This window comes from Metopolophium dirhodum, chromosome 3 (genome assembly GCF_019925205.1).
Source record: "Metopolophium dirhodum isolate CAU chromosome 3, ASM1992520v1, whole genome shotgun sequence".
Lineage (NCBI taxonomy): Eukaryota > Metazoa > Arthropoda > Insecta > Hemiptera > Aphididae > Metopolophium > Metopolophium dirhodum.
This window is the reverse complement of record NC_083562.1, coordinates 958140-1098309: the sequence shown is the minus strand read 5'-3', so window position 1 is coordinate 1098309 and position 140170 is coordinate 958140. Positions and strand designations below refer to the sequence as shown.

Genomic DNA, 140170 nt, shown 5'->3' with positions numbered 1-140170 from the left:
GATAAGTAGTCGAAATAATGCTTCGATTTTCGACTTCAGTATCTTGTTCGATGGGAAAGTGAATATCGTTGGTGCATTGGGGAGGTCATAATTTCCCAGTAGTTTTCAAAAGCGATGTGAAAAACAAAAGAAAAATTAAGGAAAAACGGGAATTTTTACGCAAAATCGATTTTTAACAAAATCGATTTTGGTTATTGGTGTAACTCTAAAACAAATGACCGTAGATGCATGAAATTTTCACTGGTTGTTTATATTTGCATTTTCTATACACAATACAATTTTGAAAATAATTTGACTTTTTTTGAAGTGTTTACGGACATTGTCAGTTTTCAGTTTTTTAAATTTTTTTTCTATAAATATCAATAAAATTTTATTTGTTGGGTAAAAAAGCTTGAAAATTTAATAGAAGGCTCCTAGGTTATTGTTTCAAAGGCAGATGAAAAAAATTAAAAATCCTTAGTCACAGTTTTTTTTTATACACGTTTAAAGTTCAAATCTTGAAAAAATACGGAAAAATCACGAAAATTTGCAAATTATTTTGAGTTAGAAATTCATAAAAAATTTTCTTTTTAAATCTAAGATTTTAAAATCTAATACAAGATTCCTCATAAGTTTGTCTAACTTTATCAAAAAAAAAATCTCTACAAGAAAGTCAAATTAAATTTTTATGAGCGTTTTAAATTCATATTTTTACAACATTAGATATTCACTCGATTTCGCATGTACCGATTTCCTTATTTTCTTGTAATTCAAAAACGAATAACTGTAGATACATGAAAATTTCACTGAATGTTTATATTAGCATTTCCTATACACCATACAATTTTGAAAATATTTTGACACTTTTTGAGCTGTTTACGGGCATTTTCAGTTTTCAATTTTTTTAGTTTTTTTTTCTATAAATATCAATAAAGTTTTATCTGTTGGGCCAAAAAGTGTAAAAATTTAATACAAGACTCCTGATATATTTTTACAATAGCAGTTGAAAAATATTGAAAATACATAGGCACAGTTTTTTTTTATAAGCATTTAAAGATCAAATTTGGACAGAATTTATCAAATTTATAATTTAATAATTATTTTGTAGTTAAAAATTTATAAAATGTTCAACTTTTATAGCTAAGGATTGAAAATTGAAAACAAGGCTCCACGTAAATAGGTTATTTATAAATTACTTTATTCACAATAATATCATCAAATATACTTGGTAATATCATAGGCTGACTGACCGTTTTCGCTCAGAATCGTTTTTCTTATACAATGATATTATATCATTGAATTCAAATTTAACACCATCCATTACAGTGACCCACTTGTAACCTACTGTACAGCAGAGCGACATCCACTTATCCACCTTTTTTTTTTTATTTTTATTTATTGGTGCTCTATCTAGAAATGTATTTATTATGTTTATATTCATATAATCATTTTTATAGTTTAAATTTTTGTTATTACAATGTATTAATATTTACTATTATAGAAGTATTTATTCTGAATCAGTTGAATATTCATTTTCTGAAAACAATCCTTCCTTGTCTTCATATGTTTCAAGCACATGAATGTTAGGTTAGATTTTAAGTTTTTGTTTTTATATCCTCATTTCATGGGCAAATAGCATATTCTCCTTCCTCTTTTTCATGTTGTATTGAATTTGCCTGAATACAAATTATTAAAAAAAAATACAAATCCAAAAAAATATATGACGTTGTGACGCATGGGGGTAAATATGATCCACTCCAACTTTGACCGATATTTTAATTTTTGAAATATTTTAAAACATTTCATTTATGAAAATGGAATAAAGATTATTGTATAAGCCATATTTTATATACTTATTATAGTACAACTTTTATGTAGGTATTATTATTTATTATACATTGGTTTTATTTTTCAAGTGGGTCAACTAGAACCAACGCGACTACTTAAGGAGGTTTTTCTACTTTAAAGGTTAAAAATCAGTAGATACTTATAATTTAACATTATTTTTACAACTAAATATATTAAAATACAAATACAATTCACAATTTGATTTTTGAATGTTGTATATTTTTACTAACAGAATTTCATTAACATATAGATATATATAGAGAGAGAAAGAGAGACCATGATGCTCACACCTATGTGTTCTTTAATAATGCATTCATTCAAATTCTGATTTTTAGAAATGTTAAATATACTTAAGAACCATACTTTTAAATCCATAGTTTTTTTATACCCGTAAAAGAAGTGTCCTAGTTTCCTTGGGAATACAAATTTTTTTTAATGAAAACTTTTCTATTTTATTGTAAACTAGTTGACTCGGCAATGCAATTTTTGTGATTGTTTAACTCCTTTTGGGTGTAACATGGTGTGGAAGCAATGTCTTTTTAAGTGTAAATTATAATATATTTTAATTTATAGCCATCCTGACCGGCGTTGTCCGAGATTCGCTTGTGATTATGCGAGCAGTAATTATCAGGTAGGCAATCTACCTGTGGGTAGATCATGGACCCCGCGTGGTGTGAACGTAAATGTAAAATTTAACTCTAAAGTATGGAAAAAATTGCAAAAAATTAGTCCACCGAAACCATGGTTCGAATAAGAGACATTCTATACTAAAATACGCAGGCTATTTATTATTATTATTAAAACCTATAACAACCATTTATAAAAAAAAAAATGTCCATCCTAAATCTCAAAATCCCTGTCTTGAACCTCTCCGGGCTGGACCTTTTATTTACCTTTTTACGACAAAATATGGCCTATCTTCCCCGAGGTCTAATCTATCTCTGTACCAAATTTCATCGCAATCGGATGAATGGTTTAGGAATGCATAAAGTACATAGAAACAATTTTTGTGATTTATATATATATAGATTATTGTGCCGATAATTTTTTGAAAATTTTTATGTATCTAAACAGAAATTCAAATTAATCAAATTTGAATTATATAACTTTATGTACATCTGTTTAAATTCTATGTAAAACCATAATTAAGGAATAAAATTAACTATTATCCTAAAGATATAAATTTTAATAACGCAGAAACTACTTGTTTCAATTTCTATTTAGATGGATACATAAAATTATAAAAATTGAAAGTAAAAAGTAGGTTCTCATCTGAAATAAAAAATAAGTCCACTCCTTCAATGGTATAAAAAAATCTAAGAATTTGGAAATATAAGTCTCTAAGTATATTTAAAATTCCAGAAATCACAGTTCTAATAAATGCATTATAAAAGTTTAAAAAGGGTAATGCTTTGTAAATCAATTTCTAAGTACAATATGGTTTTATTAATTCGTCTAGTCCGGACAGTCCGGTTGCTTTGACTAAGTTAATCAGGTTATCTATTGAACTTTTGGGGCCAACTGATTCAATTTAGTTGTTAAGCTGATAATAATATATAACTCTGGGGGACACGGTAAGAGCCTGCACGTGACGTGCTCTGCATCGCGATATATGACTCCATACCAGGATAAGATATCGCGAACCAATCTTACCGGTGCTAAAATGCCTAGGCATTCAAAATCGAAAAGGCCCTTTTAAGGGCCACCTCCACCAGCAATAAATGTGATAACATATAGCCCCAGCACCGGACACGATAAGAAGAAGAATATATAACTCTGACCGATACATATTACATATTATATATACATATTCAACTATAGGTAATTTTAAATGCTCAAGTGTACTAAGCACAAATTTAATATTTTCAAGCAATTTTAGTGTTTTTGACAATGTGTAAGTAGTAATGTGTAACTACCTATTCTAAAGTGTAACTACCTCATTATAAAAATAAGATTGGTACCACTTCAGTTGTCTTTATTTGATTCTACAATTTTATATAATATTGATCATTTATTTAAAAAAACAGGTGAATTAATTTCTGTTTATGGTTATACCTACATATTTCATTACCTATTTAACAAATGATTTTATATATTTATTTATTTTACATTCAAAATTCCGTAATAAAATATGAATAAAATACTTACATCAATCAATATGTAATATTTTATTTTAAATTTGGTATTTTCCAATCACATGACGTTTAGTTGATCAAACAAATTTGCTGTATAATTGACTGATTCACATAAAATTTAATATTATCAAACGACAGGTATTTAAAAATAAATTTGCTCCCGAGGACATTCGAAAATAACACTTACTCGTATTCTGTAAAAGATAACACAAATTCTGTTTTGTATAATAGTATCTATGAGCATAACATAATATGTATTATTTCCAGTAATTAATATGATTCATAACGTGAATAATAATAATAAATTGTAATGTCCCGATTTGTGTAAACAATAAACACATTCCTAGAGATGACGAGATCGAACACTAAAATAAAATGGGTTTATGTTTGAAAAATAGTATGTTTTTATTTTGATAAGTCAGTATTTTATACTAGTTTACAAAAGACATTTTTTTAGAAATATATTTGGTTGAATAACAAGCATTAACGCTTTGATAAAAGAACAAATTATCAGTCTACTTACAACATAAGTCATCTAGTATTTTCACTTATGTATCTTTGTTTCTTGTAATGCACGATAAAATATATACTTTGAACTTAGAGCAAACGTAACTGACTTTAATTTGTTTGAACATAATTAAAGTTCCAAATCTTATTTATAACTCATCATTAAGTTTAGACGACAAAATGTGTAAGTAAAACTTTAAATATAAAAAAAAATCATAAATACATATTAGAAATTAGAAACTACTAAAGTGTAATTACTGTAAAATGCCTTTATATTCATGAAGTACGATTAATGTTTAATAATATTTTAGCTACAAATAAATTATTACAATTATAAAATTATTACAATACAAAACACACTCATAGACAATTCAAATATTAAGAATATGTGGATTTTTCTTTTAATGATCTATAAATTATAAGAGAAAGTTTTAACAGCGCTGTATAAATAAATAATTTTATTTCGTCATAATACATTTATTGCAATTCGCATTACTTCGGGCTTCAGCTGACAAAACTTAAAACACTCGAAAACAGTTCATTATTGTTTGTCTGGTATTTAATTATTGAGGCATCAAACATTCGTTGAAAGCATTCAGAGCTAAAATTGAAAATGAGTTATTCATTTATCAGAAATATATTTACTCGTTATACAAGTACCTATGTATGAGAATTCACCGGGTTTTTGGCATTGAACAAGGCAAGTCAATTTTTATCCTAAAGCAATTTTTCAAGACAATTTTAATATTATATAACATAAATAGAAGAATAAAAAATTACCGTAAATAACCGTTTACAGAAACAAAATTGGAAAAGAGCTGTATATGCCACCGATACGGATTAACCATGCGTGGATGTCTAATACTACAACAGGTGAGTTTACAAAATATACAATTATATTATATCTAAAGGCAATGAAATATTTCTGACGAAATTTGGTTCAGAGAAGAGATTTTTTATTATTATGATTTATGACGTTTATTGCTTATGACATTATGATGACCAAAATAAAAAGATTTTAAATAGTTAAATGACCAAAAACAGAAATGAAAGTGGGTAAAATATACTGGGGGAAATTTCGTTTCAAGCTTTTCAGACAACGCTCATCATACGTGGCCTGTAAAATATAAACTATTACCTATGCATTATTGTTCTATATTATTCATATCGTGATAAACATATAATAATAAGGATGATAAAAATAAAAATAAAATTGAATTATATAATAGCATATAACCAACTCAGTGTAAAAATGTAACACTTGTAAAGCTAATAACCTGTGTAGTTGATGCTTAACCAATAAAGAATAAAAAACAATAATATCTAAAATGTATAATTTCACAAAACTCTATTAGACGAAATGATAAACAGTTGAATCAATATTTTCTACTTTTGATGTTTTCTGTTTTCAATTTCTTTTCATTCTGGGGGCAGTTGCTTTTACTAGAATTTTCACATATTTTTCGTTCTTAAGGTTTTAATTATTCATTAAATCCTATAAAAATTAATACAAAAATTAACTTATATTACGTGTCTACTGTATATAATATAATATACATTATGTGTTTTATATATTTAATCTTCTTTATTAGATTATCAATAATTGATAAAAAAAAAGCATAATTGAGTATTTTAAACAAAAAATATTTATCATAATACTATTATAAGTACGATAACTTTGATTTTATTGACTATAATATTATTGCTCCATAAATCAAATAATTCATATAATATATGAACACACATTTTTTCTGTCGTTTTATAGTAGCTAGTTTTTAAATTTTCTTTTTATTTAATGTTTTTTGTTGCTTATAAGTTATAGTAATAATATTTAACAAAATCATGTGCCTATTATACATGAATTGTAAACTTAAAATCAAAAACCCAAAGTTGACAGAGAAAGTGGATGGGAAACGTTAAACCGATCACATGTCATATCATGTATGGTATATAGACGACTGCATTTGAATGCAATAATACAATACTTCAACGTTCTTATATTGTTTCATTTTATACACTTGAATATGTTCGATTCAAATCTTTTGTGTCCGAATTAAATTATTATTAGTTTCCGCCGCTTTCATATCAATTGTTTTTATATTCTTAAACACATGCATCTTCTCAGCTGGGACAATTACATTCATATTTTCATCGTATTGTTCGTTTCCACCAAGATGGCGTTTCCCTCGGGGGTTACAATAGTTGATAATTAGTTTTAAACCTTACAAAGCATGAAATTATACTTCGAAGTTTATCCATGTCCTTGGACGCTCATTATTTTTCCCAAATCAATTCCAAACGATCTGCATTACGTATTGTCATAAATTATTCCGTATTATCACTATATTAAGTATATTATTATATTATATTCCTTATAGTTTACAGTTCAAAATGGTCGTAAAACGATTTTTCATCAACCATCGTACCCTGGAGTCATTATGACTGTAAATACGTTGTAAAAGTGTAAAAGAATTTATAATTTTACATTTTAGTCTCGATAAATGTTATACGTTAATAAAGTACCTATATTATATTATTATCTAATCGTTCACCATCGAAGGTGGAATGCACGATATGCATTGATTAGAATTTATGCATGTGAATTTATTAAATGTATATAATAGACGGTATCCGTCAATATAATAATAGTGTTAGAAGCATTTCCGTACAATATTTCTCTAAAAAATTACGTAAGGTTGTTGAATAATGGTTATGAAAATTAAACAGTTGTTCGGCTAGATTTTTGAATATTATGCCCATGAAATCCGTCTCTCACGGTTTTCCTCGTACACTGCGAGTAATACCTAAGCTGCTCGTTCGGCAATAAATTGTAAATCGGACCCATGGAGTTTAAAAATAATACGTAAAATGTATTATACTATTATGCACCTATATATGTATTAATGTATTATAACTACGCGAAATCGTGTAAATTGTAAGCTCTGGTCCGTCCGTGACACGTGTTATGCCTTATCGGTGTGTACGCGTATATCACCGCGACGTGTGCAAGATAAGTATAAAGGCCACCTCATTCAAGTTGTCGAGTAAAGTGTATAATATTATACCTACAGCAATACATAGGTGCATAAAACAACTGCAAATATTATTTGCAGTAAACATATATATTTTTATACTGCACGCGTCCCCGAAATAGAAACGTGATTGGGGTGTAATATCTAAAAGTTGAAAACAACGAGGCGTTTTCGTTTAAGTTGATAATTATCATATTGTGTATGCCCCACTGGGAATCAATTTCACAAATTGAAAAACTTTCGACGCGACTAAGTTTTTGAAACGTTAAGACCGCGTAGGTATAGCAGATTAGGTTATATCACTATATACCAATAGTTTACGACGATATTATATACCTGCACCGTTTCACGAGTGTGGTATTCTTTTTTTCGCCGTTTAATTATAACCAAAATCTACACTAACCCATGCTCGTCACGAATTTCGGCAACCATTTTTTTCGCTCAAGCCTGTTTTCCACCACAGGCGCATCATATAGTAATTCTGTTTGGTTATCAATTCTACAAGTGACACTTGAACTTTGTTCACGGTATCCCGGATATTTTGCATCTGGTAATCACATAACACTTACGACGATAACATGTTGAATAACGTACTTGCACCCGTCTAAAACTATATATTTACCGTTTGTCTGACCACGTCCTCGTCGACCAGTCGTGAACTGTTCAAAGGGAAAGGCGCTGGAAAGTCATAATACATTATAATATGTTATACAATATTGTATACCTAAGGATGCATAATCTGAGCGATAACTCAGCAACGGACCGATCGCAATTTTATTTACAAACATTTAATAAGGACATAATATTTTTAGCATTTTACAGGAAAACAAAATACAAATCAACAAATTTCCCGAATGAGCCAAAGTCCAGAAATCGTTACAAAATAATATGATTTTTTTTATTATTATTATTATGGGTATAGGTACTACGATTAAACCATATACAAAATCGTCGATTTCGAAGTTTGTCAAAAAGATATACTGTTCAGTGTTTACACTCGCTTTGGGTTCAATACTATATGTAACCACTGTAATATTATATACATTTAAAATCATATTTAAACATGTACCCACTACCCATACACCAACTACAATAACACGTACTAAAGTACTGCGTCGAACCTCGAAAGATCCAACTACACTATGCGCCCGAATTGAAAAATATACATTCTAGACGTCATCTAGTATAAGGTAGGTGGTACCTATACTATTGGGTACAATACCGTGTAATTTTGTATGGTTCAAAAATAAAATCGTAATTGAAGCATTCGTAGCCCACGTGTATGAGTGTATAGTGACCGCGGGTTTGTAATTTAAGTGCACACTTTCTAAAGATTATGTATATAGTATAGTCGTATAAATAAATAAACAAGGCGAGTGGTATAATAACAAATATTTGACCGACATGAGACGATCTCTAGTTTTTTGTTCAATTTGTTAATGTTCTTTTTGACAACCAATTTACCATATCTCGAACATTACCCAGGTACAGTCTACATAATATCATTGCCATGTCGTTTCCGCGGTTATAAGCACCTTCAAATTTAAAAATTTGGATTTTAACACGACAGCTCATCTACACACACTGGACGAAGACTATTATGTCTGAATAACAATTATCGGGTCAAGGTGACGATATTCAAGTTGAACAAGCAATAACACAAACGATTTACTAAGCTAATTACTTATGTACGCAGTACATAATTTTTACACAAATTGCATATTATACAACTTTTGATTTATTCGTTTATATTTTTTATATTATGTGCATAAAGGATAAACTCAGTGTTATAATTTAAAAACTTAAGTTTTTGTTTCATAACAGAAATGTTAATTTTTTAGAATCACAAATCAGTGGGTGCAATATTATTGTTATCACTGTATTCTAATTTATTTAATATATGTATAATATATATATGAAATCAAAAGGTTGATTCTAACTCCAAAGTATACACTGATTTAAAAAAAACCTTGTAACCTCGTGTAGTCTGGAAAAAAAAATATACACTATTTATTCGATTCGCGTTCTAGAATATTTTATGAAATTACGAATAAAACTTTTTAAAACATCCTACATAACGAAAAATGGTACATTCAGTTTATCCCAAGTTTTAAAAATTGTACATACTTAAGATAAAGAGTTGTAGAGATAAAGATTTCCATAGTAAGGGAAACAAAGTTGTCTTGTTATAATATAAACTAATCCTTCGTTATAAAGTTTGGATTTTACTTACGCAGAATAAAATGAATTAATGATGACATTCTATAACTATTCCGTACATTACGAAACTTAACCAATGCATAATAAGCACTTAAAAGTGAAAATACTTTCCCATACCTAACCCAACTAAAAACTGGTCTAGTTTGATCAATATGTTCTTGTGACGTGATGTTGGTGTATAATATTATAATTGTTTACCTGTCAAAATAAAAGTAAAATTAAAAGTGTCAAACTAGGTACAGAATATTTATGGGTTTTATATTATATTTGTATATAAAAATATGGTATAACGCTAATTTAACAATAATATTACTAACTATAGTTGGTATTATATCACGCAAAGCGTTAAACATGTTTAATTATGTTCACTGCAAGTTAACACATGCCAACTAATCTTTGGTGAGCTATTAGACACCTAGTACTTGCTACACTTGTCTACTATAAAATGGTAATTTTATTTAGAGAATAACTCTGTATATTTATGTAAGTCAATTACCAAGTTCAAAATCCAATAATTTTAATTTTTTAAAAACAATAATAATAAACCGATCAAATTCATTGTGCATGGATGATATTAAAAAAACGGTTTTTTATTTTGCATAATTTTTTCGTAGCATTTTCTGAAAATTATGATATTATATAATAAATAAACAGGAATGACTGGCATTTTATAAAGACTGCATAGTAGATGCTACTTAACTATGATATTTTAAGTGTAAACGGTACATACATGAGAGGTATGTTTACGGAAAACATTATAATAGCCACCCATTAATATTTGACAATTTTCATTAAAACATGAATACTTATAAACGCAAAACCGTCATGCTGCAATTATAATTTTTAATTCTAAATAATGCCATCATGTTTGCCAAAATAAAATGTATTAAAAAATTATGGCAGTCAATATTTTTCACCATTAATGGTAACATAATATTATATTTTAGTATATGCAATCACGATTAAGGGGGCAAAGAGCAAAAGGACATTTCCCCTAGCTTTTTCATACTTATAATATATGTTGTTTTTTTTTTTTAAATTGTTAAATAAACACCAAGTTATTATTAGAAATAATTATATAGATAGGTATTGCAACAATGCACGGATGTAATAGTAAATATTATTAAGATACATAATTTTACCTGTAACAGTATAAATCAGGAAAATGTCATTTTTAACGTAGAGCAGTTTAAATTATGTCTTTATCTCATCGTTGTGTGGTGACCTGTTTCAAAACGGATTCTAGTCAGTATTTATTTTACCACCATCGACGTTGTCAAACTTCTATAATTTTTTATCGACTCGCGATTGTCTTTGATGTTTGCATTCGCGACACGGTCTAAGAATTGGCTTAATTCCAACACGGTCCAATTCGCTTGGATCTGATGTTTTAGCGGTATCGAAGAAGGCTCCCACGGCAGCCAGCTATATACGGTTTGAACCTATATAACACGAAAAACGAGCAAAATATTTTTACCGTGAACCAAACGACGGTCCGATGTCGACGGATTAAAATAATGGAGAGAAAATGTTCGGTTATAATATTATTGTACGATGATAAAATAGAACTAGTGCAGTGTATAGGTGGGGGTAGTGCGTATTTGAAGCTCCGCCAAGGGTAGAGAGAGAGTGATTTAAATTGTTTGACACAACGATAATATAAAGGGCTCTTATAATCGACGAGAGACACATTAATCAGCTTCTTGCATTTTTTTTTAAGTGTAGGTAATAACTATAATATTCATTTTTACTTTATGTAATTTTTTCCAACTTTCGAGAAAATGCAAGTGCATACTTGATTGCTATAATAATTGTAAAATGTTTGTATATATATTACAAAATTGTTTACCTGCATCCCGCAATAACCATAAAAAAAATAGTGTAATAATAAGTTAAAACAGTCAGCCATCACGTAGGTACCATTTAATGGTAATAACTTACTAATAACGTATAATAAATTGTCGAATTGCCTAATAATACCAAAAATAACATTTCGGCAGCGAAATTAATTATAATATGAAATTGACAAAAAGTGACAAAAAGTGACAAAAAGTTGGTACACTTCAGCCATTAAGAGCACCAATAGATATTTGTAAAACGAAATAATTGTGTTAGAAGAAGCTAAATACTGTGCAAATTGATTACAAGAAGCGAGTTTTGATTGGCGTGGCGTATACGTTTACAGGCGACTGTACAATACATATTATACGATGTATTTTTTTTTATTTTTTAATTCACTCAATTATGGGGGAGGGTCAAGTTAGTATGTACCATTGCTTACACTCACTCACAACCCACGCCACCGTGGCCACTGCGAGTCGTCGTTGTTATCCAACAAATCAAAAACACTTATATAGTCTTCGAACTCCACTTAACTGATGATCACTGCACATCCCAATAATATAGTGGCCGTATCACTATGCCCTGTAACATCTAGCCGTTCAGTCTGGGCGCATTCCTTTCGTAATATATATATATCGATAAATTTCAAATTTATAATTGTATGCGTATAATGTTTTTTTTTTTATTCAAATAGTTATGTTCGAAAATTATTCGATTACGTCATATTTATTTGAATAAATATTTAAATAAAAAGTTGCCCGATATTACATCGGAAATTTGTAATGATTGTCAGCGAAAAAAAAATTAAATTATAATCAAACACACCGATAAGTATAGTGTGCGGGGGGACTTAAATCCCTTTATTGTTATAGTCTTTGCGGTTATAGATCGAATGACATACTTTGCGATTCCAGCCCGTATATTGAAAGTTTTGCCCGAACAATGTGGCTCGCATGGTAAGATTATATTGTCGATGCCATAAATCATGCTGATAAAATAAAAACAATTTATCATTATAAGTCAAGTATCAATACCGAAATTTTCATTTTAAAATTTAAACCCTTAATCCCGCTATGCGTCGTTAAATCCAGGGTTTCAGTAGCAAGAGAAATAAAATATAATATTGAGTATTTACGTTCTTAATAAATACATATTATTATTTTTAAAAATTAGTATCTCAATGCCAAGCGAATATATGAATATTGTACATTAATTAACTTATACATGTAAACGTGATGAATTTATAACGATATGAATTCCTTATTCCATACACCTAGAGTTAAGCAATAGGTACCTACGTATCGGCGATTGCAAATACCCATCTATAACAATAATATAATAAAATATTATGTGTTCGCATCAAAACAAAAAAAAAATATAACAAATAATTACATCATATTATTTTAAAAAAAAGAAACCCATTTTCAAATTTATATATTTTCTGCATTAAGTAAGTAACTATTTAATTTATACGGACGTCGTACCCGGATATTGTTGTCTTCGTCTTACTAACGCACAATATACTAAAATGTCATCCAGCAGTTCCAATTTTGTATAATTAGCAATAGTATATTAGAAATTAGAATGAATTAACCTATTATCAAACTTAAATGTAAAAACATTATCTGTGTTCTTTAGTTGGTTTTTTATGATATTTTAATTTCTAAGTAAATTAGGAGCATTTGAAAATATTAATAATTGACATAGGTACTCATAACTCACTTAGAAATCAAAATATCGTAAAAAACCAACTAGAGAACACAGATAATGTATCTAAGTTTGATATTCTGTCAATTAGTAAGACGGAAACAACACGTGGTACAACGTAGTCCTCTTGACATTATAAAATTAAAGAATTTATTCTAAGAAATCTATAATTACTTAAAAATAGTTTAAAAGCTATTTTAGGGATATCATTATTTGCTTATGAGTTATAACAGTTAAATTTAAATATTATTATCAAACTACAAACGCGAATATTTGTTTTTGGCTTCAAACTTCTTATAACCGCACAATTATTGACAATATTTTCAAACATGAGTTATTGCAAATTTATAACATTCAAATATTAATATTGCAAAAGCGATATTTTTATGCGATTCAGTGAGTTAATATTTACCTATCAATAATTCCAAGGTGACACTTTACTAACTGGTTGACGTTCGCGTTGTGGTATGTGGTCGGCCCAGTAATTATTATTTCGGTACCTATTTAATTATGTCACACTGCGAACGATTGTTGATATTGTATTGTTTAACTACTTTGCGCAACATCTGCAAAGAACCCGCCGGAGTTATTATTTTGGAATTCAACTCGAAACGTAATTAATTAAATGTTATAAATGTTATTGTGTATTTTGTGTTTACATTCACGCTTTGCCGGATCACAATATAATGTTTTCCGTCTAATTCATAGAAGTCAAACAATGAAATGTAAAATTTAATATAAAACATCATGCAGGCGAATAGAACATCGACATCTTAAGTCCAACAATATTATTCACTACATAGTAGGTAGGTACTAACAACGAGTTAATTAATGTTTTTTCTTTCTGCGTATTACTATATATTTAATTTTACAGTCAATCATATTATAACATTATCTATTCAAGAAAAAATAAGAAAATATTTTTCTTAACTTAAAATTTAAATATATTTAGAATAATTCTGAATTTTCAAATAGACATATAAACAGAGACGGTCGCAGAAAACATTTCCGGTCGAGAAATTCACTTCGTCCAGCCCATATTTTTTCACAAAATCTTCAGGTGGTCCGTACACGGAAATTTGATGGTGGGCAGTAAGTTAATTATTATCATGGAAGCTTTAAACCTCTCAATGCTTATCGAAGTAGGACATATTAAATTTTTGAAAATTAACATGTAAATAACCTTAACCGTTGTAAAATACATTAAATCAATAAAAAACTTAAGTTCAAACTTAAAACAGTAAGTGGACAGAAACTGTACTAGATGTTTTAGAAAAATAAAATTATACATAAAGTTGCGTAGATTTGTTTTGAGTATAATATATATATATAAAATACAACTTACATAGGTAGGTACCTATTTTTTTTATTCAATATAAAATCAAAATTTCTAATTTTAATACCAAACATTTTATACAAACATTATATTATTCAAAAAAACAATTCTTGTGAGCCCATAAGGCATATTATATTATTTCCTTTAATTTTTAAAAAAATTTACCAACCTACGCATATTTAACACGATATGGATATTATTCATTATTTTAATGCACTTTCATTCAAATAAGGATGTAATATTATTGTCAATGTTGCAGTTGTGCAAAAGTAATAATCTGAAAAACTCTCATCAAACGAAAATAATTATGTGCACAATATCTGTTGGACGCGGAATAATATTATAAAACAATAAACACATTATTGTACAGGAGCACGGTGAAAACTGTCGAGTTAAAAATATGTAAAATATGATAGTATATTACTCAACGTTAAAAATAATATTATGGTCATATTATATGTATTGACGCACTACATAATATAATATATGTCTACAGACACTCGAAAAGAGCGTAGGTGGTTACATGCAATCTGGTCCCGTGAATTATTGTAGATATACCCATCATAGACCGTAGACGTTTCTTAGGAACAATTTATGAAAACGTGAAGCGGACGGATACAAGAAACTTTATGCACAACAAGAATATTATTAAAGTTTACGGTGGGTTTTCGCCTTAATTATTAAACAACTACAAACTCTTTAGGCGCTAATGCGTCAAATAAGTCGTTTATGCCTCTAAACCCAACGTAATACGTATTTAATCTGTTTGTTACATGTGCCATAAGTCATGACGTCAAGAAACAGTTGAAAAAAATGTCCAAAGTATTCTAACGAACCAAACAACCGAGAATAGCAAGGTTAATATACGGTCCACTACTAAAAATGGCAAAAAGTAATAATTGTTGAGATATATCAAACCACAGTTTCATCAAACCTCTATTGAGTCTGCCTCCCTATATTTAGGAACACGAACCTCTATACCCTTGTGTATCGTTGTTCATCGACTTAAGTAGTAGATAGGTATAATATTGTGTACCTACGTATAACACGAACTACTACAATAGCGACGATCATAGTGTTACCTACATAGACTATAATAATAATATAACAATTATATAAATATGAATATAATGATAGAATGTGTTTGGAAATTTTTTTTTCAACCGAGTGATAGCCGTTTTGATATGGGATTTATTTTTTGTAGCTTCTCAATTTTAACTTCAATACATTTAATTTGTTTTTTCAACGACGAAATTATTATTAACTTTTGAATTCTGAATCATTGGACTCTAGTGACTTCTACAAAGACTGTGACTCCAATTCTTCCAATAAGAACATACAAAAAAGAATTTATTTAAAGAAATATTTGAAAAGTGTCCATAATATTGACAGTGAATTATAGTGAATTTTTCAAATTCAAACAATTGTTTAGTTCATATAAACTGAGTTTTGGCATTTCAACTGAAGTGTTGTGTGATTTTGTCACACACATTTGAAGATTGTCCTTATCTTGTGCAATAAATTTGTTTTTTTCCATCTTTCTAAAAACAATAAGCAACTATTTTGTACAATTGTACATTTTACTCATGCAATTTAACATTAGACTACTTCTTATTGGAGCAATTATTTTCTGATCCAATGATCCCAAACCCAATCCAATGAATCGACTTTTAAGTATTTAATTCAAGCTCATCTCCTATTAAGGAGGTTTGGTGCAAAATTCACAACAGTAAAAATGTTTGAGCACTATTTACACAAATGTTATATTGTATTGACTTAAACTATTAAAACTGTTTTACATTTTATACGTAACTCAGATCGAAGTTATAACTAATAAGTACAATAAATATATTGTTGTTATTAATATTATAAATACTTATTTTTTTTATAATCAAGTTAAGCTTTAGAAATGTCTTGGCCCTCCAGATGTCTCTGGACCATATCTTAATTGGACGGTTTTTAAGAGAAATCGTTACTTTTCAGGAAACACAAAAAACATTATAATTTTGTACATTTTTAATGTTTTTAAATTTTGTATTCATAATCATGTTTAATATATAGGTGTATAATGTATATATATATAAATTATAAGTGTTTAGTTATTTTACTATTAAATATATTATTTTAGTATTTATTTATTTTCTTCAAATTATAATGACTTATGAACTATTGCATATTATACCTGTTTGACTTGAGCCCTTTCGCATTATGACTTAAGACCTATTGCATGTAATTTTATAAGACTTATGCCCTTTGTTGTTAAAATAGGTTATAATTAATGACTTAGGCCTTTCCCTTAAAAAAAATTCTGTATAATGGCTTATTACCAGAGGCATTCTATTTTATCTCGTAAACCAAATCTCACATGGCATCTACAGTGGTACCATTCAGCGCGGCTTGAAATTGCACAAAAATAAATAAATTACCTATTTATATAAATCGTTCTTAAGCTGTTCTTAAACCGCTTTGTTCATCGCCATAGAAACGAATAAAATTAAATAAAAAAGATTCCCTCGTCCGCTCATAATCGTTTTTTATCGAATGCAATCATTGCATTCAAATCGAATACAGTAAAATTACACTATCCTGTCCGAGGCCCGAAGGGACGATGGACAAACATCCACCACTGAAATGCGCTTACCTACTTTTGTTAATCTGTTTCCCCAATACACACGACTAAAACAGCCATTCTCATGGCCAGCATCATAGGCGGATATTGGGGGGGGGGCTTAAGACCCCTGAATGTAACAAACCACACCATATGTCAAGATAAATTGTTTATTTTAATATACCTATATATACTTGGTGCCTCTGCTAGAATAAAGTAGGAGTACTGAGTAGCCACTAGTTAGTAGGTTGAAGCGTTTAAAAATGTATGTTTACGCTAATGGATAAGACAAAAATGTATGTTTACGCTAATGGATAAGACAAAAATGTTAAGCCCCCACGGATGTGACCGCCTATGGCCAGCATATATTATCATATGGAAGGAGACACGAGACTTTTGACAGATATATGGATTCTGCCGATAGAAAATAACACCATTATAACCATCGAAACGAGAGTAGTTGGGCTTGCCTAACCAAAGGGCCGTCACCCAATAAGAAACCAGAATACAGCAGTGAACGGGTATATATATATATATGTATGTGCATTCCCCAATGTACTTTCACCAAATGCTTCATATACAAAACCTACATCCACCCTATAGCCACATATGCTTCTCTCATCTGGGCCTCCAACTTATCAGCTGGTAGCTGGTCTAAGCTTGAAAGTCTTCAATCAACCTCTCTCCGGCAAATGTCTGGTCAACCATGGTTCGTCAATAACAAGGCAATCTGTCACTCTACCAACACCCTACCTATCATGGACCATATAAACCAACTCACTAACTCCGTCAAAACCCAAATTATTCACTCTCCACACAATCATATCTCAGACACCAGCAGAAGAAGAGCGTCCTCTCAACATTTCATAAAACGACCAATCAACTTCTAACTTTTCGCCATCATTCGTATGCCCTGGAGCACAACTCATACTAAACTCATCCCGTAAATCATTCACACTGGCAGAAGCGTTAGCTTGACACAGTGAAAAACAATTAAAGCAAAGTCAAGTAAGTCAATGTACTTCACTTCAACTCAAACAGTCAATATCTCCTAGCAAGAACGTAACGAAGCTTGAAGAAATCGAATAAACATCGGCCGAATCCGTATCCAGTGAACCCCGGCCAACGTCGATCTGCGAAGGTGAACAGTCTGTTGTGGAAGCGACAGCTATGAAGTGCTCCAACGAGCTCAACTGCCGAACTATAGCAAGACCGCCGACAACGTAGACCACACCGGCAACGAATTACGGGTTGCCTATACCATACGACTGACGGCGTGTATCTTGTTTAGCACCGCTCAGGGCCAATCGACTATCAGGCATTGTCTCACCCACAGACACCTGACGAACGTCCTCGAAGTGCTAACAAAATCGCGTAAGTACGGGCAACGCCGTAATAGTTTACCAAGACGCGCGGGGACACCGCCTCCAACGACGTCGAAGCTGAACCCATCCCGGCCGACGGCTAATACCGTCGGGAAGTACACGAAAATTGTCCTTTTCAGGAAAACCAACTATATACATAATAGACCTCTAAGCGCGCCTGTTACGGCCACGCTCGTCGAACGAAACCCATAGAGCGGACGCCACTTTTTTAAGCGGGCCCGAGTGTTCAAGTCTCTTCCCCATCCCATAAATTGTATCTAACCTGGTAATAAAAAAACATTCATATTCTTGTACGGGGGTGCCGATGGCCGGCTGGCCTTCGGAACCCTGCTCCCACCTGTTGTAAAATATATAATTCATTCATACACCTAATGGAAATAAACACGTACATTTTATACTGAAATAAAATAAGAGTTATCCATTTGTACGCAACGGTGCCTCGTAGAGTACGTGAACCGTTTCATAGGTATTTACTATGATGACATAACCACATATCGAATATTTTATAGTTTTACAGTTTCTTAACAGCATATTTTGTCTCTATGCTGAACAACTTGTCTATTCTATTTTCGTATACTTACTGAACAAATGTTTATTTATATTTATTAAAATATTCTGGTTTAGTACAAAATGTTGCATATATAATAGTTATATAGTACCCATACTAATTGCAGGCGGTCTCTAATGATGACAGACCTGCCTGACTTATTGTGCGGGCTTACTTTGAGGACATCCCGAACCTTAGCCCCAAAAGCCCCCCTTAAGCTTATAATGGTGAACCGACATTCAGCAACCAGCCCTAATTTGTTACAAGCTAATGGTCGTGTTGGATGGTGAACTGCTCGACTACACTACATTTAAATGTTGTAAAACCTTGGTTATTGTTGAGTAATGTTACAAAAATCATCATTTATTTGTATAAAATATTATGCTGTTAACAAAGTTAAATAATTATAACAAATGTATAGTATCGACAAATCAACATTTAACAATAATTAAATTATTAATACCGAAATAGTAGTAAAATAGAAAAAAATTTGTTCTTAAAAAATAAAATTAATGTTTTTTTTTTTCAATAATATAACTGACCACTAGGGGCGTACATAATCATGGCCGGCATCATGATAAATGCATGTTACTGTTACATAACATATATAAATAATAAATAATATATAATACTTCATTTAAAGATAATTATAAATACATAGTGCATGTTAAGTTGTAAACAATAATTTATAATTAAATTAAACTAATATCTTAACATTTGTAAGGATTTAATACTTGATTTATGCCCTTAAGACATTGACTTATAAAATTAAGAATTATATTCTTATTTCTTAGTATACTGAAATTAAACAATAATAATATGTAATACTAAGTTAATGTAGCAAACATTTTTTGTAAAATAAAACAAGTACATTACTACTGTTAAAGGAATAAAATATTTGTTAATGAACTAAATTCATTCTAAAAAAAAAATTACTGACATCAATAAAAATAAATATAAATATAATATTTGTATTTATTTTTAATATTGATTGTATTATTTGCACTATTATAAAATACTGTAAAATGTTTTGTTCTTTTATGGATGTCATTTTCTATTTCTATTTGGGTACACACACATACACACACACAAACTTATATATTTAATCAATATTTAACATGTTGACCCTGTATTGTTTACTGGTATTTTGAGCATAACAATCATACTGTACTCATAGTTTTGACTAAATGAGACGTGAATTTTTCAAATAGTAAATGAGCAATGAATGTACAAATTTGTATTGAGCAACTGTTTCCACAAACAACATGCGTTGGTGTCGAGCCAGTAATATGGTTTTAGGTATGTCCAATTCCTAAAAAAACACATTAATTAATAATTATTTTATCATAGTACAATAAATTAGGATATAATATAATCTGATTTTATTAGTTATTGACATTTCCAATTAAGTTTTTTAAATAAAATATTAATCTACAAATTTTTATTTTCATTATCGCTTACATAAGAAAATAAGAAAATATAAGGTATATTAATTATATTATCTCAATTTCAAAATTAACTCATACCTGATTGTGATCTAGTGTGTATAGTAGAAGATCAGTTAATACTGTAAGGCCAGTTCTACCCACTCCTGTACTGCAATGGACAAGAATCGGTGGATTACGATTTTGTCCAGTTGGTATTTCTGTGATTGTGTGTTCACGCACTGAACTCATTTCTTCCAAGAAACCTATTGACAACAAATACATTTAGTTATTTGAACTATGTATGCTACTCAAAAAACTAGATTTAGGAGACCAAACCTCCCACTTGAAAAACCATGAGATGAGGCGCACAGTTAGACAGCCACAAGCTGCGGACACATCTGTTGCTCTCCTCCTTTACCCTTGTAATATTGGAATTATTAATGTTTTTTTAAATTTTTTTTGGAAAACACAGGTAATATTTTGAACCATGCCCCATTACATTATAAGTTGTGTAACATGTAAAATTATGCTTTCATACAAAGTATGTATGCCGTGTATGTACTTGTCTTCATCTACATTTTATTATTCACTTTGTGTAAAATTAAATTAAAAACAATACTGAATTAATACAGTGAACAGAATATATATTGTATATTCAAAATTGTATTATTATGTCATACTAATTTATCCAGTACATCAAATGAAATAACAATTAACAATGGAATGTTAAATTTAATGATTTACACAAATAAGTAATGAAAACGCAAATAATTCCTATACTATGTGGTTTAAAGTAACAACAAAACTGACCATGCATAGATTGTGGACTTTTAATTTTGTAACTAATTTAATTGTTTAGGGATGTTCCTTTCTAAACAAAGTATAGTCTCCTTATTCTAGTTTTCTTGATTCTACTAATGACTATCACTAACCAAGAAAATGTGAAACATCTGTCGGACAATCCTGCTCTACCCATTGATCATACCGTAAATGCCAGACACTTCTTGATCTTCTAGATGAGTTGTGTTGCAATTTTAATTTACTAGTGACACAATGACCAGTCTCCTGTGTAAATTGTAACCACACATGATACTAAAATAAAAGTTGATAAAATTAACCAGTTGCAACATTAAGTATTAATAATTAATAAGGTTGAAAAAAACAATACACTTACCTCCCCAAATTGTACAGAATGATCAGCAACTGTTGGAAAGTATTTTCCATAATTTTCATCTATAGAATTGATTTTAGGTAGGGACAAATCAAGGACAAGGTGTACTCCAGCCTCCCATACCATTTGCCAAAAATGATTCACCGTACTTGGCAATGGTGTCTGTGTAGCTATGTAAAATCTCTGTTCGTTTCCCACTGATGCCTGATAACATAAACATTCAAAATTTAAAAATTAATGATTTAACTGATAATTGTTAAAAATACAAAATAATCTAACTCACGGTAATATGAGATGCATTGATATATCCAAATCGATTTTCTTTACTCGGTGATAGACGGACACGATTTTCTTCATAAGGTAGAATATCCTTGTGTCTATGTAAATATGTTTATGAATAAGTAATCAACAAAAAAAAAATAAGCAAAATAAATACCTATTCCTTGAATAATTTTCTAATACAAAAGCTGTAGAAAATTCTGCATTTGGTTTAACTTTTGTAATTTTATCAAATTCATGAAATAACTGTGTGTCTCCTAATTTATGCTCTAAGATTTGGCACTAAAATTTTAAAATACAAATTAGAATTGGTTGTAGTTGTAAAAATATAAATTAATTATAATCTACATTCTACATAGTACATAGTACATAGTACATACCATAGTGTCTTTAGAAATAGTTGAAGGTATAGGAAGTCGTGGAACAGTAGAATGACGTTTGTTAAATTCCTCCACACTTACGTCACCATTTCTGTTCAATGTTTTACTTTTCACTGCACCACTCAACAAACCTGCCCACTTTCGGCGATTTTTACTCCTTCCTTCTTTTTTTAATGTTCCGCTGCTACTACTTTGATTTGAAGAATCTAAAAATTAGTACAGGAAATAAGAAAGGTAAATTTTTATTTAATTAACATAAATATACACTATTGTCTACAATTTAATACTAATATTATATTTACCAAAGGACTGTTCTGCTGAATGAATAATTGACGTTGAAACTACTTGTGATGATACATTAGAACTACTGCTTATATCCAAAGTGTTGTTTTTTATTGGCATAACTTCGTGTTTTTGTTTTTCAACAGTAATTTCTTCCTTCACTGGCTGCACTTGATGAGGCACCTTACTAATAGGTGATTTGATCTCAGAAGCTACTTGTGCACCAGCTGCACGGCTTCGAACATCTTTAGAATTCCACGGCAACGGTACGTTTTCATAAATAGGTTCAGTACATTTACCTAGAACTATTAAATTATCGACAAATTAGAAATTCTTGATCGTGCTTTTGAAGTTTGGAGTTGGTAGTAAGAAAAATGTATTATTAACTGAAAATCCAGAATATTAATGTAATTTTCTGGTAAATATCATAAGATAATTTTATTCAAAATGTTATCATTATCGTTTATGTTGTAATTTAAGTCTTTAATAGTTTTAAATATACGGTTTATCCCAAATATTCTGTATCACACAATGTGACTTTTGGGACAAAATAAATATAATGTTGAATATATTATGTGATCAACTGTCATTATATTTATTATTTACTGAGTGAAAAATTCCAACAATGATTGATTTATTTTGGTCATTTTTAACTTTATTTCATTCAATTATATGAAAATAAATAACCTTTTCAAAAACAACTATGAAGTAATAATTTTATATTATTAAATGAGAACATTTTATTGTATATTACTACTGGATTTTATGTTATTAAAAATTATACCTAGATATCCTGTTGTGGTTAGTTATTTTATAGAGTAAAAACTTACCTGCACTGCAATTATGTGGCCTTTCATTTACAATCATACTAGTTATTGGTTGATTTAAAATAGGACCATGTTGACCCATATAGTACATCATATTGTTTCCATTAAAACCCGTGCGAAATTCATCTAAATTCTTTAAGAAAAATAGATAAGTGATAACTATTTACTGAACCAAAGCAGTTTTTAAAGAAAAAAAATAAACCTTTTTTGGTTCAAGCAACGCGTTTAAATTTGTGTAAGTCCTGTGTGTATCGGAATTTGTCAACATATGAGAAGCGTTGTAACGATTTGGGACAATCTGGCAATTATGACCTCTAGATGACAAAAGATCAGGACTTGAACCACTTACCTAGAAAGTAATAAATATATATTAATCTAAATAATAATAAATATATATTATTAAAAAACTAAAGGAGTAAATTAAATAAAAACTTACTAGATTTTGAGTGTACCCTAATGGACACGCTCTTGCTAAATCAGGTGTGCTATAACTAATTGGATAAGGCGGCGGTGGTTTGAATATTTGTATGTATTCAGTGTCCTGAACTGAAATATCTAATTCTGATGTTTTTCTGAAAATATTTCAATGAATACCAGTATTATAATACCATTATTATGCTTTTATGAAGTGTGACACGACTAATAATAATTATAGGTACACACCCATGAATGGGATGAACAGGTGATACTATGTTCACTTGAGTGACATCAGGAAATTGCTTATAATCATTGTTGTACTAAAAAAAATAAAAAAAATAATAATAATTAATCACATAGATACATATGAAAATCAAAATTTTAGTATATTTCATATGGCACTAATTATAATATGTATCCTTGCAAGCATATAAATTAAATATTACTACTAATTAACTACATTAATGATAACTTTGGGAAGTTTTTCAATAAAAGTCCTAAAATATTTTTAAAAAAAACATTCTGATAAAATAATTTTGTACTTGAATATTATCTTTGTAAAAATATATAAAATTAGTTAAAAAATTAAGGATTATACTTTTTAAGGTAATACTTGTCTCATAGGTTTCTGTTAATATATTTTAATTTATAATTTAAAACTTGACTGGTGTATTTATTTTGTATCAATTTAAAAAACCCACAAGTTAGTTTCATTATAAGAATAACCTACCCCGTGGTATACCTATAACTTAAGAACGAGAAATTAATTAATATGTTATGTTTGATCAAAAAGTTAAGCATGCTTATTGTAAGCAAAATATAGAATCAAATTTATTTTATATTATTATTATAATACTATAGACTATAGACTTATTATTTATGATTATACTATTGAATCCATTATGATAAAATGATAACTGTAATCAAAAATGCCTGTCTGATTAGAATAGTTAGATGGTTAAATTACTTAAGAGAATGAAAAATAGCAATATACTACCTTATAATAACAAATATAAGTATTATAATTATTAATTTATGATCATGTATAGTAGCTTTAGTGATCTGATTAATAAATAATATGATAGATAGTATAAATTATAATTATTGGAACATTTCTTAATATATTTCAATTTGGCAAATAAAAAAACCTTTGACCTACAAGTTAACAATTCTTCGTATATCAAAAATGACTGACATTTTATGACTACACTAATTGAAACATAGAATGTATTATTATTATTAGAAACAGCTAATGTAAAACAACACAAAAAATGTAGGATTGTTAATAAATATAAACTTTTATGTACAGGACCGGCACTACCAAAAATGAATGGGAGGAGGTATTATATATTGTGATTAAAAATGTATCGACTTAAAATATACAATTTTTCGACTCCAAATGCAAAAAAGCCAATAAGTGGGTGCCGCTCTGCTGTACATAGAGTATGTTACAGTGAGTCACTGTAATGGGTGGTGTTAAATTTGAATTCAATAATATAATATCATTATATACGAAAAATGATTCTGAGCAGAGACAGTTTGTCAGCTAAGGATATTTTATGTTATAATTAATATGACAGGTGCGCTATTTGGGGTATTGCAGGGTATACATTGGTGGCCCTATTTTTTGCCGTATCATATTTGCCTGCCTTAATTTCATGCTGGCGCCAAGGCCTGATGTATCAGTTAAATATTGAAATAATTAATATAAGATAGAAATATTTTATAAATAAAGAGATATACATAGATATACTCAGATATTTAAGATATAGAAAGAAAATGTATATTAATGAATAATAGTATTATACTTCTATCAGTGTTATCACTTAAAATATAAATTATTTTTCATCCCTAATAGTAATGTTAGAAATTACTCCAACATGGCCCTATTTTAAAACTGAAATGACGCCCCTGTAATACGGTAGCTGGTAAGTTAAATTATATTACTTGTATATAATTAATTTAGAAGTTTCAAGTACCCACAAATAATATTTTTAAATTACAACACAAAAATAAAATTGTTTTTCTTCGTTTAAATATCTTATTTCGTCCTAACTTGAATATCAAATAACTAAAAAAAAACTTTATATAATTTTTAGATTTTTTGGTTACAGTATGAACTACTTAAGTGGAACCTTATTTTCAATTTTCAATCCTTAGCAATAAAAATTAGACATTTTATACATTTTTAACTGCAAAATAATTTGTACATTTTCACAAATATGATTGTACATATGATACATTTTGAAGAAATTTGAACTTTAAATGCTTATAAAATAAAGTCTTGCATACGTATTTTGAATATTTTTAAACTGTTATTGTAACAATATGTGGGGAGCCTTGAATTAAATTTTCTAACTTTTCAATCCAACAAATAAAATTGTATTGATATTTAAAGAAAGAAAAAATTATTTAATTTATGATGCCGTAAACAGCTCAAAACAAGTCAAAATATTTTGAATATTTTGTCAAGTATAGAAAATTATAAAACACAATGGTGTAAATTTCAAGCATCTATGGTTGTTCGTTTTTAATCTGATAAGAAAATCTCTCCATGAGAAATGGAGTGAATATCCAATTTTATAAAAAATGTAACGTCAAACGCTCATAAAAATTTAATTTGACTTTCCAGTACTTTTTATTTATAACAGTAGACAAACTTATGAGAAATCTTGTATTCAATTTTCAAATCAGACCATTTTTATAAATTTCTAAATCAAAATAATTTGGAAATTTTCGTGAGTTTTTGAACTATTGTAGATTTATGCTTATATTTTTTTTTATTTCCACTAAAAACAACTTACAAGGAAGAGCCTATTGTATTCCATTTCAAGTTTTTTAACCAAACAAAAATTGCATATGCCTATAAATAGTTCAACATGAGATAAATTATTTTGAAAATTTTTTAGTGATAGTAAAATGTATAGTTAAGTGTAGGTAATTATATAAACATAAAATACAAAATGCTCAACCACGGGAGCATGACGCATGCCGACCGAACTTGGCCAAAACATTGTGTAATAAAATTCTCTGCACGCCAAATGCCGATTTATATTCCTTGTTATGTTTTTCTTAATTTACACAATAATTGTGTGATAATTATTATAGTTATTTAGTTATTACTATAATTATTATAATTATATTAATGTTGATTATAATAATAATAATATTTATAAATTATAATCAATGATAATATTACATTTAGTAACATTACGATTATCACATAAATAAATAAAATAGTAGATATTTTTAAATTGAATTATTAAAAGCCTAATAAATAAAAGTTCAAAGTTTTTTTTTTTTTTTTATAGGGTAACCCGCGACAACATAGGCCATTGGGTGTGGTGTGGGGAGGGCACTGTGGGTTTTTTTATATTGGGTAGGTTGATACACGTGTGTTGTGTTTGGCAGAATTTCTAATGGGGCACCCGTAGGTTTCTGCCGTGCCCCGGGGTGGGGGGATAGCGGCACTTGTTCTCCGGACACCGTGACTGGCACGGAGAAAAATGCCGCCCAGTGGTCGAGGATCGAACTCGGACCGGCTGTGCCGAATCCGTCGCGTTAGACCGCTCGGCCACCTCGTCCCCCAGTTCAAAGTTTTAATGCAAGTTTAAATGTGTATTCACAAATACTGTTAGTCAGTCTTAGACATCTCCAACACAAAAAAATATAGGTAAATTTAATTTAATATGTCCAAATATTTTGTTGTACAATCTTACCTGATGAAGATTTATATTTTGATGACTTATAGAAGTTGTAGGAATTAAATTTGGAGTCGGATTGTAATAGTCTCCTTGCGAATATTTACGTTGAACCGCAGTTTCATAATCTGGGGCCAATCTGTATGATGGCAATTTAGATCTGTTAAAAATGTAAAAATAAACTTTATAACTCTATAATTTAAATCCGCTAGAAGATGTAATTATAAATTCTATAACAAAATCATCACTATAATTTTTCTTTACTTACATAGATTTGTGTCCATTTTTTTCCAATCGTGCTTTTTCACTTGCTTGTGAAGAGGACAAATCTAAACAAGATGTTGATTGAGCACGAACTCCATTAAAAGGAAATGAACCTCTTATCATGCCTGATTCTTTAGCATCAACGGTATCTAATTCTTCTCTACTGCTCTCTATATTATTCTAAAGTACAAATATATATATGATTGTTAATACATCAATTTATCTTATATATATAATATTTCAGACTGCTTACGTCAAAATGAGATTTTAAATTTTTTCTCATTATGTCAGCCTTGTTGTCACCGGTTTGATCAATTTTTTCATGTAGCCCATAAAACATGTGCTAAATTATAAACATATAATAACAATAATTAGTAAAAAACAACTTCACACAAATGAATGAACAATGATAGTTTTACTTAAAAATAATAGTTTACCTGCAAAACACACATGTTCCAAACATATTTAGCAGTTTCAACATCATTAAACTGAAACTGTATAAAATTCTCATGTTGTTCTTCTATGCTAAAATACCGTTTATGATTTATAACATTTGCTATATCCTCCCATCTAATAAAAATAACAGTAATGACATTTTATTATAATATTAAATATATATAAAAAAAAATGCTTAATACTCACTGGTGAAATATTGTATTTCTGTTTTGGTTTTGAATTGTTACACCTCTGAGACTAACTGCAAGAGTCACTTCAGTAGAATTATCATCCTAAATTACCATAAAATAATTTATATTAAAACATTAATCAAAATTAAACCATTACTGAATTCAAATAATATGAATAATAAATATTCTGTAATATACTTTAGCTAGAAATTTTTCCTGTCCATATCCTTCTAGTTGTTGTGCTGCAATAATATAATACTCTTCAGCAGTCCCTTGGGGTAAGCCTGCTAAAGCCAAATGTTGGCAGATAACAGCTTCTGTGAGACTTTCCAGACGCCCTTGTATTGCTATTAGTTGCTACATATTAACAAAACAAAATTTAATTAGTTTAACACAAGTAATAAATCCCAGAGCACTTTTAACATTTTTAATTTTAACTTGTTTTCTAGTAATATTAATTGACTAAGCAAATAAAAAATATCAATTTCTCAACTAAACTCGTACCTTTGGAAAAAGTTGAAAATCTTTGAGATATTCAGATGTATGTTTTTCTAAATCATGATCCCCAAACTCGGCTATGTATATTTAAAAAAAAAATGTATAAATTAAATTGTGTATATTACATTTGTAATTGTATGTGATTAATGTTTGTCTTGTATGTTTTAAACTACCTTGCATGCTATAACTAGCAAGTAATACTGCTTGATCAGCATCACACAGAATACGACCTTCAATAACATCCATTTTCAATTGAAGAAAAAAATGATACCTAAACATTATAGCCATGAAATAATTAAAAATGTAAGCATATATATTATACTTAATATAATAAATACTTATCAGTAAAATGATTTACTATGAGTTAACAACAGTAGACATACTGCATTTATAAAGATACATTTCTTAATTTCACACATAATATGCATATAAAATATTATATATTATGTATAAATACATTTTTGTTTTATAAATTTTCTTAAGCTAGACATTAAAATAAAATAAGTAAATACATATATTAATTACTAGGGCTTGGAATTCAATGCATTTACATCTTTTTTTTTAATGTCTTAAGTAGCTTTACTTGTAACCACAATATTTTTTGCACTTTTAGCAGATTTTATACCATTTGGGGCATTTATTACGTTTATTAATTATTGGAATATTTCTCGTATTAAATAAAAAAATTGACTTCATTGAAATATACACAATAACAGATACATAGTACCTACCTACTTTATAATACAAATAATTTTCATTTGAACTATATAATATAAGTAATCTACACTAAGACCTAACCTAACAAGGCTGAAATTTATCTTAATGTCACGCCAACCAATTAGCCAATTTCATTGTATACAACTTTTATTGGAGTATTAAAGGGTAGTATAGTACTACAGTGTAATACAAATATAATTTTTTACTCATCTTTTTATATTTATAAACGTTCCTACACAATTTTACATTGTAAATGCAGTTTTTCATATTTTAAGAGCATTTTTTAAAAAGTTTTTAGGTCATAAATGTATTTTTTGAAAAGGCATTTTTTTGATACTTTTAGAGCATTTAAATCAGAGCCCTAATAATTACTAACACGGCAAATTTTTATTCCACTTATTCATACTGCTCAGATAAAATATAATCAAAACAATAGTAATTAGACTATTGCAACTAGATGAACTATAAACTAACAACATATTGAAATAAACATTTATATTTCGTAAAAATTATTGAATAGGGAGAGTGGAACATGTTCGCCTACCTATGCCTACATCCATTTTAGATTATTGTTTTGTTTTTATTTAGAATTCACAAAATTACAAAATGAATATAGGTAATATAACTGATATAAAATTACAATAAATATCAGTTTAACATTGTTATAAACAAATTTGATTTATAGATCAAGTATTAAATCTGAGTGCTCTCCCAATCTGTCAGTCTCGCTATGTATGTATTGTAATCTAAATCAAAAATACTTATTGTACTTAATTTGTGTATAGATTGTAAATATATTTAAAGAAAAAAAAGAAAAATAGATAAAGTGCTGAGTTAATTATTAAGAAAAATTATTACTATCAATGCAACTTATAAAATATATATAGGTATTAGCCATTAGGTACCAGTATGTTAATAATAATAAAAACCATAAAGCATGATAATTAAGCAATTTAAAAATCTTGGGACTATTCAGTACAAAATTAGTTCATTAACACTTTTAAATGACACCATGAATTATTAACAGTCATGCTAAAGACCGAGACTAATATATGAGTGTTCCACGTTATGAAAAAAGGAAAACTAATTTACGCTTTCCACAAGACACAAGAATTGCTCTTAGCGTATAAACTTTACAAATTTGATTAAATTTGTAATATAATAATAGATATATTATAGTTTTATAAATATAATTTAAAGTGAAAATTTACAATTTCTAAATATCTAATGTAATCAACTTTTTTTTTATTATTATTTAATTATAAATTTATAATATATTTTTACTCTTTATACTTAATATATTATATACCTAACGTATATATTACGGGCAATGTACACATGCCCGGTAAATTTGTTCCTGTCCGGGCATTTTAACCACGAATATAAATAAATTATTTTTGGTACAGTATTTTCTTTATATCTATTATTACTAATAATTACATAATGTTGATGAAAAAAACAAAAAAAAATAGTTTTAATATTAATTATAAACTGAGGGATAGGCCGATACTACTTTTTACCCATAGCTGATATTCTGATATATGCTAACAATTACCGATATATTAGAAAACCAACATTTACGGTATAAGCCATGAACCGATACTACCAACCGATATCAGCTAAACCCGGTACCCAATGATAGAAATGTTTTGTAATTTTTCATTGATTTTACATTTATAAATTTATAATCAATGCCAATATGCTGATTGATTTGGTTGGTTTTATTTGGTATTATTTCAAATATTGGTGTAAAAAAAAAACCGATACCACCGATATCAAGTATTGGTTCTAGTATTGGCCCATCTCTAATTATAATTATATTTTAATACCTAATTATTATGTTCTGAATATTTTAAAACAAATATAATTATGATAATAATATCATTATAAACCTAATATTGATGGATGATCAATACACTTGCAAGCAGCTTTGTAAAATAAGTAAATGCAAATGCAGGAAAGCAGACAGACTTCACAATTCTAAATGCCACTATAATAAATAATGTACAAATAAATAAGTAACAATAAAATTCTAATTAATCTTAATATAATAAACGAAAAATGTATTTATTTATATCTAATGGTGTTGCTAGCCATCAATATTAGGTATATAATTAATAATTATTATCATTATTTTATTATTTGGTTTAAAATATTCAAAATAATAAATGAGTAATAATAAGTTAATAATTTTATTTTGGTTTTTCCATCAATATTATACCGGGTGATTCTTTTATCAAAGAATACTCATTATTTCAAAAAGTGTAGATTTTTTTGAAAATATTTTTTTACATAGTTTCAAGTCGCTTACAAAACAACTTTTTTATTAAATTTAAGTTTAGATGAGCGGAGTAGAGTGGTACAGGGTTACCCTGCGAAATGTTTGTCCACTTCACCGCTCATCAAAACTTTAAATATTTATAACTCATAAGCTACTCACCCCAAATTCGATTTTCATGTATCAAAATAAATACTAATAAAAATATTCTGCTTTGGAATATAAAATAAAAACCCTATGTTGTCATTAAAAAACATAAAAAATCTAAAAAATTATAAGGATAAAAAATATTTAAAAATATAATATTTTAGTAAAAACGTTGTTCTATAAGCGACTTGAAACTATGTAAAACAATATTTTCAAAAAAAATCTACACTTTTTGAAATAATGAGTGTTCTTTGATAAAAGAATCAACCGGTATAGTTATTATTTATTAGAAACAATAAATTTAATAAAAAATATTGCACAAAAAATAATTTGTTTTTATTTACTATTAAAATTGCCCAGGCAGGACCAAATTAATCAGGTAGCGTGTACATTGCACATAACATTTATATACATACTAAATATTGATTATTTACTTTCCAATTTCCATTCAAGCATTAAATTATAACGAAAATATATTTAAAAAATTATTTGTCAACTATTTATCCTATATAGGTACCAGTGAAATAAAAGTTATAACTCTATCTGATATTAATGTGAATTCTTTATGTTCAGATGGAATGATAAATTCAAATTTCAAAACTATTAATGCATATTTGATTATTAATTTGGATTTGAGTCTTAATTTAAAAATTAATTAGAGCTCATGGTATTAATTATCTTTACAGTGAGAAACATTTAATATTTTTAAAGTGCATGTTTAATAAATAACATTATAGATAATCTTATTATTTCAAGTGTATTGAACTACAACTTACAAGTACCTAAATATGAAATGGCTGTATATAAATACAAACAATTTTATCTGAATAATACAATATTTGTTGTACATTGTTGTTTATTTCTACTAAGTACTACCATAAAAGAATAACTATTAAAGAGCTTATAAATTATACATAAACTATAATATTGAATTATAAAAAACAATTAAAAAATATAAATTTTATTTATCGAACACAGATAAATAATACTTAGAATCAAAATATATTTAATAAAATTAGAGTTAATAATAGGCAAGGTGTAACTAAATAATCATTAAAATTAAAACTAATTAATTAAACTATGGCCAAGATTTTTTTTGATATGTAAAATGTTTTATTTAAATTTATATTTCAGACCATTTTTATCTATTTAATAACTTTCCTGCTTGTCTTTCATAAAATATCAATAGTTATTAAACATATATTAAGTTTAGTTTAAACTACCTAGTTTCTATTAATTTAATTTAAACTAAACATAAAAATTTTCAACTTTTCTACGGGTCCTAAAATATAATAAAATATTAGTAGTAGACTGCAGATTTGTATGCTATTGCATATTTATTCTGTTTTATCGTATATGTTAAGTGAGCACAGATTTTTTTCCAGCCTACTACATTAAAAATCCTGAGAATTCATTGATACCGATAAACAGGGCCGGATTGGTATGTATCGGCCCATCAAAATGTTCACTTCTACGCTGCCCATTTAAATATTCACTGTCCCAAAATTAAGTCTAAAATTATTACGAGCTGATAGATGACCAATCGTATTTTAAACATGATTTTTTTTTCACTCCCAGTCATACGACTGGCCTACCGAGATTTTCTCGGTAGCTCTCCTAACCAATCCGGCCCTGACGATATATAACAATATTCAAATTCAAAATGTTATCCCTACCTAATAATATAAATAAAATAAAGTCTAGATGGATAATGTAAATAGTTAATATTATGTTTAATGCGGTTTCAACACAAATGTACATCTATGTAATTGCACTAGTACCTCGACCAGTAACAAATAAAAAACAAACGACAAATCTATGTTTATGATAATATTGTTGGATCTGCTTTGCTCAGATAGTTTTAATGTCAAGCTATACCTATTTTATACTCTCTTTAAGTGAATGTTATCGTTTGATTTACTTTATAATTATTTTATGATTTCCATTTTGTATTCTTATTACTAACCAATAAAATATGTAATTCATCCTTAACAATAATAATAAAAATAACAAACACATATTATTATAATTTATGATCATTGACCATTAACCCTTTGATGAGAGAATTAAGAATATACAGCGTTACTCAGTGACGATTTGGAATGGAAAAAAAAAAATTTTAATTTCAGCGCATTGCCGTATATTTACATTTTGCTTTTATCACCATATTTTCAAGGCTAGGCAAGTTAATGATTTTTTTTAATATGCACCAATATCAAAAAGTTAAAAGTTAATTTAACTATAGGTTAACTCAGTTAAGTTAAAAGTTAATACACACTTTTTGTTAACTTTTTATTAAGTTAAAAAAAAGTTAATTTGTTTATACAACGCTAACGTACTTAATTTTTTTCCAACCCAAAACTAAATTATAGGATATAGTGTTAATACTTCATACAGTGTTTCGATATAAGTTAGATTTGAATGATATCAGTTTTAAACTTTAAACAATTTACGATACATATTTTTTGACATTAAAACGAAATAAACTGAAATAATGAAATATTATAAAATTAAAAACAAATTAATTAACTTAACTAACTTCTTTAAATGAAAAATAAACTCGTTAATTTCACGTTAATTAAGAAAGAAATTTAGTAAATTAATAGTTAAGTTAATGGATAGCCAAAAGTAACTAGTTAAGTTAAAGTTTAAATTAAATTAATTTTTTAGCTTAACTTTAACTTTTTAACTCGTTAATGCCCAGCCTTGCATATTTTAGCAATAATGTATAAATACGTCCTAAATGGGTTATGTTGTTCATAAGGTAAAACCCTATAAAATAAAAATAGAACATGGAAATTAAAACGTATATATGTATAATATGTCAATACTCACCAAAGGGTTAACACAGTACCTAAGCAATTTTTAATATATATTTTAAAATATAGACTGAGGATGTCATACACAATACAAATGAAAAAAAATTGTATGCTGTGTATTGATAGTTGAAAGTAATCCGGTTATAAAGAATAAAAATCCTTTTTAATTAGGTAACTACGGTCATACAGAGAGGATTTTCATACTATTATAGGTACAATTTAATTTTATACAATTTACAATATTGTATTAAAAATATGGAAATTACATACTAACCTAGTCATTTCGTCCTTTATAAAAGATACATTAGTAATAAAGTACATGACTCTCAAATACAGGCTAAAATGACTCGCGTATTTGTCCAATTGCCTTTTTAATGGTCGACTTAAATCAACCCATCGTGGATTTCTAGCTCGAGATATGTAACGCAACCCTAGGATCTCCGGCTATAAACAAATTAAAAACACATTGAAATCACAAAAATTTAATAATTTTAAGTAAAGTGCAAACAATAACCTGATGTAATCCGAGTCTTTGGCATACACTGTCTAGGCATTCTTGACCGACGCTTTCTGCCGATAGGGTACATTCTATGGATGTGCTGTCTAGGAGTTCAACACAAATCACATACAGAGATTTGGAGACGACATTGTACTGTCGACTCTTTTTTAGACGCAATAGTTTTAAAGGCATTGTAGTAGAGTTTCTGAAAACAAACATGATAACGGTCAATTTGTTGAGTGTTTGTCGATTGCAAACAGGAATCCAATGAGTAAAAATGATATCGAGTTGTATCACTTTTCCGCAGATTAGTCAACAAAAAACGCGTCCTCCACAGACAGCCGAGTGGCAAGGCACATGGCCAAATAACTATTTACTTAGTCATGGCACGGCACAGAAAGCCCCTTACACTGCTACCCGTCTGACAGGTGGCGGTGTCTGTGGTGTAAACCATTTCGTTAAAAAAACACGGACAATGTTATTGCACTCACCAGTGACGAACGATAGTGATGGCGGTCACCGTGCCTTTGCCGCCGAGTGCCCTAGAATGTTCCCGGGCGACGGTTATTGTTGCTGTACGCTCGACCTGTCTTTTCGCCGTCAGACGATTCGGGACAAGGCGCGCGACACATTACGAAAAATCCGTCCGGCGACCTCCAAGGTAGGGTACGGCTATCGGATGTGTCCAGCGGAAGATTTCGTCGGTTTAACGGTGCCGACGAAAGCACATCGCAGACGCCACAAATTAGAAAACTCACTGCCGCGGTTTGCCAATGGTAACGTAACGACACGACGTGAGTCTACTTGAGATCAACAATAAATATGATAACGTAATCATGGTTTATCACGTCCTTTCGCGACGAATCCACAGTTGAGTCCTCCCCCCCGGCCCAAAATCTCTAAAACAATACCAATAAATACCGTGCGACCAGCACAATAATACCGGGCGGCCGCGGCCGGTACGGTAATATTTAACCCGGTTGTTAATATGTTGTTGTTGTTGTTATTATTATTATTATTATTATTATTATTATTGTTATTATTACTATTATTATTACTACTACTATAACTATTATTATTATTATTATTATTATTATTATTATTATTACTACTACTATTATTATTATTATTATTATTATTATTATTATTATTATTATTATTATTATTATTATTATTACTACTACTATTATTATTATTATTATTATTATTATTATTACTACTATTACTATTATTATTACTACTAGTACTATTATTATTATTATTATTACCTACTATTTACTATTTTACTAGCATTATTATTATCGTTATTGACGAGTGATGATTTTATAGTGATTCATTGTGGCAGCGTCGTCGTCATGTGTACGAATTTAGAATAATATACGTATAAATAGGTAGGTAGATACCTCATCCGCTCGTCATCGTCCATCGACGTCACTCGTCCGTATATGTTAAAACGATTATATTATGAAATAATAGGTAATAATAATATATTATAAACCGTAAAGCCTTATTATACGATGGCGATCGGAAATAATTATTCATTAAAATATTACAATATTGGCTATTGCTGAATGTCGGTAACGTCCCATAATAATATTAACTATGGTCACGATGATGGTTCGCAGCAGTTATACCTAATATAATATTATGATCGTAAAAATTCATCTTCAGATCTACAAATCCTAATCCACTTATACAAGTGACAAGTCGCATATGCCTACACACCAGCTAAATTATGATACACCGTTGATCGTTCGAACGATTAGGATTTTTTTATAGGGGCCTATCAAATGGTCAAAATCATTTTTATGACGACACATAAATATTTTCCTGAATGGTATTTACTATAATAAATATTTAGTTTAGGAGGTTCCGACTTATCTTGATGACAAAAATATAAATATTATTCATAAGTGCATATCTATTCATATCCTAAAATGTAGGTACATCCGGCAGCGATGGATCGGCCTGGGAGGTGAAGGGGCAATTTGTCACATCTCGAACCATCTGATGTGTCAATGAAATCAATATATCTAATATCATTAATTATAAATACTAGTATATAGTAGTATTCATAATCAATGTTATAATATGTATAATAAATAACTAGATACATGGACCAAAAAATTATGGTTTTGAATCGTGGATGACTGATAAAGTGATAAGTAACCATTTAAGTTATATTCTGTATCTTTAACACTTCATAATCTGTGTATACCACTCATGGTACAAATATATCTACCTAATACTTTTAAGTTAAAACTAGAGAGTCTAGATAATATATAAATGCTCTCTATTTAAAACCACTGGCGAAACAATTCATGTAACCTATCCAGTATCTATAATATATAAAACTAGAGGTTAATTGCCACATTATAATTGTTCTCCTTTAAAAAATGGCTCCCTAATATAATAACATACTTCTAGCACCCCTTCCCCCCACATATATTCCACCACTATTATATACGTAGGAGTGTAGGACGATACATAGTCTTACGCTAATGCGTATAACTATAATAATTGTAAAAGTATAAAAAAAATACATAAACGAACATTAGTCCAATAAAAATAAAACAAAAATATCTTTTTCGATATAATTTACTATTTAGGCATGTTGCCAAATACGACTTAACATTTGTTTGTGAGTGCATTTTTAAAACGCAGAGCATAACATAACTTTACTCGATGAAAATATGTTTAAATACTCAGGACTCAAGTGCATACTACATACGCTACATCCCTAGTAATATAAAGCTACATAATGTTATAAATAAAAATCTACAGTACCTAATGTCAAATAAAAAATGTTTTACGAAATATGCTTAATATTAATACACACTCAGGTAAATAGTTAAAAGCGTTATCTATATGACAATTTTCCATTTGGTAATTACTAATTACTGGTTGTAATATATTTTACAACTATAGATTAAAGTGTTATACCTACTTTCATTTTTAAAAGATACAAAATGTTTTACTATAAAAGTATAAACATATAGGTAGGAAACTATATAAAATATATGAAAAAAAATGTAAATCCATTATGCATAGTAATTAATTATAAGGACCCCGAAACCCTGAATATTTCCCCACATAATAGGTGACATACACTTTTTTAAAGTTCCTATAATCAATAGACAATTATAAGTAAAGCTAATCAATATGATAATATCCAATAGATAGGGTAGTAGGTAATATTGTTATTTGTTATGGTACATACCTATATAATATTATGGCTGCATCGTATCATAAAATCAGAAAAATGTACTTTTTAACTGAATTATTCTTATTCTTATTCTTATTATTATTTATTAGTAATGTGTTAGCCTAAATAATGGCTAATTTATGTTATAAAAAAAAATGATTTAATGCCATAAAGTTGCGAGCCGGTGAGCCATCGAAAATCAAGCCTTTATAGCAACACACTTATTTGAAGTGAATACGAATATGCTTATACACAACATACTGTCGAACTAAAATAATATAAATAAAAAGTTTAATGGCCATTTTTCGTTATGGCTTTATGAAATTACTAAGTAATGATGGCGGAGACTGTTCGGCGGGGTGTAGAAGCTAAACATACTGAAGCCAAAATAATAGCGTAAATAGCTATGCGCCGTTGCTTGTAGGTATAGGCATAACAACTACAAAGCTGACCCCTGGGCTATGGTTCTTGGGGTGTATTGTTTAACTATTGTTTTTTTATCTATATATCATTGATTTTATAAAATTAATATCAATATATTATATTATGTCCTACAATGTTTCAAACTCAAATTAAAATCCACGAGTCAATATTCAAAGAACAATTTATTTTCATATTGCAGTAATAATATAGTCGTGCACTCGTGTCTCGTATACATGATATAACACAGTAATTTGCATATTATTTATATTATATTCGTAAAGACAAACTGATAAAATATATACGTTGGTCGTCTGTGTGTGTACTTTCCGCCTACGTCACGTATAAGGATGCCACACCTGACGTTTATAAAAACTCAGCAAATCCTATAGGTACCTATATAATATTATATATTGTATAATTGTGTATAGAACTTTAATATTCTAGGCATAAGTAGGTACATATAAAGTATAAATTATAAATATTATATGGTGTATCATGTATAGGTAGGTATAATCTAAGCATTATAAACCGATGAATATAAATTATCAAATATTATTAATCAATCAAATCAAATATATTTTCTGTAACAATAAATTACTTTGTTGTAATAACTTATGCATTTTATCATAATCAATTTATCAATAAATTTTGAATCTTGATTGTGTATATCAATATTCAATATATAAAATAAATAGTATCAATAGTGAATATAGGGATAACGCTCAATCAAAATATTTAATGATATTTGTTTAAATGTACATTACATCTATATTAAAAGACAAAAGTCATAAGATTATATACAATAGAAGACTTGAAAATCGGGACTAGGGAGTGTCAAGGGTATCGATACATTTTTGACCTATAGAATCATATTCTTGTGAACATGAAAATCGAATAGTTTGTGGTGGGGTTACGGAACGCAAGGTATGTCCAACAGTCATACATGGATTCTCAACATTCGATGAGTGTACATATAGTGTATAGATACTATTTACTATTAAAATGTGTAAACGTCATAAATATAAATTACTTTCTACAAATTGAAGAGTTCAAAAACTATATTTCACAGTACTTGCAATAAAAATAAGCTGGTAATTGGAAGTCACTCTGCTGTACAGTAGGTTACAACTAGGCCATCACTGTAATGGATGGTGTTAAATTTTAAATCAATGATTGTTGACAATTATAGCATTTTTATTTATAGACATTTTAAATATTTCTAAAAATTAATTCAAAACCAGTTAAAATATTTTGAACATTTTATCATGTATGGAAATAATAAAATAAACATTTTATGAACATTTCAAGTACTTACAGTTATTAGTTTTTGAATAGCGACAAAATAAGAAAATCGTTGTATAAAAATTTGTTAATTTACGGGTGAATATCCAATGTCTAGCTCCAATAGTTTATTTCTAAAAAATAATTTGACTTTCAGGTAAAATTTTTTTTTTTGAATGAAGGAAAACTTAAAGAGAATCTTATATTACATTTTCAAAGCTTAGATAGCACTAAAAACATTTTTATGAATTTAAACTCAAAATAGGTATTTGCAAATTTTCGTGATTTTGATGGATTTCGTAAAAATTTTAACTTTAGACAATCATAAAAAATTACTGTGGATTTACTCTCGACTTTTTTTTTAAATTTTCACTTGTATCAACTTAAGAGGAACGTTATTTTACATTTTCAAGTTTTTTGAACAACCGAAAAATTTAATATCGACAATTGTTAAATAAAAACTAATAAAACGTGAAATTTTCTTATGCCTATAAATAGCTCAAAAATAGTCGCAGTATTTCGAAAATGTTATGGTGCATAGAAATTGCTAAATTTAACATTAAGTGAACATTTCATCTATATTCTGTTATGTTTTTAGAGTTCCACTAAAAAACAAAATCGATTTTTTCCAAAATTTGGTTTTGCGCAAAAACGTTAATTGTTTGTTTGTTTTTCCTGATGCTTTTGAAAACTATTGGGAATTGTTTACTTTTGACTCCTCAAAGTACCAACTAGATTCACTTTCCTACCAGAACAGATGATGTTGAAGAAAATTTAAACATTTTTACTGTTCCAAAAAGGTGACGAGACACAAAAAAACACACTTTATTGTAAAATCAATACGTTCATCGTTTCGCTCAGAATCTAAATAAAAATATATAATTATGACTCATTTATGAGTTAAAAGTTTGTGTATGTAACAAGGCTGTACAGTTTATATTTTAATAAAGAGACGCAAATGATTTAGAACAAAATTTTCTATGTAGCCATATACCTATAGGTATGATAATTGATAGCGTAAAATAAATAATATCATATGTTATATTATACTTCACGTACCTACAGCTGCAATCCCGCTATGTCCCAATAAACATTTATCCAAACAAGGCATCGATCAAATGGTTGAAGTTAAAATTGTAATCTTACTCAACTATATTATGTATGTCAACACATATGTTTCATACATACGAATAATCAATAAATAAATAATTTTTTCAATAGAAACATTTTTTTTTGCCGTTAATTGTATACATAATATAGATACATATGAATACATCAACTCCATGTTTATACCACAATAATATAATATTATGTAACTACCCACCTTAGTAGTTTTTTATTTTTAATGTATAAATACTCAATTCCATTAACTCAGTAGGTATAGAAAAATTGCAAAATGTAATTAGTAATTAGTAACTGTTAAGGTATATTTGTATTAGGATTTACAATAATAATTGTACTTAAGAAATTATAATTCGTAGGTTTAATAGTTTAATACTATTTTGAGCGTTTTTATAACCTCATTACAATATCAATCCAATGTATACCTTTATTTTAATGATCTTGCAAATAAAGTGTGTATTTTTATTACGGGTTTAAAATTAATATATATACATGTATGCAAATTATATTGAGTTATGCCAACTGAAAAACACATAAAGAATTGCGTATTTCTAAAAAAAAAATGATTCATCGTCATTTTATTTGAATGTTAAACTATATTGCAATTATTATATTTTTTCGTCCATTTAATATCTGTATAGTAAGCACCCGGCACTGTCTAACTATAATATCAAATTAAGTATAAATAATGCAGTATGTGCAATTAAGTAGGCAGGTACCTACATTATATACAAACGAGATCTTGGTTAATATAAAAATTGAATAGTTTTTTTTCGTCTTAATGGTCTTATACACAAAAAATAACTTCATTGAAAACACCGAACAAAAAACGCTACCTATTGAAGATGTTTTTAAAGAACGGAAATAAGTACCGTATATGTGTACTAAATAACTATATATAACATAGGTAGGTATATGATGAATATATGATTTACTTATAAAGAATAGAAGAGAAATCGTATGCCTATAAGCGGCGAATTACGACGAAGAAAAGTTCCAAAACAGTGAATAAAATGAATAATGTAGGTTGGATTGTAGGTTGAACATACTTTTTATGTTAAGTATAGGCGTATAGCTATCATTTTATCTAATTGTTTATAATTAAATCTACTCAAATGTCTTATAATATGTTTAGATATGTACCTACCGTCCATCGAATATTATAACAATACAAACGCAAAATAAATGCATACCTAGGTATTCATTACCGATGCATTATTGTTAAAGACTAGACATTTAAGTACAATATAGGTACAGCATACGATATATTATGTAGATACCTATTTATTACCATTATATAAGTATACTCGTATACAATATATGAACAAAATAAGATGTGGACGTTAACATTAAGAAAGTCATCATTAAATAAATCGAAGAATCAAGATCATGCGTTAGATCACAAGGTGTATATATATATAAAAGCTAAGTGATGTGAAAGTCAAATTTTCATGAGTATGTGAAGACGACCAAACTGAGAGCAGCTTCCGATGAGGATATCTGAGATGTAAGTACGCGACAGAAGATTGCTATAGGACTGTCGAAGAGAAAGTGTCATACCGCGACCGACTATACAAGTTAAGCATACTAATCCCTCCCACTTGTATAGTGTATACGCACAATAAAACAATTCGAAAAAATATATAGTATAGAACAAGGACAAAGGTCAAAACTTGTAAACGGATTATTTATATTCATAATATGTGTTAAAAAATAACAAATTACGTTAAATGTTAATACTTTAACAGATAGGTCTTAGAATGACAACATTTGATATGAAACATAATATATAACTACCTATATATTATGATATAGTACCTACCTATATAAAATATAAGACAATAATATTGGAATACCTTCACGCGTGTAATATAATAGTAGACATCTACACTAAGGTAGACACCTAAATATATTTTAAAAATTAAAAATAATACAATGCAATGAACAAACGGTGAACGATATTAAAACGAGAATTATACATTAGAAAACTTGTGAAAATTTGATACCTAAGTGAAGTGTTATTTTATTCTTTAAGAAATAATGGTATCTGAAACAAAAAAGGATATTGCGGAATTAATGAATTCCCGCCGTAATTGTTTTAATGGAAACCCCCCATTAATTTAACGAAAAATTATCTTCCTATTATATACCATTATTTAGTATTTACTAATGACATAATAATTTATTAGTAGACTAAAAGTGTACCATTTAAGATTTCTAATTACGACAATACTTTTTTTTCATATTATACACAATTTTGTCTAAAATGTACATAGTTTATACCTATAACAGAATCCTGATAAATAGCTTCAAGATATAAAAAGCGGGTAAGTGGATGTCGCTCTGCTGTACAATAGATTACAAGTGGGTCAATGTATAATGGATTGTATTAAACTTAAATTCAATGATATAATAAGAAATTGTATAAGAAGAACGATTCTAAGCGGAGACGGTTTGTCAGTCTGGATTTTTTATATTGTATTATTTATTATAGCCTGTAAGTTGAATTAATATTACTTATAAATTAGTTATAATATTATTAATTATTATTCGTTGCTATGGTGATAAACAAAGCGTTAGAAAAAAATTGAGTACTCGCACAGCCACACATAAAGTTGAACGGTATTAGTTTGTCTTATATATATTTGTATATTTAGGTATCTAAGGTTAGGTCCTATAAAGGTACCTATATTATATTAAGGGGATTCCATACCGTGATTTTCTGTTTTTGTCTAACACACATGTGACATAGGATTTTAGACGGTTTCTTTGCCAAACATATCAATTGATCTAATAAAGTGATAAGAATTCTGAAACAGATTAGAATTCGTCGTCAAGTCTACTTCAAATCGACTTTCCCACAATTTTGATTTTTTGATTTTAGCTTCTCCAAAAATTGAAATACAAAAATGTTTAAATACTCATTTTTAGTATGACCTTTTCTGGAATTTGGGGGATAATAAAAAAAAAGTGGGAAAGTCGATTTCAAATAGACTTGACGACGAATTCAAATCTGTTTTCAGAATTCTTATCGCTTCAATAGATCAATTGGAATGTTTGGCAAAAAACACGTCTAAAATACTATGTCGCACGTGTGTTTGACAAAAACAGAAAATCACGATATCGAATCCCCTTAACGTACAAATCACGTTTTTAACGTTTGTAGTTGCTTTCCTCTTAGGCATAAACTATAGTTCAATTTCTATGTTTCTATATAGGTATATTAAATATTATGTATAAGTGCCAACTGTGTGAAAAAAAATTGAAGAAACTAAATATCAACTGCAAAATTATAGATTAATAAGTTTTCTGCAGAATTTTAACGATAGCTAATAATTTAACAAAAATTTGAACTTATGAAGCTAAGCCCCCCAAAAATGTCCATAGCAGTAGTATCATTTGGGGAGTTCAGACCGCTCGCCCCCTCGCCCTCCTCGCCCTCCTCGCCCTCCTCGCCCTCCTCGCCCCCTCGCCCTCCTCGCCCTCCTCGCCCTCCGCACCCCCTCGCCCTCCTCGCCCTCCTCGCCCTCCGCACCCTCCGCACCATCAGTTAATTAGTGATAACGATTATCCGTAACGTGTGCGGTGTATAAATCTCCTTATCAGTAATTAACTCCTACTATCAGCATCTGATGCAACTACCGTAACCTTATCAGTAATTAACTCCTCATTAGTGATAACGATTATCCGTAACGTGTGCGGTGTATAAATCTCCTTATCAGTAATTAACTCCTCATTAGTGATAACGATTATCCGTAACGTGTGCGGTGTATAAATCTCCTTATCAGTAATTAACTCCTACTATCAACGTTGAGTGTGAAATTAAAAATAAACATATATTATTATTAAATATCGTATGACGCATATATTTATTGTTATGACGGTGTAGATTTATTCAAATAGCCGAAAATCACGAAATAAACGCTTATTGATATAATTCAGAAATATCTACTGTATGTCTACATTTGGAGTACGGTGTAGGTTTTTTTGAAAACGATCAAATAGCCGAAAATCAAGAAATAAACCTATATTATTTAATATGAGAAATATCTACAACACGTGAATGTGAAACGGACACTATATAGGCTCCGCAAGAGTCGGCATTCAATCAGTCTGTCGTCAAGTGTACACACGTACGATTCTCCTCCGTCTTTATTATATTTGTTAAGTGTTTACAATTTTTCCAAGTCTTTATTATTTTTATAATAAACAATTTTTAAAAACATGGCTGGTTCAATTGAAGACAACGCTGCATTATACAAGAAGAAGACCTTTACGTATGTACCACCATCACCACCGGCTGAACTCATCGAAACCACAAGCTACACGATCAACTTTACAGCACGCAAATTCATACTTGTCGGTGTCGATCCTACTGATAATTTTCAAGTCACCGTTCATTTATTAACACCATCGCGTCATGTTAAAATATCGCCGGATTTCCTGAGACGCATATTCTCTATGATGGGGCATATCTTATCATTTATATTAGATACGGTCCAGTACAAGCGCATCATATTTCTTGAGACGGAATTTCATAAAATATCCAGTATGGTGTATGGCGGAGAAAATGTGCTAGTAATAGAGTCAAAAACTCAGGACGGGTGCAGAGTACTGTTAAATCGGGAGGACTTGATTAAGCTTCAATATCTTGAATGTAGTATTTTCGAAAGTATTGTACGGAAAGAAATAAACACTGCTCCATTAATTACAAGGCAGTTTGACGATTTTGCGATGTATCTACATGAGAAATCTGCTCACCTTAAATCACCACCGAAAAATTTAGAAGAGATGTTAATATTCATTAAAAACGTACAAGACGATCGAACGGAGAAAATTTACCCAAACATGATCGGTCAAATACAAATGTATGCAACCGTACAACTAGCTGAAACTGTGTTACAACAGTTGACGCATGAGGTAATTCATAAATATAGTAGTACATGTAAAAAAAAAAATATTTAATACAATTTTAGTTACAGAATGGTCAAATGGATACACCAACGTCTCCAAGCTATTCGCCGGTCAGCAATATATTCAGCATGCACGACGATTCATCTGCACGTGATGGATTTAATCAGCCTAAGGATGATATTTTAGCTAAGGTAATTTATATAAACATAGTTTTAAAAATAAAAACACAATATTTATTTTATATTTATTTTTCCCAGGCACTAGATCATATTGATGGACCTGCACGGACACCAGCCGAGATTCGCAACCCGCAGGCATACGAGGTAAACGATGGGCCTGATTTTTTCTACCAATTCAGGACGATATCACCACCGCAACCTTACCCAACTTTCACCGAACATCCAGTGCCATCACACAAACGATCTCAGTCAACCTTCGCCAAGCATCCGACGCCAGTACGTGATGTTAAGCGACGTCTATTTTAATATTTGTATGACTAATTTATGTGAAAATAAAACAAGCGTGATACTTAAAAAAAAGTTTTTTATTTATTAAAATAATAGTAAGGTTTACAATAAGTATTTACAAGGTTCTTACTTCTCCATTAAATGGATTATAATTTATAATTTGGTCATGTAATATTAAGCAATATGCAGATGTTGAAGCTGGGAACGCTTCGTCTGCTTCTAGTTCAATCCTGAGGTCGACGGTTGATGTTTTCACGTTATCGTTCTGTCTGCTCATGTCAACAACTATAATTGGAGACAGATTTTTGAAATCTTCTCGATTCAACAGAGGTTTCACATCTTCATGTCCGTAGTAAGATTTCTGGAACTCGGCATACGTGCGATATAATGTCGCCATCTTATTCTTGGTAAAGTCACACTGAAAATCTTCATAGGGGAATACTTCTGCGTTTAAATAGACCTTTAGGTTTTTTATTTTACAATGGTCGAAACACGACATTGCTTTAGTCGGACTATTTTTCCTAGCGGTTTGAAAACCGATTATTACATACCTAGGTTTTTCTAATTTGTTGGATGTCTTCACTTTCCACGAATGCGAAGTGTTTTGAGGTAAAAATGGATATTCACACAGTTCCCACGATCTAAACGCACATGTCAGTGGTTTCTGACTATTGATTACTTTCAACAGTCTAATTTTTTCTCTGTCACTAACTCTCACTATAGGCATCCGCCACAATATTTTTGTTATGTTTATTTTAACGTCTTTTAGTTTAGGAGCGTCTGCGACAACTTCATTATTTTTAAACTGCTTGATGGCATTGATATCAATCGATGCTCTATTTAATATAAGTTGCTGATTACAGTTTATTAAAATTCGCTTATAATCTTCACAAAAACCAAACAAATCTTTAAGATTAATACATCCGTTAAAATGGTCGTTATCGATAAAATCTTTATTAGCCGTTTTAATTTCGCTATCCCAAGCAGCATTATGACGCGATGAAATATTTGTTTTATTATACGAGCAATATCCTTTTAATGTGGACGATATACCCGGATTGACGAGTTTCTGAATTTGAGTACCGTTTATTTCGTATTTCATTTCAGAGAAAAGAAATGCCAGTCCGTTGTTTATGAATCTAATCTCGTCAGTTATTTCCACAGGTTTGATTATTGTCCCCTCGATGTAAATATAACTCTCACATGGTAAAGTATAAGACTCTGTGTTATGCAGAGCAATACGCACCTCATCGTTATTGGAAAGAGCAGATGTTGAATACGGTAAAAAAGAATGATAATCAATTTGAGTTATTTTACAATCGTCGGTGTATCCAGCCGTTACATCCAAATACAAATCGTCCATATTAAATAGCGTTCAGCGAGCGTAGAAAAGCCAAATTATCTGCTGTTAGACTATGATCAACTTGTTTACGTTTCGAATATTTCTTCTTCTTCGGAGTTGTTACCTTTCTACTGTTTTTAATACGACTGACAGGTTTTACATATGTAGTCCTATTTATATTACAAAATTTCAGACCCATCACAAGTCTTGAATTAATAATCGTATCGATACTGGCTCGCCTCGTAGATCGACCAACTCGTTGTCTTGATTTTTTAAAATTATACTCGCGTGCGTTATAGATGTAGAATTAATTGGGTAAAATACCAAATGTGTTGGAACCTCTATTATTTTATAACCTGGAGGTACATTCGGGTAAAACTCATGTATTGTATGGCACTGCTTACCGTTAACGAATGAACCCATAACCAGATTTGAGTCGATATATATACAGTTTGTTTTAGTAATATTGACCAACGCATCTGATACGTGATTGACATTAGCACCATACTTACGGTTTTTAAACCCCAATAACTGTCCTATACTATCAGACATGGAAAAATCTACAGTTTCGCTACAAAACATTGAGCATTTTAATGTAATATTATCTGCTCTCAACATGAATAAAGTATCTGAATTAGGTAATATACGTATTATTGCCGCTTCGATTTCCTTCAACTCATAAGATCCAGTGGGTATTGTATAGCTTCCGCTTGTACGCTTACCAGCGATATTATTTGTGATTCCTATTTTGCTGCATTTTTCGTTTACATTAGGTATAGAATTATTTGTTTGAAAACCCAGCAGACAGATTTTAGCATTTTTACTGACTTCTATAGGTGGAAAAAAGTCGCATGACAATTCACTCGAGTTGCCGGTTAACGTTATAGTGTACATGATAAAAATTGTAAGCACAAGTGACCACAGTTTGTTGTATTATATTTTTGATGTCTATCGTAATTATATTCGATACTGCACCCGTTGAAATATTTCTGTAATTCTAACGGAGGGGGTAAGTTTCCGTAGCTGTCAAAATATTTAACTTGTTTTCCGATTTTCTTATACGCTACCCAATGAGTACCTGTACCGATTTCAGTGTCTAAATTAACTACAGCCGACTCTTGATTTTTTAAACGTTGTGGCAACTTGTCTCTAGAAAATACGCCAATGAAATGAGGTATTTTCAACATGACAGCGTATTTTATAACCTCATAATCGAACAACGCTCTATCGGGTAACGTAACAATTAGTTTTTTGACCTAGACTTCTTCTTCTTCTTAACTGATCCGCCCTTGTATGGTGCTAGGTATAAACCTTTACCTTTTACGATTTTATAAGAACTACCCTTGTGAGGTGCTAGATATAAGCCTTTGCCTAAATGAATAGGAGTGTTTTTACCAGAATTTAATTCTTTTACGACTTTTACTATATTACCGACACCTCCGGTAAGTGCACCTAATGCAGATAAACCAGCAAAAATAGGTATTAATGGTAAAACACCGCCCTTTTTCGGTATCGGTATAATCCTTGGAGTTTTAGTCTTCTTGTTTTTAGATTTTTTAGATTTTTTCGCAGCTGACAGACATGTTTTTACTAATTTAGTTATATTTTTTTCGTTAATTTTATTTTTGATCGAATTTTTAGCAGCCAAAACCATTTGTTTAAATCCGCAACCAGCTCCAATCTTACGTTTGACCTTCATGGCTGTAGTGACCAGCCAAGACGCAGCTTTTTCCTTGATACCTGTGTTTTTAGATTTAAACACTTCCCAAGCTTGATTTTCTAATACTTCGTCCGCTCTGTGTCTATCGGTTAGTGAATTACTTTCTTCGTATGCGATATCGTGGGCTCTGGCCAACTCGTCAAGACGGTTTATTCCGCGTTCTCCACGCGCTAGTCTTTCTTTTAATTTGGTTCCAGGACCGGCAAATCTATAACAAATATATAAAATGTAGACAGGTTTTAATAATAACAATAATATTATGTAGTGACTTACCTATAGCCTGGTAAATGCAATTCCACGGGTAAATGATTTATAACAGAGTTAATAAGACCGGATCCTTTATTGTTGTTTCGCTTACGAACGTGAGACATCGTGTGACGTTATCGCTAACATTGCATCTATATTTATAGTGAAAAATTAAAAAAAAATGCGTCTTATTGAACAAGAGAAAAAACTTCGGATTTATAACATTGATACCCCCGAGACAATTCAGCTGAGACACGGTGAACTTTTCCCAAATACGATAAGGTCGTTGGTACTTGGGAGCTCTGGTTGTGGTAAAACCAATCTGATGTATTTTCTACTCGTCGATGAAAACGGTTTGCGATTTGAAAACGTTTACATATACTCCAAGACGCTGGAACAACCGAAATATAAATTACTGAAACGTATTATTGACGGTATTGATGGTATCAACATTTTTACCTTTTTCGAGAATGATAAAGTAATTCCACCCGAGAAAGTTTTACCGAACTCAATTTTTATCTTGGATGATGTTATCGGAGAACAACAAAATGTAATAAGAGATTATTTTTCTCGAGGTCGCCACAATAAAATTGATATATTTTATCTGGCTCAGAGTTATTCAAAAGTACCTAAACAGCTGATACGTGATAATGCAAATTTAATAGTATTGTTCAAACAAGATGAAACTAATTTAAAACATGTATATCAAGAGCACTGTTCAGGGGACATGACATATGTACAATTTAAAAATTTTTGTATGACATGTTGGAACCGTGAGATGTTTACATTTGTTGTTATTTGTAAAGATTGTGGGCGTGATAACGGACGTTATCGTTTTGGGTTTGATACATATGTGCTTATATAAGGCAATACAATTAATAAATATTATCATTTAAAACGTAGTCATGACGGATGCAACTACTGTTCTAGATGAGCTTGTCAAAGCTAAGGAAAGTATTAAACGTAAATATATCGCATTAAAAACAGGCTCGGATAATGTTCAACAACTAATGACACAGACATTAAAACCAATAATCGATCCATTAACTAAAATATCGAATAAACCTCGATTAAACAAAGAAAATATTAACGTCAGCTCGAAAAACTCATTTGCAGACGACTATCAACAGGAAATTGAAAATTGGCTACAGTCTACAGACTTGGATAAAATATACGGTCCGAAAAAACTTCCAAATGGCCATATTATATTGGGCGATAAAGAAGTAAAATTCATCGAAAACACTATACTTATTGACGACGGTACTGTTTATAACTTAACCTCAGGTCTTATTCAGTTATTATTTTTGAAAAATCCGCTTGTTTATACCGATAACGATTTAGATGTGTATAAATCTATATTGGCACAGACATCAGCACATATAGCTATTGGAAGAAAAATAATAAAAAAGGGTGGCTTTAAATATACATCAATCATCAATAAATTATTTCCCTCGGGCAGTGGACTGTCTATGAAATTGCAGAAAAATAACTTAGTGTATTGGGACAATCCAAACGAGTTGGTCGATCGATTACGTCTACTTCTAGCGTCAAAGGCCGCTGGTAATACAGGCGTTTCAAACGAAATAATATCGATTTTCGAGGAATTACGTGAGGCCGGTCTAATAAAGCGAGTTCCAGATGTCTAAACGGGAAATCGCTAACGAACTTCATAAACCAGCAAGGAAAAATTTCACTAGGCGTCGAGTTAACGTCTATGGAAAAAATGATTTATGGCAAGCTGACTTGGTTGAAATGATACCATATTCAAAAGTAAATGGTGGTTACAAATACATCCTGGTTGTAATTGACTGTTTTACGAAATTTTCTTGGGCGAAACCGTTAAAGTCTAAGACAGGTAAAGAAGTTACTAGCGCGATGGCTACAATATTAGTCAAACGTTCACCAAAACTTTTACAACTCGATAACGGAAAAGAATTTTACAACACCACTTTTGACGCTTTGATGAGCAAGTATGGCATACACAAATATTCAACTTTCAGTATTCTAAAGGCTAGCATCGCAGAAAGGATGAATCGTACTTTGAAAGGGAGAATGTATAAGGAGTTTACTGCACGTGGCTCTCACGAATGGGTTTCAATTCTACCAAAGTTGCTCGACGAATACAATAATTCACCACACAGGACGATAGGAATGACACCAATACAAGCAGATTCCGACCCCGCCTCAGTGGTAATAAAACAGCGTAAAATTAATAATGAAAAAATTAAATTCAAAGTCGGTGATAAAGTTCGTATAAGCACACAGAAAGGCGTATTTACAAAAGGTTATTTACCAAACTGGTCTACGGAAATATTCGAGATTATCAAAATAAATAAAACATTGCCCGCTACTTATCAGTTGCAAGATTATATGAGTAACCCTATTGCCGGTTGTTTTTATTCTTCGGAAATAAGCAAGACCGATTTCCCAAACGAATATTTAATCGAGAAAATTATTCGCAAAAAGGGCGATCAAATGTACGTCAAGTGGCTAGGATTCGATAATATACATAATAGTTGGATAAATACACGTGATGTTAAAAAATAGTGTCAGTCGTTTTATAACTATGAACGTGTTTGGTAGTTCTCAGGTGAGTGACACTAGGAGAATTATTTCAGATATTCAGTCAAGTAACAAAACGATACTAAATGATACGAAACTCCAACAGAAAGAAATTGATACTTTGAAAAGTAATATTGTTAATCTACATGATAAGATACAATTGTTGGAAAATAATATACAAACAAGTAATAAGTCTTTATTAAATTGCGAAAATCGTATGTCGGAGCTATTTAATAACTGTGCTGAAACTAGTACAGCAATCGCTATCCATGGGCTTGACGTGGCTCAATTAAAAGCTGAAGTAAATCGTATAACTGGAATATTTGATGAAAATTCATTACCGAATCATGGAACATATATTTCAGATTTAAACTCACGTTTAGAGATCATTGAAGGCAAAAAAATTAAGAAAACTTAATTTTATTTAATATACTTACTAATTAGTTGGTTAAATATATGAGAAATTGAAGTATAATTTCAGTCGACCTGTATACCCCATTGTGTGCGGTAGTCCTCTGTCAGTGATATAAATATTTACAATAATTTAATAAAACCTGTAATTATGTCGTCGGCTATCGTAGACATGCATTGCATTCTTGGAACAAAAAATAAATATTTTATTAAAGAAATGTCTATAGTCGACACAGCAACGTGGGCAACTCAACATTGGATTTTTAAAAATTCAAAAACTATGCAAGACAACAAGAGTGAAAAAACTAACAAGTGGCTGGAACATAACTATCATAAACTAACTATAGAATATGGTGATGTTGAGTATGAAGAATTAAGTAGAATATTGAACTCATTAAAATTCACCTGCATTTATGTCAAAGGCGAACAGAAAAAACAGATGCTCGCAGAATTTATACCTCAAGTCGCAATAATCAACATCGAAGACCTTGGATGTCCACGTTTGGATCAAATATGCGATGAAGAAACCTTACCTTGCTGTATTTTTCATATGGAATTTAATCCAAAACAATGTACATTCTATAAAGTATTTGCTATAAGGAAATGGTTTATAAATAATTCTTAAAGATTTTTGTATACATTTTATTTAATAAACATAATAATATTTTAACATTGTTTTTTATTTTATTTATACATTTATAAGATTTTTTAATTAAATATATTGGCAAAAACATGGTTATAGCTTAAACAATTATACAGGAAAAAAGAAATATTACAAGAAAACATTGTAAACTATCTTACATATCTAGCAAAAGCATACTGATACGGTATAGAGTATTTACAAATTATACAATATAAAAATTATACATTTACATACAAAGTATACATTATAAAGGTGTTAATACTACAAATTTATACACTAATCTAATATTTTACAAAAATATTTACAAATTACACAATAATCTATTATCAAGTATTTACATTATATAACAATTAATAGGATAATATTTACAAGTTATTTACAATAATCAATATATAACAAAACAATAAAACTATATAACAAAAAAAATAAGTAAAGTTTCTGAAATAAAACTATTTAGTTGTGTAACAAAGAAGCTCCCTCATAAACTCTTTATCCAGTTTACTCAATCGTCGCCCTCTGTCATCTACCTCATAGTCGAGTTCAGGCCATTCATCCTCGGGTTCATCTTCCCTATAAAATATAAAAGTAAAATCATTACAATAATTTAAAAATATATAAATGTATTAACTCACTCTATACTATAATGTCCATGTGCTAATGTATGTATTTTATCCTCTAGCACCACCCTCTTGTCATCATAGCTGTTATACGTTAATTTCTTTGTTTTTATCGTCATCAGTTGGTGGTTGAATGATCTTATCGATACATTCTCTGTATATAATTCCAATCCATCTTCTTCAAACAAACACTTCCTATGATCTTCAAGAGTCATGTGGTTTTTAACCACATGACCTCTTATCCCCTTCGCTTTGATTTTTTTCACCACCAACTCTTTCCTCCGGTCCGGCATACACATTGAAAGCATATGACTTGGCTCTCAATCCACAGAATTCAGTAATTATATCACCATCCACTTCATCAGAAAAGTATCCTGGGGACTTCTTTCTTTCTATCACATAGCACGGATGGTCACTGGGTAGGTTACCAGTATCCATCCGGTCCAACAAGCTACTGTTAGCCGCCAAGTCTTTGTAGAAGTCATCCGTTTGAATGTGATACACTAGTGAATCTAGAAAAAGAATGATATTAAATTAATATATTATATACATGAGATTATTTTAATTATATTTACCTGTGTCAGTATACATAAGAGTTAATCTAGGGCCATAGTGTTTCTTCATTACATTGTAATGATAGTCATACATCATTGTTTTTGATATGTCTAGTACTGCAAATCCTGAAAAATAATAAAATGTGTTAATAGATGTATGATAAAAGTGGTAAAAAGTATATTTACCAATATATATAGGTTTATCGAATCTAATAATTGTATTCTCTAAAGCGACAGCGTTTAAGTTTTCATTATAATTGGTACAGTGTTTGAATGTACACTTGTTAATCAGTTTCTGCAACCTCCTCTCACACGACACCAACTCCATCTTCATCTCTTTCCTCTTCGATTGCATTGTTTTACCTGTAAAAATAAAATATTAATAAAAATATAATAAATAGTATAAAGTAACATACCAAATACAGCATTGTTCATCAGCTTAAAAAAGTCTTTCTCAAAATCGTTCTTAGCCTTCTTCCTCATCTCTGTGTTTAACTTAATATATTTAGCCAACCAATCCGACTGGCTAAACTGAATAACTCTGTGTACCTATAAAAAATAAGAGAAATGTTAAAAATCTGCTTAAAATCTTATAAAATATAAATATTTACTTTTTCAACTATCAAACCATTCTTAATGGCCTGCTGTAGGTTCCTATAATGTATGATGTAATTCTCCTTTTTCTCAAATGTCGCCATCAACTTCCTCACCTTCGACCCTCGAGGCACGCTGTTTTGCGGCAGGAAAGGCAGGTCGTTATGCTTATCATGTAATTTTTGTGGGTATGTTACATCCACCTCATACACTCGCCCTATGGGTGATGTGTCGTTCAAATCATCAAGTCCGTTTAATGTAGGTTCGACCCAGTTGAACCCACCGTACGGCATGTACTGGGACATTGCCCACCCGTACAAGTTGTTACCTATAAAAAAACTTAATAAGTATGAAAATATTATTAAGTTTTGAAAAAATATACTTACAGTCCTGATACACTATCCACGATTTCTCTTTTGTCTCATCATACCCCGGGGTCTTTGCATTATTCGCCTTCGCATATCGTTTGCTCGCTTGAACCAATCCACCACGTATACCTATAAAAATAAATAAGATTATTATATATTATATACACATTTAAAAATAATATACTAACCATTCTCGAACATCAACAACATGTCGTAATCGTCCAGCAACTGCAGCTTTTGCCCCGTGAACTTAAGCATCGCATCGAAACTAAGTCCAGGGGCGGTGAAATAATGGGCGGCGTCCAGGTTGTATGCCCTCATGCACACGTCGCGGAAGTTTTCGAACACATCAGCCAACAGCAATACATCGATTTTGAGATACAGGTCTGAATACTCGCCCAACGTCGTACAGCCAAAGTGGTCCCAAACCAACTTCGCGTGCTCAAAGTCTTCCTCCTTAATCCCGGTCTCTGTCAACGTACTATAAAATTCTCTCTTCCTCGGTAACCTCGTCTCCTCCAGCCACTCCCAACTATCTGTGTACTCGTACGGGTACACCCCCTTACGAGTCACGAGCGGCATATCTCCGGCGACAAAATGTTTGGCTGTCTCACGGAAGTTCTCATGTTCGGGTGTAACTAAATTTTCGGCCAGGGACGACAGACTCGACGCCATGAACCGGAACGTGTCGATAAACCGAACAGTGAAGGTACTACTTATATATTTCGAGAAAGATATAAATTTCTCCTCACTGTTCGGTATAACGTTGATCGCCTGTGTATCATACCCAAGTTCAGTGATTATGAAGTGCGAGTCGTAGTTTGAGAGATTATGAAAAAAGACAGGGACAAATTTAGGCTGTTGTAACTCTAAATTACACCTAGAGCACAAGGTCTGCCTAAATTTACCCGTTAAATGATCATGATCCCTAACCTTACCGCCCCCGGCTAATATGCATTTGCATAAGTTACACGCATTACACTCTTTATGTGTTTTTTCTTCGTCCTCAGTCATGGTTATAGGTATATTCGTCTTCATCAGACCTTCAATTTTCCGGGCCACATCAACTATCGTCTCCACAAAATGTCTCGCCACGTCTGTCCTGTTTTCGCTCCCTCTATGTTTTACCGGCCCCGCCGGTATCTCGTGTTGAACCAATAATTCCGCCGGTACGTCATCGCTCGCCTTCACAAAAAATGTATAACTCATCGGCTCATGATTTTGAATAATTGTTGTGTTCCCCCCTTTTTTCTCCTCCGCCTTCGTCAAGATCGCCTCGAAATCCGCGTAAATGACAAACGGGTGCCTAACCGTGTTTTTCCACGCCCTGAATTCAACACAATCACCCTCCTTCGGCATCTCCGGTAATATTGGCTTGTGCGCCCCACAAATCAATTTATGTTGGTCCAGGGCCTCCTGTCCGCTCAACTTGTATTTATGCCGCCTGTCATCGAATGATGTGAAACACCTCTTGCAAAACACTACTCCCCCATTGTGTCTCGTTTTCTGCGCACGTATGAGCCGTGAAAAATTCGAAATGTAAACATAGTGCGAGTTATTTTCGCCGTCCGTCACCAACAACAGGTCGAAATGATCCTTTTTTTCTTCGTCGACCACACGTAACGGATACACTTCGTACGTTGGGTACTTACGGGGTGCCTGGAATTTTTTGTCGAGGCCGTATACATTTATAGAGACGTTATTATTATTTTTTTCAAATTTGGTGATGTCTGATAGTGGTGTCGGGAACGATATACCGTTAAAATTATAATTTTTCTCATGCTTTTTATAATTTTCTCCGACACAATATTTATATCTATCAGATAAATTTTCGGCTACAAGCCTCGCCAAAATCGCCCACTTGAAGCACTCCTGATCCGTGTTTTGTGGGTTGATGGTCCCCCGTTTTCTATCTATATATTCGGGTAGTTGAATATACGACGAGCCGCCCATCGGTGTATATTTATACACGGCCAACAACAGCCCATCGATCGACTCCAGTGTAAATCCACTACCCCTCCCGATGTAATCATCTTTCTACTGAACCAACTTCATATACGCTCTCTCTACAATAGTTCTTATATCGCTGTCAGGGTAAATTTCTGTCGCCACTGTTTTAAATGCCCGGTTCTCCGACGAATTGGGGACGTTGGGCCGGTTGTACGTAGCTTCGAGCTTCAGGTTGAATTTAATAGTATGTTTTTGTACGGAGGTCTTTAATAAAATGACTAGTTCAGGCATGAGGGGTCGGATAAAGTCGGAATAAATCGTTGTATTGCCGATATTTTTAGCATAGTACCAAACTATTTTTCTATTTGCGGACGACAAAATTTCTACAAACCCTGGAGCCTTAACGAGATTCAACCTAACCCTTTTAACGTTAGCAGCCGAGGCGGTATTGGCCGTAGAAACGCGTTTACCGTTGACGGTAACGGTGTAAGAATCTTTAAAAATAAAAAAAACCTAATATTAATATCTAATAAAATTAATACCGTATCTATTAGAAATCTAATTAACCTCACGAATCTTAAAAAATAGAAAAAAAATCTACTGATATAACTACAAAGTTATAAAAATGTTGATATATAATAAAAATCGCGTTGAAAAAATTAAATCTACCAAACGATCTGACAACCGGTGCAATGCCGGAATACTCCAACTATTACCCCATAGGATGCGACGAGTGAATTGATCGATACAATGCCGGAATACTCCAACTATTATACCATTGATCGCTTCACAGACCACTTGATAAGTTTAAAATAAAAATATAGAATTTATATTTAAAATTTATAATAAATCTAAGTAATTGATTAAGTGTTGTACGATAATTTTCTGAATTTTAAAAATCTGTTGAAAAAATTAAATCTATCAAACGATCTGACAACCGGTGCAATGCCGGAATACTCCAACTATTACCCCATAGGATGCGACGAGTGAATTGATCGATACAATGCCGGAATACTCCAACTATTATACCATTGATCGCTTCACAGACCACTTGATAAGTTTAAAATAAAAATATAGAATTTATATTTAAAATTTATAATAAATCTAAGTAATTGATTAAGTGTTGTACGATAATTTTCTGAATTTTAAAAATCTGTTGAAAAAATTAAATCTATCAAACGATCTGACAACCGGTGCAATGCCGGAATACTCCAACTATTACCCCATAGGATGCGACGAGTGAATTGATCGATACAATGCCGGAATACTCCAACTATTATACCATTGATCGCTTCACAGACCACTTGATAAGTTTAAAATAAAAAATATAGAATTTATATTTAAAATTTATAATAAATCTAAGTAATTGATTAAGTGTTGTACGATAATTTGCTGAATTTTAAAAATCTATTTTACGATAATTATTTTTAAAAATCTGATTGATCGAGCAATAATACTTGTCGGTATATCTTTTTTAAAAAATGATCCGTTAAAATCAGTGGGTCTTTTAAAAATCTAATTCTTATAAATAAAACTAACCTGTATCCTCAAATTCGTCCATGGCTTCCATACACATTTCGTCTTCGGTTAACATGTTCGAGCCACCGGCCGGGACATCAGGAACAAATATTTGGGGTGCAATCTGAACTTGAGCTGGAGCAACCTGAACGATTCTTTGCTCTACCGGTTGTGTAATGATCGGTGCAGCAGGCATTGGTCTGAGGTGAGCCGGAACGTTGACGATACCTTGGGAATAACAATAAATTAATATTGAATAAAAAAAAAAAATAACAATAAATTAATATTGAATAAAAAAAATTATAACATACCATGAATATTTTTCAGATGTCTATTGACATGCGATTTATAGTTGAATGTCGATGTACATACGGTACACGGAAAACGTATGCCCGCATGAGTTATTTCATGTTTAACCAAACCGTCTTTACGTGCGAACACCGACGGACACTGATCGCAGTTGAACATATTTAAAATGTTTGAAATAAAAACGAGATGAAAAATAATATAGTGTTTAAAACACTTGTAAAAATTAAAACACAGAGTGATAATAATTGATTATATTTTAAATAATGTCAAACAAATAATAAATGCTGAAAAACACATGAACGGAGCAAACACATAGAACGTGTACAAGTAACTGTGACACACTGAACGAACACACTGAACGCCGTTGCCTTTTAAACATAGAGTAATAATAATTGATTATATTTTAAATAATGTCGAGCAAATAATAAATGCTGAAAAACACGAAAGGAGCAAACGCATAGAACGTGTACAAGAAACTGTGACACACTGAACACCGTTGACAACGGCGGCAGCTGCAGCTGGTGTACGACAAGGTCGTATCGATAACAAAGGGATAATAGCCATCTATTCAATAGATATATACGATTATTTGATCGTTTTCAAAAAAACCTACACAGTACTCCAAATGTAGACATACAGTAGATATTTCTGATTTATATCAATAAGCGTTTATTTCGTGATTTTCGGCTATTTGATCGTTTTCAAAAAAACCTACACCGTACTCCAAATGTAGACATACAGTAGATATTTCTGAATTATATCAATAAGCGTTTATTTCGTGATTTTCGGCTATTTGATCGTTTTCAAAAAAACCTACACCGTACTCCAAATGTAGACATACAGTAGATATTTCTGATTTATATCAATAAGCGTTTATTTCGTGATTTTCGGCTATTTGATCGTTTTCAAAAAAACCTACACCGTACTCCAAATGTAGACATACAGTAGATATTTCTGAATTATATCAATAAGCGTTTATTTCGTGATTTTCGGCTATTTGAATAAATCTACACCGTCATAACAATAAATATATACGTCATACGATATTTAATAATAATATATATTTATTTTTAATTTCACACTCAACGTTGATAGTAGTAATTACTGATAAGGAGATTTATACACCGCACACGTTACGGATAATCGTTATCACTAATGAGGAGTTAATTACTGATAAGGTTACGGTAGTTGCATCAGATGCTGATAGTAGGAGTTAATTACTGATAAGGAGATTTATACACTGCACACGTTACGGATAATCATTATCACTAATTAACTGATGGTGCGGAGGGTGCGGAGGGCGAGGGGGCGAGGAGGGTGCGGAGGGTGCGGAGGGTGCGGAGGGTGTGGAGGGTGCGGAGGGTGCGGAGGGTGCGGAGGGTGCGGAGGGTGCGGAGGGTGCGGAGGGTGCGGAGGGTGCGGAGGGTGCGGAGGGCGAGGGGGTGCGAAGGGCGAGGAGGGCGAGGAGGGCGAGGAGGGCGAGGGGGTGCGGAGGGCGAGGAGGGCGAGGAGGGCGAGGGGATCAGCGGTCTGAACTCCCCAAATGATACTACTCATAGCCCCCCCAAACATTTCCTACATTTTGTTTTAAGCTTATAAAATATTATAAAATTAAGGCTTTAGCCTCCCCCCAAATCCCAAACGATATTTGCGCATGAATTAATATATTACAAATACATTTAAAGAAAGTGCTTAATATAAAAGTATGCATTCGTTATCTCGAAAAGTGCCTATCTGTAAATATTTTTTTACATAATTAAAAATTATTAGGTACAATACAACATTTTCGAACTTTTCGAACTAAGCTAATACTTAATTAATAATTAGTTATAACTTCTAAGTTTAAATTAACGAAATAGTGGATGAATGGATGAATGGATGATCAACATCTTTTCGGGTGCCCTTGTCCATGTGCCATTTCACTCCACTCATCTAAACTTTAAATATTTATAATAATAATTATACGTTAAACTATAATTAACTAAAAACTCGCATAAAATTCAATTTTTACAATATAGGTATTGAATTTCTTAGAAAAATATTCCGTGGATTATGAAATTAAAAATGTAAGCTGTTATTCAAATGTGTACAAAAATAATAATGATAAAAAATTGTATGCTGTATTGTAATTCCTCGATATTATGAAGAAACAAATGTTCCAAAAACGTTAAAATTTTTCGAGATAATTTTAAGTGTTAAGTTTTATTTGAATTCAATAAAATACTCGCCTTACCTACATTATACGTCATCAGCATAGTTAGTCTATACGAAAATAATGTTCCCCATATTATATGACTATATGAGTCACTGCCCTTATAACATCTAATAAGTAATAATGTATATATAGGTAATATATTAGGATAACAGGCCGATGAACAATTTTATGTCTAATGTCATAGTCAAATCTGTATGTAATATTATTATTGTACCTATAATCTATATGTAACACATTATATTCCACTCGAATCAATATCGAACAATTTCAATTTTAAACCAACCATCAACCGACGACCGTCGACAGAGGCTATACTGGTAACTCTTTGTGTGTGGTCTGAAAAATGACAAGACAAAAAGCACCGTAAAACTAATTTATGAGGGCGTATTATATTGTTATTATAGGGTTAACTGAATAAGGGTCCATTGTCCGCTAGACGAGCCAGTTTGAAAGCCCCTAAATCCAACATAATACGCAAACAACCATGTAGGTAATACTACTAAGTACGAATACTGTAATTTAATCATCGATACAAATATCAAATAGTATAAAGTATCCGTAGCTCATGAATATCATAATGTTCCACTTTCCATCTTGCAGTTTGACCCAGTCAATTGATTTTTAGACTTGAAATGATGCAATAAATGAATTGATTTGTCAATGATGTGTGTTTTTATTTTTTTGTGTGTTCCGTTATCAATTAACATTTAACAGTAATCATCTTTTGGAGTAGTAAAAATGTTTCAATAGTCAATTTCGAAAATGGTCTCGAAGTGGGGTTGAAAGTAAAATTCCCTGTACCTTTTTCAAATTAAAAAAAAATATGACAAAAAAGAAATATTTACGCAGCAACAATTGTTGACATTTTTGACATTTCAATTGAATAACGTAAGTAATAATCAAGTAAATACTTGAAATGTTCACTAAATATTTATATCAACATTTTAAAGACAGTATAATTTTTAAAATATTTCGTCTCTTTCTGAGTTAAATATGGAAAATTAAGAATTGTCTACTATTTTTAGGTTTTTTTCTATAAATGTTGATAAAATATGTTATGCCCGGTCACAAAGATAGAAGATTTAATATTTTGGTATTAAGAATAGAATTTCCCATTAGTTTTTATTACTAAACTTAAAATAAAATTAGGGTAAGTCCACAATTATTTTTTATTAACGTTTTAAGTTCAAATAATGGCAAAATTGGATATTCACACATAAAATAACGATTTATCCTCAAATTATGTGTTATTTTGTTAAAATACAAAAAATAATTATATCTTAGAAACTTAAATATTACTCTGATACTTAAATTATTATGTCATAATCATACATAATATGTAATTTCAAAAATATAAAGACTAATTTTAAGATATTGTTGATAGAAATGTTTATACTCAGTCAAACATCTTGAAAATGAATATAGGATTATAAGTAGTTCTTACTTAAATATATTTGAAATACACATACATCAATTTTTATACTCGTTTAAATTAAACTTTTGACAAAATTTGTCAAAATCACGAACAATTCCAAACTATTGTAGTTAAAAATTATATTTTCAATTTTAATAGCTATGGCTAATTTAACACAATGTTCCACATAAGTTATTTTTACTACTATTAAAACATATCGTAAATAAATATGCACAATTTTTGTTTATAACGAATGATCAATCACAAACATTAAAAATTTAAAACTAGAATAATTCTGGTCATATTTCCTCATTGTATGTTTTTTGTTTTTATGTACTAAAACTAAAAAAAAGTATGGGTAAAACCAAATTAATTTATTATGAATTTTTAGTCGAAATTGGAATTTTTACAAAAAACAATGATTTCAATTAATTTTTTTGAGAATCTTTTTTTTCTAGATTCTCAATTATTACCCATTGTACATATTATTTTCTATCACATATTGGAGGATTTTTTTAAAAGTTAATACTTAACAAATAATAGTATTACCGTATGGTTTATATTATGTAGGTATTGTATATTGTAATTGTAATAATAACTTATAAGTTGAAATTATGTAAAAATATATTTAATAAATTTGTAATTCCTACTTTTCGGGATTATGGGTATTTATTGATAAATTAACTATGTATAGTAGTTATACAAAAATACATAATAATATGTAGAAGCGTTCGATCAATATTGCAAACCGTTATTACAAGTTTTTTGCCGATGGCATTTATTATTAACCACAAACAGAGGAATGAAAAAAAGTGGGCAAAATTTATCACACTCTAAAGTTCTTTTTAGTATATTAATCCTGTTTATACCTAAAGATAAACCGTTTTACCGCATGGCATATTTTTTTATTAATTAATATAATCGCTAATTAGTTCGTTAAGGACGTTACGATAGCCGGTATAATAATAGGTAGGTTAATAATATTGTTTTGATGACCTATAACAAACACGTCAATATCCTTGATAAACTACTTAGGTACCTATTAGCAGTAAATTATTGAAAACATACAACAACAGGCACGGGGCACCTTTACTGATGTCTACGTGCACCTATTATATTATTATAGACAATATATTTGTTAATTAGACATTGGTTAACTCGTATCTCTCATCAAAGGCATTTTGTTTGTACACTTTTAAACATCAATAGTTTTTATTTAGCCCCTAAAACTTTTAATTACCTAGATAATAATTAAATACGAATTCAATGATATAAAATAATGATGTAAAACCTAACCTACGTAAAATGATTCTGAGCAAAAACTATCTGTCACCTATATTACTATGGTCTATGGGTAAATTTTATGTTATAGCTATTAAAATAATATATTTTACTATTAGTAAAATTGTATAGGTTGAATTAATTTTTGCCAAAAATATTGCATTTGAAAACGTCATTGTGAGGGTACCTACCAATGAATACAATTTATAAAGATTTTTATTTCTAGATTTTTTTTTTGATTACAGTATGAGCTACTTATCAAAAAGCTTATTTTAAATTTTCAGTCCTTACCTTTAAAGTTTAGGTAACATTTATAAATTTTTAAGTACAAAACAATTTCCAAATTTTAGTGATTTTGAGAAATATTGTCAACATTTGAACTTAAAATGTTAATAAAAAATAATACTGCCTATACGTAGAACGACAGTACCTAGTTAAGAAAAATAATAAATTATCGATCTAATATATCCGTATGGTATATATACTATATACTATATTATACTTATATTTAACAGTTGAGAAGTAAAATGCATAGTGCATATATTATTATAGTAGCATATGAAGATAAATGTCTAATATTAGGACAGTATAATATAGGTAAATAATTAAATGTATTTGTTATATAAGGGTACTTTTCTTTTTGTACGTTACCAAAAATCAAACTAATTGATTCAGTACAAATTATATAATGTATTGTTTTTTTGATTGATTTAATTAGGTAGGTAGGTATATCTAATTATTATATTTTAATTACTTATCAGACTCAATGTAATATACTTCCACTCCCCGTACTGCTGCTTGTATAGTTAAATACCTTCACGATAAAAGAAAAAAACAGAAATAGGCAATAACATTGTAATGACCGTTGACTTGTTAAAACGGTTAAAATGCTATAATAATGCTTATCACTGCTTAAAGTGGACTTATAGATACCAAAATTGAACTCTGCAGGTGAATCTCTTAAAAATATAACACAATCGCTCATACATGGGTACTATTTAAATGCTTGCCCGCTGGTCTAAAAGTATTAGATCAGTCAATCGCGTATTGGTACTTCTATGAAAGTGAAAATGACTTCTCCAACTTCTTCAGGTGATATACAAAATTTATAAATTTAACATATTATATATATAAGTTACTACATACATATATTAATAGCTAACATAATATTGTTATTTTGTTAATATTCAAATATTACCTACCTATTAGATATTCGAGCGGCCGTATTGCAGTTGTCCGTCACTACCGACAAATCAGCAAACATAGCCATCGCCGTGAAGCGTATACAGCAAGCCAAGTCGAATGGTTGCACATTAGCCGTACTACCAGAATGTTTCACTACACCATACGATAATAGTAAAATTAGATTAAAGATAGACATTATTTTTTACGCAAAATCGGTTTTCGACCAAATCGATTTTGGTTTTTAGTGTTACTCTAAAAAAATTACCGTAGACACACGGAATTTTCACTAAATGTTTATATTATCATTTTCTATATACGATAAAATTATCAAAATATTTTGACTTGTTTTGAACTGTTTACGGACATTTCAGTTTTTAATTTTTTAATTTTTTTTTCCTATAGATGTCAATACAATTTCATTTATTGGGTCAAAAAGTATGAAAATTTAATACAAGGCTCCTGATATATTGTTACAATAGTAGCTGAAATATATTAAAAATGCATAGCCACAGTTTTCTTTTATAAGCATTTAAAATTTGATATTGACAACATTCATCAAATTTAAAATTTAAAAATGATTTTATAATTAAAAATGTATAAAATGCTTAACTTTTATAACTAAGGATTAAAAATTTGAAACAAGGTTCCACGTAAGTAGGTTATTCTGTAACCAAAATATCTCTAAAAAATAAAAAGACTGTTTTTTTTATAGTTAGTTTATGTTTAAAATTGGACAAAATTACATATTAAATAACCAAGAATAACGGTTTTAGTTATTTTGTTTAATTTTATAATATTAATTCAACTTACCGGCCAAATATAATATAAAAATATATTCACACTAACAAACCGTCCCCGCTCAGAATCGTTATTCGTATACAATGATATTATATCATTGAATTCAAATTTAATGCCATCCATTATACGCAGTGACCCACTTGTAACCTACTGTACAGCAGAGTGACATCCACTTACCCACCTTTTTAATAGTGTTTAATTTAGGTTTTTTTTTAACTAACATACAAGTATCTATAAACTTAACAGTATACAATAGTTGAATAGTTAAATCTATAGAAAAAGGGGAACCTTCTAAGTCTAACTATGTATTTAAAATAACTTTAAATACAACAACTACACATACCAAAACGAATTTAATAATTTACGTTAATTAAAATTAAAATAAAGTAAAAATGTGCAGAAGATAGGTACCTACGTGTATGCCGTATGGTGTATGGTGAATCGTATGTATGTAGAAGTATAGAACTATAGTAGAAGTATAATTATTGCAATATAATAGTTATATGCCAACAAAAACTTTATATCAGAATTAAAGTTGTTATTATAAATATGTATAAACTTGTTCTTAAACAAAAACAGTCAGTGTTGAAATACAGTGATAAATAAATTATTTCTGATTATTAATTTAAAATAGGCATATTAATTAAACAATATTAACAACAAACTGCAAGACAATACAAAGGAAAAATATGCGTATATATAATATATATATAATATATTGTATTATACAATGAAATTTATCATAATATCTTGCAATATATTAAAAGACTTTCCAGTCAATTAAAAATTAATTGATTCAAGTAATTATACATAAGCACATACCCATATGATATGCATTTACCAGCGATATACTGTTATCAAAATAAACTAACTTAAATTTGAGTAATTGACCAGGAGATTTTTAATCTAATTTCATTATTGTTATTTTTTTTTAGCTTTGTTTAGAAAATACGCTGAAATCATTCCTGATGGTGAAACGTGCAAAGCCTTGTCACAAGCTGCCAAGTCAAATAAAATGTACGTTGTAGGTGGTTCAATCCCAGAGTTATGTGATGACAAAGTCTACAACACGTGCACGGTTTGGGATCCGAATGGAAACCTAATAGCCAAACATAGAAAAGTACTATATTAATATTTTAAATTATAAATACTTAGGTACTTTATAAAATTTATAATAATTATATTTTTCAATTTTTCGAACGTCACATTATGCATCATATTATATTTTAATATTTATTTCAATTTATAATGTCTGAAAAATGTAAGATGTGAATGATGTGATTAATTCACGAAAAAAATAATTTACAGGTACATTTATTTGATGTAAATATCCCCGGTAGTACCTGCTTCAAAGAATCTAATGGTATGTCTCCAGGAAATACACTTAATACGTTCCAAATTGGAAAATTAAAGGTTGGATTGGGCATTTGTCATGACATGAGATTTTCAGAAATGGCAGCGTTATACCAAAAACAAGGTTTGTCATTATCCATTGCGAATACGTATAGACATTATACTTAGACGGAGCATATAAGGATGACAGGGTTGGGTACACTACACTAAACTTATCCTTACCCACACTAGTCATTGAAATTTGCGTTACGGTGATATATACAATATATACAGGGTTTAACGGGAAGACCTGACAGATGAAAAAACTTTTGTTCTAATTAACATTTAAAATTTTTTTTATATACATATATAATTTATAGTCACTTGCGTTACACGTATAATATAATATAAAAATAATAAATATTATTTTCATTTTTTAATACTGAAAAAAATAATAAAAATTTGGTTTAAATTTTTTTGAAAAATTCAAATTAGTAAATTTGCAAATCTGATTATTAGGGCAATTTTGATGGTAAAAAACATTTATCTTAGTCAATAAGTTTAATTTTTAGAATTTTTTAAATATCAATATTTTTGTTTAATTAAATTTATTTAGAACGTAATAATTTTTTTCAAAATATTATTTTTGGGAATTTCATGACTTGAGTATATTTTTTAAATTATTTATTAATAACATAATCTTCACAATTTTTGTAATACATTTAAGTAACATCATTTTTTTTTGTGTCAGGTCTTCCTGTTACACCCTGTATATTTATATTATATACACAGAGACGTAGGTATTTAGAAATTTTGCATCCCAGGTTAGGTTAGGTTAGGTTAAATGCCCCCTTCCCAAACTAAATTTCTTCAGCAATAGTTATTGTATTTGTAAAAAACACGTGCTAGTGAAACCAATGCATTCTTCGCTACACTCATAATCTGAAAGGTGTATTATTAGGTAAACATAAAAAAGTTAATTTATTGAAGCACATACAATTTAAAACACTTTGAATATGGTTCAGGTTCATCATCATCATCACAAATCGTTTAAAAATTAAATAAATTATTTTAATTAACACAAAAAAATTCCATAAAATATGACTAGAATAATAATATTATAAGCACAGAATAGATTAAATTCTTTTAAATTCTCTTAATTTTTTTTTCGTTTCTTCTATTCTGTGTATCCCAATTTTCAAACTACAAAATACTTTTCTATGTTTTGGTATTATCAATCAATTTTTCGTGACAAATGAAAATCACAATAATACAATACTAATTTTAAAAAAACTATTAACTTTTTTTATCACCCAATTAATGATTTACCGTGTATTATATCAAAATGCTCTCCACAATTTACAGCTCGTACAATTTTACCGCCCAAGCCCTCTCCCTGGCTCCCCTCTAAATACGTGTATTTGTATATTATACAGTTATGCACAGTTTATTGTATCATCTACTGGGTCCTGTTGAGCTGGCAAGATCACGTGAACTACACTCTTGCTCCGTCTGTTAGTACAAACTATAAGGACAAATGCGAATACGGAATAAATAATATTAAATATATTATATATTATGTTTACCTATATTATTTAATGTTTATATATTTTGGATTTAAGGATGTGATTTGTTGATATACCCTGGTGCTTTCTGCACGGAGCTTGGACCACCACATTGGAGCTTATTACTTAGATTCCGAGCATTGGAAAATCAAACATTTGTAATTGCTGCTTCGCCGGCCAGAGACACTAAATCTAATTACGTAGCATGGGGACATTCAATGGTTGTGGATCCCTGGGGTAAAGTTGTAGAAGAAGCTAATGAAAAGGATATGGATTTATATGTAGATCTTGGTAAGTATGATATTTATTATCTTGAATAGATCTTCCTGTTTAAAAACGAATTTTATATTAAACGTATTGTTATTCATAAAATGTATAGATTTTACAATTCGGGAAAACATTAAACGGCAAATACCCACTGGAAATCAAAGAAGAACCGACATATACGACACAATTGATGTGAAAAATAAAAAATAACACAACTTTGGTTGATTGACTGAGACCTAAGCTATATAATATAGTCTAAATGGAATTTTTGGAAATTGGAACATGGCAATTATTTTAATCATATATTTTTAGAAAGTTAATAGTTATAGTAAGAAAAAAAATGTAAAAAGTAAAAACTGATTAATCAATTAAATAAAAGCAAATATCTATAGTATATTATAAATATAAATATCATATTATAATCATACCTGATATTATTGTTGTCTAACATGATTTATACTTTATAGTATAACACTATAAAAGTATATTATATATTTATATAGTTAAATATTTAAAAACAACAATATCTACGCATCAATACCTTAACATTAAATAAATAAGAAAAAATGTAAAAAAATAAGTGATGAGACAATACAATATTACTGTATAGTGTATTAGTGTATATTTTAGTATTATACTATACAGTAGCTTAGATGTTAGATGTTTAATGCCTAAAATGTTAACACTAGTGCCGACTATTGTTCGATGCCCGTTTAGGGCCCTTGTGTCATTTTCCATTATTTGTTTTATGAGAAACTTGTAGAGCCTGTAGAGGACTTCTGTTTCCATATTCCCCCAGCCCTTCGGCAAAATCCTATATCAAGAATCTAAATAATTTAAAATTTACATTTGGTTGGTTAAAATAATAATTTTCATATCTAAATAAGTACTAATCAAATATAATTTTTAAGCAACTTTAAATTTAGTTTAGCCATACGGGATGGAACTTATATTTTCAGTGTCAGTAGCATCAGATTTAGTTGTAGGATTTATTCTTAGAATTTGTTGGTAATATACCTATAGTGATAATACGTTTCATTGTAATGTATTAACAGAGTCATCGTTCAAATTTGTTTCTACCTATGTCCTTTTTTTTTTTTTTTTTTTTTTTTCAATCCTTAGATTGGTTAAATGACTTTGATGGCTCTCCACTTATCCCATATGTCCTTTATGTATTCTTAAAGCGTTCACAGTTCACCCGATTGCGATCAAATTTGGTACAGAGATAGATAAGATTTTGGTGAAGAAGATAAGCTACATTTTGTCGCGAAAAAAGGTACAAATCCCGGGGAGGTTCTCAAACAGGTAAATAATAATTATTATTAATGCGATAAGCCTGTGTAGTGTGTATGTTAGAAACGAAGGCCTGGAGTTCGAACCACGGTTTTGGTGAACCAATTTTTCATATTTTTTGATACTTAAGAGTTAAATAATTATATTCTTACGTACGCACCACGTAGTTGGGTCCGCGATCTACCGCAGGTATAAGAGGCCTACCTGATAATATATACTGCTCACATAATTACAAGCGAATATCACGGACAACGCCGGTCGGGATGGCTATAAATTAAAATATTATAATATAACGTCTAGAAAAGACATTGCTTCCACTGCGTGTTACACCCAAAAGGAAATGAACAATCACGAATTTTTTTCTGGGCAACGTCGGGTAATAAAATGAAGCTATATAAATATATAATGCAACCTAGCAATAGCAAAGCATTTGCCGGGTCAGCTAGTAATGCAAATAAGCAAATTTATAACTTATTGCAAGTAACACTAAAAATTTGAATACCACTACATAGTACATCGACAACACGTTACTACGTCAGTAGGTACCTAATCGACTATGATCGTTAAACAATTCCTATCTATCTGATGTATGACTGTATGAGACCAAGTCAACACCTATCTATTTATGTACATATACATACCTATTTAAGGCTACTATGAAATATTAATCACAGATATCTATACTAAAAGGTATTCTAACTAGATACTCCTGTCTCCTATACCAGGCGTGGATCCAGGGGGGGGGGGGCATTTCCCCCCCCCCCCCCCCGTAGACTGGTGAATTTTCTATTATATCTATTTTTGGCAGCCAATAAAGTGAATTGTTTTGCCGATAGCGTTACGGCCGTATCCGTTTTTATCGGTCGCCGTCTGGGGTTTAAATAATAATATTTACCTATTAGCTTACATAGTATGTACAATGTTTTTATCAGACGTAGGCTGAAATTTTATTTAAGATGCCCCCCCCCGGGGGGGGGGGGGGGCGTTTACCTTCGCAGATCGACGTTGGCCGGTTCACTGAATAACTGATTTGGCCGATGTTTATTCGATTTCTTCAAGCTTCGTTACGTTCTTGCTAGGAATATGTTGACTGTTTGAAAGTTTGAATCGAAGTGAAGTGCATTTGGAATTGTATTGCATGGTTTGAGGGACTTAGAGTTCTTTTCCTGGATTTCGGGGGGCTTAGCAAAGAGTTCGGCTTTCCTTGGGGAATCGAAGACGGGTCCTTGTTGGCCGTTTAGTGGGTGGTTTGGAAGTTTTCTGTTGATTAGAGATTTGTTAATTTTAAATATTTTTGAGTCTCTGGGTCTAAGTTTTCCGAGGAAGGAGTCCCATTCGAAGGCTCTATGAAGTTGGATGAGCCTCTTTAACTTTGGATGTCTGGTTATTGAATCTGTGTTTTGATTTTGGGTTCCGGGTGTTTTGCCATGCCCTCCGTAGTCTTCGCTTTATCGTGATTTCCCGCTGGATACTATCTGGTATGTGTGCTTGGTTTGGTTGGTTGTCGAGGATTGATGTGTTTTTGGTCATGGCGTCCTGGATAGTAGTGTAAAGTTCTCGATCTCTTGATTGAGTTCCGATGTTGGGTTGATGATTGACTTGGAATGGCAAGATGCAGGTCGACTGTGAATTTTGGCCAGTTTGTAATATTTAGCTGCTGCTTTGGCGGGTCGGACGATGGCTTGCCGCGGAGCGTTAGGATAACCGGACTGTGGTCAGACGAGAGTTCGTCTGTGAAGTTACAGAGTTGATATTGTAGATGGTTGTCCTTCAGGATTGCAATATCTAGGACGTTAGGTTGATGATGGCGCTGGTCTGGATGGTGAGACAATGAGATAGTTGGGCATTTTTGAACGCACCGGTATATACATATAGCCGTTCACCGCTGTATTCCGGTTTCACGCCCAACTACTCTCGTTTCGATGGTCACTTGGTTGTAATGGTGTTATTTTCCATCAGCAGAATTCATATATCTGTCAAAAGTCTCAGTCTCCTTCCATATGAGAATAGCCTTTTAGTGGTGTGTATTATGTGTGTATTTGTCCCGTAACAACATGTATTTAAAAACTAACAAAATTGAAATTTCATATATAAATGAGTGAAAATATTTTTAAAATTTTATGGTTTACAGAAAATTCTAACATTAACAATCTGTGGAAATTTAATGATATTCTATAAATTACGTTTCGCAATATGTTTTGTTTAATAATATATAATATATTTTGTTAATCATTATGTTTTGTTTTGCAATATTTAATTATTTTTGATTATCGCTTTCCGTTATAATTACGTTTACAAATTTCAATCGTTTATTGTCAAATACGATTCTGAGCGGAGACAGTTTGTCAGTCTAGATATTTTATATTTTATTATAGCCTGTAAATGGAATTAATATTATAAATTACAACAAAATAACTAAAATCATTATTTTTATTTTTATTTGTTTCTATAGTGATAGACAAAACGTTCGAAATTAAAATCCCATTTTTAGCGGTTTTTTGTTATTTGTTTTGTCTTTTGTTTTTTCCCGTGGCATTAAATAACTATTGAGAAAATCGAAAAATAACCTCTCCAAAGTACAATCTTGATCCAATTTACTAAAAGATAAGATACGATATGTTGAAATCGAAGCACTCCCTCTGGTAGAAATTTAGTATACAGGATAAAAAAAAAAAAAGTAAACACCATTGAAAAACCCAAAGTTGGGCAAGTTAACGAGTTAAGTTATTTTAAAATAATAAAGTTAAGTTAAGTTAAAAGTTACTCGTATTTTTTTTCGTTAACTTTGAAAAAAAAAGTAACTTGACTTAGTATAAATTTAAAATTTGCGAATTTGTAAAAATAAAAAATTCCAGAAACATAATAAGGTTTATTAGATAGTTTTTCTTTACGCTCGATAAAATTACAGGGGAAATTTAAAATGATGCATCAAAGTAAAAATCCATTGAAACATTTGCATTATTCTTCGGACGAAAATTAACTTAATTTAGATACTTTGGAAATAAAATTAATTTGAAGTTAATTTGAAAAAAAGTAAAGAGTTAATTAACTTAACGTTTTAACTTTTAACTCGTTAATACCTAAACCTTGGTTCACTTCGCTCAGAATCTAAAATTGAAATTTTAAATAATCTGTCAACAGCTCAAAACAATGATATAAATCTCAAGTGTCTACGGTTGTTTCAGTGGCGGCTCCAGGGGGAGGGCAAAAGGGGCATTTGCCCCCCCCCTAATCGCCGCAGTTTTCCTTTGTTTTACACTGTGTTTAGCCAATTTTAGAACTTTTCGTACTTTTGCCCGCCCCCCCCCCCCCACATCATGCCCCTCCCAAAATTAAGCCCTGGATCCGCCACTGGGTTGTTTGTTTTTGAATTAGAGCAAAATTTATCACCGTAGGTAAATTGATTTTAATTGATTGTAATTTCAAATCGGCCGAGTTTCTTATCACCGGCGTTCTTGTCACTCCGCGGGTGCATGCATGATAATAATTAATATTTAATTTTAATCATAAGACTTTAATGACTGCAATACTGCAATAGTTCTATATCTGATATCATTAATTCATAATAAGTACTATAAGTTATGATTCATATTAACAGTAAATACTAAATAGTAATAATTAATAATACAATTAAAACGAATTGGTATTATAGCATAGAACATTAATGTTCTATGGTATTAGCGACTTATCGAAAATAAGTCAGATAGAAATATACAATTAATACAACAGCATACCAGTGAACGGCGGGCGTTGCTCTTAAATGTTTGCTGGTCGAAAATTATTTCAACAGACAATCACGTTATTCGCCCAAGTCAAAATGGTTTCGTCGAGTTCTTCTGGTAATCATTGTAAAATTACATTAATAACTATTCTATTTTGCCATCATGGTTTGTAACATGATGTATGATGTTTGTTTTAGGTTTTCGAGTGGCCTTACTGCAGTTGACTGTCACAGCCGATAAGTCGACAAATGTGGCCAATGCCATAAAACGTGTACAGCAAGCCAAACTGAATGGCTGCACATTAGCCATATTACCAGAATGTTTTAACTCTCCATATAACACTGGTAAGTAATTATATCATAATATAGTCTGATGGTAGGTTACATAAACATCACTTAACATTAAATGAATCAATATTGTAGCTAGCTAATGGTTGCTTAAACATGATTTACAGCACAATTTTAGTAAACCATTAAATTAATCAATTTTTTATAATAAAACATTCACAAAGCATTGCATTCAAACTATTAGTGTTTGTTCAGTCGTTTAGAAGCTATCGAAACAAAATTTGAACTACTGAACGTAAATTTTGGTGTGTTATGTACTTTATGCGTTGGTAAAACACCGATAATACAAGCGGTTACAACATCCTCTTAAGCATATAAAAGTTTTAAAATACAATTATTTAACCAAGCACGTCAAATGCCATAATTATTATCTAATTATTTTATTTATATTTTAGCTTTGTTCAGAGAATACTCGGAAGTTATTCCTGGAGGTGATACATGTGAAGCTTTGTCTCAAGCTGCCAAATCAAATGAAATGTATATTGTAGGTGGTTCGATCCCAGAGATATGTGATGACAAAGTGTACAACACGTGTACAGTTTGGGATCCGAATGGAAACCTGATAGCCAAACATAGAAAAGTACTATAAAAATTTGATATTTCATAATCAAGAAGTGACTACCTTTAAATACAGTTATAACTTTAATATGAACTAAAATCAAATATAATCTAATCTAAATAAAATATTTCTGGTTCATAGAACTATAGGTGCCCCAGTTAAGCATGTCTATAATATAATACATATATAAGTGAATATTCATTTTATTTTTATTGTAAAATAAGCCAAGACCCAAAATATTAAATGTTATCTTGATTATTTATTAAATATTAATATAAGTTAAAAAAAAAATCATCACAATTGGACCATACATGCTACTACGTAATATGTATTTAAAATATATATATATACAAATACAGGTGCATTTATTTGATATAAATATTCCTGGTGGGGTTTGCTTCAAAGAATCTGATGCTCTAGCAGCTGGGAATACACTAAATACATTTCAGTTGGGAAAATTTAAAATTGGTCTAGGGATCTGCTATGATATACGATTTGCAGAAATGGCAGCAATATACCGAAAACAAGGTTTGCTGCTTACTTAATAATTAATAAATATTATAATTAACATTATTATAGATTTTGATTTTTAGGTTGTGATATGTTAATCTACCCCAGTGCCTTTAATATGACAACTGGGCCTTTACATTGGAGTCTATTAATTAGATGCCGAGCAGTAGACAATCAGGCATTTGTAGCTGTTGCTTCACCAGCCAGAGTTACAGATTCTAATTATGTGGCATGGGGTCATTCAATGGTTGTCGATCCATGGGGTAAAATTTTAGAAGAAGCGTCTGAAAAAGATATGGATTTATATGTAGATCTTGGTAAGTATGATTTTATTTTTCTGTTAAATCTTAAATTAAAAGTGTTATTTAATTCTTATAGACTTTGGTGATCGGGAAAACATGAGACAGCAAATACCCACTGAAAATCAAAGAAGAACTGACTTGTATGATACAATTGATTTGAAGAACAAAGTTTGAGTTTCAGATGTCCGTTTATATTAAAATAAAATATTACTACCAAATTATTCTGAAACATGAGTAAATAAAATGTGATAATTAATAACCATGTGGAAATAAATACTATAATAGTTAATATATTATGTTTAGATTGATCATACAATATATAATTAAATAATATTTCAACCATTATTGTTTTGTTTAATTTTTTGTTTTTGTCAAGACCAATAACAGTGGATGATGCTTAACACAATATAAAATTAAAGTTATACTTTTATAATATGTAGTATGGTCTAGTAAGGAAGACCATAGTTAAAAGTCTGTATGCACTGTTTAGTCACACATTCGTCAGTAGCGCCAATCCTTATGTTTAGGTCCGGCCACAGTTTAACAATATTTTTAAAAATGTAGATAAAGTCACACTATAAAAAAAAAATAGAACATGTTTTATTACTTAATGAAAATAAGGGATACATGAATATTTATTTATATAGTTTAGACTTAAGACAATATGATTACATAATAAATTACTATAATATACATAGCTGCGTTGGTACTTTGTAAAATACTCAAATTAAATTATGTGTAATAAATACTAATGGGTTGTGTATAAATTATGTTACATTGCATCACCAGCAGGCGCTTGAAACGCAAATGGTGCCGGAATCTTCTAAACGATTAAACAATTAAATCTGTCAAGAAGTTCCATCACTGGATGGATTCTTCCTTTAAGCCTCCAACCCATCAACTCCTACAGCACTTGTACTTATCGTAAAAAAACACATTTACTGATTGTGTAAATAAATATTGTAACAAAAAAAAAAAAACATTGCATTAACAATATTTTCTTTGGAAGTCAAACAAATTAAACTTTCACAAATTATTGTTTCTATACAAAATTTAAAAATGTAGATTGTGGCCGAGCATAAGAAGCTTAGGGTTGTTGTATTTTCAATTGCCAAGAGTTAAATTTTAGAACTTCAGCACTACTGTCTTCCTGTGAATGCTATAGGGAGGTTGGTAATTTACAACTGTGACAGTTTCACAATGAAGATTTGACTATACCCAAATGTGTGATTTGCAATTATCTTACTACAACCAGATTACACAGACACGTCATGTACAATTCTAGAAAATTGTGAACACTAGAAATCTGGTTATAAATGTTTGGACTATAGTATAACTATAACTAAAAATATATTAGATTGGACTAAAACTAATTTAACACTTCTTGACTTCAGTTGGTTCAGTTCCTCAAAGTTAGAGCCATCCTTGATTATCCTTGATTGTTATAACTTATAACGTACAATTCAATGATAATCACTATGAATGTATTTTATATTATAACTTTATAGTTTTAGATGATTACTGGTTTCTAAAATAATTAAGAAACAGATATGTATACAAATCGTAGACATTAGGTATAGCCACAGAACATTATATGAGTATCATCGGACATTAATATTCTAAGGGTATAGTGTACTGTACTATACGGTAGCACAGCTGTACTTCCAACGGTTCTGATGTACACGCGCTGCTGCCCTTGGTGTGCTACGTACCCAGCACATGCAGACAAGAAGGTTTTGATTTTATAATAATTTTAATTATATCTATTATAACTATTAACTGCAACCCATCTAGCACGATTCCACGCATTGTCCAGATGCTCCGTCAAGTAGTGTAATTATAATTTATAATACTATAATCACGAAGACTAGATTTCTAGATTACTAGAATAATATTCTATTTCCATTCTATACTTCTATACATAGTCTTCACGAGTCATGACTTTAATACATGGAATTATGGTAATACACTAATACCACAGAATATATGAAATTTCATATATTCTGTGCTAATACTATAATGGCATAGGTATAAGGTAGAACATTAGAACCACAGTATACTGTGATAGAACATAATGCATTTATTACATGGACCTATATTAATAAATAATAAGACAATAGGTCTACGATTTATTAGTACAATACATTTATAGAATCATCCCATCTCTACGGTCGCCCATTGAATGATGATATGTGACCGAAAAATCAAATGACCGAATCATTTGACTGATTCGTTCTGATTTTTCTGTGATTTTTCTAAATGATTCGAATCGCTCAAGTGACCGATCAGCCCATCTCTAAAATTCAATGTTAAGGTGATTGAAAGCGGTGATTTTCTGTCTTCGTCTGACACACGTGGTTCATGGGAATTTAGACAGGTTTTCATTACAACGTACCGATTGATCTAGTGAAGCGATAAGAATTCTAAAAACATATTTGTATTTGCCGTCGTGTCTACTTGAGATCGACTTTCCAGGATTTTTAATTTTTTGATTTTATCTTCTTCAAAAATGTATATATTTTATTTCCTATTTTAGTACCAACTTTTTAGAATTTAGGGGGATCCAACAAAAAATGTTGGAAAGTCAATCTCAAGTAGACATAACGACAAATTCAAATCCGTTATTAGAATTCTCATGGCTTCACTTTATCGATCGTGAATCGGTACGTTGGAATGAAAACACATCTAAATTATTCCTATATTCTGCGTGTGTTAGACAAAGACAGGAAATCACCGGTTCCAATCCCCATAATGTCAATACTTAATGAGTAATGACACGGTCTTAGAAGATATCTTCCAAGAACGGATATAGATACTATCTTAGATCATATACTACAGTATAATATTATGATCTAAGGCTTCTATAGTGCCTATATCCGTACTTCTAAGACCGTGCTCAATGATATTGTTCTGTGACGACATCATAGACATTATAGAACAACTTACTAGATAGCCGACTATAATTTGTTATTAAAGCCGCGTCCCCATCCCGTCCCGTCCTAAACGGCAATGTTTACACCTTAGATCATAATATACGATATATATGATATGTATATTATGATCTAAGGTTTACACCTTTATATGATAACAATGATCAATTCATATCATAGATAATAAAGATATGGATAGGTTTAGATCATATACAATATGTATATTGTATATTATGATCTAAGTGGATAGGCCACAGCAGGCTATGTTGAATATATTTGAGGCTGCGTTCCCGGAGGGGAAGGCAATTGAGGCTCATTTATCCATAGCCGCGATTGATAGTCGATAGGTATACAGTATACTTTATTTGGCCTCAATTGTTCCCCTCGAAGACCGCTGAAAAGACCATTATGTCCTATCGGCTATCATAGAACTATGAATGATATGCACAAATATAGATAATAATTATTATGATGATAAATGATAAAAAAAAAAACAATGATATTGTTATCAGTATTTTTGTTGTTATAAAACTAACAAGTGGTAAGAAATAACAATATTATTGAAATAAGTCTTCTTCACAGGTAGTAAAATATAGTCTATAATAACACTACTAGTTACTACACTGTTTAATTCTTAAATCTACAGCGCATAAACTATTTTATGTATTTTTTATAAAATACTCCTTCAATATGTCAGATAAAGCGATGCTCGTTCTGGGTGAAGCTTCTGAATCCGATGATGAAGACTTTCAACAAGTTGAGGTAATATTAGCTATATAGTGCTATGGTTATATTCAGACATGTATGGCTATAATATGATAATGATTCATTTCAGAACACAAGAAATGGAATGGTCGAGAGTGACCACACAGAGTTTGATACTGATTCCAAATATCGAGCAAGCAATTCAAGTAAGTCAAAACATTTATTTAAACAACCATTCACTTTTGTATGATCAAAAGTTGTTAGGTTAGTTATTTTAAGTGTGTCTACACATTGACTGTTTCGTATTAATGAAAGTTATTGTAGAAAATAGAAAAAGTCGAGTGGGAAGAGAAAGTTTCGCCGGCCATTCCGACAATTTTAAAATGTCTGAAGACACTTTACTGCATAGAAAATTAAGTAAGTTGCTTTAGTATAATATTATTGCTGATAAATTTCCACCATTATTGATGAACTCCAGTTCAATAATATTTTAATTCAATTTGTTCTAGAAGAGAAAAATATGCAGTTTTATTCAAATCTTACAACATTCAACAAGCAAATGTATATTAATGCCATGAATCAAATGAACGAAACGGACCAACAATTAGTCAAATCTCAAGTATTACTTCAAGATACTGTGACTAACTGGAAGTATATTGAACAAAACTTGTCGCACATCAAACGTAAAATGACTGATATACTGGCTGAGGAGTATATTCCAAAAATTAAAATTTGAAGCGTCTCTTTATAGAAAAAAAACTTGTCAACATAAATGAAATAAAATAATTGTTACTCTATAATTCCATACAGAAAAAAATTTATTATATTATTTTATATACTAATACGATAATTGAAAATAACCTCCCAAATCATTAAATAATTACATTTTAAATAGGTTCAATAGGAAATGTAATATTATTATAGGATACAAATTATTATTTTTATAAACTGTCAATAAAAAAAAAAAAAACAGGAAAATAAAGTGAATGACCTACATGCATAGATATATAACATCTAAATATAAGTAGTTGTTTAAACAGCAGCTCGACGTTTGATAGACATTTTACCTTTTGATAGGTAAGACAAGTTGATACGAAATTTACTGTTGTCTGACGTTTTCTTAACCCAAATCTGTAATATAGAAGTGATTTACAGATTTTATTTTTGTAATAATACAATTTTTTTTTCATAATATTAAACTTTTTTAATTAATTTAATGACTTACAGTTTCGTTGCCAATGGCAGATATAACAGCTGGGAATTTTGCCATTTGCCTTCCTTCGACAAAAACTGGTTGTCCTCGATGATACCTAAATTTAAAAATATAATTCTTATCTTAGGAAACAAATACTAAACTAAATTTTTCATACCATCTCTTTTCAAACAGCAGTTTTCCGTCTTCGATTCGCGTATCTGGAATAGCTGATGATCCTTCAGTGTCTGAATTCTGACATTTTTTAGGACTCATGTTACCTGCAGTTGATGAACTAGTACTTGGAAGACACCCTAAAAAATAATTTTAAATAATACTTTAAACTATAGTACTATAAGTACTACATACTATCAAAATGTAATTGTAAATATGACCAACCTGGTTTCCTAATGGATGAAGAATTTACTGTATCACGTGTTTTGACCGTAGGGGTTGTTGTGGTAGAAGTAGATGCTAATGAAGCCAATGAGTCTTGAATAAGTTTTACATCCTGTTCAATTTCATGATCCTGCAACAAATAATAGATATTTGATACAGGTGGGGGTTTGCGACGTTTTTCTTGGGGTGCTGGCACCACAGGATCATTTGGTCTTCTTCTCAGTTTTCTTGTCATAGCAGGCTTTTGATCTGACGAGTCAGGAGCTAAAAACCACCCAAATATTATAAAAAGATAAAAATATATACTATATAAAAGTGTTTATAATACATACAAAGTTCCGAGCTCAAACTGTCATTTTCTATAGCTTTTTTCCTTTCATTTAATTCTGATATCAAAGTCTCGGTGAGTTCAGCATTACGATCTTCAAACTCTTTGTGAGCTAGACGCCGTTCTCTATTAAATTCTCTTTCGATAGCATCAAACAAACAGTCTCGCCACAAATTATTCATCATTAGTCTATTGATAAATTAATAAAAAAAACCATTTGAATTGTGATTTTGCTGGCATTATAATAATAGGTGGAAATAGAAATATTAACATACTCATTTTTATGCTGTGCGTCCAATTTTTTCAATTGTTTTACATATTCACCGTGTGTCCCATCGCGCAACTGCTGTAGTTGCTTTTGGATACCGGCCAATTTGTCCTGGTAGACCCTGGAATTGTAAAAAAAAATTCAAATGCAAATTGTCTAGCGACTGTCATCAACACAACAATCAAGTTGCTGGAAAAAACGAACAACTCACTGCTCCTGTATTTCAGTGTGTTTCTCGCGGTTTTCTTTGCCTTCTTCTGGAAAACAAAAACTAATGACGTTAATGCGAATGTTTATTTGATATAACTTCGTTGCGTACCATCGGAGTCGGTTAGGTCTTTGTTCTCGATTTTCACACTGACGTTGTCGTCGTCGTCCATTGAAAACGTCGAAGATGGCGACATGTTACTGTCGTGGAAAGACATTGTATGTGCCGTGACAAAGTACTTCAACCCCGTAGCGACTACGAAGTTGATTAAACAGCGCGACCGCTCGTAACGATCGAACGGTTCGCGCAGAACGACCGAAAAGTAAACTATTACTATATAGGTATAATAAACAATTTAATAATTATCTATAATGGATAATGAATACCCACGATCAGAGCAATCTGATTAGTGATTATTGTTATTATTATTATTATGTATTATTATTTATCACTTTATCAGTAAATTACGATCGATAGTCGGTCTTAGATTATTAGGTCTGGCAACTAATCCTTGTCGGGTCCCGCTCTCGTGGCGCCATCTACCGGATATTATTATTTCGACGATTGATTGTCGGCTTGAAAAACTTAACTATAGACCTATAATAATCTTTTATACTTTACTATGGGTTTAACGATACATTGAATATTATCGGCATTATTTTGCTCATAGTAATAATCTATGAACATATTACTGTAAAATACCTCCAAAATATACAGACCTACGTTGGCATATTGTCCAAAAATATTAATAATAATAATTTGTACCTAAGTACCCCCCCCACTATATACTTATTTAATTTTGTTTGAATACTTTTTCCTGTTATATAGTATTCAATATTCATATTTATTAAAATGACACGAAATTGTTGTATATGTAATTGTAAAACTACCAGAGTACCTACATTTCATGTAACACAAAATCGTTTGGAAAGTTGGAGAGTAAGTAGTTCAATGTAAAATTTTAAAAATTGGGAATAGAATATGTCAATCACATTTTTCAGAAGAATCGGTAAAAAACAGAAGATATTATAGATATAAAATCTAATAGAATAGCTAAAGTAAGCAAAAATGAACATACCAGTAATGTTGTATAAAATTGTATATAATTATATAATTAGCTTTACAAATAGTTTTTTATTAGGTAAACAATACTTTGTAATTCTTACATTACAATTTAACAATATTAAACAAAACATTTTTTTTAAAAAATGTATTGGATATATTTACACACTTAATTAATTTTACTTACATTTAGTATTTTAAATTGAATGATATTCAATTTATTAAAATGTATACTTTTATCTAAAACCTTTATTTTCTTATTATTATTTTAATCATTCACTTTCCCATGTGCAGAACATAATAAGATTATATTATTTAGGTACTATAGTTATTATGTTTTACAAATTTGAATAATTATTTTTCTTAGTGTTTTCTTTTGATTTATCTTGATTCGATTGTCTCGTGTACTGTTGCATTCACATATTTATGTAATATTTGATTGAATAAGAAATAATTTAATCTTCATGTTTTTACCTGTAAGATCTGGATTCTAGGTATTTTAAATGTTGTTACTTTGTATTTTTAATCATTTAATAATATTTATTCATTTTTAGATTTTAATGTTTTATACTTTTATAGGCTTATAGCCTTTAGAGATAAATTAAGTTTTAGGTTTTAATGTTTTATACTTTTAAATAATAATTACTATACCATTATAACAGTAAAAATGTTTTTCTATGTTTTATCTTTGAATTAAAATTTGGATGTTATACAATTTTTGAATGATAAAAATTAAGTTTTGTTGTAATAAAAAACTATTTGTAAAATATAGTACAAATGTCTATTCCTTTGCTCCAGTGGAAAGGTTATTTTTATTTGTCCTTATTTGTCATTTTTATTCATTCATTGTCCTACTAGAAGAAATTCACAATTTTGAAAAATTAGTTTTTTTTAAAGAAAATAAATAATATTCATTCCAGTAGAAAATAATTAGTACAAAATTACAATTCAATTTTATGTTTTTAACATTTAATTATAAATATTAATAATTCAATATTTATAATTATCGACACTTTTTAATATTCTGTTGTCATCATGGCCGCCAACCTAGAATTACAAAGTGATATATATTTATAATACAAAATAAGTAATATACTAATATAACTTACAGCATATATTTGATCATTTAAAATACCGACTCCTAAGTTATTTCGGCTAACCGTCATGGCATTTATAGATGGCCATGCAGGGAGTTGTTGTGATACATCAAGCATGCTAACATTTTTGGAGCTTGTTTTACTGACACCCCCCCACCACAAACACATATTGGTCTTAAATAACACAAATTCCAGATGTCTTACAACAACCTATCAACTCTGATGCATCATATCATTTTTTGATGGCAGGGTCATACCAGTTCATTAAACATTTATCCTCCAACAGATTGAACATTAGAATAACCTGTAATTTCAAAAATGGACAAAATAATTGTGAAAATAAATTAATCAAAACTAAATCATACTTTTTGTGAACCATTAAACTGTCTAAGTTTACATCATTTCGAATTTGGAATGGCAAATTTTCCAACCGATTTTTGTAGATAAAAATGTAATGCTTCATTTACATATTTATGACCTAAAATATTATAATAATAATTGATAAAATATATAAATTCATAATTATAGCATATTTATGAAAATAACATACATAATATATTTCATTCTGTAGAAGAGGTTCTTTAACTATGCCACATAAAATATCAGGCCTTATTAATAGCAAATGTACATGTTCCATTAATTTTGGCAAGCAATTTCTTCTCTCATCTAGATTATATCTTACCCATTTAATAACAAATTTAAATACCTACAATAACAAATATTTAAAATTAAATTGAAATATAATTTGTTAAATCACCCATTAGTGTATGATTATCACAGGGTCCATTGGCGCAAATAGGGGGGGAGGGGCTTCTAGGCTCGTAATAGGCTCTATTTACCCATACATAGGCTCCCCCCAAATGTCTGTCAAGTCCCCCCAGTTCAAAATCTAGTAATTAGTACTAATTTTTATATTCTGTGGTACTAAGCAATAGAGAGGAGGGCTTGAGTTCCCCCAAAAAATCAATTCGGAATCATTGCATCAAAATAAATAGTAAATATCAATTGAGAAACTAAAATATAATAAATAATTAATTACCTTAACAGTGAAAACCAATAATAATTGATTTAACTTTAATCATATTAATAATTGTGCATTCATGGCTCGTGCATTATTTTAGGCCATCAGCAGGGCGCAGGCCAATTGGAACTATTTTAAAAGTAAGGGGTGCTACCGCAAACCCTGACCCCCCCTCCCCCTAAATGACGCCCCTGACAACAATTATTTTTTAAGGCAGGGATCATAAGGACTTTTTTTGTTCCATTTGAGGTGTAGAAACACCTTTAGAATTTTGACACATTTATTGTGCTACACTCTGTACATTATAGTAATTGGGATTTGATTAAAGTCGGAAATTTGCAATATCGCGGTAACTATACACCGTGCCACGAGAGAACGCGTACGGCGACCGACCAAAACTCGTTTTTTTCTTGCACCCTACCAATTTCCCAGCACTAAGACGCCCAATACCCGTCGGCGCAATAAGTACATTTGTTTATCTAATAAAATGTTCAAAATTGCCCCCGTTATTTCCCAAACATATTTCCAGTCGTCGAGTTACTTCTCTGTGCGTAGCTGCCAAAATTATTTTCAATTTTCAATGAAATTAAATAATAATTATTGTATTATGTTATTGTTATAACTTATATACCTTACAATACAGATCTGTCTATTCATGGTAGCAAAAATAAATAAACGTAATGCACCGATGTATCATATTATATACGATATACCTTAACCTACGTAACAGTTAAGACGTTTAGCCAATTATATTATGTTACTATACGATTTAAAGGAGAACTTTGGCTGTGCAATATCGTTTTTATTTTTTTTCGATATCAGAACTATAAAAAAGTTATTAAAGTTTGAAAAACACAAAAAATAATAGATATTGAAACCAGGGACTGGAACCGGTTCTTGGAGAAAATCTAAAAACCGGAATCCATATTTTACAATGCTTAGAACCGGAATCCCAATTTAATATACAATAAGTTTTCCGGTTCTTTTAGGTTCTTATCGGTTCTAAGAAAAAGTCCTGTATTTCAAATAACTGAACATTTTATTTAAATTGGATTTTGTTGGAATCAAATAATTATTTTTCATAGAAATATTTTTGTTTTGTACATAGTAAGATGTGGTATTTTAAAATTTTAACTCGAAATAATCGTATTATAGGTACGACCTATACTGATTAATTTACACACATACGGGTTGCATTTTTCATTGGTAATGTACCGAGAATGGTCGACAACAATGATGTGTTTTTCTACAATCTTTACCAAATATCTACGACTATTACGAGAAATAATATTTATATAGTTATTTATAATTATTATTTATATTTATAACTCTGTCTCACAGTCTCAAACACAGTCACACACTCACACATTGACACATACGAGTAATTTACGACTTATTAATTTATGGTCATACTGTAATTTTATGTTTTGCTTATTAGTTATTAGCAACTTCTAAGACCTAAACCCAGTACACTTGTTAATCATTTTTGAAAATTGAATACACTTCTTAAATTGATTATTTCTTACCTAGTATAACCTACTAATTATTAATTTCAACGGTATCTAGTCCGAACTCAAAGTCCAGACATTTGGGCTGACCCTGATTATAACTAAGAAATTACAGTGAATCAAGCAACATTGAAAAGGCCAACGAATATTATGCTATAAATTATAATAAGCTACCTATAACAAGCAACAATCAACACCATTCATATATGTCCTCGGTAGGTATACAATATACATTATAATCACGAATGACACGAATTAAAATATAATATTCTTTTAATTATTTAATTTGTGATTACGAGTAGGTACCTAGTCCGAACTCAAAGTTCAGACAGTTGGGCAGACCCTGATTATAAATTAAGAAATTACAGTGAATCAAGCAATATTGAAAAGGCCATCGAATATTATGCTATAAATTACAATAAGCTACCTATAACAAGTAACAATCAACACCATTCATATAGATCCTCGGTAGGTATACATTATAATCACGAATTAAAATATAATATTCTTTTAATTATTTTAATTTGCGATTACGAGTAGGTACATAGTGAGTACCTACCTACATGACAGCGTTGGCAATCTATATTTTGTATTTTGTGCCGAATAGGAATAATGGCATGGTAATATTATTGTAATTTATAAAGACAAAAATAATGTCGTAAGTCGTAATGTTGCATCATATTATATACTATATACTATATAGGTTATGGTTATGGACTTATGGTAAAGACTAAAGACCCAGATTCTATAAAATTCGGATTTGCGGCTATGAGCAGAATTATCAAACATTTGAAATCTTAAATATAAATTACTGTCCAGCTTTCAAGTATAACTGTATAAGATCATATTTATTTAAATAGATTATACAAGAACCAAATGCATTATGTTATAGTATTTTTATTATTCAGATGCTCACATAGAATCAAGAAGGTATAGGTATCTGTTTTGTAGATACTATTTTGATTAAAATTTTTCTGTGATGATTTACATCTTTAATTTTAATTACAATATTTATCTTCATGTTAAAATGTTTTTTTAGTTGGAAAATTAGGTTTATTGAGATAAATAATTCATAGAGCTGTATACGTTTTTACAATATTGATCGTATACCATGCCAATTGTTTGTTTGGCATCACCACATAACCATAATTCAGAAGAGCGAATAACTACAGATCGTAATATTAAAACTGTCCATGCTATTTGTTTGAAGTTATCACTAGGTTCAATAGGTCCACTTTGAATAGCCATATACTTATATTTTTTGATTTTACGATCTATGGATTTGAATCCATTTTCTAAAGAACTGTAATATGCATTTTGCGAGATAAACATACAAACTATCACTTCGTCATTAACAGTATAGCATGTTATGTTACCAGGCTCTAACTTCTTATGTTTTACGTCTTTTAACAAACTAAAAACAAATAAAATACAGTTAATTAAATATAGAAGATGTTTAATGGTGTTGTAATTTATTTAAATAGGGAAATCCTGAAATTCTATTACCTTACAACTAATAAAGAAAAAAAATTAGATATAATATACCTAGTATGTAGATGAGTGGGTTAAACGTGATAGTTATCATAACAAAAAAACGAATTAATGAAGACATAATGCTAACTGAAAACCTATTTACCACCCAATTCAGAGTATGTACATTAATATTTTTAATTAATTTTTTAAAAAAAATCTCGAATTATGACAAAACTGCAGTAGTAACCGAGTTTCTGTTAAATTATAATAATTTCAAGAACCTAACCTAACGTCCTAACCCTACTAAATTAGTTACATTTAATTTAATTTTGTACACTGTTGGCCATCAGTAATATAGTAATATTAGGTACCTAATAACTTTATAATATGGTTTTTAATACTTAATATTTTTTTTTTAATAAGATATTAAAATGGATCTCACAGAAACTGTCATAAATTATTTCATATGAAATTTAAAATCTCAATTGATAGCTGGAATGAATTAAATTAAAATATAAATACTTTTGTTTAAATGGGTATTTAGCATCCACTTTATCTATTATATTGTTTGTCCAATTCTTGTCGCATACTTCTTCTAAGTCAATATATAAAATAATAATGGTTTCGGCTTCCATCTCCCATAAATTGTTTGGTGTGATGTAAACTTTTAATCTGGGCGGTGCTTTCATATTATCTAATAACTGACAATTTATTTGTTTATAATAATAAAAGTATTAAGATATTTAGTAAGTAGTGGTTATTAATTTCTAACACTTACTTTTGAAGGTACACATACAGTTACATGAATACTAGATCCAGAAAATGTATCAATGATGAGCGATCTTATATCACACCAATCAAGATTATCCAATCCACAACCAATTTTGGGTATTCCTAATTTTGTTAAATTGTGTTTTTTCATTATGTTCAAAAGTGAACAAAGAGCTGTTTCCATTGTTTTCATTGTAGGTTTGCCATTACTATATTTTTTTGTTACTATATAAAATGCATATTGATTATTGCGCTTAACTATACCAACATTTCCTATTTTTAATTTCTGATCAATTAGTGTACCAACACCACCAAAGATGCGCCTAAAAAGTAAAATAAATTATGTGCAACTGAGTTTAAATCATAAAATATATAAGTAATTTTTACTTGAAATCAACAGCTATGCCCGCTCCCATTCGTAAATCTTCAGCCACGCAATGAGCAAGAGAATATTCTTTTGATAAGTTGAAAATATTTTCATCAATTTCTTCTAAAACACTTAATACCAATGAAAAAGTTTTAATTATATTTTAAACTGTATAATATATTCCAACATAGTGTTAAATTTTTCTTCAACATTTAAATCCACAAAGTACAAACAAAACAATTATTTAAAGCAATAAGTATTAATTAATAGTGAACTAACTATAAAAAAAAAAACTAAAAAAAGATACATTTTAATAATTGACAAATACCCTTCTCCATAATCAGTTATTGATTTACGTGTATCCCCATGTAAATCAATGCTGTTTCTATAATTTGCTCTATTTTGTTCAAATTTATCATAAATGGAATCCTGTTCAGAAAATTTTCTTTGCTTTTGATTACTTTTATTATAGTTTTGTTTTTCACAAAAACTGGTATTCCTAGCTTGACTTTTAATTTTGTTTTTAAAACTCCGCCTAGTTAAAATAATATAAAATATAAATAATTATATTAATTATGAATGATTAACACAATGATTTTAAACTTATGCTGTACTACAAACAAAATGTTATGTATGAGAAACCATGGAATACATTTTCAAGCCTTAAATATAAAAATCGAACATTTTACTCATTCTTAACAACTAAATAATTCAAAAAAATTTGTATTTTTAACAAATTTTGTTAAATATTTAAAAAAATTGTGAATATGTATTTTTAATATTTTTAAATAGCTGACAACTTATGACAAACTTTTTATAAATATGTCAAGCTTCTTGACCAAAAAAAAATTTTTTATGGAAATTTGTAGAAAATTTAAAATACCTAAGATACCTAAGTCAAACAGTTAATTTTTTTTTTTAATACCTTATATAGAAGATGCTTATATAAACATTTGTTGAAAACTACGAGTATCTACAGTTATTATTGTTATATTAATTTTGAGTTTCACCAAAAAACAAAATTGATATTGTCAAAAACTGGGTTTGCATAAAAATTCCAGTATTTCTTTAATTTTTTTTAACTTTTTCACAATTATAAATTATTAGCCAGCGGCGGACAGGGCAAACAGTTTTTGCCTGACACAAATTAAGATGATGACTTTGACATATAAAAATAAATACTAAGTAAAGAGATAAAAGTGTTGGATTTAAATAATTGACAACTTACACTTCTCCATCACAAATAAATGATTTCCATATATCAGCATTATGCGAATAAATTGTATTTTTGTTGTCTGCTTTATTCTGTTTTATATAAGAGTTGATGTAATCTTTTTCACAAACTATGTTTTTAGAACTGTTTTGATCTTCACAAAAAGTTTGATTAACAGCTAGATTTGTATAATTTTTATCATTCCTCCATCTAGTTAAAATAATATAAATGTATTAAATATTAATGTAATTATTTGTATTTTGAGTACCTACTTGTTTCAAAAAAACGCAAAGAAATATCTAAATTAAATTATTATGTAATAATATTTATATTATTAATTTTATTGATAAAACCTTAGTCTAATAGGTAATATATTAAATTCAGATTTATTTTAACTGTAGTTTAATAAGGGAAATTGCGTAGAAAAAAGGAATAGATAACAAATTTACCAGTGATTGTTTTGAAGATCATTAATTAATTATTTGATAATTTTATTGTAACAATTTAAATCTAAAATTAAATATACATAAAAACTAATAAATAATATTTAAAATTAAAAAAATGTATGATATTGTTACTTTCTACATTTTTAAGGTCATATTAAAGCGCATATTTCAAGATTTGTTAAATTTAGATTATAACATTTAGGGTAAGGATGTTTATGACCTCAAACACTCTAAAAAAGCATGCTAATATCCCAAATATATCTATGTTAATATACAATAAAGACAATCAAATATGATAGGTATTTTAAAATGCATTAAAAAAAACAGTTAATGGATTCTTCTGAACATTATTTATTAATAAGATGGTGACAATACATGCAGGACCTATAGATTCTTAATACATATTTTATATTCACATATTTTCGAGAGTTGTGACATGTTCAATAATACCCCCTTTTGGGTTTGTCTGTAAAAAAGCATAATATATGGTAAACTTGTTTAACACATATTGTGCATGGTAATCTAGTAAAAATAAAATACATTTTTATTAAATGTTCTTGAAAATTTAAAATTTAAGAAAAAATGTAAGAAATTTGCCTTTTAGTTATTAAGAGACGCTACATAGATATTTGTTGTATCCGTCTTACAAGTGCGTAACATAGTTCACCTTTAGCTTAGTTAGTTTAAAAATTAAAATTATAGTGATTAGACCTATTATGAAACCTAATGGTAAGAACATTATCTGTGTTAAGTGGGTTTCTTACAATAATTCAGTTTTTAAATGACTTATGAGGATTTTTAATTTAAGCTATATCATATACGCAAAACTTGCTTAAAAATTGAACTATCCAAAAAAAAACCCCACATGCAAACACAGATAATGTTCTTACCATCAAGTTTTGTAATAGGTTAATTTACTATAATTTAAAAAAAATCTAAACGTGATTTGCTGAGAGTAAATTTGCTATGTTACACACTAGCAAGACAGAGACAACAAACGCCTATGTAAAAGATTTTTGAGAAGAAAAATGTAATTCGTATCTAAAACTAGTCAGATTGTTTTGCTAATATATCATGCTCAATTTTTAACCAATAAGAATGATTCCTTCAAATTTCTTGAAATTCTTGATTATATATTTTACAATTAACAAATGCCAATATAGGTACTACAATTATACAATTATTATTTATAATATACAAATATGAAATAGAACATAGTTTTGTGAAATTATCTTATTATTGAATAGCTTAATACCACTGTTATACATTATTTTAGATTTTGCAACAAAATCTGTCACAAATTAATAGTTTATTCATGAGCATATATGGATAAGTAAAATTAACAATTCAAGCCCAATATAGCTAGTACAAAGTTAGGTACATATACCTATTGAATATTAATAATTTATCAAGCAAATAAAATAAACTAAAATATACAACATCTTTCCAAAGACTTATGACAATTACACTAGTCATAATTTATTACATTATTTATTTGTATTTGCCCTGTAAGGTATTAAACTAGGTAATAAATACAAATTACTAGGTAACTATTAATCGTAAACATGTCTACAGAGGTAAAATGTATAATAAGTAATAACCAATAAGCTATTGGTAACTGTGATAGATTTTCCTTTAAAAAATGGTTAGGTTAGCCTAAATAAGTATAATAATGATTGGGGTTAACCTTTTGATGCATGTTTGCTAGCTTAAATCAATTACCCATCTTTAAATTTTAATACGGTAGATACCTACTTACATTAGGATAAAATATTTGTATTAGGTACAATAAATTCATTATTTTTAGTTTTTAGTTTTTTTTAACAGTTTATCTTATGCTAAAATAATTTATAAGTAAGGTGTGTGTAAAGTAATATAAGATATAAGTATATAATATTATAGTAAAAGTTACCTTTTAGAAATTTTCATTTTATCCATTTCGATCAGAAATTAGTTTTTCTAGATATATAAAAAAAAAATCCATATAGGTATCAGTACAAGCAAGTATAAGGTATTAATATTTAATACACACTGACATAAAAATCCAGTACTATTAGAGTATATCAAAGAATTTAATCTAGAAAATGGTGAATTAGTAATTCTATCAACTATAATATAGCGATTTTAATAAACAAAAGTAACTGAATAAAAAGTATATTAGTGTCTTAAAATAAATACACCTAGTAAATTTATTTATTCTTTATGGACTATGAAAAGGTAGATATGAAAATATTTGTGATATTATCCATAGTGTTACTATAGCATTTGTGTTTGTTAATATTATAATAGTAGGTACCTAATGTCTTAATGAGATTATAATATATTATAGTATTTGATTATACATCTAATTAGACCTACCTAATTATTATTGTTGTTAAATTGATAATAACAGAAATAACTATAGTAGAATTATTGTATGGATGTTTACACTTTACAAGAACTAATAACCATGCCACACAAAATATTGTAAAAAATGTTAAGGTAATAGCAATTAAATTAGCATTGTTCAACAGCAACATAATAAAGCATATTATATAATATATAACATAACATATTAAATTGTACTTTGAAACAAATGAAAAAGGTACCTAACCTAACCTATGATGGCTATTGATACATCAAGCACAAAATATATTTGTGAATAATATAATATACTATATTAATTTAAAATGACAAAATATTTTAAGTAATACTATCCTTGATACCATACTGAATTTGAAAGTGCGATCCAAGAAAACTTTTATAATTATATAAAAGTAATTCGAAGCCACAAGAAATACGATAATTACACAATCATAATTTATCGAATTTAAGATCAAAAAAGGTGGGTTAGCTTTTTTACCCAATAAATACAATTTTATTGATATTCATAGAGTAAGAAACTTAAAAAAGGTGTATAAGTGGATGTTGCTCTGCTGTACAGTAGGTGACAAGTGGGTCACTGTAATGGATGGTGTTAAATTTGAATTCAATGATATAATATCATTGTATAAAAAAAACGATTCTGAGCGAAAACGGTCAGTCAGCCTATGATATTACAAAGTATATTTGATGATATTATTGTGAATAAAGTAATTTATATATAACCTATTTACGTGGAACCTTGTTTTAAATTTTCAATCCTTAGCTATAAAAGTTGAACATTTTATAAATTTTCAACTACAAAATAATTATTAAATTTTAAATTTGATAAATGTTATCAACAATTGATCTTTAAATGCTTAAAAAAAAATTCTGCCAATGTATTTTTAATATTTTTCAATTGCTATTGTAACATTATATCAGGAGCCTTGCATTAAATTTTCACGCTTTTTTACCCAACAAATACAATTTTATAGATATTTATAGAAAAAAAAACTAAAAAAATTGAAAAATGACTATGTCCGTAAACAGCTCAAAATAAGTCAAAATATTTGGAAAATGTTATGGTGTATAGAAAATGCAGCTCAAAAAGAGTCTTTTATCGTGTATAGAAAATGCTAATATAAACAATCAGTGAAATTTTCACGCATCTACAGTCATTCGTTTTTTTCTTATAACAAAATAAGAAAATCGTTACATGAGAAATCGAGTGAATATCAAATGTTGTAAAAATATGAATTTCAAACGCTCCTAAAAATTTCATTTGACTTTCTTGTAGACATTTTTTTGATAAAGTTCGACAAATTTATGAGAAATATCGTATTACATTTTAAACTTTAGATTTAAAAAGAAAAATTTTTATGAATTCTCATCAAAATAATTTGCTATTTTTCCGTATTTTGTCAAAATTTGAACTTTAAATGCTTATAATTAAAAACTGTGACTAAGGATTTTTAATTTTTTTCATCTGCCTTTGAAACAATAACCTAGGAGCCTTCTATTAAATTTTCAAGCTTTTTTACTCAACAGATAAAATTTTTTTGATATTTATAGAAAAAAAAACTAAAAAAATTGAAAACTGACAATGGCCGTAAACAGCTCAAAAAGAGTCAAAATATTTTGTAAATTTTATGGTGTATAGGAAATGCTAATATAAACATTCAGTCAAAATTTCATGTCCCTACGGTCATTTGTTTTAGAGTTACACCAAAAAACAAAATCGATTTTCTCGAAAACAGATTTTGCGTAAAAATTCCCGTTTTTCCTTAATTTTTCTTTTGTTTTTCACGTCGCTTGTGAAAACTACTGGGAAATTTTTACTTTTGACCCCCCAAAGTACCAACTAGATTCACTTTCCTATCAGAAAAGTTACTATTGAAGAAAATCCAAGCACTTTTACTGTCCTAAAAGGTGATGACAGACACAAAAATAAAAAAAAAAATAAAAAAAAAAATAAAAAAAAAAACAAAAAAAAAAACACACATCATTGTAGAATCAATACATTCATCGCTTCGCTCAGAATCTAAAAGGTGTATAAGTGGATGTCGCTCTGCTATACAGTAGGTTACAAGTGGGTCACTGTAATGGATGGTGTTGAATTTGAATTCTATGATATAATATCATTGTATAAGAAAAACGATTCTGAGCGAAAACGGCCAGTCAGCCTATAATATTACCAAGTATATTTGATGATATTATTGTGAATAAAGTAATTTATATATAACCTATTTACGTGGAGCCTTGTTTTAAATTTTCAATCCTTAGCCATAAAAGTTAAACATTTTATACATTTTTAACTACAAAATAATTAATAAATTATAAATTTGATAAATGTTGTAAAAATTTGAACTTTAAATGCTTATAAAAAAAAATTGTGCCTATGTATTTTTAATATTTTTCAACTGCTATTAGAACGATATATCAGGAGCCTTCTATTAAATTTTCAAGCTTTTTTACTCAACAGGTAATATTTTATTGATATTTATAGAAAAAAAACATAAAAATGGAAATTGACAATGTCCGTAAACATCTCAAAAAAAGTAAAAATATTTTGAAAATGTTATGGTGTATAGAAAATGCTAATATAAACAATCAGTAAAAATGTCATGTGTTCATGGTCATTTGTTTTAAACCTAACCTGTCAAAAAGCGATTTTGCGTAGAAATTCCCGTTTTTCATAATTATTTTTTTTTCCCTGGCGCTCTAAGAACTATCGGGAAAGTTTTACTTTTGACCCTCTAAAGTACCAAGTAGATTCACTTTCCTATACTGATACTGTTGAAGAAAATCTAAGCGCTTTTACTGTCTTAAAATGTGAAAACAAAAATTTTTTTAAAAAAACACATCATTGTAAAATCAATACATTCATCGCTCTGCGCAGAATCTAAAATATTAGTAAGTACTATCATGTATTAGTGGATTTTACTAAGGCAAAAAAAAATTAAAAAAGAATAACAAGCCAGGACAACTAGTAATAATATAATAGCTAAGCTACTAAAGAAAGAATTGCATACCATCTACATTTCATGATCATAGAAAGATCTTAATTTTAAAATATAAAATGTAATAATATTATATTATATTCTTTAAGACAATATTTAAAAATTGTATTTACTTTAATACGTTTAGAAGTGAAGTCCTAACAGAGAGGATAATAATTATTGTATTAAACATATAGGTGGATAACTTACTCAATTAAGTAGGCAATATAATTTTTTACTTTCTTAATCAAATATAATAATTTGTATATATTTTATAAAAATTAATAAATAATAAAAAAGTCAATTATCTATAAAATAAAATAACATGTAATATATAATACTATGTATTATAAACCCTGTACAATAATATATTATATGTATAACATATATTAAACAATGGCAACAAGAATAATTATATAAATATATTGTATGCATATGAAATTTGAATTTAAAATATTATATATGACGTATATTATAACATGAGCAATAAAATGTTTTGGATAATACTATAAAAATAATTATTTTACTTAGGATGTATCTGCTGTTATACGAGGTAATACGTGTGTTTGGACACCTTTACTTGCATCGTATACTTGACCAGTTGAAAATTGTTCCAATTTAGATTCTAAAAAATAAAAATTAATCTAAAAATGAATACCATCATTGGTTTCAATTTATACATTTAGTTAGAAGGAATTCAGTAATGAATTGCCTTGGAAATTAATCATAGAAAAATATCAATGCTGTTAGCTTACCAATGTTTTGACGTGAATTGGATGGAAAGTACCGAAAAACATTTAACGTGGGTATCGGTAAAAATCCACTCATCAATGGCATTACTTCGACTGAAACAGTCTGTGATATTGAATTTGGTGGAAATGTAATAACATCTACACGAATAATTAAAGAACATAATGAGATTGTTTTAGTTATATTTAACATCAAGTTTAAACATACGATATAATAATTAGCCTAAATTGTTAAGGGGATTCGATACCGTGATTTACTGTTTTTGTCTAACACATGCGCGACATAGTATTTTAGACGTGTTTTTTGCCATACATTCCAATTGATCTATTAAAGCGATAAGAAATCTGAAAAACAGATTTGAATTTGTCATCAAATCTACTTGATAGAGTATTTAAAAATTGTCGTATTTTAATTTTTGGAGAAGTTAAAATCAAAAAATTGAAAATGTGGAAAAATTAATTTTAAGAAGACTTGATGACAAATTCAAATCTGTTTTTAGAATTCTTATCGCTTCATTAGATCAATTGGTATGTTTGGCAAAGAATCAGTCTAAAATCCTATGTCACGTGTGTGTGTTAGACAAAAACAGAAAATCACGGTATCGAATCCCCTTAAGTGGATGTTTTATTCTCATTTATTATTTTAGTAGTCTTCGTTTTACAAGCGCGTAGTAAAGCAAAATTATGTACAGCAGTGAACATTTAATTTTGTTAGTTAGTATTTGTTATTACTTATTAGAGTGAACTATTATCAAATTTAAAGTTAACAATATAACTATCAAAACTAAATGTAAACTGATGATGAATGTAGTTTTGCTGATTATGTTATGCGTTTGTAAGACAGACACAACAAATGATATTCTTTTTAAAAATAATTTTATTAAAAGCTCTTATTATTGTACCAGATCCACGACCACAAACTGCCCACATTGTTTTGTCCGCAACAATTTCATATTTAAATGAAATTTCACTCTGAGGAATGTTTAGATGTTCAGAATGTTCAGATCTCTTGAAATGTGCAGTGTATGTACACACTGTATTCATGCGACAGAATTCTCCACTTTTACCGGCCATTTCAACTCCACTTTCAATTAAAAGTAGTGTCTGGTTTAATATAATTTAATTCACTGTTAATACTCATGAAAAGTGATTAAATAAAATAACATTAACTTTTTACCTTATAATTGTTTATTGTAAACTCAAAATTTAAATCTTGAGTACAATCTGGTTTTTCAGCAGATGAATACTTTGTTTGGAAATTTAACTTTAATGATTCAGCTAACGGTCCTATTGTTTTGATGTCTGTCGAAGACAAATTGATTTCCCACAAATAGCCAATTGTTTCACCATTTTTCAAGCACTAAAGAAAATTATTTAAATTTAATATATTTTATTAAATTTAATTCACTAGTACAATATTAGATAGCCCTGCATGTCAAAAAATAAAAACACTATAAATATAATAATGATGCATAAACTAAGAAAAATGTGCATTTATAAAGAGGTAAATACCTCCAAAAAGGAACAATTCTTCATATCCACAGCATGCAATCTTCTGCCTAAATTTAAACCCCTAATGTTTAACCCAACAAATAAAAAGAAAAAATATCCACCAACTTCGAGATACTTATTGAATACTTACAGTCAACGTGTCACATGTTGGGTTCAATGAAGTTAACTCAACAACAGAATTAGTAGGACTAACACCAATTATTTCTGGTATCATCAAAGCCAAAGACCAATCAGTATGGCAAGCAATGTTTATGCCAACAAATTTACGATAATGACAAGTATGTAACCGATGAGTTACAGTTAGTGGAAGATTAAAGTCTATTGAAACGCAAATCATTTCTTCATCACCTGATGAAGTTTCACATTTTATCCACAACTAAAATACATTTATAGTTATTATCAACAAATTTTGAAATATATTTGAAAACAGAAATTACCTTATGTTGAACTATTCTAGGATGATCTTTTAATGGCGGCAACTGGGCGAAAAATTTAATGGGTAAAGATACTGAATGACTAGAATTCATAGATAATGGAGATTTTACATACATTTCTGAACAAAACTCTGTTCTATCTTCCAAACAAAAAGTTAAACCAGGCGTGGAATGCAATCGGATTTTCTCAACAATCTTAAGTAAAAATAAAAATAAAAAATTAGTAAGTATAAGCAGGTTATTGGTTAAGGTAATTAGAAAAAAAATAACTACTTTTTTCGATTTTGTCCCAAACTGAAGAAACAATGTAGACATTTCTTCAATACCAGCAAATAAACATTTATTAACTGGTAAAACAAGCTGAGCAGTTGAGTTAATATTTTTTAATGCAAACATAAGACCAAATGGTATACTTGTCATCAATTCTAGGCGAGGTTGTAATATTACAGATAATTTGTCTAAGAAGTATATTCCAGATTCTATATTATTTGAATTCTAAAATATTATCAAAAAATGTTTTTTAGTCTTAGAATACTAGTTTGTGCAGTCCTACAAAATTACTGTCAGATAGCAACAAATATATTTTATTTCTGGACTATCAGTAATTTATAGTTCAACAATAGTTTATTAATAAAATTATCAAAACTATGAATATTTAATGTTTATTATTTAATATTTACATTAAGTGTTAGATCGATACTATTCATCCCAGGTTGAATATTTACATTATTTGCAGATATTATATCATGATAATCATTTTTGTTATAATTCATAGATGGCTTTCTTCTTTGACTATCTTGTCGCCTACATATTAATAAATTAAAGATTAATAATACTAATAGTATGTCAAAATAAATATCAAATTATCAGAATTGACAATTAATCACCTCAAGTATGATTTTTGATTTAAGCAAGTTATACCGGTAGATGCAAAGTGGCCATCTTGTTGATAATTATGATTGTAAGTCATAGGTAATATATTACCTTTGTTTATATCATAGCTATAGGTGCTTTTTACTAAGCTTAATTTACTTTTCATTTTTTTCAATGCAGATCCAATTACCACAGAAATGGCGATTTTTGGACACAAAACTGTTTTAGGAAGATTGCTTTTAAATTTTAGTGACACTGTTGACGGATAATTACTTTCTTCATTGTTGCATTTCACATCTATTTGAGCCAATACTATTACATCGTCCGTTGGATAAATACATTCTATAATTATTGGTCAAATTAATTTTAATTAGTATTGTATATTTGTATTACATCATTTATACATGATTGTAATTTTGTAATATTTATGAAAACAGTACTGCAACTGTTAGACATGATAGTCAAGTGCAATGCAGCTAATCATTTTTAATAATTGTCAATTAGTAATATGAAATAGTCCATTTCCTTCTGTGCAGATGGAGTATCTATTAACATTTAATCAAACAGTTAAAATACTTGAGATATTTTTCTAGTGAATATTAAATCATTGGTAGTGACAAAGTCTTTGAAAGATTTCACAATGTTTTAAACACTTCTAAGAACTAAATGTTCCCATCATTTTCATATAGTAATACAATTTAATGTAAATTATACTAGATAGATAAAGTAATGTTCTTACATTTTCAAATAAACTTTAAAGAGAAATACTACTTACATTAATTTCAATGAGTAGAATCTTTAAGACAAAAGCATTAATTTATACCAGTAAATAGGATTGAGTTATATATTTTTTAAAATATACATCAAAATGTAAATTAGTTAAGTATGCATGGAATTTGATTATTTTTAGACAATACTTTAATGATTAGTTAAAATATCATCTTTGATTCTTTAGAAAATACAAAATTGTTATAGAATTACAATATTGTTTTGTATAAACATATATTAATTATTAACTAATTCTAAAATATCTTACCTATATTTGAATCTTGAATCATTCTTGACATCTGGTCAAAATGATCTTGTCTAACTTTTATGTTGCATTCAACTGAGGAAGCTAATTGTAAACACGTTTTAACAAATCTGTTTAAAAAAAAAAAAATCAAATTAGTTAATATAGGTGTGCTATAATAAAAAAGATTAGAACAGTAGTAAATTAATAAAAAAATAAAACATACTGGTCAACATTGCCAATTTTTTTAAAACATTTGACTAATTCTAAATTTGTTTGTACTATTAATAATTTCCAGTTATCTTGTTCAAATAGTTTTAGGGCTTTAACTAAAAACATAGTTCTTTTTGTAGTATCCCCAGACAATGTGTAAAATTTAGCTAGTTCCAAACCAACTAAACTATGTGCGCATCTCATTAATTTGTTATGTTTATAAGTGCTAATTGCTAATTCAGCTATATCCTGAACAAATACAATTGTAGTAGTTGATATTATTAAAATAATTATTATTTATACTAATATAATATATTATACAATATTTAACATACCAAATAATGTTTGCTGAATGTTTCAGAGGATGAAAGAGCTGTTTTTAGAGTTGCTACAGATTCAGTAGCTGTAGTCAAATCGTGACCACTTTGCATTCCACCACATAAAACTTGTACAATATGAAGTTGTTCAGAAGTTTGAACACTGCCTGGGAGTAGTCCACAAAGATCTCCTAACTCGTATAACTTAACATAAAATTTAAATTAAAAAATGCATAATCAATTAAATAATCAGTTATCATTAATATTTACTTTTTTCAATGAATAATATAAAAGCGGAGCAGTGTGATGAGAGCATTCTTCTAAATGTTCTGGTTTTTTAACAGATTGACAAATAACTAAAATTTGAGCGCAGCATTGTAAAACCCAACAAGCAACTGAACCTTGTGGACATTCAATTTCCAATGTTTTCAAGTCACTTACTGCCTGATGGAGAAATATCAATGCTCTTTCTGCCACCTAAAATTAACATCAATAACTTACTGTCTATGAAAATAAATTAAACACAAAAGTAATACGCACAATCCAAGGTTTGGATGCAGCCATCAATAGAGACGCTTGACGTGAAAACAAATAGCATCTAAATTCAAGAAGTGATAGTTTTCTAATTTTAATGGCTTCCCTTTGTTTACGACTTATATTTTTCATAAATAATACAGCAGACCACCATTCTAAGACAACTTGGAATTCAGTCAGCCATTGAGGAACATCTAAAAAAAATAACATAAATAAATAAAGAGTGAATATGCTACCTAGATAAGTAATTTTTACTTCCAACTTGAGAATTTAATATAAATTGGGTAAACATGGCATCTAGTTCATCATATTGGACTAAAGCTTCATCATGAATTCCTAGCATTTCTAGGGCAAACGCTAATTCTTCCTATATAAATGTAATATTTAAAAGAATAATTTTGTAAATTAGAAATATGCAAAAATGTGTATTACTTGATATAAAAAATATTTGCAAAAACTCCAAGACGGATCATTTCGCTGTTCTCTATAATTTCTTATATTATCTTCATATTTTAAAAACAATCTATCAAACGCAGACAAAATTAATAGACGTACATTGGTGATCAATGCCCTCCACGCACTGCTGCCACATCGGACTTCTGATTTAGGAGGATTTATTACAGATAAACAGCTAAATATAAATAAAATGCTTCAGTTTAATTACTGCATGATTAATATATTGATTAATAATTAATATTAGAATAAATGCAAGGTATACCGATCAGCTTTTTTTTCAGCAAAATCACTTTTGATCTTGTCAAAGACAGTTGTTCGAGGCAATAATTTACTATGTTTTCTCAAGTCATAAGTTTCAACTACAACTATTACCCAATCAATAATATTGTGCTTGTTCATTTCATTCATCCATTTATCAATTTCATCTCTTAGTAACGATTTATACACTTCCATATCCTAAAAATACAAAAAAATAGTTTAGATTAAAATAGAAATACAATTAACTTGAAATTAACCATAATCTAGTAAACAGTTAATGGAGTATAGGTAGGTGTGTGTATTAAAAAATATTAATAGAAAAATAATCTGTTCAATGTTTGGATTGAAATTATTCAAAAAATTTTAATATGTAAATTGCTTACCAAACACTGAGTCCAAAACGTATGCATTATTGGACGGCCAACCAAATTACGACTGCCGATTTGTTCAGCCACAGCATCTTTATTGAATGGCACAAAGTCTGTGGACAAAGTGACCATTTTCATGGGTCTGCCATACTGGCGCCTCCATTCGATCGGTTCCTGACTAAGCGACTGGCTGAGCACAAGTTTCAAATTTTCAAATAGTTCCTTGTCACCGGCATCTGAAACAAACACAATGTCGACATCGACTTGTTAGTGGCAGAATGGAAGACTGGCAAATCTAAATAACAGTATAATAAAGTAGCTTGCATGTAATGAGAGGTTTGTGATCGGATATCCGAAGTGCATCATCGCCTATTGGGTTCGCTGTGGACATTATTCCTCAGCCACACAATTCGTGTACAGCATATTATCACCAAGGTGTGATGTGCCAGTTCGAATATCGGAATACCAACGCGTGCCAACAACGTACTGCACTAAGCAGGTGTTTCTGACGTCGCGGCGGCGAGCAGTACATTGACGCGAACGATAAATACGCCGACGACACGCAATGATCAATTAATTACATTCGACACGACAATTTGTCAATTTGGCCGATTTGTATTTTTTAAATCTTCCGAACATTATCATAGCACCTAGATACCTTATATTTTTATATTTTTTATCAGATACCCGATCGCATTTCGTATTCTTATCAATCAGAGCGGCGACACCAACACTAATATAATATTATATTACTCTATGGGACACGCCGACTGGACGGTATGCGCAATGATACCATGAACTAAATACTTCTGTAATGATACCAGTGATACCATAGACTATTATTATTATTCTATCTTTGCGACACAAATCGATCGCCTACGACAAGACAGTTACAATTTATGTCAATTACTGTCTACTATACTGCGAAATGCGAATAATTGCTTCTCTCCCGGGATTCACGTAATTTGTGAATAAAAAACACGAGAGTAAGGTAACTTTGGATTAATGTTATGCATAGACCTTATATTATAATGTCTATTAAGCATTGATTAAATATACTTTATTAAATATTGATTATATTATTATGTGTATTTAATATTTTAATCAATGTATAATATTAAAATTAAGGTATGATTCTTTGTAAAATTAAAATATCAATAAAAGTCTATGAGGTATCCTAGATAATATCCTTACCTTTCAGATACATCGATCAATTCAGTCTAATTTAAAAGTTAATCACACCAAACTGCCTGCACTGCTGCTAAAAGCACATTTAGTATGTTGAATTGTTGTGGGTGGGTTGGTGAGAGAAAACAAATTATGCATTGGTATTTAGTGATGACAGCTGACAATCTAACATCTTCTTAATAAATAATAAATCTTTAGATCTTTTTTTTAACTTTGTCTGTACTTTGTTTTTGCACTGTGATCGTGTAATGTCAAATGGGAATATTATAAAATGCACATTTTCAACGCGGTACTATCCGTGCACCGCGTAAAGCGTGCGATTCGTGTTCAAAATTTTTTTGTCTTATTACCAATACCAAATTTATTATTGTTTATGTAAAACATTAATTTAAAACGATTTAACTATACAAATTACTAACATTTTGTAATGATAATATTATAATAGTATTATAATAACGTTATACTAATATTATTCGTTAGTATAATGTTTTAATAATATTATTAAACAAAAAATTGCTGTCTGGGATAGTACAGATCATGACTTAATAATTAGGTACAACTACTTGGTAATTCGGTCATGGTATAGAGTGTACATTATTATATTTAAATATTTTATTAATAATCACATTAAATTTGTCGTTTAATAAACTAAACACCTACAATTCACAGTACGGTGAATTAGTATCGTGTTTTAACCAGATGGTTTACAGGGATTTCAACCGTGGTTCAACTGTACGCTACTATACCATATGTTACCATTGATGGAGGTTGAATTAATACATAGATAACCCAATTTGATGACGATGACGACGCACAATTGCACCTATAGCCGTGCATCTGGTACTGAGTATTGACGTTTGTATCCTTGAAAAATTAGAAAATATACTTAAGCCTTCGGTCCTGCCTACCGACTACTTGGCAATCGCATACGCGTCATCGTCAACGGAATCCGTCGCGAACGGCTGAGAGATGAGTTCGGAATCGGAACAGTCTTCGAGTTTGGTTATCCCTCAGAAATCCGATTGCATGTACACGGCATGCTTCTGGTATGTATATCCGACATGTATACATGCTGTGTATACTTTGTTCGTAATGGCTGACAACAGACCCCATGATGTTCTGTTTACACACGCGACACGAACTGACTTGGCATTTCTCAATAATCCGAATCGTTCGTGCCAAACATTTTTCGTAGTTAACTTTTCAATATTTCACCGTAAAAACACTTCTCAGTTCTCACCCACCATTTTTGTTGTTTCGACACAAGATGTTCGTAACATGGTACTCTTGCGACGTCACGTTTAGCTTCGTTAGTTTTAATATTGGAGGCCATTATCAAACAAAGGTTAAACCATTGTGATTTGTTGGAGGTGTTTTTTCGATATTTTAATTTTAAGCGCATTTTTAAATTGTAATATCTTGTACACTTATAACTCGCTTCAAAATTAAAATATTGTAAAACATCATTAACAACAATGTTACCCCTTAGAGATTGATAATAAGTCAATTCACTCATTGTTAAAACTAACGAAGCTGAACGTAAACTGCCGAGTGCAAGTTTGCTATGTTTTGCACTTTTACGACGGAGACAACAAATGTGGTCGAGAGATGTTCTCTTAAGTATCATTCATATGACAACTACAATAATAGTTTGAACTATATGTCAAACCTAAAATTATAAACTAAACTATTTGTTATTTTTATTTTCCAGCGAGGAAAATATTTGGCAACTAGCTAAACTGATACTAGATTTAAACAAATCCACGCCAAACATGAAATGTTACGTTATTTTTGTGTCCAACTATAATAAATGCGTACACTTGTGGAATCAAAACAGTAGCCATAATGAAGGACTTGTGTTTTGGGTATAAAAAAATGATTAAATTATCAATTATTTACTATTAGAAAAAATAACTCATACATTTTTTTTTTTTTTGAATAATGTATGAATAGGATTACCATGTATTCTTGATTGTTCAGCATCTTGATAAAACTTTGGTTTTTGATATGGACACTAGATTGCCATTCCCTGTTCCTTTCGCACAGTACTCTAAGGAAGCTATTAGAGAGGAATTTAAGGAATCTCACTCTAAACGGTATATTTAATTTAATAATAATAATATGATTTAAACTACAATTATTATTCCAATATTTAGCTATTTTAAAGTTGTTGATGCTGATGTATTCGTGGCTCAATTTTCATCTGATAGAAACCACATGATAGAAGAAGGCGGTTGGATGTCACCACCACCGCCATATCCTCCAATTTTAAATGAAGGTATAAACAATACTTTTTTACCACTAATTATTGTTATTGTTTGGATTGAAAATTAAAGATAACAAATTTATGTATACGGAGTGATCTACTTAACATAAGACATTCATTATAAAATAATTAAATTAATTACCCTGTATATTGTGAGCCGCTAAAAAATCATTATCTATTTTAGTTATTAATATAATGGAGAGCGTGAAATAAATTGCATCTAATCTGCAAACGCTAACTTTGTACCTAATGACTTTTACAAAAGATTTTTAAATTTGAAATTAAACCAGGTGTATAATACATGCCTTATACAATTATAAATTATTCCTCAACATGTTGACTACTGTTTTTATTTGTATATGTATACTTGTTACTGTGTGGAATAAATAGTATATATTTTTTTTTAAATTCTTTCATATTTGAAAGTTAAAATATTGATGTATGTACTTGAAAGTGAGTATAATAATAATTAAAGATAACACAGTAAAAATAAATTATTTAATTGACACATTCACCAATTTATAGTGTTTAAATTAAAAGTGTACGTATTAAACATCAATAATATTTTAACATTTGACCTATTGACTATTATACAATTTATGAAAGAAAAATAGTAATAATTATTATATAATAAATAAATAGTATTAATGTATAATATTATGATTTAGAGTTTAAATGAAATATATTAAAATTTTTGTGTTTTACTCATTGCAGATAAAGTTCACAATTTGGATAATTTCATTTCAATGGATCCTTCAAACGAATTTGGACCAGTACTGACTCTTGAGGAATTTAAAGCTAGATTTTCATAATTATACTCATTACATAATGTGCCGTTTCATTAATTAATCTCATGTATATTCATATTAAGTATTATATCATTATTGGATTCTACTTTCAAGTTTAAATAAAAGATTGCTTTATGGCTTTTATGCTATTACAACTAATTTTAATTTATTAACGAAAACAAAATAAGTTATTGTTAGGTTAATTTTAAATTGAGATTTGTATTTGTCTAAATTAAAGAGTTTGAGATTAAAATATACATAGTAAAAATATATTGTGTTTATTTATTATTGTAATAATTATATCTGTATTAAGCTTATAAAATTAGAAAAACTAACAAAAAGGTTTTTAATTATTAAATTATGTGATCTAAGTATAAAATGTTAACCAATCCATGACATCACGAAAACTGTATGTCTCAAGAAGTCTGGACGCTTAGGGTAAAATACTCAAACTCAAACTGTGGCCACTGTCTGGAGTACTCATCATCTATTAGTGTCACCATTTACATTAAAAGTAATAATATTGATAAAATAAAATAATGCAGCGTCTTACATATTATACTGATGTTCAAATAGTTTTTAGTGAATATACATTAATGAAAAAATAAATAAATAAATATTAACCTAAATTCAAATAGTTTTGAACAAAATATGTTGGTTTTATAAATATTTGTGTAAGGAGTTAACTAATGAATCTCTTTCTCCTCTCTTAATCTTAGAAAATTTAATTATTTAATACTAATACTTCATCACACCATATTGTATACTTTTTTCTTCAATATGTTATTCAAAATCAGATTTTTGTAATTTTTGAATGTACTTAAAATCATATTTTCAATTTCTTGAGATTTTTTGGACAACTTAAGGAGTATTCTGTACTTTTGTAGAGATGCAAACTTCTATTATTCAAATGAATTTTCTTTTTCTACTATAAACTATTTAGCGGACAATTTTTCTGAACATTTTCATTCATTAAAATTTAAGTTCGAACGAGTAGTTTTCTGATTCTGAGTAGAGCGATGAATCCATTCAGTTGCGGATTTTCAACATTTTTCTAGGGGGGGGGGGGGGTCCTAAAAAATAATATGTATTTCAAATTTATTATTTTTATAAAATTAATTAATTATATATGTATATCAGTGTCTGGGGGAGGACGTAGCCTCCTGCATATTCTTGTTGTAGAAGCTGTTTGCACCGCAATCTTCGACATTTAAAATATGTATCGCCTTGTCGTCGGCTCAGCGAAATCACCGCGACTTGCCAATGCGATTTTGCAGGTCGGGTCATTTCTTAGCTCTGCGAAAACTCGGTGCATCAATTCGGCGGACAGTGAACGAATGTCGACTTCGGAGACATATTCTGTACTGCAGCGATATTCGACATGATCATAGATATTATACACTATTTAATATATTATTATTTTATAAAAAAAAGTGCGTTATAACTTTTAAAATATTATAATGAATTATTCGTATAGTGTTCGTTGTAACAAAAATACAGAAATAGTATTATACTGCAGTGACACAGAAGACAGAGAATAATATAATTTATTATTTCCGACACTGAAACACTATATTGTATATCTTAAAGCACACAAGTGCTATATCCACTTTTTGTAATTTTTGGTAGTTGCAAAAATAAGTTTTTTGTCTGATATTTATATTTTAAGAGCACTGCACATGTTCTATGTCACATTTTAAAAATTGTTAAACTACAAATCTTTAATGTTTGGATATACCATATATTATATATGAGGCGCCTATAAGTGGCTAGAACACAAAGGGTATAAGTAACATTATTTGAATTTCGAAATAATCGCGCCTGAAATATGTGCAGTGTATCTCTTTACGGGTAATCCAAAATTGATTTGCTACCAGATCGCAGCACATAACAAATAATTCATAATTCTTTTTACCACAAATTAAAACGAAAAATACGTATTTTAGTTGTGCACTTATCTCAATTTTTTTTTGAATGTCACTTATACCCCTTGTGTTCTAGGCGCCTCATATAGATAGCTGCTTCTATATATCTGGACATAGCACTTTTTGAATATTCAAAATTAACGGAAATTTTTAAGTTATTGTCAATCGATTCTGCTTTCGATGACAAACTCATGGATGCCAATATCACGATATTAAAAAAAAAGTGGACATAGAAACTTGTGTGGTTTAAGTTAGATAATCTGTCCATAGCAACATAGTTTTTAAAACTTTTTTCTCTGGAATAAATATACTAGTTTATTAATTATTACACCGTGTCCAAAGTAAATACGTTCGCGTCGAAAAACAAAACAGCTTGTATTTCGCCGCATCGGACGCAATTGGAATGAAAAATTTAAAAAAAAAATTGTGCCAAGGAATTAAACAAGTTAAGAAAGCTCACTCTGCGAGCGTGCTGAATTCCCGGTTTCAAAACGTATTTTAATAAAACTCATTAAGCTATAACTCCATGTATGCGTACAATTTAAAAAGTATTTGGTAAGTGCTAACATTTATATTTTGGCATCTATTTGTTTAATATTGGCTAGTATGAACTCAAAGTTCAAAACATAATCTTTATCAAAACTGCAAACAATAATTATTATACTTATAAGTTATATGTATAGTATAGGTATCTTAATTATGTAAAAAGAAGTGATATAATTTTTAAGTTTTTTTTTATTCCTATTTTTCGTTTTTACTCATTAAACATTTTTGAAAATATAATTATTTATATAAAAGTTAATGTTTTCATTTATCGAAATGTTTACTAAATGTACCTAATACTAATTTATTGTAATTTGTAACTATTCGTTGATTAAAAACGATCGATCCTATACGAAACGGCCTTTATGTAAATTACTCGTCAAAAAATATTGGATGTATTGGTATAAATCGGGTCCTGTGGTCCCGCCGATAGAGCGCTAATAGATAGAGCCGGTCATGGCTACTACAAATACTTTGCTTCCTGGTCTCAAAGATTGTTTCCGTTTCGGATATGGCTGTGTGGTTTTCGACACTCTCAGCTTTACTATATTATTACTAAAAACTTAGGTTTTCCTGGACCGTTGGTGCTGTACTCTTCCCTTAGGTAAATTGATATTATGTTATACTATACCTATATTAAACATTGTTATTAGACTTTTTAGGATTTTAGCATGTCAAGATATTATGTAGAAGTAAAAAAAAAACAAATATAGTACTTGTCTTGGTAGTTATTATTCACGTATATGGAATACATTCAATGCAGCCGCAGGTGCAAAGTAAGCGATTGATAACAATATGATATAATTATTGACGTACGCCTAAACAAAACTACACAATAAGCTTACATACAGAAAAAATACTTATATATTATACATACCTGACACCTGTAGAGTATATTGGACTGGTGTGATTTTTCACGGTACCTATCGTGAGCGGATAGATGTCACTGCGGGTATAGTGTATTATATCAAGGTTCCAATAATAATAATTTTAAATGTAGCATGATTTTTTAAGCGTGCTCACACGCCTGTCTTAAGCTTGAATTATATACATTTATAAATTATATAATCGACCCAAAAAAATTCAACACGTCGTAATAACTAATAAGGTTTTAAATAGATTTTACAAACCTATATAATTTATTGTAAATTCGTTAAAAATGTATGTGTTCGAAGATTGAAGGTGTATAATATATTACACGCGTTTTATAAAATATGCTAAGAACATGCATTCTATAAATAACGCCAATAATGCGGCAGCAGAAGCGTTTGAATAACTGTAGTACTGTACCTGTATCCATACAACAGTAACTAGGGAATGATATTGTACAGGCCAGTGATAGCAAACCTATAAGCAGTAAACATGCCAAAGTTGCCCGTTGACATAACTATGAGGTGATGGAAAATCGTGTTTCAAGCGCCGTTTGTGTTAGGTTTTAAAGGAGAAGAAGCGTATATTGCGATGTCACAAACTGGTCTTGACAATTCATGTAAACTGATTTACCGACTGTTTTCTTTTGTGGTCTTCTTACATACAATATAAACTAAAAGTTTATATAAATAAATATTTATAAAAATATTGGTGGGGGGTTATAATATATGATCAGAATTCAGCCTCCTCACCGCGACCCACCTAGTTACGCCTATGACGTATACATAGAAATTTGGCCTGGGTTAGGTTAGTACCCCGTACCGGCGTCTGACCAACGACGACAATAATATTAATTATTATCGTATAGTTACCCGCTCACGCATGCATACAGCGTGGTTCACGCTTACCGTGTATAAAGGTTTACGACTTTACGTTAAGCCTTCACGTCAACTGCAGGTACGTCGTCCCACGTGTCTTTCCAAAACTTTTAGCTCGGTTTAACTCTAGAAATGTACCGGGAGATCGTGGTTATAGTAAATGATACCATATGATAGTGACACGGTACAATCCGTGTACCTATAGGTATACATATACGATAAAAGACACTTGGCATGACGGACGTCGTAACTGTGGTGAGTATGAACCCACGGCTTACTTGCGTCCGGATAATCGTGATATTTTCCGTCAATCGGTGTCAAAGGAAAAACTGTAGCCGATAGATTTTCCAATGATTTTATTGACTTAACGAAATAATAGGTATATTGTGCGGTAATAGGGTGGTAAGTGAGTTATTTCAATCGCTGCAGGCACATAGCTGAATGCGAGGGCTGCATTTGGCCCAATACTGAAATAGGTCACTTCCCACACAGCCCCCACGCTCAAATTTTTTTTGTCACGCCTCTGCCGCCTCCGAAACCATAAACTAACCCCTCCAACGGCAATCCATAATCAACACTGTTCTTACCGTTTTCGGTATTCACCAAACTGTTTCATAGAACAGCACATCAGTAGGAATAACCCTGCACCTAGACCTATGGTATTTGATAAATTGGCATACTAATCGGTTATCTAGATTCTAGACTAGGTACCTACCTACTATATTTTCCGGTAAACTCAATTTTGTAATCGCAACTGCCATAGGTTAATATTGCGTCGTATTACTTTTAACTTGTAGATTGTAATCTATACAATACAATAGATATATAGGAGTATCTAGGAATAGGACTGCGGCCAATGTCGCAACACGTGGGGGTGTTGTCGTGTTGGTGAAGCTTACATCGGGAAACCAGAGTACCTGACATTTTGAGGGGGCTCCAATGTCTGCTCAACAAGACTTATATCATATAAAAGCGATGTAAGGAATTAAACTATAATATTCGCTGTTACGCGATTTGTTACCTTAATAATATAAATTCACCACCGAGTATCAAACTATATTAACCATAGTTATTTTATCGAATAGACGAGTATGTGAGTATGTCGGTCACTAATCCATAATATACTTAGGAAACAGCTGATATTCCGCGGAGATGTACAAAATATGGAATCCTGTAAAAAAGTAAATATAGGTAAATGTATGCGTGTTGCTGCAGGGAATTGGTTTGTCGGCATGTATATGCTCTACAACAGATTAAGTTTTCTATGTTATTTTGTCTTGCAGATTACAAGATTGTCTTAAAATAATAGGTAGCGCAGTGTTAACCTGTGAAAGTCACACAATAACGGATTTGAAACTAACGGAAAACCGTATAGCTGGTATAGTAAGTTATAATAGTCACGACTCACGATAAAAGCGTATAACTGTACCGATATATATATATATTATATATCAAACAAAACTATCGATGTATACGCTAACGTATAGGTATGTACCTATATATTAATCAGTTGTGGTCAAATTATTTTATCGCGGGGGGTGGGTGTCTGATTTTTAACTTTTTACACTATTAATTGATCATTAAAAATATAATTAATATTTGAAAAAGGTCATGAGGGGATCTACCCCCTTTACCCCCCCCCATATTTAACCACCACTGATATTAATTTGATCTTATACGTATCTTATACGGGCGCTGTTCGACCTGTACATGCAGCGTTCAGAAAAAAACAAGCCATGCCCTAGGGTGTCCACATATTTATGGCCTATGTGTTAAATCAAAACGCTTGTATTTCACCGCATCGGACGTATCGCAATGCGGCGGAACAGCACGCGGTCAGAATAGAAACCGCACGCGCTCGCCGCACAGCGCTTACTGTCCGCTGGACGGAAGAACATCACTTTTCAACGCTTGGACCAGCGTCGAGAATTACATAATTTTCCGTGCAGGCGTGTCAAAATATGGTACGTTGTGTTCACTCCCGAACGGGTAACCGCGACAATATTTCCGTCAGTATGTCATGAGGACAGACACGACGATTATCATGCGGTTCGAAACTAGGAAATACAGAGCTGGTGACCGCATGCATGCGCCCTCGTTTTGAAAATTTTAATCTTGTATCAACGTTCAGCACCAGAACGTTGGTATTGCAGGTTTATGCCGTCCAACGTTTTTTTATTGTATATTAAACAGTATATACACCAACGACCGGCGTGGTCGCTCACGGCAACATCGACGTATCGTTTGGAATATTGTCGGTTTCTATAGAAACTCGGCTACTCGTGAGTTACACGGCCAACGCACCACTGAGGCGGCGGCGGCGGCGGTCCGCATCACGGGCGAGCCAAAGTAATATAATTATATTATACTGTTTAACGGTCCGCGTGCAGAATATTGTCTTTTATTCACCAAATCATATAATATTATACAAAGGTAAAACGATTTCTCAAGTTATTAACCACCAAGGTGAATTATATTATAGGTTTTGATATTTTCGACTGTTTCGTCTATTATGGCGACGTGTTAACGTGAATAATAATTGTGTCAAACTTTATTTGTGTTATTGTTGACCAATAGACGTGGTGTCATGCGCGGGAAGGACGGTTTTCTGTTACAAATATATATATTTTTAAACGTTTATGATAATAAATTTGAGGTCTGGGTATATAATAATATACTGGCTGTATATGGGTTCAGCGCATATACCGTAAAATTATGTAAACCTAATAATCGTACCAATGTACCGACAAAAATATGATTTTAAATATAAAATCCATATACTACTGACTCGCTGATTTTGAATAGTGGTCCCTCTAACACTTTTACCGTGCAATAAGAAAGGATGTGCTGAAATTCGCATTTTAAAGAAGTACTCAAACAGGAACGTTGAGGTTCACGACGGAAATTGGAAATTTTATTTTTATTTATTAATAGTTGCTATATTGGTCACAGTCTGCAGTAGAAATTAGTATTTATTTACTATTGGTTATTCGGGCAGATTAGGTAAAAGCATGCATCAAATGAAATTATTGAACATTGCCTATCATGGTGGCTGAGTTGCACTTACTGCAAGTTACACCCAAAAGTAGTTGAACAATCATAACTTTTTTAAGAGTTGAGATTTTTTACGGGCAACGAAATGCACGGATTCAGCTAGGTATAGTACCGTCCAGTGGTTGAAATTCGACCATGCTATATTATTTAATTTCTTTTATTTATTTATACAATTAAAATGAGCATAAAACATTGTTTGATAGAATTTAAATTGAAAATAAAAATTTTATTGATACTTCAGTTCAGAATGGAAATAATTAAAATTTTTTTTGCTCCTTCTGCAATTTGATTATATTTTCGACAGTTTTTTTTGTTTATTAACTGCATCATCTCTCTAAATCAGCGAGTTGGTTGAAAATGCGCTTTCGGCCATAATTTATTGTTGTGTGTTTTTTATATGAAAGGATTGGTGCGAGACATTATGACGGAGACAAATGTGACTATGACAAATAAGTATAATAATTAGATCTAAAATAAATATTTAATTGTAGCTTTTTCTAATTATTGTGTAATGATTCCAAGTAAATTTCTGATAATGTTGATAATTTTACAATAATTAATTCTGTGTATATACAATGTTGTTGGTAAATACTCTATCATCATTAACATTTTACCATACTTTATCAACTCTTATAGAGTTATTATATATTATTACACGTAGGTATAAGGTAGGTACTAGATACTCGGTAAATCAAGTAGGTACACATGATACGAACATATCTACATATTTATAATTATTTTTCTGAAAGGTACATAATTATTAATTTTTCATAAAAATTTAGTATTTTAATTTTAGATTGAACCACCACTGACCAGACGCCTCTATCTTCGGCAATACAAATAGTCAATGCATACCTAAAATATTGTGTTTTTTTTTTTACTTATCGATCAATTCGCCTCTTCAACAAAATATGTTACTAGTGTATAGAAGCAGTGGGTTTTTTTTATAATTACAATTTTTATTTGTTTATAATATGTTGAACCTATTAATATATTAGTTTATATAGTTCTGAATGTTTTAACTTATTATTGTGTACTCAACAGAATTATCGTCGTCATCAACATAATTGACAGCGTGTGCGGATTCGATCGTCAGATCTCTTGAGGATCGATGGACGGGTCAGCAAAGTACCTAATTTTACTTAAACATAATGTGGGTGTAGGTACTTGGGTTCTTTCAACAACAACGAAAACAATAGTTTAGATTATTTTAGATTCTGAGCCGGGCGATGAATTTATTGATTTTACAATGATATGTGCAATGTGCATGGTGCATGACAATATTTTTCACTAATTATACTTTCACGAGGCTAAAACCTTCATTATAATATTTTATTGAGGTTTGGTACGTATATCAAAAAAGTTGTTGGTTAATATTCTTCATAGGACCCACATGACCACGATCATGATGTTCATAAATCATTATTCTGTTATTATAAATAAAATCGTACCTACTATTTAATACAAAAAATAAGAAATAACATTTTACTGTATAAAAACAATAATTTCATTAGTGGATAAATATAACAATAATAAATTATAATAATTTAACAATTTTATTATATAAATAATTTATATATTATAATAATAATTTGAATACAGTCATAAATAATATCATTGTCAAACACCGTGGTTTATAATTTCGAAAAAGAATAATAATATTATAAGTGATATATTTGATATGTATAATTAACGAGTGCTTTACAATTTTGAAACATTTATGCCGAAAAATAAATAAGTAATAGGTACAAAGGAAAATTTCTCAATGTGGCAAAAAAACAGAAATAAGAGACACCAAGAGAACCATAGATAATATGACCGACGATGGCGACCATCCGTTTATCTTTGTCCATGTCATCGGTGCCGGTGTCCAGTTGTAGATGGTCTCCGTAGCCAAATTCCATGGCTACGATGTCCTGGAGCACCTATTGGACGGTCGTCTCAATTTGGCTTTCGCTGGAATCCGACACCACTGATGTGATGAGGTCTTCCATCACCTCCTCGATGACGGTGTCGATGTTTTCGGAAAAGTTTGAGATAATTGTGTGTACGTGTGACATTGAATAATAAATTGTAAGTGAACAAATATTCAGATTTCGTTTTACGCCGTTGTCGAGAAAAATCAATTATCTCCCAGACGACGGGTATACCGCGCGTAGCAGCGACTAACGAGTACTAATCGGCCAGAATATGATTTTGGGCCCGTCTGTTTTACTAAGGACCAACAACCGATTTTTTTTCTTAAAACCATATTTTACAAATTGGCTTTTTTGATCTATATAAAGTATAAAAAAATACCGACGCCGCACGTGTGCCGCTCACAAGTTCGTGATTTACGTCGTGGTTTACCGGAACAAACTTGACGAAAAAAAAAATCATAATAATAATATAGTAATATCATATCGTATTATCGTTAATCGTCATCATTTTATTGTTACACACTAAAATGTAATGTCATTATTGTTATTTATAATATTATACCTAAGACGTCCGGCGCTGGCGTCAGAGTTTCGGCAGCCGCGAGATTTATATATTGTAATATTATAGCAGTCCCTGAAATATCCAAATTTTCGTACTACACACATAGTCCCAAATCGATCAAATCTAAATTATTTCTAGATAAACACTAGTATACTATAATATACCACCGTTCACTACTAAGATGTTAATAATAAAAATAGCTACTCTCAATAACAATCACGAATTAAGGTATATGTTAATTTGTGATAACAATGAATAATAATAACTATAGTAAGAGTATAAGACGTAACAACACAAAATATTGTTTACTGTGTGACTGTGTGACTGTGTGACCGTAGTTGATAATAATTAAAACGTGGTTTGGTAAAAAATCATTAAAATATAAAAAAAATGTGAAGATATAAAATTATACATAATATTATTAGAAAAGTTTAATTAGAATAATACACTTTTAAATTTCGTACTACACAAAGTGTGTCGTACTACACACAATTTTAGGGACTGTATTATAGAAACAATAGAAAATATACGTTTTATTATTATTGTACATGCTATATGTATACATTATGAGATCAAAGACTCCGTCCGTCAAAATACATCTGAGGCCGCATTCATCTGCCATCAGGTGGTTCTTCTTCGAACAGTTTATGGTTGCAGTATTAGAATTTTTTTCCCAAACTAGTATATTATTGGTAGTCACTACTCACTAGTAGATCAATTTAACAACGACCTCGTCATTAGTCGTCATGAAATGGTGCACCTACGGTATAGGTATACTATATAGTGGCACTGTATATAAAAAATTAGAATAAATTTTGATTGGATGACTGCAATATTTAGAATAAGAAAGCCCCCCGCTAAAAAAATTTAAATATTTATTTAAAAACATATTTTAAAATGAATAAGCTGAAGTACAATGTGATACTTTAGTATTATTACTTAGTCAATAATACCTATAACTTGGGCAACACTACGGCTATACCTCTATATAATATATAGCTTATATGAAAATATGTTCAATATAGTTTAAATTGAATATAATTTATAGAGTACTGACAGAGTGTCTTTACGTGTTAGTCCAGTAGACATAATATAAATATATATTTATAAGTATATGGTTACTGGTTACTGGTTAGTCCACATGTCCAATAGTCTCCGTCAACCAATGTTTTTAAATTAATGAAATATGTATGATTTTGAAGAATTATTATTGTATATTTAGAGCTGCAATGAATATAACCAGGGCTAGAATTTATATGCAACAGCATGTTTTTTTTGCGACTTCTGATTATTGATTTTGTGAGTAATGTCCACCTCATGATGAGATAAATGGTGGTATTTTTATTTTGCATGTTTTTGCATATTTCGGATAAAATGCATGTAGGTATTATTGCAAAAAAATTATTGAATTTAATATTGAATAAAATGAATATTATTGCATATTTCGATTATAAGAATGCGGAAAATACATGTTTAGTAGTATATTTCATAAAACTTATCATACATTTTGTTTTTCTAAATACAATCCAATGGTACAACAGGTATGCGATAAAATATTGAAAAGTTTGACGGAGAAAGATCATTCATTCTCGAAAATTAAAAAAAAAATGTGGTCGTAGTGAATGTAAATTATAAATTTTATTTCTAAATTATTTTATTTTATTTCTTAATTATATTATATTAAGACAAACAGCTAGCCAATCACTGATGTATTTCAATAAATAAATATACTATATTTTAGTGTTTATCTTCTAAAAATTTAAATGCATATTTTACCATTTTTTATTGCATACAAATCCTAGCCGTGATTATAACTTATAGTATTATTTGATTTATTATTACATAATTAACCATTACCTACCTATCTAATAAATAAATCAAAATAATTTTTGTTTTTGCTCTTATTAAAAATCTAAGATAATAAATTGAATGTGGTTTATTATAATGTATTACGTTAATATTTCAAAAAATGAATTAATTTATTAATTTCTGTCAGGTATACTTTTGTTTATTAGTTATACAACTTATATTAAAAGTTTTTAAGTTAGGATAGGACGTGGCGAGGTTAGGAGTACCTAATATATAAACCTAATATATAATTTGGCAGGTAGGCGAAGGACGAGGACAAATATAAGGTAATAGACACCCTGTATAGTTCCACGTAAACGCGATAGTATAATTAATATCGAAAATAAGTATATATAATTATTAATTACCTAAATAATGATTACTATACAAAGCGTAATCATACATATTCACATTATTTGTAACATAATTATTCAATCGTTTAAAAACTACTGATGCAAACATCATAATATTCCTAAAATACTTGTCTACTACAGAATTTAAACTTCGGGTAGATATATAATATTATATAGGAGGTACATTTAGAATAAAAGTATAATTTTTTTTTTATATTTTACAATGTATAACTACCAGTTTTATTAAAATGTGTGTAAGACGTTGGCGCCATGTCGATGTCGAATATACCTATAATATAGTATAGGAATTACGTTTAAATTGGTTTCTCAATGATGCCTTGGGTAATCGGTGGGTCAAAAAATTTGTATAGGATCAATAACTCTAATGGCAGGCTGTCAGATTTTTGAAGAGTTGTTCCTTACATTACGTATGGGTACATCGCAGTCGAAGTCGCTTTTTCAAGGGATACGTTACATATATTATTATTATTATTATTATTATTATTATTCCGTGATCAAAAACGTCTGTATTTCATTGTTACACTCAATTTCAAGGTATTATTACGAGCAAACCTATTATTGGCGGTGTTTTTAAATATATTTATTGGATCAAAGTAAAAAATATAATAAACCGCGTCGGCAATATATTCACTTCATAATAGTATTTGAGTTTTTTTTTATTTCAAATTGATACAGATTTATTATTATTATTAATAACACTGAGAACGTTTACAGAAATGTCTAGTACAAATTATAACAATAAATGAATCACATGCTGTTGAAAATATTTACTATTTACTAATTAAACTTATTAAACCAACTTCTACACTATATTTATAGTAGCAACATAATATTTATTATAATCACACAACTAATGAACAATGAACAAATCTGAAATTAAATTTAGGAAATTATTTTTTAAAAGAATGGTTAAGTGTGGTGAAAAAATTCAGTCATAGCATTTTGGACATTTATGTGGTTAAACAGACAACAGTAGATATGTATAAAGAGACGAGTAGATAGATATTCAATACACTATATTATTATAATATGTGTATCCAAATATTTTTTGATTTTAATAAAAGTTATATAGGTAATACAATTATATAACACATAACTACATAAGCAATGTATTCATGAAATAAACTTTAGGCCAATCATTGATGAAATTTATATTTTATTGATGATAGGTATGTCATTTTTTATTAAAAACAATCATTATCAATATAAAATAACTTTTGGAAATCATTTGATTTCTGCCAATATAACCAAGTATCTTTTTCAAAATTATCGATTTAAAATGTATGCTTTATATGAACCCTCTATTATACTCCTGTACATAGTATTTATTTTTAATAATTTTCCTCAAATCGAAAAATAAATTGATCAATCAAAAATGTTAATTAATAAAATATTTGTGATAATTATACATATTGAATATCTATACCTGCCATTATAATATTTAATACGGAATATTTACTTATAAATATTAAATATTATTAATTGTCACATAATTTTAACTTATTTAAGTAAATAAGATATATAGGCATGACTCAATGATGAAGTCTCTTAGTCTCCACATGATTATATGCAACTATGAACACTATTTAAATGCATTTAAATTATAAATTAAAGGATACAAGTTCCACGAATGTACAGTTTTCTGGTATTGTAGCATGTTTTAAACTCTGCATGCGATTTCTAGAAATTTTCTGACGAACCGTACACATTTGTAATGGTATAGTTGACGGTATAAAATCATCCAAATTCATATTGTTTTCATTTTCCCATCCAAGATCACATTCACAAAAATCGGTATAGTTGTTCAAATATCCATTGTGACAATGGATTTTCTAAAATGTGTTAGATAATATTTAGCTAAATTGAATTTTAAATAAACTAAATAGTTGTTTAAAAAAAAAACCAATTTTTAAGTTATATTAATTTTTATTAATTTATACTTGGTTAGAATGCATTTTGTCGAATGTATGGAACTGTTCGTCGCTCTTATTGTTATTTATCCTATACAATACTTCTTGAATGTCTTTTTGTGTAATGGTGTGATTTAGATCTACACATTGGTTGTTAGACCAGATATAGGCCTATATATATATAGGTACATGATTTTTAAATTAGTTTTTATATTTATTATTTATTAATCAATTTAATCAATTTAATGAATATACTCATATAATTATATGAGGAAAATATATTTGTCCGTTGAATATACTCAAGTATTAAAGTAGTCGCTGTTACTAAAGTATCTTCATGTACTTATAATATTTTAAAAAAGTAGTGATATATATAGGTTTTAGGTGTAAAAAAAAACACGAATATCATTAAAAAAAAAATCAAATGTGCGTTATAAAAGTTAAGACAAATTATTTTTGACTGAATAATTTTATTTTATATTTATTTATGTTATAAATTAATAATCTCTTTATTTTTGCATAACTATATATAAATTCTATATCAATGTCATGTGATTATTTAATAAAAATAAATTTAATATAGAAATTATAATATTATATCATTGGTACCACTGACCAGTAAGTAAAATATAGCCCTTTCAATTTTTAATTACATTTTAATAAATAAATTAAAACAATTTTTTTTTTGCAGAAAAAGTACTAATAATTTAGATAATAATGCGTAAATAATAATTATGCACTAAAACCTTATAAAATATACCTAGAGGTTCTATTATAATATTTTTTTTCTATATAGATTCTTTATATTGCAAATCGGATTTAACCTGCATGCTATTTAATTACCTATAAAAAAAAAACATGCAAATGCTAGAAGTCCCTATAACTATACACATAGAAAATTAGCTATAAAAACAAAACTACTGCATAATACGGACAGTAAAATGAATAAAATATCGATCACAGCTAAAGTCATCCTTGTATGTGATAATATATATATATATAATATTATTTGTAATATGTATATTTTCTATATAATATAAGAATAACACTCAAAAAACAACACAAATCCTAAAAAAAAAAAAACATATATCTACTCTTAACCTTAACATATTATATGCATTGTCTTAAATCAAACACTAAATAATTTATTTACTTGATCACTATTATTTTTAGATTGGCATTCCGGAATTTGTACACATTTTTTATTTGCTGTACTAAAAAATCCTCGATATCCAGAATATTTCATATGACAGTTTACAAGATTACAATAATTTAAATGGTCCTCATCAGGGAATTCACATTTTAAATTATGATGGTGGCCTAAATAATTTAATATAATATTAGTTATTTTTACAATTAATTTCAATAATATATTAACAGATTAAATTAATAAATGATAAAAATAAAAAATGAAACCACATTATGTAAAATCAATCAATTTTTTATTTATTGGGGAAAAAAATAAATACTTAGGTACTTACTTATTTGTTATTGTTTGGTGTGTAATTTGTATACACTATATAATATTAAATAACGTTATTTTTCGATATCTTAAAACGCATATTATATTAGATAAATATATATATATATTTATCATTATAGTCAATCAGCTGGGTTATTAAACTCAATTGGATAGTTTATAATGAAATTCAACAGATCGCGTGATCACAATAACTAAGTGACAAATGTAATTATCGTACAAACGGGGAAAATTTCAGACTCAACGTCTGTAAACTTAATTCTATACATCTATAGATTTTACTATGTATAGTATTACTGTAACCAGTGTAACCTTATTATTATTATTGATATTTGTCGATTAAATTGGATACGGTATGTATTTCAAGACGTCAATCACCTGCGTATTACAATTTACAAAATAACCGTATACAACAATAATTATATAGCTGAAATCCATTTTATAGTTTAATTTCAAAAAGTTGAATTAGCCAGAGGGGAAAAATCTATTTCTGCTTAAATTAAAACCCCTGTCACAAACACTACACAGTTTATTTCATGTGAATATTTATATTTAAAAAACTAAAAAGTCACATGTGTGTATATGGATTAGTAATTAGTAGGCAGTAGACACATAATATAATAATTATTAAAAAATTATGCATATTTATGTGCTTTTTGTGCTATTATAATATATTACCTGGGTATGTAATTCAATGGCTAATTTTCATTAAAATGTTTTTGTCCTTTACAAAAAAACTCTACCTATTACATTATTTTAAAAACACCTACCTACATATTTTACAACGTTTCAGAGAATATCTTATATGGCGTCCTACCTACATTGCGATATAAATTAAAAAAGGTGGGCAAGTAGGTGTCGCTCTGCTGTACTGTCAAAAAATTGTGCCTTCGTATTTTTAATATCTTTCAACTCCCATTGTCACAATATATTAGAAGTCTTGTATCAAATTTTCAAGCTTTTTGATCCAACAAATAAAATTTGATTGACATTTATAGAAAAAAAAAAACTAAAAAAATGAAACTGAAAATGTCTTTAAACAGCTTAAAACAAATCAAAATATTTTGAAAATGTTATGGTGTATTGAAAATTATAATATAAACATTCAGTAAAAATGTCATGAATATGGTCATTTGTTTTAGAGTTACACCAAAAACCAAAATTGATTTTGTTGAAAACCAATTTTGAGTAAAAATGCCTGTTTTGTCTTAATTTTTTTTTGTTTTTCCAAACGGTTTCGAAAACTACTGGGAATTTTAAATTTTGACTTCTCCAATGTACCAACTATATTCACTTTCCCATCGAACAAGTTACTGAAAGTTGAAAATCAAAGCATTATTTCGACTACTTATCGTGTACCCAGCCACAAAACACACACCATTGTAAAATCAATATACATTCATCTCTCCGCTCAGAAACTAAAATGATACACAATAATCGGTTGGTAATATCATACATTCATATACCTATCTAATAATTATTGTGTCATTTAGTTTAATTTTGGACGGATATAAAATATAATGGTATATTATGACAATTTCTAAGAATGATTTTTATAATAGTAGATCACTAACTATTTAAATTATAAATAAAAATACGGTACAGTTAATGTGATCAAAATTTGCAGAATGGAGAAGATTGATTTTTTATTTCAATTTGTAAATTTGTATGCAATAATTATAATTTATGCCTAATATTATATTACATAAATTAATACATAATTTATGTATAAATGTATTTAATAAATATACATATAATATTATCAAGTTAAAAATCTACGATCTACGCCTTAAACTAAATTTAAATTTACTAACAACGTTTATATATTACGTTATTTATTCATACTAAATAACTGTAATCTATACAAGTATAAATTCAAGTTAATTCATACCCAACTAGAAAATACCTTGTGTTACTGATGTATCGAAAACAATCTTTCGAACGATTGTAGATTCCACATGTTCATGACTGTTAGATATTATATTGACACGAATATCACATTCACCTTGACGATTGTATGAATACTGGTCAAAAAAATATACAATTATTAAAGAAAATAAATATATTTCGTCAGAAACATTTATAAGTTTGCTGCATTCATTACTTGTAAGTAAAATACAATTAATACGAAATAAGTTGTTATTAAATTTTCCTGAACTAATAATTCATTACCATCAATATAAGTTGGGTATACCGTACACCGTATATTATAGTTGTGTACCTATTATTAAGTTAAAAATAATTTAATATTTTGCTATAGAGTAAATTACAAAATAATTGTTGTCTTAATTTTTATATTATTTATGAAATCATTATGAAAGTTTATGCAGTTAATATTAATTTGATAAAAGTTTGTTTGGTAGAAATATTGAATTTACTTCCTATATTAGAGTGGGTATTACGTATTTATGCTTGTATACATATATTTATGTTATGACTTTATGAGGCTTGTAAACCTATATAGTATTTTTGATTCTAATTGAAAAATAAACTAAACAGTTATGTAAATCATATTTCATGTGATCATTAGAATATACACCTAGGATTCGTGTGACCACCTATATAATATTACCCAGTGTTTAAATTGAATATTCCATAAAGTCTATTAATATAATAATAATATACTTATATGGATAAAATGTTTGAAATAAATACAAATTATAAGCCGTTTCTCAGTGTCCAAGGACCCCTTGATTTGTCACCCCCTAGACAAAAATGATATGATGGTAATTTTTTTAACTGTAAATAATAAACTATTTTTATTGATGATATTATACTACATAACATAATGTAACATAGGTAAATCGTTTGTTTGCTGTATATCCATTTTCTGATATTATTTTGTTGGTTCTTACTTCTTAGTTTTTTTATTATATTTCCCCCCTCCCCCTATGTTCTCAATTCTCATTGATGGGCGGCCTTGTCAGTGTCTGTACCTTGAATTGCTCAAAATATCAGTGCTAATTAGTAAGAATTATAGTTTAAAATGAATTTTCACTAACAACTCAATAGGCGTAAATTATTACCCTTGAAAGAATTAGGGCATTGATTCAATTCAAAAATATAATACTCTACACACAATTTTCCTTCAGGACAAATCACTCAACAGTGCATATAAAATTGCCTCCTAACTAAAATCATTAATTCTCGCTTAAACAACAAAAATGCCAACAAACTCGCTCACGCCACAAATAGGTACTCTTCTCACCATCCGCTAGAACGGCTTAAAATCCATGTTAATGTAAATAATGAAGGCTATAACAAACTAATCATTAATTAATTTAAATTGAAGGCTAAAAAATAAAAATATACAATGGCCAAAATATGCATGTATTTTACATTTTTCATATCATGTTAATTTATTTTATAACCTAAAATATAGTGGTTCGCGAACTGCATTGAATGCGTCGTGTGGACCAGATTTTGCCCATCACTGATCTACAGTAACAAGAAGATAAAATTCTAAAAATATATCCACTATTACTAATGTTAAAAAATTTAATTTTTAAAAAGTTTAAATATAATATTAGGTAGGTATATGTATATAATATATACCCAACTGGCGTGGCTACATACTTACACTAAGTTGGTATTTACATACTACAGCAGCGATGTGAAGGGAAATTCCCAGGAGGTTTTTTTACTAGTTGCCAATGGTAACGTTATAAACTACAATAAAAAATAAGGCATTAACCATTGGAGTGTGTCATAAATATACCTAGGTACACATACAAAATTACTAGGGGAGATATTAGATAAGTCTAATTTACACATTTTTATTTTATAACTATACGTTTTATAATTTCAACTTGACTACTAATGCAAATATCAAATAAAATAAACAGTATGATATTTATTTTTATCTATAATTATATGCATGGTAATATTATATGATATTATATAATACGTATACTGTTGCAATTTGTAGCTTGTTTCAACTCATTAATACAAAAGTTTTTGTTTGTTTTTAAAAATTAAAAATGTAGCAGTTACTTTTTTGTATATCATACAAATTAACAATATATTAAATTATACAGTGTATATGATAAAGATAATTTCAATATAATATAATATGTTAAATTAAAAAAAAATATTCAATTTAACTTTAGATAATATTATTATAGAAAAAAGGTATGGTAAGTATAGGTATGTGGTACACACATCATTTTTATATCATATATTATATATTTTTTTTATATACAATAATGTTTGAGCCACAACTTTTTTAATATTTATTTTAAAACAGTTAAAACGTGTAGGTACTATTAAAACATTTAGACTATATTATTTACACTATATATACTATACAACCTAACTTGCCTATACAATAAAAGAATTATAACTAATTACCTATAATTGGTATAGGCATAAGATTTAATATTATTTTACAATAATAAACGATTATACATTACTATATTACAATTTAAAAGGTATAAAGGGATTTCATAGTACCAAATAGTAACTATTTACGAATACCTACTGAACACTGAATACTGATATTAACGATAAATAATAGATATAAACATTTTTAACAGAAAATACTCAGTAAAATAATTGTCTTTGTAACTAAAAATGTATTACCTATGTATACATCATGATATTAGAATTGTTACTAATTATAGTGAGCCATAGTATATAAAGTGTCAGAAAATGAATTTCGATCCATACGGCATATAATAAGTGAACACATAGGTTACATAACTATATAGTCATAATACCCTGCCTATTATACGTAAACACATAATAATACGATTTAATTTTATTATGGATTTAAAAATAGGTAAAATGTAGTATTGTAAATTGTGATAGGGAAAAAAATAACAGGAGAAGTCGGTATGCAGCAGTGTATCGAACGTATACATCGTCATTTAGTAGGTCATTACTCATTTAGATTAGATTCTATAATAGAATTTTATTTTTCTTTAAGTTATAAGGTAGGTTGAACTAATTTCTTCCAACAACATCGAACATATTATTATATTACTAATTATTATTATAACATTTAAAATTACAATATTACAATATTACATAAAATATTATTGTAATTAACTTCCTTTAAGAAAAAATAATTAATTTACGTTTAAATATTATCCAGAAACGTAAAACTTTGAACTTATTAAAAATATAGTTCAAACACTTTGAAACAATATATTTGCAATATTTTTGAATCGCTATAAGAATTAACCCAGAAACAAAATTCTATAAACATAAATAAATAAAAAATGTTGGGTAAAAATAGTTCCAACGATTTTCTCTAAATGAATTTAATTATTAATTTGTTTTCTCTTAATTAAAAAAAAAAAAAAAATCGATTTTGTCAAAAACGTGTGACGTGAAGATTTCCATTTTTTACTGTTTTATATATTGTTTTTCCCAATGATTTTTAACAAAGATAGGCTTGTGAGTACCGCTCTGCTGTACATTAGGAGTCAATTGGGTCACTAATGGATGTGTTAAATTTGATGCCAATGATATAAAATCATTGTAGGTACCTATACGAAAAACGATCCCGAGTGAAGACGACAAAGTATATTTTATGATATTATTGCTATTAAAGTAATTTATTTTACTATTAGTTATACAGTAGGTAAAATTAATTTTTGTCCAAAACCTTGCATTTAAAAGGTCAATGTACTTATCTACCTATGTATAAAATACGATAATATACTTTAAACGTTTTGAGTAGCCACGAATAATATTTTTGAATTACAACAAAATAACTAAAATCGTTATTTTTTGTTTAAATATCTAATCTAATCTCAAAATTTACTTAAAATATCTATTAAAAAACTCTATATATTTTTTAGATTTTCGGTTTCAGTAAGAAACCTTGTTTTAAATTTTCAACCCTTATCTAAAAAAATGTAAAGTTTTATACATTTTTAACTACAAAACAAATTGCAAACTGTCAAGGTTTTGATGATTTTTGACAACTAAAAAAAAAAAATTTTCTTATTATATTTTTAATCTGTTATTTTAACAGCTTTAGAGGAAAGCCTTGTATTCAATTTTTATGTAAGTACTTGGATCAAACAAAAAATGATTTATCGGTAATAATTAAAAAAAAATGAAATGAAGATTATAATATAATCTAGTACATAATCATTATCATGCATGCACAATTGAAATAAAAACATTTGCTGAAAATGTCTAGTATCCTTAAGTTAATAATTTTTAGTAACACCAAAAATACTAAATCGATTTTGTCAAAAACTGGTTTTGCGTAGAAATAAAAGCACATCAATCGCTTAGCTCAGAATCTAAAAATTTGTGACATTAAATACCTTTGACCTTTAAGTACGAAGTACCAACTAGATAAAATTTGCTACCATAAACTACTCAAAATGGAAGATTGAAGTTTTTTTTTCTACCCAAAGCGTGATGGCAGACACAAGAAAATAAAATGTTAAAACACATTTAAATCTAATATTAATCATCGTCGCTTAGCTCAGAATCTTAACGGCCAAATGCAAATATGCGATATGGATAAAATGTCTCCTGAACATTTCGGATGGTTTAAATAAATACAAGTTAATTGTAAATTCTTCCTGAGTTCAGTCTCTAGCTATTTTAGATACGGGCTTGATTGCATTCACAATGCTTATCTTATAATTCCATCAGTAATAATTAATTTGAGTTACATGATATTATTATATAAAGATGTTTACATAATTATATGATATATAAGACAGACGCTTGGTATTTGGAAACAATCTGTCACATCACATTAATTTAAAATATTATTTTGATAAATTATAACAATTTGCTTATAAATAAATAGTAATATACTAATATCAAATATCAGCCGATGGCCACCACTGCCGAGGCTTATTTCTAATAATAATAATAATAATAATAAAAAATAGTATTATTTTATTATCATTAAGAGTTAAAATAATATTTGGTTTGTCGGCTGTTGGTGGGTCCTATACGTCCTGTAACTTTAAGTCTACAACACAAAATATATTTAAGGTAAATAATTACATCACGTTTACGACAAATTAATATTAAAAAAAAAATATAACAATCAATATTAAACAAAAGTTTTTTATGCGATTATTTAATTTTTTGGTTTTATTTTTAGCAGGATACCTGCTATACCATTTATTCTATTGTTAAAAAATTGTTTATTTTATTTTTCCTTTTCGTAAAAATGTGGTTTTAATCAAAAATATTAGATAATATGGAGTATGGACTAGGAACATTATAATATAGTGCGGAAAATCGTGTGAATAATATTATTATACAAAAGAACGTCGTCTGTCGTACAAAAACAAAAAAACGATACACGTGTACCTATTATATTATACCTATATTATATATAAATAATATGTAGGTACATTCTATTTGTTGTTAACGGATGAAAACATTTTCTCACCATCGGAATTCGTGATAGTAGGTTTTATTTTTACTTGAAGGCAAAATCTCGTGTATTATTGTTTTACGTATATTCGAAAATTACAACGAATTAATTTTAGATTTCCGTTCGAAACTTTTGTATAATATGCGCAGTCGCTATTAAATATAATATCATACATATAGGTATACACGACTGCGGTGGCGGCAGAGGTTAGTTATTTTTCCCACATCGATTGACCGTATGTATATGTATGTATGTATGTATGTATGTATGTATGTATGTATGTAAGTACGTATCTATGTATATGTATGTGTGTATATCTATATAATATACATAAAGGAGTACGTCCGGTTCTTTCATTATTACCTACACTTTTTTTCTTATTATTTTTTCTATTCAATATAAATTATTAACATGGCGGCCGTCAAATAATTGCTTCACGTCAATTACTACATAACCGGGTTAGGTTATGTAGTCCCGACGTCGATATTGTTATTATCATCGTCATCGTCGTCATCATCAACATCATAGCCGCAGTCGTTATTATCATCGTCATCATAACGCATACACAATGCACCCGAGGAAACAATACAACCGGTTGCTGCGGTTTCATTGGATGGCGAAAGGTCACGCCCAATGAACTCTAGCCGTTTTCCAGTTTTCACGTCGCGTTAAGGACGAAATGGACAGGGCCGCGTATAGACCGCTGGACCAGAGCGAAATGAGTTTTGTATACATAGATGTATGTGGGTACATTGTACAATAATTAATAATATTTTAGGTAATACCATGCAATTGAAAAATGTTATTAAATGTTGACGCGCGTTGAAAAGTCATAAGAAAAAATTAAGAAAAGAAATCTTTGATGAGCCTAATTATTATATTAAATACGCAAACATAACTCATACCTTAGCGATGCTAAAAAATATTTTATTTCAAAATGATATGCTAAGAAATAAAATAATGTACCTATATTAAAACAGTTGTTGATTGATCAATGCTGCAGCGACTATTGTTATTTGTTTTTACTAACACAAATATAAATTTGATTATACTATTACAGAGATTTAGATGCATTTGTTTAAAAAGGATTTTATGTATAGGTACATTCATAGTACACATATTTAATAACAATCTAAATGATACGATGATAACAATAATAAATTACATTTAACCTCTGTGATATTATATTGATCGAAATTCCAATACTTTTGTTTCCTCAGTGGACTAATTACGATTGATTCATAATATTATATTTTTTAGTACTTATATATGTATATATATTTTATTACATTTATTCAGGCATTCAGCATATTCGATGATATTATTTAATGATTTTCAGCAGTTGAGATTGTCCGTATAATATATTAAATTGATGTCTAACTTGTATAGGTATAATATAATATATTTATTGATTTGGATTATGACTATAGAATTTATAGTAAAAATTTACTTAGTATATTATTTTATATTAATTTTAGAAGTACCATATTATATCATAATATAAAAGTATGTATAAATTATATAAACTCTATAATATTGATGTAAAGCACAGCCCGCCTCAATAGCTAGTGAAAAAAATTTTAAATAAGATATTTTTAAACTGGGCCTGATAAATTTTGTTATTACTGAATACGTATAGGCGTAGTAAAGACAGTGTCTGACTTAAGCTGAAGGGAACCAAGTTTAAAATATCAGGAATAGGTACTCGCTTGAAAATACAAATATATATGAAATCTAATGTATGTGGTTATATACGTACGTCATAGTAGAACTTACAATATTCAGGTACGGAAGTGTTATATTTTTTGAATCTTGTGCTGCCAAATCTAAGCTGCTTCCAATCAATTGAAGATGCTGGAATTATGGTATAAGCAATTCACTGTAATACTCAAATGGTCAAATATAGGAATAGGTACTAAGAATTAAAAAATAAATATAACTTTAAAGATATACCTAATTTTTAAGTTATTTAACTATAATGTAAAAATAGTTATAAACCTACTATAATACAATTTTTTGATAATAAACAATTGTTATTAGCCTTCTTAACAATTAAGTACACGTTATAACTAAAACTTAAATCAAGTGACAGTGTTCAAATTGTTTAGCTCAAGAGTACTTTATTATAATATATCGTAATTCAAACTAAATTTTTTTTTTTTTTTTTAATATTCTTTGGACATATGGTATCCAGTTATGGGGCTCTGCAAAGCCCTCTAACACCAACATGCTTCAAGCTTTTCAATCTATCTGCATACGATTAATAACATCTTCTCCTTGGTATGTCACAAACAATAATCTCCACAAAGACCTAAAAATTCCTACACTCAATCAATTAGCAAAAGCCCATTACTCTAAATTTCACTCCAACTTAAACTCTCACAGTAATCCATTAATAAAGCAACTTTCTTCCACCTCACTTCCTGGCAATGTAATTGGAAGACTCAAAAGACATTGGCCTAGAGACCTATTAAAATAAAAAAAAAAACCATGACATCTAAAATGTTCTCGGTCGGGTGGTGCTGCTGAGTGCCTGCCCACAAATGTTAAATTCTGTTACTTTATATTATTAAATATCCTATTTGCTCATTGTAGATAATGTTGTATAGATTGTAAGTTACTCAAATAAATAAATAAAAAAATAAATAAAAAATATTCTTAATTTATAACTTTCTATTATTCCATTATACATTTTTGTTTAGGTATTGAAGAAAGATTGTTTTTATTCTATATAGGTACTTATACCTACTTTTTACCGTACATCTACTATGGTATTTATTTTTTTAATGATTTTTCAATACAGTTATATAGTATACCTATATAATGTATATGTACCGTTAATCGTTATAATATAATTAATACATTTATACATCTAACATATCATATGTATACTATAGTCTATATACTCCTTACAATTAAACCAAATTAAAATACACGACCTAAAATGTTTAAAATTAAAATATATAGGTATTATAATACATTTTAGAATTTTAGATTATATAAGTAAAGCAAATATTAGATTCAAATGTACGTATTTTTTTCAGGTAAGAAATATATAAAATATAATATCTTATATATAGGCATCTACTATCTATAGTACAAACATATATGCACAATAAGCAGGGAACCCACAAAGTGGGGGCTGTGGAGCTGTAGTACAGGGACCCAGCTTTTTTAAGGGCCCGTTGAAATCAATTTGTAATTTTTTTAATTTTGATAGGAATCTGGAATACTTATTTTATGATAATATAAACGTATACGATAATATAATTTTACTAGCCGACCCGTCACAGCTTCGCCCGTGATTGGTTGTTTATTTTGCCTTCGGACCATGATATGTAGAATTTTTTATTCAAATATTATTGTTTAATGTGATCGGCAAGTAAATATGAAAAACGGTTAATGAAAACGGATTGAAATTTTTCTAGCGTTATAAATGATAAAAATAAATACAGATAAAATAGAAATAATTTATGGTTGATAAAGAATTTGATTGAAGTTGATTAAAAAAAAAAAACAATTAAAATAAGAATTTTATAAGACTTCTGAGTATATTTACGAACATAAGTCATGGCATCCTGATTTTTTTCATGCATGTAACGTGGGGAGCCAGTAAAAGAGGAGGGAAGAATTACTTGTTGCCCCACGTTATTAGCATTAATATTTGCATCATTGTTAACAGCATCTCGGAGGTGAACATAAACATCCGCACGTAGTTGTTTTTGATGGTTACGAATAAAGTGTAGTCTTTCAGAAATCATTTTTGCCATCATATCTACGGCGAATTGGCTGAATAATGTTTTGTAATAATGTAGATGATTTAGACTTGTTTCTCTAACCATAAACCTATAAGAATAAAATTGCATGCAGGATACAGTTTTGGTTCGATTTTGGTTATTTTCCTGTAATATATTAATGTGATAACCGTCTTCGCCTCTAGTATACATCAATGGATATTGCAGTGCATCATAAGATCTATTCAATTCGGAAACTCGACTCAAGTGTCCACTCCGACCATGCAGAACTATATCTCTGGGACCTTTATCTTCATTAACTAATAATACAGCTACTTCATCGATGGTAGGTGCATTATATTGACCTCTGTGTTTATCTTGAGGAACTCTGTCAGCATGAATAATTAACTTAAAGTTTTGCAACTCATCAAACGACATCGACTCCAGATTAGATCTAAAGCTCTGTATGAGGTGATTATTTTCACGCAAAACTGTTTGCAATGATTCAATGAGACCTCTTTTTAAATTTGGAATCATATTTGTTCGAATATATATTTGATCCGACTCTGACATAAAATATATTTGTAAAAATTTAACATTATTTCCAATTTCGGGTAATAAACTACCTATTAAATGATGCACTTGACCCTGAATTTTAAAATAGGGCATTTAGTTCCCTTCACTTATTTCGTTTGCTCCAAACGATGTCATTTGAAACAGAGTGTTATACAGTCTAGAATTATTAAAGAAATGTTTTGATAGAGGGTGAGAATTATCAATTAAACTTTTAATTAGGTCTGGAAGATCCTCAAATTGGTGTAAAACAACTTTACCGTCAGCGCAGCAAAGTCCATGGGTTTCATCTTTCCATTTTATTGCATGGCACTTAGGACATAATATAGTTATTCGTCCAATTTGAAGCGCTTTAATATTTAAATAATCAATTTCGGATTGATAATTAAACGCTGATTTCATACTCAAAGCGTTACGTTGCTCCCGAGCACGTGTTTGAGAACGTTCTGGTGTGTTATTTTGTTGCCTTCTGTTATACATTCGAGTTGCATTGGCAGTTCTTCTGCTAATGCGTGCTCTTTGCGCTCTCGGCATGATAATGAGGTTGATACCGAGTTGCGGTCGAGATTATAACAGGTAAAAAAAAAAAATCCGAGTTGCGGTCGGTCTCAAAACAGGTTAAATATCAAAATATGTAAAAATCCTAGTTGCGGTAAAAAAATATGATTAATAATTATTATGTTTTAAATATTGTCATAGTTACATATTATTATGCTAAATACAAAAATTAAACGGTCAAAATACGTCCCGCACAATATAGGTACAATTGTTTTTAATTTTTTATGAACTTTTATGAACTTTTTTACTGACAAAAGTGGTACTATAACCTTCAACAGAGTGTCCGGTTTCAGCCAAAAAAAATTTCAGCCAAATCGGTCCAGTAGTTTTCTCGGTTAGCGCGGTCGAAGAAAAACCCTTACAATTTTATATATAGTATAGATTATTTTTTTATTACCTAGAAATCGTATATGGGACATCCGTATCGCTTGTAATGAGTTGTATTTTATTGGAAGTTTTGTATAGGGCCCGCAAATATATTTATTACAGGTCACAGGGGTCTAAAATTTTATGAGGGGGCCTGAAAATATATGTATATTATGCAGTGAGATTATGGGAGTTAGAGTGAAAAAAACAATTTATATGAAGTAGCATGAAGTCAATAATTACCCATACTACTCGTTGTATTCTCTTTAGGTAGGTAGTATATAGGTACATTTGACTTAAAATTAAAAGATCAATATAGGTTCTTTCTTTTAAGTCTCTAACGAAGATATACAGGGTGAGATAGTATAATAGTATATATAATATATTATAGTTTACTAATATTTTTATTAAAAAGGTAAACCTATATTAAAATAATTAAATATAATATTATATAATATATTCTATTTTAATGGAGAAGTCAAAACCCTATTAGCTGAATACAATATAAATGAAAAAACCACACGTCCATTCAAATTGATTTAATATTATAATACCCAAGTCTTACGAAGGGTATATAAAAGTGCGTATATAGCCGTATAGGTCAATATATAATATATTATAGTTTTATCGGTAGATCAATAATTACATAATCACGGATAGGTTAATATTGTTAGTTAATAAATGGATATGTACCTAATGCGTTTTTATTGTTAAGAAGGTACTTAAGTACGGATTGATTCTTAGCAGAAATTTTTAGATCAAATATATGTTTAAATTTTATGAGCAGGGCACAGTCAACAGAATAGCATATACAATTACTATTACACATTATATATATGTGTGTGCATGGATATTGATGGTATATTCAGGGGGTTGGTTTTCTAGGTTCACACCCTTATCGTCGATTTTTTTTAGTATACCCATATAGGTTACATACATTTATTATTACTTTTTTGTTCATAAAACCACTATACAAAATCACTCCACCCCTTAAAGTTATGTTGGATACGACTATATAGATAGTGTGTAAATGTGACACTGTGTGTTAATTAAATATTTTAATACGTACGTTACAATCGATATCAGTCTCGTCGATATGTTCACAGCATTTTATCATATCTGCCATCACAGTCACAGGACGGTAGCCGAAATTTTTCAATGTTATGTCTGCGCAATGTACATAATGAAGTGATTAGAATATTAGTCAATCCTTATGAGATATAAACTATTTTACAGTTTTCAGTTTATATATAGGTACGTAATACAGTGCATTCTGCAGCAAAACATATTATTTTATCATCTGCGGGCGTCTTATCGTCATGTTGGAATGTCAAGTATTAATATAATTTTTTCTGGATTCATTGCAATTGCGTACGGCGAAACAAACTTTGACATTATAACTATCGTTTTCATTCAACGGTAAAATATAAGTAATAACGCGGGATAAACTGCAGTTCCTTGCTGTGATGTATATACAAACAGGTATTCGCAGAGGTATACGTATCTCATCGGACAATACTAGGGGAAACGATAAATTTAAAAAAAACTCGAGTGTCGTATACACACTCACACACCCTTTACAATATGTATACACGTACTAATGTAATACACACAGACCCACACACACACACACACACACCTAACCGACGGACAAAAATAACGTATACGTCGTTGTTACTATTATGTGACCGAAACGAGACTGGGTGTACGCTGTGTATAGTATATACGTGTAATGTGTGTGGTATAAACAGTGCATTGTTTATGTTGACAACATGCGAAAATGAACACGCGTCCGTAATGCAGTTGATCACGCGAACCCCCTCGTATATACAATAATACTATATATGTACCTACTCTGGCCGAAAATATATATATATATATATATATACGCACATAAGCGTGATTGTACGTACGCGAGTGTGTGTGAAAACAAAAATGATACAAAAATGTATATAATATATTATATTATACGCGTAAATACAAAACGACTATGGAGAGTCTTTCGCCTTTACCGGCGCGCGCGTTTGCAGCAATAGGGGCCCAGCCTCGGACCACCGCCCGCGACCGGAAACTTCAATCAAAACCGCGCACTATATAATATTATTGTTATTAAAAAAAATGTATTTTGGATAATAATATCATCTCATATATATATACTGGTAAGTATAACGAGTATAACATTATATATAGTATACATGTATATATGCTTACTGCGAGCGAACGGGCGATGTCGTCGGACCGACCCGAGTATAGTAGAGTTTCCGAAAACGTGTGCGTGGATGATATTATTGTGCAAGTGGTGAGGTGGTTGTCTTCGTCGTCTATTATATATAAGTACGAATTCACCACTTGCTATAATACGAGATACCATTATGATTAAAGGGCACCGCCGTGCGTGTAATAATGATACACCACCTGTGTGTATGTGTGTGTCTTGTATGAGGTAATAACGCGAAAAATATGTTGCAGATTTATATATTTATATCATAACACAATATATCCTACAACAGCGGTACCTATGTAATATAGTATATTATATAAAATACAAATACAGCCAGATAGCTGACACAAGATAGATACCTAATAAACAAAAATCTATTTATCACAATATTAAAAAACTATAAGACACCAGCTGGTTCAACGTTCATAAAAAAGATTATATATCATATGTATATTTTAAAATCTTAAACCTTTTTAATTAAAATCCTTAAAAATCGCTGCACTTAATTATTCATATAAATTACGTTCGATCGAAAAAATAATAAAATAATGATAATTTATTACTCGTTGTTTAAATGTGTGTCCTTCACGATATCAATAATCAATATATTATTATAAGGTCATTATAATTATAATATTTTACTAAATTTTTTTAATATGATTAAGTAGACTTACAAAATATTATGGCGAAATCCCCTTCCTTCCACGGAATTACACCAGAATCCTGAAAATGTAATGATGTCCTGACAATTTAAGAAAATACAATATAAATAATAAAATTGAAACGTTCTATTATTTACCATTATACTGACATCATCAGCACTTTCTACAAAAACAATTAAGAATAACACGATAATTATGGAAACCAATTTGAATAGCATTTTATTATTAATTATTACATATAATCTTGAAAACAAAATAATAATTAACATCTATTATTGTTTGTTAAAACAAATATCTTTATAGCAATGTTCAGATTTTTGTGATATTGTTTACATTCAAAATAAACACCTTAACAATGGATTAGTATATTATTCATATATAACTATAAAATATATAACCAAGACAAATTCTTAAATGATTTTTTTATTTATTTATTTAACAAATCTTTTTGATAAGAAAATAAAGTTTTATCAATTACAATTTACAATATTAGCTTACGTATTTATTTATTCTTTAATTATGTTTCGTATTAAAAATTAAATATTATAATTATATATTGCGAAACTCGAAATGTTAATGCAGATTAATTATGCTATATTATTCAGCTACTTTTTATTATCTATTCCTGAAGTTATATTTCGAAAATCGGAATTTTGCTACACAAGTAGGTATACACATGAAATCTCTGCACTATCTCCGATTCTTGCTGGAGTTCTTGAAGGAGCAAATAGTAATATAGTATATATATACCTTATACTATCCCCGATTATATTTAATATTTTTTTCAGCTGACCAACCAACTACTCCAAACATATAATAGTAGAATACACAGATAACAAAGCTATTCTCACTACCAATAGTGATCCAGTAATTGTCAATATAATAATAACAACCTTCAAAATCACCTTAATGTATTGTCTGTTATTGGTAGTCTTATAGCGAAGAGTCAAAATAAATACTTCCAAGTCATCACACTCATTTATAACCTCCGTAAAATAATTTACTCTGTATTAAGTCCTAAATACTGCATGATTCCAATTTCCTATTGCATCCAAAATTTGATATTTAGGTTTATACTTTAACTGAAGTGCGAAAGCTATAAAAATGCCTATACAGAAAACAGCGGATTCGTGAATCTAAAACACTTCTATTATAAATATTTGTTGTGAATTGTGAAGTACTAAAGTGTGATTTTGTAAAAAAAAAAAGAATAACATTATACAGCAGATAAAAATTTATTGAAAAACACAATATGATCAAATGTTATTATTGATGTATGTAAAATACATTTACACATTACGTGAATGACGCGATGATTAATATTTATACGATAAGATTTATACCGTTAAATTATTAAATCAGGTTGGTTATCTATTTAAAACATGATTTAAAATTGTAAATAATTCTGAATTTATTTTTTATTTTTTATTTGAAATTTTACATAATTTGTAAAAACGATGAACAGACTAAAAACACAAGCTGCTGTAATATGGTTGCTGTGATACGTCTTTAATGTTA

General features: G+C 29.4%; 11 protein-coding genes across 16 annotated transcripts; 5 read left to right on the top strand and 6 right to left on the bottom strand.

Annotated features, from left to right (window-relative positions):
* Positions 1-19477: 19477 nt before the first annotated feature.
* Positions 19478-36308, bottom strand: LOC132941360 (tyrosine-protein phosphatase non-receptor type 21). Its single transcript, XM_061009386.1, has 23 exons — positions 35970-36308; positions 35494-35683; positions 35254-35423; positions 29192-29289; positions 29025-29095; positions 28719-28877; positions 28537-28622; positions 28332-28464; positions 28148-28237; positions 27899-28074; positions 27649-27790; positions 24176-24249; positions 23949-24084; positions 23715-23861; positions 23516-23645; positions 22706-22990; positions 22404-22609; positions 22181-22305; positions 22028-22121; positions 21748-21948; positions 21506-21665; positions 20673-20836; positions 19478-20458 (listed from the first exon to the last, which is right to left on the bottom strand). Exons 2-23 carry the CDS (start codon positions 35668-35670, stop codon positions 20330-20332), a joined length of 3153 nt encoding a protein of 1050 aa, XP_060865369.1. The 5' UTR covers positions 35671-35683; positions 35970-36308; the 3' UTR covers positions 19478-20329.
* Positions 36309-45456: 9148 nt separating this feature from the next.
* Positions 45457-46943, top strand: LOC132941736 (uncharacterized). 2 transcript variants are annotated; one of them, XM_061009885.1, is made up of 3 exons: positions 45457-46429; positions 46492-46614; positions 46681-46943. In XM_061009885.1, the coding sequence occupies exons 1-3, from the start codon at positions 45734-45736 to the stop codon at positions 46906-46908; spliced, it is 1047 nt and encodes a 348-aa protein (XP_060865868.1). In that variant the 5' UTR covers positions 45457-45733; the 3' UTR covers positions 46909-46943. The 2 variants fall into 2 exon arrangements, with proteins under 2 accessions (XP_060865868.1, XP_060865867.1); XM_061009884.1 differs by having other exon boundaries at positions 46486-46614.
* A 6874-nt stretch (positions 46944-53817) lies between these two features.
* Positions 53818-60189, bottom strand: LOC132941934 (uncharacterized). Its single transcript, XM_061010189.1, is given in 11 exon segments — positions 53818-54384; positions 54447-54695; positions 54697-54943; positions 55007-55111; positions 55172-55348; positions 55402-55534; positions 55597-55907; positions 55966-56076; positions 56136-58391; positions 59437-59643; positions 59727-60189. Coding segments are annotated over 11 exon segments (4074 nt in total). The 5' UTR covers positions 59884-60189; the 3' UTR covers positions 53818-54263.
* A 5389-nt stretch (positions 60190-65578) lies between these two features.
* LOC132941898 (omega-amidase NIT2-like) lies at positions 65579-70175 on the top strand. The gene is made up of 6 exons (XM_061010128.1): positions 65579-65726; positions 65844-65990; positions 67553-67737; positions 67926-68094; positions 69572-69805; positions 69894-70175. The coding sequence occupies exons 1-6, from the start codon at positions 65693-65695 to the stop codon at positions 69989-69991; spliced, it is 867 nt and encodes a 288-aa protein (XP_060866111.1). The 5' UTR covers positions 65579-65692; the 3' UTR covers positions 69992-70175.
* A 4388-nt stretch (positions 70176-74563) lies between these two features.
* On the top strand, positions 74564-76859 carry LOC132940920 (omega-amidase NIT2-like). The gene is made up of 6 exons (XM_061008725.1): positions 74564-74913; positions 74994-75140; positions 75539-75723; positions 76062-76230; positions 76296-76529; positions 76591-76859. The coding sequence occupies exons 1-6, from the start codon at positions 74835-74837 to the stop codon at positions 76686-76688; spliced, it is 912 nt and encodes a 303-aa protein (XP_060864708.1). The 5' UTR covers positions 74564-74834; the 3' UTR covers positions 76689-76859.
* Positions 76860-79915: 3056 nt separating this feature from the next.
* On the top strand, positions 79916-80952 carry LOC132941800 (uncharacterized). Of its 3 annotated transcripts, XM_061009976.1 has the most exons (5): positions 79916-80026; positions 80091-80206; positions 80280-80355; positions 80465-80566; positions 80659-80952. In XM_061009976.1, the coding sequence occupies exons 2-5, from the start codon at positions 80135-80137 to the stop codon at positions 80883-80885; spliced, it is 477 nt and encodes a 158-aa protein (XP_060865959.1). In that variant the 5' UTR covers positions 79916-80026; positions 80091-80134; the 3' UTR covers positions 80886-80952. The 3 variants fall into 3 exon arrangements, with proteins under 3 accessions (XP_060865959.1, XP_060865958.1, XP_060865960.1); XM_061009975.1 differs by having other exon boundaries at positions 79951-80206; XM_061009977.1 differs by having other exon boundaries at positions 79954-80206; positions 80474-80566.
* LOC132941799 (sin3 histone deacetylase corepressor complex component SDS3-like) lies at positions 80950-82983 on the bottom strand. Its single transcript, XM_061009974.1, has 8 exons — positions 82656-82983; positions 82548-82593; positions 82344-82457; positions 82073-82257; positions 81741-82004; positions 81520-81655; positions 81375-81459; positions 80950-81280 (listed from the first exon to the last, which is right to left on the bottom strand). Exons 1-8 carry the CDS (start codon positions 82759-82761, stop codon positions 81182-81184), a joined length of 1035 nt encoding a protein of 344 aa, XP_060865957.1. The 5' UTR covers positions 82762-82983; the 3' UTR covers positions 80950-81181.
* A 1546-nt stretch (positions 82984-84529) lies between these two features.
* LOC132941983 (uncharacterized) lies at positions 84530-93545 on the bottom strand. The gene is made up of 11 exons (XM_061010265.1): positions 93415-93545; positions 91072-91266; positions 90172-90378; positions 89864-89974; positions 89484-89799; positions 89228-89406; positions 88149-88646; positions 85254-85409; positions 85069-85181; positions 84716-85007; positions 84530-84653 (listed from the first exon to the last, which is right to left on the bottom strand). Exons 1-7 carry the CDS (start codon positions 93438-93440, stop codon positions 88286-88288), a joined length of 1395 nt encoding a protein of 464 aa, XP_060866248.1. The 5' UTR covers positions 93441-93545; the 3' UTR covers positions 84530-84653; positions 84716-85007; positions 85069-85181; positions 85254-85409; positions 88149-88285.
* Positions 93546-97069: 3524 nt separating this feature from the next.
* LOC132941011 (trafficking protein particle complex subunit 10) lies at positions 97070-104255 on the bottom strand. Of its 2 annotated transcripts, XM_061008857.1 has the most exons (19): positions 103895-104250; positions 103586-103806; positions 103207-103400; positions 102921-103119; positions 102744-102855; positions 102495-102682; positions 102225-102431; positions 101973-102158; positions 101651-101886; positions 101449-101555; positions 100427-100754; positions 100220-100343; positions 99813-100034; positions 99543-99734; positions 99236-99481; positions 98771-98953; positions 98496-98697; positions 97600-97734; positions 97070-97469 (listed from the first exon to the last, which is right to left on the bottom strand). In XM_061008857.1, exons 1-19 carry the CDS (start codon positions 103959-103961, stop codon positions 97372-97374), a joined length of 3447 nt encoding a protein of 1148 aa, XP_060864840.1. In that variant the 5' UTR covers positions 103962-104250; the 3' UTR covers positions 97070-97371. The 2 variants fall into 2 exon arrangements, with proteins under 2 accessions (XP_060864840.1, XP_060864841.1); XM_061008858.1 differs by lacking the exons at positions 99236-99481; positions 99543-99734; positions 99813-100034 and having other exon boundaries at positions 103895-104255.
* A 168-nt stretch (positions 104256-104423) lies between these two features.
* LOC132941012 (protein N-terminal glutamine amidohydrolase) lies at positions 104424-108082 on the top strand. Of its 2 annotated transcripts, none has more exons than XM_061008859.1 (6): positions 104424-104561; positions 105469-105804; positions 106470-106623; positions 106712-106854; positions 106915-107036; positions 107739-108082. In XM_061008859.1, the coding sequence occupies exons 2-6, from the start codon at positions 105728-105730 to the stop codon at positions 107834-107836; spliced, it is 594 nt and encodes a 197-aa protein (XP_060864842.1). In that variant the 5' UTR covers positions 104424-104561; positions 105469-105727; the 3' UTR covers positions 107837-108082. The 2 variants fall into 2 exon arrangements, with proteins under 2 accessions (XP_060864842.1, XP_060864843.1); XM_061008860.1 differs by having other exon boundaries at positions 104446-104556.
* A 12401-nt stretch (positions 108083-120483) lies between these two features.
* LOC132942116 (uncharacterized) lies at positions 120484-137437 on the bottom strand. The gene is made up of 8 exons (XM_061010426.1): positions 137004-137437; positions 136839-136936; positions 132315-132392; positions 125082-125199; positions 122849-123015; positions 121726-121866; positions 121405-121617; positions 120484-120655 (listed from the first exon to the last, which is right to left on the bottom strand). Exons 2-8 carry the CDS (start codon positions 136893-136895, stop codon positions 120599-120601), a joined length of 831 nt encoding a protein of 276 aa, XP_060866409.1. The 5' UTR covers positions 136896-136936; positions 137004-137437; the 3' UTR covers positions 120484-120598.
* Between the last annotated feature and the right edge of the window lie 2733 nt (positions 137438-140170).

What these genes read in the sequence shown, in the direction of transcription:
- LOC132941360 (XM_061009386.1), bottom strand. Translation starts at nt 35,670, where the DNA reads ATGCCTTTAAAACTATTGCGTCTAAAAAAGAGTCGACAGTACAATGTC. An exon ending in GCCACATAATTGCAGTGCAG is followed by an intron (nt 22,991 to 23,515) that starts GTAAGTTTTTAC and finishes ATAATTTAATAG; the next exon opens with TTCTAGGTAAATGTACTGAA. An exon ending in AGATGTTTCACATTTTCTTG is followed by an intron (nt 20,837 to 21,505) that starts GTTAGTGATAGT and finishes TGTTGTCAATAG; the next exon opens with GTTTCTTGGAAGAAATGAGT.
- LOC132941736 (XM_061009884.1), top strand. Translation starts at nt 45,734, where the DNA reads ATGGCTGGTTCAATTGAAGACAACGCTGCATTATACAAGAAGAAGACC. An exon ending in TACAACAGTTGACGCATGAG is followed by an intron (nt 46,430 to 46,485) that starts GTAATTCATAAA and finishes ATACAATTTTAG; the next exon opens with TTACAGAATGGTCAAATGGA. An exon ending in AGGATGATATTTTAGCTAAG is followed by an intron (nt 46,615 to 46,680) that starts GTAATTTATATA and finishes TATTTTTCCCAG; the next exon opens with GCACTAGATCATATTGATGG.
- LOC132941898 (XM_061010128.1), top strand. Translation starts at nt 65,693, where the DNA reads ATGAAAGTGAAAATGACTTCTCCAACTTCTTCAG. An exon ending in CACTACACCATACGATAATA is followed by an intron (nt 65,991 to 67,552) that starts GTAAAATTAGAT and finishes ATTTTTTTTTAG; the next exon opens with CTTTGTTTAGAAAATACGCT. An exon ending in AGCGTTATACCAAAAACAAG is followed by an intron (nt 68,095 to 69,571) that starts GTTTGTCATTAT and finishes TTTGGATTTAAG; the next exon opens with GATGTGATTTGTTGATATAC.
- LOC132940920 (XM_061008725.1), top strand. Translation starts at nt 74,835, where the DNA reads ATGTTTGCTGGTCGAAAATTATTTCAACAGACAATCACGTTATTCGCC. An exon ending in GGTTTCGTCGAGTTCTTCTG is followed by an intron (nt 74,914 to 74,993) that starts GTAATCATTGTA and finishes TGTTTGTTTTAG; the next exon opens with GTTTTCGAGTGGCCTTACTG. An exon ending in AGCAATATACCGAAAACAAG is followed by an intron (nt 76,231 to 76,295) that starts GTTTGCTGCTTA and finishes TTTGATTTTTAG; the next exon opens with GTTGTGATATGTTAATCTAC.
- LOC132941800 (XM_061009976.1), top strand. Translation starts at nt 80,135, where the DNA reads ATGTCAGATAAAGCGATGCTCGTTCTGGGTGAAGCTTCTGAATCCGAT. An exon ending in AAGACTTTCAACAAGTTGAG is followed by an intron (nt 80,207 to 80,279) that starts GTAATATTAGCT and finishes GATTCATTTCAG; the next exon opens with AACACAAGAAATGGAATGGT. An exon ending in ATATCGAGCAAGCAATTCAA is followed by an intron (nt 80,356 to 80,464) that starts GTAAGTCAAAAC and finishes TATTAATGAAAG; the next exon opens with TTATTGTAGAAAATAGAAAA.
- LOC132941799 (XM_061009974.1), bottom strand. Translation starts at nt 82,761, where the DNA reads ATGTCTTTCCACGACAGTAACATGTCGCCATCTTCGACGTTTTCAATG. An exon ending in AGACCTAACCGACTCCGATG is followed by an intron (nt 82,594 to 82,655) that starts GTACGCAACGAA and finishes TTTGTTTTCCAG; the next exon opens with AAGAAGGCAAAGAAAACCGC. An exon ending in CTGCTGTTTGAAAAGAGATG is followed by an intron (nt 81,460 to 81,519) that starts GTATGAAAAATT and finishes TTTTAAATTTAG; the next exon opens with GTATCATCGAGGACAACCAG.
- LOC132941983 (XM_061010265.1), bottom strand. Translation starts at nt 93,440, where the DNA reads ATGGATAAAATGAAAATTTCTAAAAG. An exon ending in AAAATGAAAATTTCTAAAAG is followed by an intron (nt 91,267 to 93,414) that starts GTAACTTTTACT and finishes TATTTTAACTAG; the next exon opens with ATGGAGGAATGATAAAAATT. An exon ending in CTGTATGTGTACCTTCAAAA is followed by an intron (nt 89,407 to 89,483) that starts GTAAGTGTTAGA and finishes ATAAATTGTCAG; the next exon opens with TTATTAGATAATATGAAAGC.
- LOC132941011 (XM_061008857.1), bottom strand. Translation starts at nt 103,961, where the DNA reads ATGTCCACAGCGAACCCAATAGGCGATGATGCACTTCGGATATCCGAT. An exon ending in CTGCATCCAAACCTTGGATT is followed by an intron (nt 102,432 to 102,494) that starts GTGCGTATTACT and finishes TGTTAATTTTAG; the next exon opens with GTGGCAGAAAGAGCATTGAT. An exon ending in CAATTCACGTCAAAACATTG is followed by an intron (nt 97,470 to 97,599) that starts GTAAGCTAACAG and finishes TTTATTTTTTAG; the next exon opens with AATCTAAATTGGAACAATTT.
- LOC132941012 (XM_061008859.1), top strand. Translation starts at nt 105,728, where the DNA reads ATGAGTTCGGAATCGGAACAGTCTTCGAGTTTGGTTATCCCTCAGAAA. An exon ending in ATGAAGGACTTGTGTTTTGG is followed by an intron (nt 106,624 to 106,711) that starts GTATAAAAAAAT and finishes ATGTATGAATAG; the next exon opens with GATTACCATGTATTCTTGAT. An exon ending in AAGGAATCTCACTCTAAACG is followed by an intron (nt 106,855 to 106,914) that starts GTATATTTAATT and finishes TCCAATATTTAG; the next exon opens with CTATTTTAAAGTTGTTGATG.
- LOC132942116 (XM_061010426.1), bottom strand. Translation starts at nt 136,895, where the DNA reads ATGGCAGATATGATAAAATGCTGTGAACATATCGACGAGACTGATATC. An exon ending in AGACTGATATCGATTGTAAC is followed by an intron (nt 132,393 to 136,838) that starts GTACGTATTAAA and finishes CCATAATTCCAG; the next exon opens with CATCTTCAATTGATTGGAAG. An exon ending in CTAAAAATAATAGTGATCAA is followed by an intron (nt 121,867 to 122,848) that starts GTAAATAAATTA and finishes ATATATATATAG; the next exon opens with GCCTATATCTGGTCTAACAA.